Below are 143,676 nucleotides of genomic sequence, written 5' to 3' on the forward strand. Positions count from 1 at the left end.
CCTCTTCACCGTGTCTCTGGCTGAGGGAGCTGCTCAGGTCCAGACCCTGTGTTTTCCACCATCAGGAGGCTAAGCCAGCGCGCATTTGAGAGAGTGTAGGCTCGTTTTCTCTGCCCAGCAGCCATTTTTTCAGACCCCTTACCTCTCAATGTGCCATGCTATCTCCATCACCCAGCCTCCTTGCTCAAATCCCGCCCAACAGACCTGGTCACGACACTCACACCCTCCTTTGGGACACTATCCGTGTAGCACAGTAGCAAACCCCAAGACCTCTCTCCAAAAGCTGGTCTTGGGGCACCTGCACACCAAGCACGGTGTCTGCCTGTCTCCATCTTACATGTCAAAGCAAGCACAGCTGTGCAGTCAGCTCCCCCAGGCTGATGACAGGGTTGAAGCAGAAGCTGGGGGAAAGCCCGAGGCTGTTTTCCATTTCCAAACCCCCTCATGCTTGATATAATTTGAACCTTTCCAGTACATCCTGCTACATGTTTCCCTCAGGGCACAGAACAGTCTGAATCCTAACGAGATGCCCCAAGGAGATGAAAATGATAACTCTAAGTAATAATCCTGCACCTCTAGAACCCAGGTGAATAGATAACGCTTCACCTCTGTAGTTCTCAGCCTCTTAAAAACTTTCTAAAGGAGAGCTCTTACCCCAGGAACACATTTTTAATGTTCCCCACGTGTGGCTCCGATGGTAAAGAATCCGCCTGTAATAAAGGAGACCTGGGTTCTATCCCTGGATTGGGAAGATCCCCGGGAGGAGGGCATGGCAACCCACTCCAGTATTCCTGCCTGGAGAACTCCATGGGCAGAGGAGCCTGGCGGGCTACAATCCATGGAGTCACAAACTGTAGGACACAGCAGAGCGACTAAGCTTAGGACAGCACTGTTTGAAAGAAGCAAACTTGTTTCGAAATAAACACACATGCACACACATGTGTATGTATCCTAGTTAATGTCAAGATGTTTCTAAGGAACTTTTGAAAAACAAAAAAAATTTATAGCACATGAATTTTTGGCAATCTTTACCTAAAAATCATTTAGCACCCACGATGCTGGCATAAGGGCTTCCCTAGTGGCTGAGATGGCAAAGAATCTGCCTGTAATACAGAAGACCCGGATTCCATCCCTAGGTCAAGAAGATCCACTGGAGAAGGGACTGGCTAACCATTCCAGTATTCTTGCCTGGAAAGTTCCATGGACAAAGGAGCCTGGTGGGCTATGCTCCATGGGGTCTCAAAGAGTTGGACGTGACTGAGCAACTAACACAATGTTTGCATAATGAGCAAGAAAATTTTCCAAAGTTGCATTAACAAAAGCTGCCTCTGGGAAGTCACCCAACAATTACTTCCTATTATATTATGGCTTTGGAGAGTCTGCTGAGTTCAGAAACTTAATATCAAGGTCAATCAGGTTTGTCCCGCGTGTATATGATTCGCCTTCTTAAATAAATCTACTTCTAAAATGTTGATACAAAAAAAGTTATCATACATTTATTGAACGAAATAGGAAGGTTTCCACTCAAAGAAATTCTGATGCAAATTATTTCCTAAATCATACAGTCATTCCCTGATTTGTGTTTTGATATGTATTTTTGCAAATACTTTGGGGTTTTACTGGGACAGGAAATATCTTACTTTAGAGGAGAATTTAAACTGTATACTCTAACTTTAATGCTTAAAACGGCTATGTGAAAAAGTTATTTCCGGACCGTAAAAATGACAACAACCTAAGATACTCACGTTCTCTCTACTCAAACAGAGCAGTCACTCTCACCTATCCTGAGATGCTCAACAGCTAAGCTGCACTAGGGTGATGGCGCCCTCTCGAGGCTGTTAAAGAGAACTGTCCAACTTTAAGTGAATTCAACGTTTCCGGGATCTTTAGAAGCATCATGAATTGTGACTGGAACAGTAAATTAGACAGAGATTTTGTTTCCTCTTCTCTTACTGCTTAAATCCAAGCTATTTCCACCTAAAGCAATCATTTTATCACACTTTCATACTCTAGGGAGAATAATTTTTCCTTTCATCTCTGCTTATGAATGAAAATATGAAAATGACTCTTATTATGCTTGGCATCTGCCCTGAGGTAAAAAAAAAAAAATAGAAAATCGTTAGACACTTTTCTAATATGTTATAAATTTTCAAATAGGTTAGACATTTGAAACAAAATCACACAACATCAGTAACTGCTAGCCCTTGATTCTCCCCTAAGAAACTCCTTCCCAGAAACTTCACAAATTACATTCCATAAGCACCAGGATTTCAACTTTGTCAACAGTTATTAAATCACTGATCACCCCTTTTGTTTATGCACTATTTAATTTATTAGTTATTGCAGAAAGTGTCTTATCTTCATATGTTAGCCAGAATTGAGTAGGTTATCCTGCCATAATAAGCTAACCTGGAAATCTCATGGACTTTACATGCAAAGGTTCGTTTGCCTCCCTCACAAAGCTTTCTGTGATTTTTGCCATTTTCTATGGACTCTTACTCTGAACAGTAACTCCCAGACCCAGACAAATTGCTTCTTAGAGCTACCCCATCTGGGTACCATGGTTTCCAGTTCAATGCACCAGTGAAGAGAAGTGTAGGCTCACACACCCTCCCTCAAGTGGCCTAAAGGTCTAGAAGTGATCCTTTATAATTCTGGCCCATTGCCCAGACCTTGTCTCATGGACCCACCTAGCCCCAAGGGGCTGGGAAATGTGGATATCATAAAGATAATCACGGAACAGTAAATGTCTCTGCCACACATTTCAAAATTTTTCTAGCTTGATATTTTTGAGGGGCAAGTGGATCTAACCCAGAATTTCAACCCACTTGTAACGCGACCCATGAGAACATGCAACCTTAATCACTTATAAACTTCTGTGTTCCTTGAATAAATACAGAACCAGAGAGGGAAAGGCAGCTTCCTTTGAAACAAAATGTAATGCTAGATTGTACTGTAGAAAAGTAATGCTAGCTTGGTACCACTTCTCAGATAAAGAGATCATTCTGGACATGTGAAGCCAGGGGCAACCAAGAGGAAAAGTAAGAGGCAGTGACAATCCAGCAGGTGGGAAAGGCGGCAGTGCTTCCTGAACTGCAAGCAGTTAACAGACAGGAACAGAGAGGAGCGGAAGCCAAGAGTCGGAGGGCGCAGCCACTTCCAGGCTCAGTGGAGAAACAGCACCTCCCAGTGATGCTTCCTCAGAAAACTTGCCGTTCCCTCACAAACACTGGAGCTCCGATCTTGGCTTCATTGCAGTGGTTGAACTCTAATACATTTCTGGGGATCTTGAATCGCTTCCAGAAGAACCGGTGACCCATGAACTTACGTAACTGCCCATCAGAGATGCTTTTCCATGTGGCTTTTGGAGCTAATCGGTGCCACTGAACAAAAGGGGCCGTGAAACCACGTGAGGGTCCGCGCTGTTGAGATGTTCCACGGGGGAGACAGCAAAGCAGGGCAGAGGACGGAAGGAAGGTGATGGGTGAATGCAGAAAGCACAGTCTGTGAGGATGGTTCAGAAGAAAACTGCTTATGTCCAGAGCTGGCTGGTGTCAAGTGAAAGTTGGTTGCTCAGTCATGTTTGATTCTTTGAGACCCTGTGAACTCCAGCCTCTGTCCCTGGGATTCTCCAGGCAAGAATACTGGAGTGGGTAGACATTCCCTTCTCCAGGGGACCTTCTTGACCCAGGGACAGAACCCAGGTCTCCTGCATAGCAGGTGGATTCTTTACCATCTGAGCCACCAGGGAAGCCCCCGTAACAGTGAGCAAATGTAAGTGTAAAGGAGTGAGCGTGAAGTTTTGTCTCCTGGGGGTTTACATGAGACATGAAGTGAGTTCTTACTTCCTTCTTTCTTGCAGCTTCTATAGGCATGCACGCACACACAGACACACACAAACACACACTACTCGGGAGAGGGGGCATGTATTTGGAAATAAAAAACTGAATTCCACTTCCTGTCTGGTGATTCCTGAGTGCAGGATCTACCAAGGTATCCAGCCAGGGCAGGGGAAGGTTGGCAAGGAGTAGAGGAGAGGCAGAAGAGGGGATGCAAATATGAATGAGGTTAGCTTTGGCCTAAGGTTGTGGGAAGAACACAGAGAAATGGAAAAATGAGTCAGGTTCCCAACACCTCCAGAAGCGGGAAAACGAGGGAAGAGTCCTTTCATCAGAGGCTGCCTCCTGCTGGGGAAATGGTGTGTCCCCTTGGGCTCATTCAAGCCAGGCAGCTATGAGGGACCACCTAGATTCCAGCAAACAGGGCTAGCCCCTGGCACTGCTGGAGCCAAGAAGGCAGCAAGGGCAAAGAAAAGAAATGAAAAGAAAAAAGGAGCCAAGTATTAAGCATAATTGCAGTCACATCAGTGGACAAAACCCTCCACTCAAAAGGCGGAGATGATCAGAATGACAAGCTGGGTCCAACTCTGTACTGTCCACAAGAGACACCAGTTATACTTAAAGATGCAGATCAAAGTAAAGAAAGGATCAGATATATGCCATGAGAACAATAACCATACAAGAGCTCGAGAGGTTATGGTAATATGAGACAAAACAGACTTTAAGATGAGCTATATTAGAGGAGCCAAAGAAGGATGTTACATAAAGAAGTCAATTCATTAGAAAGATGCAGCAATTAACAACAAAGCCCCAGAACAGTTGAAGCAAAAACTGTCACAGTTGAAAGGAAAAACAGACAATTTTACAGTTATAACTGGACACTTCAATACTTCTTTCAGCAACTGATACAAAAAATTTTTAACAAAAATTCAGCAAATCATAGAACTGAATAGCAGCATCAACCAACCTGACTTACTATTCATAATATAGGATAGAATAGAATAAATAGAAAGCAGAATGCATATCCTTTTGAAAAACATATGATTTCACTTCAAGGATAGACCATAATCTAGGTAATGAATTAATTTCAGAAATTTTAAAAGTTTGAAACTATACAAAACTTTTTCTTTAAACACAATGAAATTAGAAATTAACACAGAAAAAATGTGGGAAGTCCCCAAATTTTTAGAAATTAAACAACAAATACTATGTCTCCAGTAGGCCAAAGAAAAAAATCATGGAGGAAAATGAAAATATCTTAAACTGAATGAAAATGATAGATATAAAACTCCTTAACAAAAAAGTTACAAACGAAATACAGCAACACAGAAAAGGAATCATATACTATGACCAAGTGGGGCTTATTTCATGAATGCAAGAATAGTCTACCATTTCAAAATCATTTCATGTGTTAATAACAAACCTTATTAAGAGAACAAAGAACAAAAACATGGTCATCTCAATTCATGCTGAGAAAAAAAAAAATGTTAGAAAAAATTCAACACCATCCATGGGACTAACTCTAAAAACTAGAAATATAAGGGAACTTCCTCAACTTGATAACGAGAACCTACAAAAGCCTACAGTTGACATGGTAGATACTGGGGCTAAGCCGCTTCAGTTGTGTCCGACTCTGTGTGACCTCATAGACGGCAGCCCACCAGGCTCCCCCATCCCTGGGATTCTCCAGGCAAGAACACGAGTGGGTTGCCATTTCCTTCTCCAATGCATGAAAGTGAACAATGAAAGTGAAGTCGCTCAGTCGTGTCTGACTCTTAGTGACCCCATGGACTGCAGCCTATCAGGCTCCTCCACTCATGGGATTTTCCAGGCAAGAGTACTGGAGTGGGTGACATGGTAGATACGGATACTTAATTGTGAAAGACTGAATGTTTCTCCCAGAAGCTCAAGAATGAGGCAACAAAATCTGCTCTCACCATTTACCTTCAATATTTTTCTGGATATTCTGGCTAGTCCTGAAAGGCAAGAAAAAGAAATTAAATGCAGTCATATCGGGGAAAAAGGAAAATTGTCTTTATTCTCAAGACAAGTTGATCTTTTGTGCAGGCAATTCCAAGAAATCTAAAAAAACAGAAAACTACTCAATCTCAGAAGTGAGTTTAACAAGGTCACAGCACACGAGACCAGTACATACAAATCGACTGTGTTTCTATGCACTTGTCACAAACAATAAAAAGTGAGATCAAGAAAACAATTCTTCTAGTAAATTCTTCTAGCTAATTCCATAGCGTCAAAAAGAAGAAGATATTTAGGAATAAATTTAAAAACAGGAGCAGAAGAACTGTACATTGAGAACTACAACACACTGTGGACAGACATTAAAGATCTAAGTATATGCAAAAATATATCCTGTTCATGGATTGAAAGGCTTAATACTGTGAATATGGCAGAGGAACCAGAGATCAAATGGCCAACATCTGTTGAATCTTCGAAAAAGCAAGAGAGTTCCAGAAAAAAAATCTACTTCTGCTTTATCGACTACACCAAAGCCTCTGACTGTGGATGACAACAAACTGTGGAAAATTCTTCAAGAGATGTGAATACCAGACCACCTGATCTGCCTCCTGAGAAACCTGTATGCACATCAAGAAGCAACAGTTAGAACTTGACATGGAACAACAGACTGGTTCCAAATCAGGAAAGGAGTACATCAAGGCTGTATATTGTCACCCTGCTTATTTAACTTCTGTGCAGAGTACATCATGAGAAATGCTGGACTGGATGAAGCACAAGCTGGAATCCAGATTTCTGGTAGAAATATCAATGACCTCAGATATGCAGATGACACCACCCTTATGGCAGAAAGCAAAGAAGAACTAAAGAGCCTCTTGATGAAAGTGAAAGAGGAGAATGAAAAAGCTGGCTTAAAACCCAACCTTCAAAAAACTAAGATCATGGCATCCAATCCCATCACTTCATGGCAAATAGATGGAGAAACAATGAAAACAATGACAGACTTTCTTTTCTTGGGCTCCAAAATCACTGCAGATGGTGACTGCAGCCATGAAATTAAAAGATGCTTACTCCTTGGAAGAAAATCTATGACCAACCTAGACAGCATATTAAAAAGCAGAGAGAACTGATGGTAATATTTCCCAAAGTAACTTACAAGTACAAAGCCATTCCTATAAAAATTTCACCAGGATTTTTTCAGAACTAGAAGAAAAGATAAGAAAAATCCTGGGTGACTTTAAGTTAGGCAAAGTTTTTTTTAGATATGACACTAACACATGATCTTTGAAAGAAAAAAACGGTAAATTGAAGTTTATCAAAATTAAGAACTTTTGCTCTTTTTAGAGCATATCAATAAGAAAATAAAAAGATGAGCCACAAACTGAGAGAAAATATTTGCAAAGCACATATCTGATAAAGGATTTTTTCAGACTATGTAAAGAACTATTTCAACTTAATAATATGATAAGTAGCCCAATTAAAAATGGACAAAGGTTTGAGTAACTATTTCACTGAAGATAATGTACACCATTAATCACTAGAGAGGTTAAAATCACAATGACATACTACATATAATCACTTGAATGATTGTGTCAGTCATGTCTGACTCTTTATGACCTCATGGACTGTATGTAGCCCCAGGCTCCTCTGCCCATGGAATTTTCCAAGCAAGAATACTGGACTGGGTTACATTTCCTTCTCCAGGAGATCTTCTCCAGGAAACCCAGAGATCAAACATGAATCTCTTATGTCTCTTGCATTAGCAGTCCCTCCAGGAAACTCAAAACAGGCAAGTCTGTCAATGAGCACTCACACCCCTGTAGACCTGCAGACCTCTGGCTCATAGTTCATGAGTAAGATCCATGTGAATCTGTAAGCCTAACCATCATTTACAAAAGTTCCCTTTGATATTTTCTCTGGGATTCTGGAGGGCTTCCCAGGTGTCTCAGTGGTAAAGAATCTCCTGTCAATGCAGGAGACGCAGGAGACTCAGGTTTGATCCCTAGGTTGGGAAGTTCCCCTGGAGATGGGAATGGCAACAAGCTCCAGTATTCTTGGCTGGACAGAGGGGCCTGGTAGGCCATAAGTCCACGGGGTCACAGAGCCTGACACAACTGAGCACAGACAAGCAGTCAGTGTAAAAGGATTCTGGAGACCCTTTTACAAAGATCCTCTTAGTGGTCTTATTAGCACTCCAGCATAAGGGTGGCCACTGTGGTGCCCTTCACTACTGCTCTGTTGAGAGAGTCTCTGTAACCAAAGAGCTGACAATCAGGTAAGAAAAGTAACATTTATTTAAAGAGTAATGTATTCTCAATGCTCAATTCAGTTCAGTTCAGTCACTCAGTCGTGTCCAACTCTTTGCGATCCCATGAATCGCAGCACGCCAGGCCTCCCTGTCCATCACCAACTAACTCCCGGAGTTCACCCAGACTCATGTCCATCGAGTCAGTGATGCCATCCAGCCATCTCATCCTCTGTCGTCCCCTTCTCCTCCTGCCCCCAATCCCTCCCAGCATCAGAGTCTTTCCCAATGAGTCAACTCTTCGCATGAGGTGGCCAAAGTACTGGAGTTTCAGCTTTAGCATCATTCCTTCCAAAGAAATCCCAGGGCTGATCTCCTTCAGAATGGACTGATTGGATCTCCTTGCAGTCCAAGGGACTCTCAAGAGTCTTCTCCAACACCACAGTTCAAAAGCATCAATTCTTCGGTGCTCAGCCTTCTTCACAGTCCAACTCTCACATCCATACATGACCACAGGAAAAACCATAGCCTTGACTAGACGGACCTTTGTTGGCAAAGTAATGTCTCTGCTTTTGAATATCCTATCTAGGTTGGTCATAACTTTCCTTCCAAGGAGTAAGCGTCTTTTAATTCCATGGCTGCAGTCACCATCTGCAGTGATTTTGGAGCCCCAAAAAAATAAAGTCTGACACTGTTTCCACTGTTTCCCCATCTATTTGCCATGAAGTGATGGGACCAGATGCCATGATCTTCATTTTCTGAATGTTGAGCTTTAAGCCAACTTTTTCAGTCTCCACTTTCACTTTCATCAAGAGGCTTTTTAGTTCCTCTCAATGCTCTGTGTGTATTAATTCAATGGAAATGGTAAGAAAAGGAGCAGCTAGCATTATTGAGTAATCAGTGTGTGTAATTCCAAGTGCTGTGTACATGTTAATTCATTACATAATGGCTTGTTAACCCTCACAAAATTTATTGAAGTTGCTACCAAGATCTGGTCTACTTTACAAACAGGAAAAGTTGACTTGTCCTAGATACTAGCTTGTGAGAGCAGATGCAGGGATCTGTACTCAGGAAATCTGAACCTGGAGCTCATTCTTATAACCACCAAAACACATAGCCCTCTTGACCTATTGTTGTTCAGTCGCTAAGTTGTGTCCAACTCTTTGTGACCCCCTGGACTGTGGCATCCCAGGCTCCTCTGTTCTCCACTATCTCCCGGAGTCTGCTCAGATTCATGTCCATTGAGTCAGCGATGCCATCCAACCATCTCATCCTCTGTTGCCCCCCTTGTCTTCCTGCCCTTAATCTTTCTCAGCACCAGGGTCTTTTCCAATGAGTTGGCTCTTCACATTAGGTGGCCAAAGTATCAGAGCTTCCACTTCAGCATCAGTCCTTCCAATGAATATTCAGGGTTAATTTCCTTTAGGATTGACAGTTTGATCTCCTTGCAGTGAAGGGTAGATAGGATTTTTACTCATGACTACAGTGACAGCAAGTTTGATACATAAATGATGCCATGTGCTTCAGCAGTGAAAAAGTGGAAGGAATGTCTGCCAACTGGGCAATCAGAAGATATATGATGCAGGGCCTATCACACCAAATGTGAGAGATCTAAGTAAAAGAATAATTTCTGTCTAGTTGGACAGCACGTGCAAAGGACTGGAGATGAAGTCTCAGCACTTGGAACTCCCTCAGCTCCCTACAACTGCCTTCCGGTCATGGGGGATAGCATTCCATGAGCACTGACCCTTCTCTCTCAGAGGAGCTGTGTACCCCTTGTTTCCAGACCTCAAGCCATCTCTCTATACCTCGCTGTAGCCACCACGTAGCATCATGTAGACGTGGTCCCATTGTAGCCGGCTCCTTCTCTTCTGCCGTAAAAGAACCTTCCCTGAAGAGTCCACCTCGTCACTGAGAACACTCTGAAAAAGATGAGTCTCCAGGGTCGTAACGATAATCCAATAAGGCTTTCAGTTGCTTAAGCCTGTAATCCGGATGGTGAAATCAGTTCTTCTTAAAGTATAATTGAGAAAAACATCCAGTGGATCCAAAAATGAAGAGTGGCATATGATGGTGGCTCAGTGAACAGCTAGCCTGAACAGGAAAAGAAAAAAGGGAACTCTGAATCGACCTGAAACATTTGGGCAGGTTGGAACTAATTCTGTCTCTACACTCCCTAGGTCGATACTCACTCCTCCAATCTTCATAAATTGCACAGACCAAAAGCTCAAACCCCAGGATGTCCCTGGTGATCCAGTGGCTAAGACTCTGAGCTCCCAATGCAGGGGGCCTGGGTTCGATCCCCAGTCAGGGAACTAGATCCCACATGCCGCAACTCAAGTTCCCGCATGCTGCCATGAAGATCAAAGGCCCTGCGTGTTGCAACTAGGGCATGGTGCGGCCAAACTAATTAACTGGTTAAGTAAAAAAGCTCCAAACCCTGGTCAAATCCCTCCTCCATCTTCATGCCTTAAACGGAAGAACTCCAAAAGGAGATAACTCCAGGCAGTGATCAAAGGGCACAACCCTGATGGGATACTTCAGCCATGTTATGACTTTACAAGGAAGTGCAGGATCTTCCACTTCAGGCCCCAGTTTGATATAGAAGATTCAAAAGTTCAGAATGATGTCATAATTCTCATAAAGCTAGTTTCAAAGGTTCCAGTCTTCTAAGGACTACTCAGCTTCGCAAGGAAAAAAATCCTGGTCTGTGACCACTGAAAATGCCTCCAATGCAGCAGTTTTGCAAGTAAAATTATGGAGTCTCAGGGAAAAGGCAGAGTGTGGAGTGGACTGACCTGTAATCAAGTCATCAAACTATGGAAAAAGTCAAACTTCCACTTCTAATTAGGATGTCTTAGGTCATAGCCAATGCTCCTGCTCTCAACACTTTTCTTTTAAGGGATAAGAAATTAAAAGATGCTTGCTTCTTGGAAGAAAAGCTATGAGCAAACTAGACAGCATATTAAAAATCAGAGATATCACTTAGCTGACAAATGTCCCTATAGTCAAAGCTATGGTTTTTCTAGTAGTCATGTATGGATGTGAGAGTTGGACCATAAAGAGGGCTAAGTGCCAAAGAATTGATGCTGGAGAATACTCTTGAGCATCCCTTGGACTGCAAGGAAGTCAAACCAACCAATCCTAAAGGAAATCAACCCTGAATATTCATTGGAAGGACTGATGCTGAAGCTGAAGCTCCAATATTTTGGTCACCTGATGAGAAGATCTGACTCACTGGAAAAAAACCCTGATGCTGGGAAAGATGGAGGTCAGGAGGAGAAGGGGGCAACAGAAGATGAGATGGTTGGATGGCATCACTGACTCAGTGGACAAGAGTTTGAGCAAGCTCCGGGAGATAGTGAAGTACAGGGAAGCCTGGCATGCTATAGTTCATGGAGTCACAAAGAGTAGGACATGACTTAGTGACAAAATAACAACGTGGAAAAATCATTTTAAAGCATTAGAGAGCTGTGGAATTAATGAGGACTAAATAAACTAAAATTCCAGAGAGAGAAAAGTAGGTGATTGATACCCATTTTTCCCTAGAGGCATCTTCCAGCTCTAGATAGAAGCCTGATGATCAGACTTTGGCCAGATAGAGGATATGGCTGGGGAGAGAGAGACAGAAAAGCTCTTAGAGGTGGTGTAGGGCGAGGGACCTGAAATGCATGGATGAGTTCATCCACGAGATGCTTGCTCACCTTTTGGGCTAAGTGGTCAGGGGAGTAGAAGCTAAAGAGCTAGGTGGAAAGATTTTGAAAGAAAGAGTAAAATTTCCAACAGTATTTAGGATCAAAGATTCTAACAGGGGTTTAGGATCAAAGATCTTCTAAGGGAAAGGACTTAAAAAGAAAACACACAGAAGATGAAAGCTTATGGCAAATTGACAGCAGGAACTACCTGTCCAATTTGAGTTATCGCTAAAGGCTAAGAATCCAGGTTCAGCCGCTGGCAAAAATCTACTGCTGGGAAACAGAAAAATCAGCAAAAGAGTTTTGACATTCAAGAGGGACAAAATTAGAGCCTGGAAGGCACCACACACATAACCATTCTCTCCATCAAGACATCTGTCAAATCATGATGGGTCAAACTCGGTCTACCTCCGTGAGAGGGTGGAACATCTCTGCTTCCTCAGTTCTGATGGACAGCAGGTGTCTTTGAGAAGTTTAGGTTCAGCCCTCTGCACTCTTGACTCCCTCACTCTCAGTCCTGTGTGTGCTCAGTCGCTCAGCTGTGTCTGAGTTTTGCGGCCCCCTGGACTATAGCCCTCTAGGCTCCTCTGTCCCTGGAATTTTCCAGGCAAGATTACTGAAGCAGGTTGCCATTTCCTATTCCAAGAGATCCTCCCAGCCCAGGAATCCAACTCCCATCTCTTTGCATTGGCAGGCGGATTCTTCACCATTTTGCCACCTGGGAAACCCTGAAACAGCTCAAAACCTGATTAGATTTTGGTAACGGACATCTTCTCCCAATCTACTTTGACAGTACTTTAGATATTTCTTACTTTGATACTAAGATGCATTTGGAGAGCCCTTTGTACTTCGTTAGTCACATTCAAGGTCTCATTTCTCCAGGAGGTATTATTAACTCTGTCGGATGAGTGAGGAAATGGGGACTAGAAGAGGTATGATGTGCTAAAGGCACTCATGCGGGTCAGCGGTGTCCAAGAGCAGAACATCTCCCTCAGTGGCAGGAGCAACACCCACACAGTGTGTGCACGAACAGCGTCCGAGTGGCTCCTCCGCCGTGGTGACCTGCCCAGGCTCTGGGACTGCCAACAGGGCCGGCCGTGGTCTCCATCCAGCTGGATCAGGTCACAAACGGCAGGTATGTTTCTTTATTCTCTGTCAGTTCATTGAGCCTGCTTCTCTTCCATGCTGCCTGAGTGTCCAGCCAGCATTTGGGATTACTGGGAGAATGGATGGTCTCTGTGCATCTTAGGTCAAATCTTTGGCACAAGAACCTAATTGGAAACAAGGCCTCGTAGGTTGGATTTCATCCCTTGTCTTATGGAATCATAAGGTCTAAGTGAACTGACTGGCATGTCCACCCAGGGTTGCCTGGGACACTAAAGACAAAGAGGGTGAACAAAAATTGGTCTCTGCCCAAGTGGAATTTAGAAAGTTTTCTAAAGAGTTAGTCTTGAATTGAGTAGATTTATGGATTTGGTAGGGCTTCTCAGGTGGCTCAGTGGGTAAGGAATCCACCAGCAATGCAGGAGACCTGGGTTCAATCCCTGGGTCAGGAAGATCCCCTGGAGGAAGAAATGGCAACCTACTCCAGTATTCTTACCTGGAGAATCCCATAGACCGAGGACCCTGGCGGGCTACAGTCCATAGGGTCACAAAGAGTCAGACACGACTGAAGCAACTGAGCACGAGCCATGCGTGGATTTGGTACCTGGGCTATAATGTCATCAGGAGATCAAACCAAGAGACAAAATTGAGGAGGGTTTGGATCTTACACATAAAAAGAAAACTCAGGTAAAATCACTTTAAAGAAAAGAGCAGTTTACTTATAAAGATTTGCAAAGTATCCCAGATACATTAATACAAAGACTGGCTCATAAATTTTAAAAAAGATACAAGATCAGATATAAAAAAGAAGTTATCCCCATAGATAAAGAAGAGCTTTAAAGAAATATAACAGAATGCCTCAGGCAATCCTGTGTCAAATTTTAACACTGGAGGAAATGGATGCTTTTCTGGTCAAATATAAAAATAAAAATTTACTCAGAAAGAATTAAAATACTTAGATAATCCATGAAAGTTCTACAACTAAAAAACAAGTGACTAGAGCTTGATGGTTTTGCAGCTAAGTTCATTCACTCAAACAAGTATTTATTAACTCCTGCCATAAAAAAAAAGAAAAGAAAGTCACTCAGTCATGTGTGACTCTTTGCAATCCCTGGACAGTATGCAGTTCCTCCATCCATGGGATTCTCCAGGCAAGAATACTGGAGTGGGTTGCCGTTTCCTTCTCCAGCTCCTGCCATGCTGCTGCTGCTGCTGCTGCTGCTAAGTCGCTTCAGTCGTGTCCGACTCTGTGTGACTCCAGAGATGGCAGCCCACCAGGCTCCCCCGTCCCTGGGATTCTCCAGGCAAGAACACTGGAGAGGGTTGCCATTTCCTTCTCCAATGCATGAAAGTGACAAGTGAAAGTGAAGTCGCTCAGTCGTGTCCGACTCTTGGCGACCCCATGGACTACAGCCCACCAGGCTCCTCCGTCCGTGGGATTTTCCAGGCAACAGTACTGGAGTGGGGTGCCATTGCCTTCTCCTACCATAGGCCACTTCTATTCTAGACACTAGAGACAGAGCAATAAACAAAATAAAATCCCTAGTCTTGTATCATTTATAACACACCCATGGGAGACAAGGTAGAAAAGAATGGATGCACACCACGGCAGGTGGCTGTCAAGCTTAGAAGGAAAGCAGACATCATGGAGGGGAGGGGCATGGATGCTAGAGGCACCGCCAATCTCAGCCTTCCAGGACTATTTGCACGTTGACACCCACCAACTCACTAGACAAAGTGACAGAGGGAGCTGTGTGGGTGTCTGAGGGAGTTTCTATATAATTATCTAAAATCAACAAAGATTCCAATATTACCCAACTGTTCCAGACCACAGGCAAAAGTGGAAGTCTCCTCAATTCATTTTATGAGGCCAACATGACACCAAAACCTGATAAAGGGGATTCTAAAGAGAAAACAAAACACAGGGGAACCTCGTTACAAATGCAGCAGCTCAGGCAGCAGCAGGGCCGAGCCCCGTGGCAGCCACGTGGGATGACCAGGTACTGGTCCCTGGGTGCGTCTCAATGAACTTGACCCTGAGGGAATACAGCCTAACACCCTCTGTACTGGAAAACTCACCACTCAGATCAACACATGGGCAACCAGATGATTCAAATTTCAATGAAAAGGGAAAGATTATTGATTACTGAATCCTGATTGAAGTATTATTGAGGTCATCAATAGCCAAGACATGGAAGCAACCTAAATGTCCATCCACAGAGGAATGGATAACAAAGACATGGTCTGTATATGATGAAATATGACTCAGCCATAAAAAGAATGACATAATGCCCTTTGCAGCAACATGGATGGCCCTAGAGATGATCATACCAAGCAAAGTAAGTCAGGCAGAGATAAATAGTGTATGATATCACTTATGTGTGGAATCTTAAACAAGGATACAAATGAGCTTACTTATAAAACAGAAATAGGCTCACAAATGTAGAAAACAAACCTTTAGTTACCAAAGGGGAAAAAAATGGGGAGAGGTAAATTAGGAGTTTGGAATTAAACTATATACACTCCAATGTGTAAAACAAATAACCAACAAGGACCTATACTATATAGCACAGGGGACCCACCCAATATCTTGTAATAGATTCTAATGGAAAAGAACCTGAAAAATAATATATATATATATATATATTATATGTAACGTACACTATACATGGGCTTCCCTGGTAGCTCAGCAGTAAAGAACCGGCCTGCAATGCAGGAACTGCAGGAGATGTGGGTTCAATCCCTGGGTCGGGAGGATCCCCTGGAGGAGGGCATGGCAACCCACTCCAGTTTTCTTGCCTGGAGAATCCCATGGATGGAGGAGCCTGGCGGGCTACAGTCCAGGGGAGCTGCAAAGACTTGGACACAACTGAGCTCGCACACACACACATACACCATGTACACACATCTGTAACTGAATACCCGCTGCACACCTAAAACACTGTAAAGCAACCATACTTCAGTTGAAATAGAAATCAAAAGGAACACTCCGTGCGGTGTTACCCACAGCAGTTGGCAATGGAGCCAAAACAAAGCGAGCTCCACTCTTGCGTCTAACTGGGTTTCCTCATGCTTCCTGTTTTCAACAGGTGACCGAGGATTATACAGTAAAAGTCCCTCCACTTTACCCAACACAGCCATAAGCCTGGAAGATTTCTAGAAAACAGCCATTAGCTTTAACTATACGGTCTTCAAAATTCATCTTCAAATCCTCATGTTATTTTTCAAAAGGCAAGATTTAGCTTGGGCAGGAGGCACAGTCGGAGCAGTGGGGTTGCCCTCTGACACTGTGGGACACACGTCCACATCTGCGTGCATTCCAGAAGTGCAACTGATCTTCCACGTTCGCCCCATCTCACCCATCACTTCAGACTCCATCCGTTCATCCCCAGGTCAGGAGGAGCAGGAAGGAGCCGTAGCAATGATATAGTTACTCCTTGCTCAATACAAACTCCATTCATTGACTTTTTAGGTAATAAAACTGTGGCCAAGCACATCTTTAAAGCCAAGCAGCTGTGTCAAATCTGAGTGTGGTGATCATTCTTCATTCTGCAATTTGCATCAAAACCAAACAGGTTTCTTGTGTGTTCATTTCCTATACAATCTTCCTAAATGTCCAGACCAGCTTTTCAAGTTCAAATGAAACAAATCCAAGGTGATACTATCTGCTGAAAGGTAGAGACAAATACAAGAATGTTCCTGGCTGCTTTAAAATAGCCGCAAACTGGAAACAACCCAAATGTACATCAAGACAAAGGCTAGTCTGACAATGTGCATGTGCTCAGTCAAGTCCAGCTCTTCACAGTCCTGTGGACTGTGGCCACAAGGCTCCTCTGTCCATGGGATTCTCCAGGCAAGAATACTGGAGTGGATCTCCATGCCCTCCACCAGGCGATCTTCACCAACCAGAGATCAAACTCGCGTCTCTTGAAACTCCTGTATTGGCAGGCAGATTCTTTACCACTACTGCCACCTGGGAAGAGAGTCAGACAATGGAATATGGCATAATGTGTTTGTCAGTTCAGGCGAATAACAGAACACTGTAGACCGGGGGGCCTCTCATAGCTCTAGGGGCCAGACGTCCAAGATCTAGACGCCGACAGGTCTGATGTCTGGTGAGAGTCCACTTCCTGGCTGGCAGATGGCTGACTCTCCCTGTGTCCTCACGTGGTGGAGAGAGAGATAGCTCTGGCCCCCTCATCGCCTTACGAGGGCACTAACCCCATTCCTGAGGGCTCCACTCTTACCACCTAATCACCCCCAGCGGCCCTACCTCCTCATACCACCCTGTGGGGAATTTAGGCTCCGACATATGAATTTTGGAAGGACACAAATATGGCCTGCCATTTCAGTAGACAAAGGATGTCTCAGCCATCAGCGATCGCAGCCTCCCCCACGGTGAGCCCTGTGGGGACTCAGGATGGAAACAAAGAATGCCGGCCCATTCACAGCCGTCAGACTGCAGCCACCCCTGCCGCCTTGAGGAGACTGGATGAGAAAGCACAGGATACTGGCCTCAGGGGACATATCAAAAGAATGACTTCAGTGAGCCCAGACTCTTGCCTCTTTCCATCCAAAGAAGAGAGCTAAATCCCTTGAGATGTCTGATTTTCTTTAATTATCAATGTTCTCTTGCCATTCCAAGTACCTGGTCTTTGTTGCAAAAACTCTTATATATCCTGGCTCCCCCTTCACCTCTTCAGAGCAGTATTCTCAGGGTTAGTTGAGAGGCTGCCTCCTGGGCTTGAAGTTCTAAGAATGTCCGCTGGATAAAACGTCTCAACTTTCGCGTTGTGCAGTAGACACAGACACTGAGTCCGTAGCACATGGTGATGATGAAGACTGATGACGGACAGCTGCAACAACGTGGATGAACTTCAAAGACACAGTCACGCGAAAGAAGCCGTACAGTTACAACCTGCTGTATGTTGCCATAGAGGCCAAGTTCAAGAGCAGGCAAAGCTCATCTAAGGTGATAGAGGTCGGGACAGACAGAGAGGGGTAGTGAATGAAGGGAAGTATGGGAAGGAATTCCAGGGGCTGGCAGAGCTCGTGTTTTGTTCTGGCCAGTGGATAGGGACATGGGCCTGGTAGGTGTGAGAAGATTCATGGACTGAATGCTGGATGACAAGGGAAATAAGAGACAGTGCATAAAGGAGCTCCCCAGGAGTTTAGACAGTCCCCTGCAGGCAGGGAAGGTTGGAGGCAGAGACAGCACGGCCAAGATTACAGTGCCATTCGGGGAAGTCTTGTGGCCTCGAGCACTACTAGGATTCCCACAGCGTTTGAACTTCAGGGTCATAAAACACTGGGGCTAGCAGAGCCCGGGGGCTTTCCTGGTGGCTCAGATGGTAAAGAATCCGCCTGCAATGCGGGAGAACTGGGTTCGATCCCTGGGTCAGGAAGATCCCCTGGAAGAGGGCATGCCACCCACTCCAGTATTCTTGCCTGGAGAATCCCATGGACAGAGGAGCCTGGCGGGCTACAGTCCTTGGGGTCAGAGTCGGACACAACTGAGCAACTTTTAGTCACTCACAGCAGATCCGGGAGATCACAGGAGCCAAGATTCTTGGTTTGCAGATTGAAGCCGAGGCTCCGAGGCGTGGGATCAGTGAATGTCATCTGTGAAAGAAAGGCCTTTGATCCATGGGGCTCCACCCTGGCTAGATCCCAGAAAAGCCAAGAGAGCTTTGACACGTTGACCCCCAGGCTCAGCCCCACTCAATTCAGTCCTGGTCTCTGGCAATGCGGCCCTGCAGCAGTCGCTTCACAGGGTCCCCTGGTGAGTGTGATGAGTCAGGGTTGAACACGGAGGTGTCATATTCTTACAACCTTAACTAAGGTTCATTTCAGATCCACCTGCTGGTCCCTTGCAGAGCCCAGAAGCAATGGTCCCAAGGCGGCTGTTTTGTTGGGGTGAGTGTAGTTGGAAGCAGAAGAGCCCCACCCATTTGAAGGCCCTGCCTCCAGAGGCTCCCCAGGCAGGGAGGGCAGGGCGGGTCGCCCCATGCCAGCCCCGCTGGGCCTGGACCAGGAACAAACCCCTCTGCTCTGCTCCCTCAGTTTCCTGTTGCGCCCTCCCGGCTCACATCCAGAGCACACCACTTACGTAACCCCAGGAGCTGCTTTCTTAAAAGTTCAAAGTCGGAGTGGATCTGGCCCAGCAGGAAATTCCGGATAAATTTTGTGGAGATTGCAGAGGCGAGGCGCCAAGTCAGCTGTGCTGTGGAAGCCGACACCCGGCGTTCCCAGACTGGAGATTCGCACCCGGATATCCGACGCCAGCCAAAGATAAGCTGTCAGGCAGCCTCTGGCCCGTTTTCACTGCTCCCAGGATGGAAGGACAGGTGTTGCCCCTGCAGGGCACGTCTCCGAGATTTCCCATCACACCCAACCTGGAGAGATTCTGGGGCCAGGGATAGCTGCACTAGGGCATCCCTGGACCAGCTCAGGGTCCTCACCCTGGAGGGTGTTGGGGGCTCTCCTGTGAGACCGCTGTGGAATCTGGCCTCTGGGTTAAGAGTCCCCACAGAGCCTGCTTGCTCCTGGGCTCCTGCAAGCACCCCATCTCCTCCAGCGACACCGGCCCTGGCAGGGGGCCCAGCATCCTCACCGGCCCTCTTGTGGAGCCAGGAGCAACAGGGCCTGGAGGAGCTAACCCAGAGCCTTCCGGCTCATCCTCACTCCCTGGAAAATGAGGGGTGTGTGAGACAGTGGGTCTTTGCCTCTCGGCCATCTCTTTGCAAACCCCATCTTGATGATCTCAGGGAGTAAAGGCTCCTGTGATTCTCCCAGTTCAGTGCCAGCAAACCCCATACTGGGGGTGGTCATTAGAGAAACCAAAGCCTGTTGACTGCATGATGAATGGGAAAACGGGCTCTTGTTAGTGAAATCACTAACAAGATTTTCATCTGCTTGAGGATCTTCTCTAAAGCCTCCCCATCTCCCACCCCTGACTATGTCCTTTTCACAGGTAGAGACAGTGACCCCCACACAGCCCTCCTCTCAGAGTCACCCCAGAACCACTCTACTTGGCCTGGTGGCACTGAGGGTTAAAAATTAACAACCATTGTCCCTTTAACGGCTTCCTTGATGGCTCAATGATAAAGAATCCACCTGCAATGCAGGAGCCACAGGAGACACGGGTTCAGATCCGAGGTGGGGAAGATCCCCTGGAGGAGGGCATGGCGGCCCACTCCAGTATTCTTGCCCATGGACAGAGGAGCCTGGAGGGCTACAGTCCATGGGGTCGCAGAGAGTCAGATACAAGTGAGGGGACTTAGTATGCGCACACCCATCTCTTTAGCACTTGAGCTAAAAAAAGAAAAAAAAAAAGGAGTAGTGAAAAGTCACACAACTACCTCATTGCGATTGTTTAGTCACTAAGTTGAGTCCAACTCTTTTGGGACCCCATGGTCTGTAGCCCTCCAGACCCTTCTGTCCATGGGATCATCCAGGCGAGAATACTGGAGTGGGTTGCCATTTGCTCCTCCAGGGGATCTTCCTGACCCAGGGGTCAAACCCGGGTCTCCTGTGTTGCAGATGGCTTCCTTATCACTGAGCCACCCGGGAAGTCCCCCCACCGCCACTGCCTTATGAGCAGATCCTAAACTATCAGTCATCCCAAATACTGGCCTTCAGCTCCAGTTCATTTAAATGGAGGGAAACTTTTCACTGAATTCTAAACTAAGTTATTTCCGATGCCTTTATTAAGCGTTTACCACCTAAACTTCTTAAGATACTCATTTCTTTGTCAAACTTCATGCTAAAATACAGATTCACACAAAACTGGGCTGCAACTACTGACTCTGTAAAATGATTTATATTATAGTTTCTCTCCCTAGGGTATGTGATTTCTTATGCAATTAAAAATACAGATTTTGTCTATATGCACATTGACGTAATAACCTATATGTAAATCACCGAAGAATACCCCTCGGTATTCTCTCTTTACTCTCCCCCGAACAAGAGCAGCTCACTGCCTGGAGACCCCTAGCCCACCGCTGGTCTTTCCCTTTCAGCCCTGAAAAAATTTCACCGTTGAAATTTTTTTGCATATATGAAGCAGCGTCTTGATCCAAAAACAGGTCTATAAATCACTGATAAGACTACACTCAGATGGATATTAAGATAATGGAAAAGGAAACTTCCCATAATGAATGCAACCATATCAGGGGCTTGTATCATCGAAATGAATTTAGTCTAATGGACAGAATCTTTTACGGGTGGGTTTTTGTCCCCCGGGCACACAACTGCTGAGCACACATTTTTATTCCACAAAACAGCTACGGTCTTCTGGTACCTGCTGGCTCCTCCCTACCACTTCCCCATCTGTGCACCCGGCCCCTCAGCCCTATCCGGCAGGCGTTCCTGTGTGGCACCTGTGAACACATAACTCACTAACCACCTGCGATTTCCACTCCTGTCGCCCCTGCACCTAGCTCCGTGCCCTTCTCAGCAGCATTTGTCTCTGCTGGGGAGTCTCTCTTCCTGGGGGCCGGGGCTCCTGTCTCCTTCCTCTCTTACTCTCCCCGGAACAAGAGCAGCTCACTGCCTGGAGACCCCTAGCCCACCGCTGCTCTTTCCTTTCACCCTGAAACTTCATCCTCATTCATGCCCCCAGCTTCCTCCGTCACCAAGACCCTCCGTCCCGCCTGGACCACCCTCCTCACTCCCCCTGGGAATACCCCCACCCCGCTCTCTCCCAGGCGCCTCCCTCATACCCATGAAGACTCAGCTCAGATGTCCCAAGAAATCTTGGAACAAGTTCCTCAAGTCTCCTTACTCAGACCCGCGCTGAGTCTTCAACTCAATGTGTCTGTCACATGTGAACCCACACACACTCCCAGGATAAAGACTGCCCTAAGCAGCGGTCACCAAACTTTTTTTTTTCCAATAAAGAGCCACATAGTGAACAACTTCAGCTTTGTTGGGTGTGGAGTGTCTGTCACATCCACTCAGCGCCACCCCTGCCGTGTGAAAATGGCCCTGGACAATATGTAAGTGAAAAAGTGTGGCTGCGTCCCAATAAAGCTTTATTCATACAAACAAGCAGCAGGCTGGATACATCCCAATAAAGCTTTATTCATACAAACAAGCAGCAGGCCGAATGTGGCCAACGAGCCCTAGTTCCCTGAGCCATGCCCTAAAATACACCCATGGGTACCAGGGGTTATCAACAAACACCAGAATTCTAAGAGGTTTTGATAATCTTTATATTGTTCTGTATTTTCCAAGGCTGCGAACGTGAATAAGTGAAAGTTGCTCAGTCGTGTCTGACTCTTTGTGACCCCATGGACTGTAGCCTGCCAGGCTCCTCTGTCCATGGGATTCTCCAGGCCAGAATACTGGAGTGGGTTGCCATTTCCTCCTCCAGGGGATCTTCCCAACCCAGGGATGGAACCCAGGTCTCCCACACTGCAGGCAGATTCTTTACCAGCTGAGCCACAAGCAATTATGAGTTGCCAACAGAATTCTGAACATGCCCATCACATTTACAATCAGAGGAGGGTTTAAGCTAAGTCAGCCGGGCCTGCTGATCCCTTGGTCAGCTGTGTCAGCATCAGTAAGGACTGACGCTTGTTCCCCAGGGCAGGACACCAGACTTGTGGGTCCCAAACACTGTTCTTTTGCTGTTTCGTTTTTTGTTTTTTATAAGATGAGACTACTTTTCCTTTTTTTCATCTTTTTCTTTTTTATATTTTGGCCGAGCCACATGGCTTATGGGCTCTTGGTCCCCAAGCACTGACCCCAGGCCCTCAGCAGTGAGAGCGTGGAGTCCTAACCACTGGGCCACCAGGGAAGTAGCCTGTGATTAAACAGCTCACACTTGGCTTGTTTGAAGCTCCAACAGAAAGATTTTTATTTCTTTCGCTTCTTCTCTTTAACCCGTGTGGACACTTCTGTGAGCACGCACACACAGGATAGAATGTGTGCACACACACACACAGACTGATTCACTTGAGGAAGCGGATGAAATTCTCTTTTCAGATACATTTCCCTCAAATGCCATTCTTGTCTCATTGGTAGTGTATCGGCCCAAGAAAAAGTTTTATTTCTCGACACTACAAACTCAATAAGGATGGAAAAATGAAACAAGCTCAAATGTCTTTCCTCCTCCACACGGTCTGTCCTGCTTCACACAGCGCTTATCAAAGTCCTGCTGGCAGAACTCGCGGGCGGCCACGTCCCCAGCAGCACCTGAGGTCAGAGAATCCAAGCTTCTCCCCCGATGTCCCACTGACACGCATACGAAGCAACCTGCTTCTAATCCTGTCACTTGGGGCCTTCACTTGCAACCAAAGATCCCTGCAAGGCAACTGTTTTCACCTACACATTTTAAGCAAATCCTTTAAAATAATAGACATTTGCACTGCTGTGCTAAGTCACTCGGTCGTGTCTGGCTCTTTGCGACCCCATGGACTGTAGCCAGCCAGGCTCCTCTGTCCATGAGATTCTCCAGGCAAGAATACTGGAGTGGGTTGCCATTTCCTCCTCCAGGGGATCTTCCCAACCCAGGGATGGAACCAGGGTCTCCCGCATTGCAGGCGGATTCTTTATCAGCCGCACTACCAGGGCAGACCAACATTTGCATTAAATGAATGAATAAAATTCCAAACACTGCTCCAGAAGCCAGTTCCCCCACCCCAGCCGTGGGGTGCTCCCTCCTCTGCAGAACCACTTCCCTCCACACAGGCGTGTGAGCCCTGGGTACAGGATGTATCAGTGGTCCCGATTCTCCTGATAGACGGTGAACACATCACAGACAACATTGCTCCTCAAAGGAGGTCAGGGATGAATGAACTGGACTGACCCTCTAGAGGCCACTGCACTTGCTGAACTGCACCCTGACTGATGCATCACTTTCGCACCTGGCCTTATGACTGTGGATATCCAGGTCATCGCTCTACACTGGGGCTTTTGGACTTGGGTATTGCTGCAATCTGGAGGTGGTGGGGGGGTGGGGGGAGGGGGGCTGATTATTCTTTGTGGTGGAGGCCTGTCCTGTATGTTGTAGGGTGTTTAGCAGCATTCCTGGCCTCCACCCATGAGATGCCACGAGCAGCCCCCCAATTATAACAACCAAAAATACCTCCCAACATGGCCAACTGCCCCTGGGAGGGACAATCATCCCCATTGCAAACAACTGGTGTGTGTTGATTGAACCCACTCTGAGGGCATGAAAGTACTGGTATTTAGTGAGGGATGTCTTACGTTCACTGGAGAAGGCAATGGCACCCCACTCCAGTACTCTTACCTGGAGAATCCATGGACAGAAGAGCCTGGTGGGCTGCATCCATGGCATCACATGGAGTCGGACGAGACTGAAGCGGCTTCACGCACACACACACATCTTACGTTTGGGCTCCCCAGGTGGCGCTAGTGGTGAAAAACCCACCTGCCAGTGCAGGAGACACAAGAGACGCAGTTCAGTCCCTGGGTTGGAAAGATCCTCTGGAGGAGGAAATGGGAACCCACCTCACTATTCTTGCCTGGAGAGCCCCATGTACAGAGGAGCCTGGAAGACTTCAGTCCATAGGGTCGCAAAGTCAGATACGATTGAAGGACTTAGCACACATGCGCCCACGGTCTTTCGTTTAGGGAATCACCTCTTTATACAGTAGCTGCTCCACCGCCAGCAGGGGTCCTCCCTGGGCACGGCCCCAGGAGCCTGACTGCTGGGCTTCCTTGGAAAATCTTCCCATGGTAAATGATTGCACGTCGTATGGTGACAACGGATCATCCTCCACCCATGAGACAATGCATAGACCTGTCATTGATCCCTTGCAGACTGAACTCACTTTGCCGGGGTGGTGAGAGATTATCTTAACCATCTTCTCTCACCTGCAACCCTGTGAACTGATGGCTCAAATCAATAAGATTTCCCATGAAAACCCAAGAACAAGCATGGTAAGTGTTAAGCCAACTCTGAGCCGCTAACCTGCTTTGCTTGGCTTGCCAAGAGTCTGCGAATGTTCTAATTGCAGGCAGACCTCAGAGACATGACAGCGTCAGTCCCAAATCACGGCAACACGGGAATGACTTGGTTTCCCAGTGCATGGGAAAGTTTTGTTCACACTATACTGTCGTCTACTATGAAGCCAGGCTCCTCTGTCCTCTCTTAAGTGGAAAACAGCATCAAGTCTAAAAAGGCAGTGCACATACCTTAATTAAAGATAATGCCACTGGCCTTAGAATGGGGGAAGGGATAGTTGGTGAGTTTGAGATGGACATGTCCACACTGCTGTATTTAAAATGATAAACAACAGCCACCTCCAGTATAGCACAGGGAACTCAGCTCAATGCTATGTGGCAGCGTGGATGGATGGGAGGGAAGTCTGGGGGATACGTTCTCCACTCGTATGGCTGAGACACTTTGCTGTCCACCTGAAACTATCGCAACATTGGCTATGTTGTTGTCTAGTCACTAAGTCGTGTTTGACTCTTTGTGACCCCATGGCTAACAGGTTTAAAAAATAGCAGTGTACTGGAAAATGGGGTCAGTAGACTTGTTCAATGCAGAGTTGCGAGAAACCTTCAATTTGTAAAAAACAAAACAAATGGGAACAAAAGACACAGTGTCTGTGAAATGCGATAAAGTGGAACACGATAAAACAAAGTATGCCTATAGTCTCCAACACACAAGAATTAGAAAATGTTACACAAAGCTCCAGATTTCAGGCTTCCCTTAAAAAGTAGAATATGCCACACAAGCCTTGGGTTCAGCAGTGAAGATGAATGACCCCTGCCCTTCTGCCTCCAGCATGCGTCTCCCCTTGGTCACAGTCCCCACGCTTCCCTACAGGGCCCCCAGCAAGGCGGTGCTCCCCTTACTGACACTGCCGCCTTACTGGGGGCACCGAGTCTGCAGCTCAAGTCTACAGACCCACTTCACGATTCTCAATGCCCTGACACACAGTCTCCTTTGCTACAATAAGGAAATGAGTGAACACCCATTGTCCAATGAAATTCAAGTAGCAAAAGAAATTTAGGGAGAAAATAAAAATATGGATGAGAATGCAGTTTATTTTTAGATTTAAAAAAAAATATCCAATGATGCTCTAGATCAGGAGTTAGAAAACTTTATCTATGAAAAGCCAGATGGTAAATAGTTGCGGCTTTGCCAGCCATGTGGCCTGCCACAGGCACTCAGTTCTGCCGCTGCGGCAGAAAGCAGCCCTGGACAACAAGCACATGAGCAAACGCAGCCGTGTTCTAATAGGACTTTGTTTATAAAACCCGGAAGCCAACTGGATTAGGCCCTCTGCTTGCTCTAAATAAAAATGCATGCAAATTTACACATCGTGAACCAGCATAAAGTTCTATACACATGGTACCAACACCAGTCTCCTGGTTTTGATATTGAGCTATAGTTACATAAAATGTGACCATCTGGGAAACTGAGTAAAAGGTACAGAAGATTTTCTCTATTATTCCTGCTGCTTCCTGTGAATGTATAATTATTTCAAAATAAAACGGTTTTTTGAAACATTATCTCTATGGGAAACTTCGTCACATTTAATTTTGGCTTTTGACAGTTCAGTTCAGCAGGCCCACACACAGTTCTATTGGAACAACAGTGGTCACATGAAAGCTCCATGCTTCAGTTTAGCCCCATCCCAAATATTCTGAGATAATAAATTCTAAGACGTCAACCCCGTGGCCCAGTTGGTAAAGAATCTGCCTGCCAATGCAGGAGACACAAGAGATGAGGGTTCGATCCCCGTTTGGGAAGATCCTCTGGAGGGGGAAATGGTGACACACTCCAGGCCTTTTGCCTGGAGAATCCCATGGACAGAGGAGCTGGCGAGCTACAGTCCGTGGGGCTGCGCAGAGTCGGCCACGACTGAGCACACACAGCAGCACGCAGGGCGGAGGGCTGCAAAGGGAGAGGGAACTAAGTTTAATCCCCACTCATTGCGGATGCCTGGCCTCCCTCACTGCCTCTTTCCATGGTATTTTTTGTATTTTATGTATTTGGCTGCTCAGGGTCTTAGTTGCAGCATGCAAACCTTTAGTTTGCAATGGGATCTAGTTCCCTGACCCAGGATCAAACCTGGGTCCAAAGAGACCATGAAGTCTTAGCCAACAGACCACCAAGGAAGTCCCTTCAATGGTACTTTTTAATTACGCTGTGCCATGTGCTCAAATGTGTCCGACTCTTTGTGACCCCATGGACTGTAGCCTGCCAGGCTCCTCTGTCCATGGGATTCTCCAGGCAAGAGTACGGGAGTGGGTTGCCATTCCCTTCTCCAGGGGATCTTCCTGACCCAGGAAACAAACCCAGGTCTCCTGCACCTCCTGCATTGCAGGCAGATTCTTTAACCTGCTGGGCCATCGGAAATCTGCCCTATGTCGAATCACTTTTTGGCACCTGCTAAGCAGGCCAGTTATACATCTGTTCCATTCTTTGTAATGCACCCCTGCACACACTAGGCACTCTCAGTCCTGTGGTTTACGGCATCACCGTGATCACAGCTCAGGTGGACCAGGTAGCCGTTCTCTCAAACAGGAGGCATCGTGTGGTCCATGTGTCACGTCTGTCTTATCTTTCAACTTAACCTGCTGAATTAAGAATCCACCCCTAATTGTCTAAGAGAGTACAAGCGAACCCAGTATTTCAAAAAGTGCCATCCTCAGAACTACCTGGGGTATTAGTAAAAAATGAAGAGCTCTGGGGTCTACGCCCCGGACCTGCAGAATTAGCATCTCTGGAATCAAAAGAGTGAGCGTTTTTAGAAAGTGCTTCAGGGATTCTTCCACTGAACAATAGCTCAAAATTTGCAAAGCTGGACTTTGATGGTGACCAGACACAGTATCTCCACATGCAGGGGGCCCATTTGCAAATGATGTGAACTATAAGGGATTAGGAACGATCAGTGCAAAGAAATAGAGGAAAACAACAGAATGGGAAAGAGAAGGAAATGACAACCCACTCCAGTGTTCTTCCCTGGAGAATCCCAGAGATGGGGGAGCCTGGTGGGCTGCCGTCTATGGGGTCGCACAGAGTCGGACACGACTGAAGTGACTTAGCAGCAGCAGAGATCTCTTCAAGAAAATTAGAGATACCAAGGGAACATTTCATGCAAAGATGGGCTCGATAAAGGACAGAAATGGTATGGACCTAACAGAAGCAGAAGATATTAAGAAGAGATGGCAAGAATACACAGAAGAACTGTACAAAAAAGATCTTCATGACCGAGATAATCACGATGGTGTGATCACTCACCTAGAACCAGACATCCTGGAATGTGAAGTCAAGTGGGCCTTAGAAAGCATCACTATGAACAAAGCTAGTGGAGGTGATGGAATTCCAGTTGAGTTATTTCAAATCCTGAAAGATGATGCTGTGAAAGTGCTGCACTCAATATGCCAGCAAATTTGGGAGACTCAGCAGTGGCCACAGGACTGGAAAAGGTCAGTTTTCATTCCAATCCCAAAGAAAGGCAATGCCAAACAATACTCAAACTACTGCACAATTGCACTCATTTCACACGCTAGTAAAGCAATGCTCAAAATTCTCCAAGCCAGGCTTCAGCAGTACGTGAACCGTGAACTTCCAGATGTTCAAGCTGGTTTTAGAAAAGGCAGAGGAACCAGAGATCAAATTGCCAACATCTGCTGGATCATCAAAAAAGCAAGAGAGTTCCAGAAAAACATCTACTTCTGCTTTACTGACTATACCAAAGCCTTGACTGTGTGGATCACAATGAACTGTGGAACATTCTGAAAGAGATGTTGTATATTTTGAAAATTAATCCCTTATCAATTCAGTTCAGTTGCTCAGTCGTGTCCGACTCTTTGTGACCCCATGAATCGCAGCACGCCAGGCCTCCCTGTCCATCACCAACTCCTGGAGTTCACTATAACTCATGTCCATCGAGTCAGTGATGCCATCCAGCCATCTCATCCTCTGTTGTCCCCTTCTCCTCTTGCCTCCAATCCCTCCCAGCATCAGAGTCTTTTCCAATGAATCAACTCTTCGCATCAGGTGGCCAAAGTACTGGAGTTTCAGCTTTAGCATCAGTCCTTCCAGTGAATACCCAAGACTGATCTTTAGAATGGACTGGTTGGATCTCCTTGCAGTCCAAGGACTCTCAAGAGTCTTTGCCAACACCACAGTTCAAAAGCATCAATTGTTCGGTGCTCAGCTTTCTTCACAGTCCAACTCTCACATCCATACATGACCACTGGAAAAACCATAGCCTTGACTAGTTGGACCTTTGTTGGCAAAGTAATGTCTCTGCTTTTTAATAAGCTGTCTAGGTTGATCATAACTTTTCTTCCAAGAGTAAGCATCTTTTAATTTCATGGCTGCAGTCACCATCTGCAGTGATTTTGGAGCCCAGAAAAATAAAGTCTGACACTGTTTCCACTATTTCCCCATCTATTTCCCATGAAGAGATGGGACCAGATGCCATGAACTTAGTTTTCTGAATGTTGAGGTTTAAGCCAACTTTTTCACTCTCCTCTTTCACTCTCATCAAAAGGCTCTTTAGTTCTTCTTCACTTTCTGCCATAAGGGTGGTGTCATCTGCATATCTGAGGTTATTGATATTTCTCCCTGCAAACTTGATTCTTGTGCTTCTTCCAGCCCAGTGTTTGTCATGATGTACTCTGCATATAAGCTAAATAAGCAGGGTGACAACATACAGCCTTGACGTACTTCTTTTCCTATATGGAACCAGTCTGTTGTTCCATGTTCAGTCTAACTGTTGCTTCCTGACCTGTATACAGGTTTCTTAAGAGGCAGGTCAGGTGGTCTGGTAGTCCCATCTCTTTCAGAATTTCCTACAGTTTATTGTGATCCACACAGTCCACAGCTTTGGCATAGTCAATATCGGCTAGCGGCAGTTGGGCGGCGCAGGAGCGGTGAGCAGCCATCATCAAACTGTCTACAAATAATAAATGGTGGAGAGGGTGAGGGGAAAAGGGGCACTGTTGGTGCGAAGGTGAGCTGGTGCAGCCACTCACTATGGAGAGCAGTATGGAAGTTATTCAAAAAACTGAAAATATAGTTACAATATGGTCCAGCAACCCCACTCCAGGGCATATATCTGCAGAAAACTCTTATCTGAAAAGATACATGCACCTCAGTGTTCCAACAGCATTGTTTACAATTGACAATGTGTGGAAACAAGCTAAGCATCCATCCACAGATGCAGAGAAAAGAAGATGTGTTACATACATACAAGGGAATACTACCTGACCATAAGAGAGAATGGGATAATACCAACCGCAGCAATATGGAAGGACCTAGAAATTATCATCATAAGCCGAAGCAAGTCAGAAAGAGAAAGACAAATACCTTATGATATCATTTATGCATAGACTCTGAAGTATGACACAACGAACTTATCTACAAAATGGAAACAGAGAGAACAGACTTGTGGTTGCAGGGCAGATGGCGGGTGGGGAGGAGGGCTGGCCTGGGAGCGTGGGATGAGCAGGTACGAGCTAGTATACACAGGATGGATAAACAACAAGGCCCTGCTGTAGAGCACAGAGGTCTATCCTGAATACCCCGTGATAAACCGGGATGGAAGAGAACATGTGTGCACAGATACGTGTATAACCGAGTCACTTTCCTGTACTAGAAACTCACACAACATTGTAAGCCAGCTATACTTCCATTTAAAAAATTCAGATAATAACGAGTGTTGGTGAGCATGTGGAAGAATCAGAACACTCACTCATGGCTGGTGGGCGTGTAAAATAGTGAGGCCACTTCGGGAAACAGCTTGGCGGCTCCTCCATAAATTGTCTGTGGAATTACCGCATGATCCAGAAACGCCAGCCCTGGCTATCCACCACAGAGAAATGAACCATGTGCTAACACAAAAACCTGCACACAAATGTTCACAGCAGCATTATTCTAAGTGACTAAAAAGTAGGGACAGACGTCAAATTTACCCGCCAAAGATGGGTAAACGACATGTGGTATTCCCACACAATCCAGTGCTGTTTGGCCATAGCAAAGAATGAAGCGGTGATACATGACACTCGAGGAAATAAGCCAGGCACAGAGGGCACGTATCGCATGACTCCTTTTACAGAAACAGACGTTAGCAGATGGATAGTGTGTGGACGTAGTAGGGAAGGAATAACAAGAACGGCTGCAGTGAACACTGGACAGAATCACCTCGCCATCCTCACCTCAGCACTGTCGGGTGGATGCTATTTTATCCCCATTTCACAGATGGGAAAGGTAAGCCCCAGGCCAGGACCCCACCTCTAGGAGAGGATGGGACGGTGAGGAGGATGAGGCAGCTCCTGTCTTGATTCCAGTGCCACGGGGGAAGGTGGAAAAGGGCCATTCACACAAGCCCCTTATGTCTGCACTCACACCCCAACTTCGACACAAGCCAATCAAGGGGCTCAACCCTGCCCCCACCATGATCTCCTTCTCAGAAGCTGGGAACCCTGGAAACCCATAGGAGCAGGAGAGCAGTCCCTGGGCTGACCCGCGGTCCAGTGTCCGATGAGGTGGACCACACACCACAGCCGTGGCACCACAGTTGCCTGGGGAACTGAACAGGTGATCCCTGTTACCCCTTGCGACGCCAGCATCCTCCAAGCCCTCCCTTCCATCAGCCTACCACTGAATGGTCCTCTGTCTGCGATCAAGGAGGCCACATCTCAGAAGCTGGCATCATGACTATACCCACTAAGAAACCCCTGCTCACCTCCTCTGAGGGACAGAGTGAGCGAGCGCGGGAGCATTAAGGGCTGCAGGTTTGCACCCCCACAATCCACAGGAGGAACCCTAATGCCCAAAGTGATGGCATGTGGCATGTAGGTGTGTGTGCCCAGTTGAATCTAACTCACTGTGACCCCATAGACTGTAGCCCTCCAGGCTCCCCTGTCCATGGGATTCTCCAGGCAAGAACACTGGAGTGGGTTGCCGTTTCCTCCTCCAGGGGTGGAGACGGGGCTTCAGGGTTAGATGAGCGTGGAGCCCTCATGATGGAACTCCCCGCTACCCCAGGAAGAGGAAGACAAAAGTCTCCCTCCACGGGCTGCAGCAAGGAAAGGCCACACGAGGACCAGTGTCAGGACAGCCACGCACCCGCCAGGAACGGAGTCTGCAGCAGGAGCCCAGTCGTGGACGTCTCGGCTCCACGCTGTGAGAAACAAACGCCTACATCTGAGGCACAGAGGAAGCTGTGCTGCTCCGTCCTGGTGGCCAGGCTGACAAGGACGGGGCTGAGCGAGGAGCTGCTTGGTGTACTGAGTGGCACAGTGCCCTCCAGAAACCCACGTCTGCCGGGAACATCAGAATAGGATGATCATTGGAAATGGCGATTTTGCAGATGTCATCAGGCAAATTAAGCTGAGCCTGTGCTGGTGTCCTAACAAGAGGAGGGAGATGTGGACACAAACCGAGGAACAAAGGCTGTGTTAAGACGAAGTGATGCTTCTACAAGGCAAGAAGAGGCAAGAATCGCCAGCCACCATGAGAAGCTGGAAGAGGCAGAATGGATCGGTCCCCTGGAGCCTCCAGGGAGAGGGAGGGCCTGCTGCCACCTGGATTTCAGGCTTCTGGCTCCAGAATGTGAAAAGACACATGTCTGCTGTCTTAGCCCTCCCAGCCTGTGGCGTTCTGTCAGGATGGCCCTGGGACCCCAGCGCGGCCTCTGGTGAATTACCGGGCACGTGGCCTTATTCATCTGGGCCGCCGGTCAATGCCGCCTTCAAGGCTGATGGAGCCCCAGCTTGGGCTGGCAGCCTCCTTCTCCCTCCCTAGGGCCACTGCTGTGCTGCCGGAGGGGGTGGGCATTCCAGGGGGCCACGGAGCTGGCATCTGGCCTGGCGCACCGCCAGCCAGAGGTCTGGGGGTCCACTCCTCCCCTCCCCACACAACCCCAGCACCCACATCCTAGGATCCTGCAGGGCACTGACTAACCCAACCTGCCCAGCACTCAGAGCTGTGCCCAGGGCATTAGGAGTCCCCAGGGAGACTGACCCCGGGTCCTGTGGGCCACTAGCAGGCTGTGGGTCGGCCGAGTTGCCTCTTCTCAGGGGTATGAGACCCCAAATTCAGAGCATCATCTCTCCATGGCTGAGGGGAGCTAAATGACCCGCTTGTTCTCCCAAGCAGCCCTTCTGTAATCTCCTTAAATCGGTTAAGTCAAGAGCCCAAATTTCCACATTTATGTAAAGAAGGAAAAGGTTAAGTCAGGATGAAAAGATTACGTGGGAATGATTATAAACGCATTCCTATCATTTTCCAGGTCAGATGGGCTTCACTCGGTACCTCGACTAACGGAAATTTAACTGGAAATTGTCTCAGGTGAAAAAATGTAATTATGAGAGGATAAAATCAACAGTCCCCATGGCCGACCCCCCGGTGACTGCTTGGCCACCTCCACATTACGTTTAAGGATGTATTTTCCTCTGTGTGTGCAAGTAAACACACATATGCACGCGCACACACACACGCACACACACACACACACACACACGGTTCCCCCTTTTCATTACTGCACCATGCTGGCCCAGGAATATGGAAAGAGTGTATATTTCTTCTCAAAGTCATTCACTCTGTCTGTGAGTCATGAAGGGGACTGGTCCCCTCATCGAGGAGCTGATATCCGGTGGGTCTTAGAGATTCAGTAGTTTGCAGGTCACAAGGCAGTGAGTTCTCAGCAAAGGGAAAGACCTTGGGCCTCGCCGTGAAGCCGATGTGCACTCCCCCCGGTCCCCTGAGCCCACGGGTGCACTGGCCCATCTCACCAGCAGTCCTCATGACCTTGGCCACTGGCACGGGCTGGACCTTCTTGTCCCTTCATGGGTCCCTCCAGTCACACCTTTGGCAACACTGGGACTGCAGGCATGTCTCCTGGGACTGGCAAACAGTGAGGAAAATCTCTGAGAGCCCCCAACTGCGCCAAGCCCCCCGCCCGCTGTACCCGCAAAGCTGTAGCTACACCAGAGCTGGGGAGGCAGCCCGGGATCTGGATCACAGTTCACCATCCAATGCCATGCGGCTGTGCCTGGCTCCCCCTGCCTGCTGGTTCACACGGCAGGCACCTCTGTGACGACCAGGAGAAGGTCCCCTTCCTCTGGGCAGACACAGCCCTGCCCCTCGGCCAGCTCCCTGTGCCTCAAGGAGCCCCTCAAGCTCCCAGGTACGTGAGGCTCCTGGGCAGATGCCTGTGCAGGGATGGCCAGAGTTGGTCCCAAAGAGCCTGCCCCAGTGGGCGAGTCAGTGTCACGCTAGCAGGACGGAACCGTCCAAAGTGGCCAGAGAAGTCCCATGGCATCAAAGCCCATAAATGTGGCCACGGAGAAGCAGGAGGTCAGCTGGTGAGGCAGAGAGAGGCCCTGGTCTGCAAGCTCATGGAGCAGACCACAGCATCCTCTCCAGCAATGACAGACCCCAGCGCTGGCCAGATGTGGCTTCAGCCTCTGGCCAAGGAACAGGGAAGACAGAGGTGATGACCGCCGCCCCCACCAACCCAGTCGTCCCACCCCTGCTGTGGCCAGGGCCACCTGCCCCCTCCTCAGGGAACAAAGAGGTAAAAACTCAAGGCAGAAATTAACCCCGGGCAGGCTGACCCCAGAGGACAGTCAGGGGTTGTGCCCGCAGAGAACAATTCTTCCCGGGGACAGCCTGCTGCTAAGTCACTTCAGTTGTGTTCGACTCTGTGTGACCCCATTGACGGCAGCCCACCAGGCTCCCCCATCCCTGGGATTCTCCAGGCAAGAACACTGGAGTGGGCTGCCATTTCCTTCTCCTGTGCCCCCACAATCTCTGGTTCATGAAGGCATGCTCCGCTCCTCCCCAGGCTCCAGGGAAGCTGGGCCGGTGGGAACAGATTGTCCTCTGATCCCAGAGGCTGGTCTAGGGACCGGTTCTTCTGAGCATGTGTGTGTGCCAGGCAGTGCTCAGGACTCAGGGCGCAGCAGTGGAGAAAGCAAATAAAGGCTTTTAAAGCCCTGCCTCAGGGCTCCCACGTCAGGCCGACGGGGCCGGTCAGGTGAGTGTGGACTGAAACTCCCCATCCAGTGGAGGCCGGCTCAGAGCGGGCCCTGTGGGGCTGAGGGACTCAGCACGGGGCAAGGGAGCAGCCCCAAGGAGGGTTCTAGAAGCCACTCCACACCTTCATTCCTTCCCTCCCTGGTGAACATCTACTGAGCACTCTCCATGCTTGGGGGAGGCTGGAGGTTAAGATTCAGGATTGTGCTGGAGATGCCGAGATGGGAAGGGCCTCCCACCACCCCCAGCCCACTCGGTTCCCATAGGTAAGTTCCCAGACAAACAACTCCCCGCTTTAGAGCAGGAATGAGGCCCTGGCTTGCTCCTCCCCGAGTGCCAGAATGCAGGGCTCCCCCATCCCTCGCTGATAGAGGGGCTCACTGTGTCCAGATCACCAGCTTCCTTCTGGGGTCTGGGATTTCCAGCCCCACTCGGCAGTGGGTACCCTCGTGACCAGCCCCCCAGTAAAAGCCCTGGCCACCGAGACTACTGCGTACCCCTGTCTCAGCTCCCCCTTGAAGGGATATGGGCCTCTCCCCACCATGAGGGGCTCCCCTGGAGGGTGTCCCCTGGGGGGCGGGTCCTGCCCGCTCACGCCTGGTCCCTTCTGGGCTTCACCCAGTGCACCCCCTCCCTTGGCTGGTTTAGATGTGTATCCTTTTGTTGGAATAAGTCTGAGCCACAAGGTTGATCACACGCTGAGTCCTGGGAATGCTGCTGGCAAACCACTGAGATGGGGTGGCCCCGTGGAGCCCCCACACAAGCCCCAACCAAGCCCAGATAAATAGCAGGTGTTGGGGGCCCTGAGCGGCTGGTTTTCAGAACCGCTCTGTGGGCTTGGAGCTTCCCCACAACGCCCAGCTTAGCTTAGCTCCACTCCAGCTCGGCACCCCAACAGTCCCGGTGACAAGTGATCAGAGGTGACGCGCACATGAGCCATCTCTGCCAAAGCCCCCTGACCAGTCCCTGAGCATTGGCCCAGAGGCACAGGGACAGCGAGCGGGCCTCTGCCCCGGAGGTGAGGGCAGGTGGTTACGGGGCCCCTTCCCAGCTCTGCCACTGTTCAGTCGCTCAGTCGTGTCTGGCTCTCTGCGACCCCATGGGCGGCAGCAGGCCTCCCTGTTCCCCACTACCCCCCGGAGTTTGCCCAAGCCAGCTCCCTTGTATCTGAAAGCATTTCTAGGGTGGGTGGGAGGGAGGTTCAGAAGGGAGGGGAATATATGAATATGTACAGCTGATTTGCTTTGTTGTACGGCAGGAATGAACACAACATTTTAAAGCAATTATCCTCCAATAAAAAAAAAATTTTATTTAAAATTAAAAAAAAATAAAATAAAAGTATTTCTAAGACCCTGTGAAGAGCCAGTCTAGACACTCGGCAGAGTCTCTTGGTCTCTGGAGGTCTCCTGAGACATCTGTGTGATGGCCAGTGGTCACATCTCTCCTGCTCCCTGGGACCTGCCTCCTCGCACAGGACACGCCATGACCACCCCACCCACGTGGTGATGAAACGTCTGTGTGAGGGAGGAGCAGACCCCAGGGGGCTGGGGAGTGAGGCAGAGTCAGACCAGGGCAGCCCAAGGCAGCCCCCCGGGGGACGCAGGACACACCCTCCTGCGGCCCGGTGGTCACGGACCCCCAACCCCCACTGGACCAGGCAAGCCACGTGCCGACCTGTGGATGCTGACAAGTTGGAGGGACGCCTGAGATGCATCCCCAAGGCTAGAGCTTCATCTCCGGACATGCACACTTTTCATCAAATTGAAGCAAGCTCATTCCAGAACCTTCTCTCATTGATTCTCTCTGTCTATCCTCCTCTGAGCCAACCGAATGGAGACCCCAACCTAAAGGAGCAAGTAAGCAGCCCCAGGGCCCTCCCTTCTCCCTGGGGAAGATGAAGTGCTGCTGTCCCAGTTCTCACAGCCGCTCTCACAAATGACCACAAACCTGGTGCCTGAAACACAGCACAGATTCATTCTCTGATGGTCTTGAAGGCCAGAAAGCCAAAATCAGTGTCGGGGGTGCTAACGCTGAGGGCTGGGTGGGGCCGGCCACTCCTGGAGGTTCTGAGGAGAGAGGGTCCTTGCCTCTTGCAGCTTCGGGTCCCACTAGCATCCCTCAGCTTATGACCACATCACTGCAACCATTGCTGTCTGTTCTGTAGTCAAATCTCCCCCACCTTCCTCTTAGGAGGACACTTATGATTATATGTGGGACCTACCCAGACAATCCAGGACAACCTCCCCCCTTTTAAGATCCTTAATTTAATCAACCCTGTACACTCATTGCAAGGACTGATGTTGAAGTTAAAGCTACAATCCTTGGGCCACCTGACTCTTTGGAAAAGACCCTGATGCTAGGAAAGATTGAGGGCAAAGGAGAAGGGGGAGACAGAGGATAACATGGTTAGATAGCATCGCCGACTCAATGGACATGAATTTAAGCAAATGAAAGGAGATAGTGGAGGACAGGGAGCCTGGCATGCTGCAGTCCATAGGGTTGCAGAGTTGGACAGGACCGAGTGACTGAGCAACAGCATTTTAATCCCATCTGCAAAGTGCCCTTCCCCTTGTGTGGTAAAATGAGTAGGTTCTGAGGATCAGGACATGTGCAGCTGTTATGGTCTGAATCATATCCCCTCCCGCAAATCAAGCATTGAACCCTAACCTCCAGAGCCTCAGAACGTGAATTTATTTGGAAATAGAGTCGCTGCAGATGAAACTGGTTAGATGAGGTCAGGCTGGAGCTGGCCAGGCCTGGATCTGATGTGTGTCCTTACCAAAAAAAGAAGTTTAGACACAGGACCTTCAGACAAAGAGACACCACATGGCCATGAAGGCAGACATCAGGCGATGCTTGGAGCTGAAGGTGTCCAGCAGACCACCTGGAGCTGGAGAGGGGCCTGGACCAGGGAGGAGCTCACCCTGTCCACCCTGGGATCCCAGACATCCAGCCTCCAAAACTGGGAGAAGACAAAACTCTGTGTCTGTGCCACCCCGTCTGCGGTGCTTTGTCACACCTGCCCCAGGAAACGGACACAGCACCTTCTGGCCCTTCCCCAGCCCAGCAGCCAGCGGGCAGCCCATGCCACCAGCCCAGGGTGAACCAGGGCACCCAACCACCTTGCCCCCCACCCTCCAGATTTTATCCCCCACAAGCTGAGAAGCAGGGGGTCTGCTTCTCCAGCATCACAACCCACAGACTGGGCTGTGACTGCCGCCCGGGTCCCGCCCAATCTACCCCGCTGTGGTCTGTGCATGTGAAGTGATGGCTGGGCTCATAACATGATAGAGCCTCAGAAGCCTCCTTCTTCGGGTGAAGAAGAAGCTCTCACTCACCCAGGTCCCACGATTAGAACCCTGAACAGCAATGACACAGGTAGAGAAAAGGGCACCTGCTTCGTGATTTCCACAGTTTCTCGAGTTTCCCCACACACACACCAGTTATAGATTTTTATAATCAAAGCAGAATAAATATAAAGGTAACATAAGAACATCTCTGATGCGGTAAACACAAAACTTACTCTCCTCTAAGGCAGGGATTCTTAATATTAGTGATAACTGGAGTAGATTTTGAATCCACAGAGACTATGACTTTATTTTTATGGTTCATTAGGGTAAACGGGAAGCAATCTGCGGCATCTACATGAAGGGTGGCAAAAAATTATACCCTTTTCTACATCATCATGCGTTTACAATGAAATACAACATTGGAGATAATACTGAGTGTGTGTAGTTTCCAAACAGAACCTTTACTATGTTTGTAATAGGAAGTGTGAGCGGATTTCTTTGAGCCTATCTTTTTATATCCAGTTGTGTGCCTGAAATGGGTGTGTGAAAGTGAATGAAAGTCACTCAGTCGTGCCTGACTCTTTGCAGTCCATGGAATTCTCCAGGCCAGAATACTGGAGTGGGTAGCCTTTCCCTTCTCCAGGGGATCTTCACAACCCAGGGATCAAACCCAGGCCTCCTGCATTGCAGGTGGATTCTTTACCAGGTGAGTCACAAGGGAAGCCCCGAAATGGGTGTGTGATCCCTGATTGACATTTTAGCCATGATGTCTTCAAATTCTTGCTGACCCCGTGGGTGGGACACTCTGTCAACACAGTTGGGAAGCAGCACGAGAACCCTGCTCACTCACCCTTCAATTGAAGACCACACCTGAAATACAGGTTAGTGAAAATGGTAGTTGCTCAGTCGTGTCTGACTCTTTGTGACCCCACACACATAGCCCAATAGGCTCCTTTGCCCATGATATTCTCCAGGCAAGAATACTGGAATGGGTTGCCATTCCCTTCTCCAGGGGATCTTTCTGATCCAGGGATGGAACCCGGGTCTCTTGCATTGCAGGCAGATTCTTTATCATCTGAGCCACCAGGGAAAGACAAAACTAGAAACCCGACAAGTCCTTCTCCCCCTTCACTGAAAAGTGTCACGGATTGCCCCTGTGATGACAATGGTGATCAGGGAGTCCAGAAGTGAGGATTTCGTGGGGACAAGGCTGCTCTGGTCCACCCATTTTCCTGCTTGGTTAGGACAGTCTTCCTGAAGCTGGTTTCCAGCCACCATGAAGACACCTCTCCCTGCAACCAGTGACAAAGCGGGATGGGAGCCCCGGGGGGTTGGGACCCCCAGGAGCCCCTCCTATGCTCCCAACCAGAGCCCTGGGGCTGGGTACCGGCCTTCGGACAGCTGAAACTCACTCCGTGTTTGGGATGAGCTCACAGCCCATGGGCGCACTGGACCCACAGACCCCACTCTGCCTTTGGCCATCCAAGGAGCCCCCCCGGCCTAGGGGACCGGGTTCCCCAGCATGCCAGGCACTTTGGCCACAGAGGAGGAGGCTTAAAAGAAGCTTGGCTTGCAGGGTCAGGCTACACTCATTGCCCCACTGACAGTTAAGCCCTCTCTGCCTGCTCTCCTCTCTCTCCTGGGTCACCTTCCCAAACACCCTGTGTCCCCAGGGACCTGGGTGTTGCGCCCACCTTTGTCCTGAACTGGGTGAGGGAGAATGAGCCCCCCCCGCCAGGGGTGTGGGGGGGAGGCTGGGAGTCCCACCCACCCCGATTTGTGACTTTGATACCATCACCAAGATCAGGGAGAAGCTGGACATTTGCGAAGGGAAACAGCTTTCACCATTGTCTGCTTCAAACTGCAAGATACATAGAAACTGGAGTCTGGCATGAGCTGATTTTCTGAGAATAAAAAGCAGGACTTTCTGGAATCCCTCTGGTGGACGTGGAGGGGGGCCAAGCCCTCTGGGGAGGGGGGGGAGCTTAGCCCCACCTCTGAGGGGAGGGGGGCCCAGGTCTGCAGGAAGACAGTCTCCAACCTGCCCCAGGACCTAACTAGGCAGAGGAGGGTCACAGTCCTGGAAAGACACGCAGAGAGAGTAAGAAGCCTTTCTTCCGTAAATGGTACCGATGAACCTATTTGCAAAGTAGATACAGAGACACAGACATAAAAAAAAAATACGGACACCAAGCGGGGAAGAAGGGGAGGAATGAATCGGGAGACTGGGGTTGACATAAATACACTATTGATACCCTGTATAAAGTGGATAACTGATGAGAACTTACTGTACAGCACGGAACTCCACTACCTGTTCTGTGGTGACCTAAATGGGAAGGAAATCCTAAAAAAGACGGGATACATGTATACATGGGCTTCCCCAGTGGCTCAGTGTTAAAGAATCAGCCTGCCGATGAAGGAGGAGTGGGTTTGATCCCTGGTTTGGGAAGATGCCCTGGAGAAGGAACCATCAACCCACCCCTGTATTCTCGCCTAGAGGATCCCATGGACAGAGGAGCCTGGCGGGCTAAAGTCCATGGGGTCAGAAAGAGTTGGACGCGACTTCCTGCCTAAACAATAACAATACATATGCAGAAACTAACACAACAGGGTAAAGCAACTGTAAAAAGTTTCCTCCACCAACCTGGGCTCTGTGTGTCCATTAGAAGAGTGGTTTCCACCCTTGCTGCTCTCAGCCTAATGACCCATGAGGGCGCCAGCCCATTCTCCCCTGGCAGGCAGGGGCCACAAGCAGTCCGTCCCCTGGAGCTGCAGGGCCGTCTCCGCCCCCGAGGTGGTGGCGACAGCTCCAGGGACCTCCTCCACCTGCACTGTCCATGGCCCCCCACGACCAGGCCCCTGCCCAGTGGGCCAGTGTCCCCTCCCCGGAGAGGCTTGTTCCCTCCCCCAGGAGAGGGTCCCCCTAACCCTCCGCTCCCCCGGGCGGAGCACTGCTGTCCCGGCTGGAGTTTCCCCCTCCCCCGCCCCAGACCTCCCAGCACGTCCTTGGGGACCTGACCACAACAGGACCACCGACCCCAGGCCCCACAGGGCTGCAGGTCTGCAGGGAGACAGGAGGTCTGATTGTGGCGAGTCGGGGTGCCCCCTGTCGGCTGAAGCGGGCATCCCCTGGGCAGGGCAGCAGGAGTGGCCCCAGGCCCTCCACAGTCACTCCCTGGAGTGGACGTCCCCCGTCTCTCTGGTTTTCAGCAGAAAAAAGCTGCAGCCTCGTGTCCTTCACTTTTCTAAAACCTGGGCACGGGGTTTCTTGTCAGATACTCAGTGACCTCGCAGCCAGCCTCAAGGGCCAGCCTCCCTCCTGCAGGGCCCCCCTGCCCCGCGGTGACTGCAGGGCGCCTGCCCCGCGGGTGGAGGGGCGGTGGGTTCCCGGGCGGTAGGGGGCCCCCTCGCTGCTCCATGGGGCACAGGCCGCAGACAGGGCTCGCCAAGAGCCTGAGAAGAAGCCCCCAGAGAAGGGGGACAGATGGCAATGTCCACCCCAGAGCCAGGTCACTGCACAGCGGTCCCTCCACGGGCAGGGGCAGCAAACGGCAGGAGGCCTGGACCACAGACTCGCCAGTAGAAACGGCCACCTGGGACGGGAGGCGGGAGGCCTGGGGAAGGGGAGGGGCCGTGGGGAGGAGGTGTGGACGGGGTGTGGGGTGTGGACAGGGAGTGGGGTGTGGGTGGGGTGTGGCGTGTGGATGAGGAGTGGGGTGTGGGGTGTGGATGGGGTGTCAGGTGTGGGGTGGGGGGTGGGGTGTGGATGGGGAGTGGGGTGTGGACAGGGAGTGGGGTGTGGGTGGGGTGTGGGGTGTGGATGGGGTATGAGGTGTAGGGTGTGGGGTGTGGGTGGGGGGTGTGGGTGGGGGGTGTGGGTGGGGGGTGTGGGTGGAGTGTGGGGTGTGGATGGAGAGTGGGATGTGGGGTGTGGTGTGTGGGGTGTGGGTGGGGTGTCAGGTGTGGATGGGATGTGAGGTGAGGGGTGTGGGTTGTGGGTGTGGATGGGGAGTGGGGTGTGAGGTGTGGGGTGTGGACGGGGAGTGGGGTGTGGGGTGTGGGGGGGTGTGGGGTGTGAGTGGGGTGTGGATAGGGAGTGGGGTGTGGATGGGGTGTGAGGTGTGGATGGGGTGTGAGGTGTGGGGTGTGGGTGTGATGTGGGTGTGGATGAGGTGTGAGGTGTGGGGTGTGGGGTGTTGGTGTGATGTGGGGTGTGGATGGGGTGTGGCTCTGGTGTGGGGTGTAGGTGGGATGTGGGGTGTGGATGGGGAGTGGGGTGGGATGGGGTGTTGGGTGTGGATGGGGTGTTGGGTGTGGATGGGGAGTGGGGTGTGTGTGGGGTGTGGGGTGTGGATGAGGTGTGGGTTGTGGATGGGGAGTGGCTGGGGTATGGGGTGTGTGTGGGGTGTGGGGTGTGGACGGGGTGTGGGGTGTGGGGTGTAGGTGGGGTGTAGGGTGTGGATGGGGAGTGGGGTATGGAGTGTGGGCTGGGATGAGGAGTGGGGTGTGGGTGGGGTGTGGCTGGGGTGTGGGGTGTGGGTGGGATGTGGGGTGTGGATGGGGAGTGGGGTGTGGGGTGTGGTGTGGATGAGTCGTGGGGTGTGGGTGTGGCGGATTGTGGGGTGTGGATGGGGTGTGGGGTGGGATGGGATGGGGAGTGGGGTGTGGATGGGGTGTGGCTGGGGTGTGGGGTATGGGTGGGATGTGGGGTGTGGATAGGGAGTGGGGTGTGGGGTGGGGTGTGGGTGGGATGTGGGGTGTGGATAGGGAGTGGGGTGTGGATGGGGTGTGGGTTGTGGATGGGGAGTGGGGTATGGAGTGTGGGCTGGGATGGGGTGTCGGTTGTGGATGGGGAGCGAGGTGTGGATGAGGAGTGGGGTGTGGGGTGGATGAGTCATGGGGTGTGGGTGGGGTGGATTGTGGGGTGTAGCTTGGGTGTGGGGTGTGGGGTGTAGGTGGGGTGTGGGGTGTGGGTGGGATGTGGGCTGTGGATAGGGAGTGGGGTGTGGATGGGGAGTGGGGTGTGGATGGGGTGTGGGTTGTGGACAAGGAGTGGGGTGTGGATGGGGAGTGGGTTGTCCGTGGGGTGTAGGGTGTGGATGGGGTGTGGGGAGTGGGGTGGGATGGGGTGTGGGGAGTGGGTCGTAGATGGGGAGTGGGGTGCGGATGGGGTGTGGATGGGGTGTGGGTTGTGGATGGGGAGCAGGGTGTGGATGGGGAGTGGGGTGGGATGGAGTGTGCATGTGTGCAGGCGGCAGGGAGGGGTGCCTGCCGTAGGCTGGGGGTCCGGGTGACCCGTTATGTAGCTTCACTCGCGGCCCGCCCCTTCGCCCAGCGCTGACTGCAGGCTGGCTGTCACAGAGCCACAGGAAGCCCGCAGGGCTGGCGGCACTGCCGTGAGCCGCTGCAGCTCCAAGGGGCACCTGATGTCTTTCGAAGGCAAGTGTGTGTCTAGATTGCAGTTTTCCTACAAAATGTACCTGGAATCTTACTTACTTCTTGCTGCATTCTTTCACATAAAGCATTTTTTTTTTTAATTCACCCAAGCTTTGCTCTTTGCTCCTGACTTCTTTGCCCCTAGGGCTTCCCTTGTAGCTCAGTTGGTAAAGAATCTGCCTGCAATGCAGGAGACCAGGGTTTGATCCCTGGGCCAGGAAGATCCCCTGGAGAAGGGAATAGCAACCCACTCTAGTATTCTTGCCTGGAGAATCCCATGGACAGAGGAGCCTGATGGAGTACAGCCCACAGGGTCATAAAGAGTCGGACATGACTTAGCGCTTTTTCTTTGCCCGTAGAACAAGAGAAGAATGTGCACCCATCCATAAACCAGTGAGATCTCAGCAAGGGATTTCAGGGTGTCCGGAGTGGCATTGAGCCTGTGAAGGACACACACAAGCCCTTTAACTCTCTCCCTCTCTCTCTCTCTCACACATCCACACACGTGCCTCAGAAAGCTCACAATCTTCTGAGTAAAGAAGATAAATTTGAAAAACTCAGACAACACAGAAGAAATCCCACCTTCTTGTAGGGGTGTGCATGTGTCAGTGGCTCAGTCATCTCTGACTCTCTGCGACCCCATGACCTGTAACCCGCCAGGCTCCTCTGTCCATGGGATTCTCCAGGCAAGAACACTGGAGTGGGTAGCCATTCCCTTCTCCAGGGGACCTTCCCGACCCAGGGTTGAACCCAGGTCTCCTGCACTGCAGACGGATTCTTTCCTCTCTGAGCCACCAGGGAAGCCCCCTACCTTCGTATCTCTGTTTAGTGCACATCAGAAAGGTGATGGACTGACCAGTGGCGAGTCCGGGAGCAGCTCGGAGGAGACAGGCAGCCCTTGACCCTCTGGGAAGCTCTGACCGGGGCGGGGGTGGGTGCCCTCTGGACATGGACGAAGGGCGGGCTCCCAACCATGGCCGACACTATCCTGCCCCCATTACCGAGAGGGGCCCAGGACACCCAGGGGCGTCAGGGCCCCCTCCGTGGGGAAGGACCCCTGCCTGGCGCCAGACCTACCCACGTCTTCTACACGATCACCGCCAGGCGGAAATTCTGGACGTGAGGAAGCAGGGAAGCCAAGAGAACCTCCCAACCGCTCTTCGTTTTGCACCCAAAACAGCACTGAGCAGCACTTAGCCTGTGACCACGCAGTGGTCAGCTCCAGCCGGTGAGACGATGCTCAGAGGCCAAGCCCCTTGGAGCCCACCCTGCCAGCTTGTTTTGAAAGCTGCGGAGGATGCTGGTCTGGCCCCAGGGACCCCAGGAAGGAGCTGAGCTCAAGCCCACGTCCTATCCTCCTTGTCCGAGGCAGTGCTCCTCCTCTCCCGACTCCAGAGCCGTGCTTCAGATGACGGTCCAGACCGTCACGGGTGTAAGAGGGATGCAGCTAATGAGCCACCAGCATTCTGCTTTTTAAAGCAACAGAGCAAGAGAGAACAGAACAGATCCCACGTGTAAGAGCGGGCAGTGGTTCACCTAACCAACAGTCATACAGACGGGGTGGCAAAGCAACCTTTTGGTGAGGTGGTCTTAGGAATGGGACACGTGATGCTTTGGGCCACGGTTGTCACCCCTGGCCTCAGGGGAGAATCCCATGGCTTAAAGCCGATGGGCGGAGGCTTGGTCTACACGGTTAATGCCAATTTCTGCAGGTGGGGCCCTGGCATCAAGCCTCCTTTGAGATGCCCAGCAAAGGTGTTTGAATCACTTTGTACAGAGCAATGATGCTAAGGTGGGCACCCTTGGCCACCCACAAGAAGGAATTATCACAAAACATGCGTCGTGTGTCACGGGCCTTCCCAAAGGATAAATGCATCCCGGGAAGGCCGTAGCGAGGTTCGGAGAACGGGTGGGAGCTGTTGTTCAGAGTGGGTGTGGGGCCAGATGGGGTCCCTGCCAGGGCCACGTGGGAGCGGAGACCACCGATGGGAGCACTTGGATGCCTGAACGCCTGGCAGCATGGCTCACATCTAGCCACATGAGCTTGTGTGTTTATCACATCCAGGGAGACAGAAGCGGGGGTATGAGACAGAGGACAAGCAGAACCCAGCAAAGGCGGGGCCGCGCCTCCTATGTGTTTGTTTACCGCCCGGGGAAGCAGCCGGCCCGGGGCTTTCCTCCTGACCCAGGAGGCAAGGCCATGTCTGCAAGGGGAGGTGGGGTGTGAATGTGAGCTGCATTGGGGGCATTGAGACCCTCATTTCTGGGAAAGGGGCAAGGAGCCCTGAGGTCACAGGAAGCTGTGTCCCACTCAGTACAATCCTGTTAAACGACTTTGGCCGAGTTCCTTGACCTCTGTGCCTCCCCTGACTCACCTGTGCTCAGCATGGCTGCGGGCTGAGCTACGGTGCTGGTGGTGTCACGGGTATCACGCGGGCCCACTACGTGCTTGGAGCCTCAGCTGCCTCCCAACCCCACTCCTGTCTTTCTCACCTTCGGAGCAGAGTGAGGGACCACCCGTCCTGCCAGGAGGGCCTGCGCACAGGAGAAGGGAGGTGCGGGGGAAGACCGGTGAGCCAGCGAGGAGCGGGAAGGACCAGTCGTTGGGAGGAGCAAGCTTTTCTAGCATCGTCTGTATGAGGTGAGCATCTTCCAGTACAAACACTGGCAGAGAAAACCAAGTGCGGGTGGTTTGCGCGTAACCGTGTGAACACATCCACCCAGGTGGCTCCCGGCCGGCCCCCGACACCAGGCATAAAGCGAAGGCGTTCAGGCTGAGTTCAGCAGTTTCTCCAGGGATCACAGGAGGCCTCGAGGAGCTCCAGGCTGCACCACGGCGGCCGGGATGCCCGCCGAGCAGCTTCCCTGAAGGCGGAACTCGCCTCTCCTCCTGGGAACCCAACACCACCAGGCCCATCCTGTTCACCCGCCTGCTCCAGGCCTCTCCTCCTGGGAACCCGTCACCACCAGGCCCATCCGGTCCACCCGCCTGCTCCAGGATTCATCCTGCCACCGCTGCTGCTGCTTAGTCACTCAGTCGAGTCTGGCTCTTTGCGACCCCCTGAATGTAGCCCACCGGGCTCCTCTGCCATGGGGATTCTCCAGGCAAGAATACTGGAGTGGGGTGCCATGCCCTCCTCCCAACCCAGGGAGGAAGGGAACCCAGGCCTCCGGCATTGCAGGTGGAGTCTTCACCATATGAGCCACCAGGGAAGCTCCAGAATTCACCCTGGGGACTTTGAATCACAAACTGGTCCTTCTCCAGGACCCAGGGACCTTGGGAGATGGACAGTGAATGACACCAGCAGGGGTGGCCTAGGGCTTCCTCATCCATTACTGGGGGACTGCCCCACCCCCACGGAGCCATGGAAACACAGTAAAGAAACCTTTTCTTGAGCAGCTCGAAGATGGTGGGAGTTAGCCCTGGGTATGGGGTCCTTCAGAAAGCCTTCCTCAGCGATCAATGCAAAGAAATAGAGGAAAACAACAAAATGGGAAAGACTAGAGATCTCTTCAAGAAAATTAAGAGATATCAAGGGAATATTTCATGCAAAGATGGGCTCAATAAAGGACAGAAATGGTATGGACCTAACAGAAGCAGAAGATATTAAGAAGAGGTGGCAAGAATACACAGAAGAACTGTACAAAAAAGATCTTCACGACCAAGATAATCACGATGGTGTGATCACTCACCTAGAACCAGACATCCTGGAATGTGAAGTCAAGTGGGCCTTAGAAAGCATCACTATGAACAAAGCTAGTGCACGTGATGAAATTCCACTTGAGCTCTTTCAAATCCTGAAAGATGATGCTGTGAAAGTGCTGCACTCAATATGCCAGCAAATTTGGAAAACTTAGCAGTGGCCACAGGACTGGAAAAGGTCAGTTTTCATTCCTATCCCAAAGAAAGGCAATGCCAAAGAATGCTCAAACTACCGCACAATTGCACTCATCTCACACGCTAGTAAAGTAATGCTCAAAATTCTCCAAGCCAGGCTTCAGCAGTACATGAACCGTGAACTTCCAGATGTTCAAGCTGGTTTTAGAAAAGGCATAGGAACCAGAGATCAAATTGCCAACATCCGCTGGATCATCGAAAAAGCAAGAGAGTTCCAGAAAAACATCTACTTCTGCTTTATTGACTACACCAAAGCCTTTGACTGTGTGGATCACAATAAACTGTGGAAAATTCTTCAAGAGATGGGAATACCAGACCACCTGACCTGCCTCTTGAGAAACCTATATGCAGGTCAGGAAGCAACAGTTAGAACTGGACATGGAACAACAGACTGGTTCCAAATAGGAAAAGGAGTACGTCAAAGCTGTATATTGTCACTCTGCTTATTTAACTTACATGCAGAGTACATCATGAGAAACGCTGGGCTGGAAGAGGCACAAGCTGGAATCAAGATTACCGAGAGAAATATCAATAACCTCAGATGTGCAGATGACACCACCCTTATGGCAGAAAGTGAAGAGGAACTCAAAAGCCTCTTGATAAAGTGAAAAAGTTGGCTTAAAGCTCAACATTCAGAAAACGAAGATCATGGCATCTGGTCCCATCACTTCATGGGAAATAGATGGGGAAACAGTGGAAACAGTGTCAGACTTTAATTTTTTGGGCTCCAAAATCACTGCAGATGGTGACTGCAGCCATGAAATTAAAAGACACTTACTCCTTGGAAGGAAAGCTATGACCAACCTAGATAGCTTCAAAAGCAGAGACATTACTTTGCCAACAAAGGTCCGTCTAGTCAAGGCTATGGTTTTTCCAGTGGTCATGGATGGATGTGAGAGTTGGACTATGAAGAAAGCTGAGTGCCAAAGAATTGATGCTTTTGAACTGTGGTGTTGGAGAAGACTCTTGAGAGTCCCTTGGACTGCAAGGAGATCCAACCAGTCTATTCTGAAGGAGATGAGCCCTGGGATTTCTTTGGAAGAAATGATGCTGAAGCTGAAACTCCAGTACTTTGGCCACCTCACGCAAAGAGTTGACTCACTGGAAAAGACTGTGATGCTGGGAGGGATTGGGGGCAGGAAGAGAAGGGGACGACAGAGGATGAGATGGCTGGATGGCATCACCGACTTGATGGACGTGAGTCTGAGTGAACTCCGAGAGTTGGTGATGGACAGGGAGGCCTGGTGTGCTGCAATTCATGGGGTCGCAAAGAGTCGGACACGACTGAGCGACTGAACTGAACTGAATGGGGTCTTTGGGACTTTGTGTGTGTGTTTCATGGTAGCCACTATCCTTTTTTAAGTCAGCTTTTAAGTCAGCTTCCTTTGGTCATCTAAATGACCTGGGGATTGGCAGAAGCTTTGCAAATTCTGAAGTGTAAGGATATAAGCATCACACCCTCCTCAAAGCTTCATCAGATCATCACACGGTGAACACAGATAGTATTTCATAGTGACTTTCAGTGGAGTGGGCTTCCCTGGTGGCTCAGACGGTGAAGAATCTGCCTGCAATGCAGGAGACCTGGGTTCGGTCCCCAGATCAGGATGATTCCTGGGTCGGGAGGAGGGCATGGCAACCCAGTCCATGGAAGCTATACAAATACCAAAATACAATGTTCTATGTGTGTGGCAGTCACTCGGTCGTGCCTGACTCTTTTTCAACCCCATGGACTGCAGCCCGCCAGGCTCCTCTGTCCTTGGGATTCTCCAGGCAAGAATACTGGAGTAGTGGCCATGCCCTCCTCCAGGGGAATCTTCCAGACCCAGGGATGGAACCCAGGTCTCCTGCACTGCAGGCAGACACTTTACCATCTGAGCCACCAGGGAAGCCCAGGTGAATACCTGTATACCTACAATTAATGTGTCAACTATAAAGAATAAACTTTTAAAAAACCCATCACAGCATGACAAACAAAAACACATACACTCGCTTCCGATTTACCAATGTCACTGACCCTGTGCACACAGGCAGCTTGGGGCCCAGCTACCAGGTCCCTCGAATCAGGGTAAGACAAGGCACTTGAGATCCCAAAGCAACTCAGACAAAATCCTGGAGACCCAGCTGTGGGTGGCGGGGGGTGCAGGACCGGGGCACAGGGGCATCTGGAAACCTGGGAATCCGTGCTAATGGGCCCAGGACAACGTGGTGAACCAACAGAGAGTCACACTGAGGCTGTGGGGCCAGGCCACAGGGCAGCGAGCTGAGGGGGCCCTCCAGATGGCTGACGCCAGCACGTGGTGTCCCAGTAGAATGCAGGGCCCCGTCAGACAGCACCGGCACCCCCTCGCCGTCCCTAAGCCCCCTGAGACCCAGCTTATACTTGAGGAGACTGCAGTCTCTACAGCCCACACCCCAGGCTCCCAGCGTGGCTCGCCTACTGAGTCCCTGCCCCTCCAGGAGGCCTCGGGCATCTGGAATCACGCTGTCCACGCTGGTGCAAAGAGTGCTGTGGGCCGAGACCCCCTTCCGCCCCTGAGCCTTCCAGGCGGCCCTACAGCTCCACCTGCGGGCCATCCCTACCTCTTAAACCCAGCAGCTGTCCTCTCAGCTGGACCACCCAACGCCCTCCTCCAGCCTGCCCTCCAGAGCTGGCCACAGGGGCAGAGGAACCTTCCCTCTGCCCCTCCAGCTAGCTCCTGCACCCTACTCAGGCCGCCTCCTGTGCACCCAACGCACCCAGCTCCCCCAGGCCACTCGAGTCCTGGCCCAAGGCCATCCGAGGGACCCTGCTCAGGAACATGCACCCGTCACCCTTCACTTCCTGAGAATCTTCTCATGGACGCAGGGGCCTGGCGGGGTCACAGAGTGGGACACGACTCCAGCAGCTTGGCACACATCCTGCACCCCCAGCCCCAGCTCCCTTCTCCACTGAGGTCGTGGGCCATCAGCTACCCTCGGAGGCTTTCTGCGACCTCACAGCAAGGGGGGTGCCTGAGGAGCCAGGCCTGGTGTCTGCAGACTGCCGCTCAGAGCGTCTTCAGAAGGAGCCTCCTCTGGAAGGACGTGAAGGTACACAGGGCCCACGACACCGGCCCGACAGCACCGAGCTCCATGCACAATGGCTCTGGGGCATCGGGCCAGAGGCCTCGGGCCGAGGCCAGCGCTCAGTAACTCAAGGGAGTGAGAATTTTCATAAATTTCCTTATACGTTCTAATCGTAAGCTACATTTTAAGCCACACTATGATTTTCTGTGGTTTCAAATGCGCTATTTTGAAGTCGTATAGTGTTGACTCGAGAGAGAAAAGTGGAACAAAGGATTCTGATGGGAAGTTAAGCGCCATGGACGTCGGCTTGTCAGAAACTACACACAAAGAGCATCAATAAATGGCTCTAGCTCATCCTGTCACCTAGCCCGGGACAGGGCTCACTCTCCCGTGGCCAGCCTGCAACCTCACTGGATTCTGAGTTCATGAACCAATGACAACATGATCACTGGCTGTCCGGCCTTGGACAAGGCAAGAACGAAGCCTGCAGAAGGCAGCCCGCCCCCGCCTTGAAAGGAAAAGGCACACACACAGCCACCACCTGGTTTCCCAAGTTTATTAAAAATCAAAGAATAGAAAAACTTCACATAAAAATATGTCAATTTTAGCTTCCACATTGTTGTCCACGCACAAAAAAAATCGAAACATGATATATCTTGTTGCCAGCCCGTGGCGTGTGGCCACAGGGAGCCAGGCCAATTCATCCGCTCACTGTGACAGGCTGGAGCCTGGCGCCCAGGCCTGGGGCTCTGTCCTGGGGCCACTGGCGGTGCTCCTGCATCCCCGCCGCGTTTCTTGAGTGGGGGGTTACAGTCAATATTGCTAATGCGTAGAGATTAGTACAGGCCTATGTATCAGTTTTTATAAATATTTCTTTATCAATAGGTTCACAATTTAAATATCTTTAAATATTTTTGATAACCTTGGATCATCACGAACCGCAGACAAACTGTGCTACTTGGCTCGGGAGCCCCCCAGGGAGCCCGCAGGCACGTCGGCCCCTCTCCACACCAGCGGGCCAGGCCCGCCTTTCGGGGGCCACAGACACGGCGGGGTGTGTAGCGCTCGGAGCCCTCGAGAACGCCCCGCTCCTGCACGCCACCGGGGTCATGGCAGTAAGCTTCTCATCCCGCTTCTCGCTAGTGGACTTCAAAGACCATCCCACCTGTAGTGTAGCAGGGTCAGAACCCCGTCTTAAAAATGGGAACCGGATGACCCAGGAGAGGCGCCCACCTCCCGGGACACCCGCGGCACTCGGGAAACTCAGGGTGAGGCAGGGTGGCTGTGCCGGTGTTCGGGATGGGTAACAGAGACAGTGGTTGTCGTGGCAGAACACACTTGCAGAGGATGCTTCTTGGGTCGGGCGCCGGCCACTCCGGCCCGACACTGGGCTGTGCTCTCCAGCGATGTGTTAAAAACCCCCCACGGCGCGCCAAGCAGCTCAAGTACTTCTCCTATAGTTGCTCTTAACAGAACGAATGCATACCGCTACAGATTCCACAACGGAATCAACAGAACTCCTTTCTCCACATTCCTAAAACTGGGTACCATTGTCTGTGATGACACTCGCCAGACCCATTATGACAGGCTGTGTGACTAAAAACTGAAGCGTTTCACAGTTCACGCTTGAGATCTTATCACGTGACGACCTTTTCTCCCTGTAGAAAGTTATACTCTGGCACTTTAAATGCTGGGTCTGTTGTCTACAGTTTAAAAGAACCAAACCCAAAACATTAAAACTCCGAGGTCAGAACAGGACCACAGACAGGCCGGACGGCAGAGCCGACAGGCAGCTGGTCAGAATGTTTAGGAGCTGAAGCCCTGGGGGAGCAGGGACTCGGCTCCTTCACCACAGGCTGAGAGGCCTCACGTCTGACCTGAAGACGGAACATAAAAATTACCCAAGCCCCTCATTCGTGGTGTTCACAACAACGCTCATCAGACATCCAGCCGACACGATGAACCCAACTTAGAAAATGCAACTCGGGAAAGGATCTAAGCTTGTTTAAAAAAATTCCCTCCTCCCTTCAATATAACTTATGTGAAAATATGAAATTAAATAAAAAATATCTGAGTTATTGCACAAATCATAAGTTTTCAATATTTACATAGAAAAACAGTTCTGAAATTTGAAACAAAACGTGAGGGCAGTAAAACAATGATGATCTCCCAACAAATAATGGGGTTCGCTCTCCGCTGCTCCAACAACGTGAAATGAAAGTACCCAACCCGCAGGGCAGGCATGGTGCCGAGAGGCGCCCCAACCCCGCGCGGCCCCCGGTTCCTGCAGACCTGCTCCGGCCTTGAAGGAGGCGCCTGGGAGGCAGCAGACAGCATCCACGTCTAATAAGGCTTCACAGACGACACAGGGAGCTGCTCTTGAGGACGTGACCACCACACGGGGACATGCAGCGTGGCCGGCCGGGGCTGGTCTCCGGTCCCGGGGCCCCGCGGCCGCCCGGCTGCAGTCTGCGGGCAGGCCGGGCGGCACCGCCGGGAGCATCACCTGCTGAGGCTGACAGGCAGGCTGTCCCTCGTGTGCGTGTGTTTCTTCCTCCTCCAGCCGGTACGGTTGTACTGGTGGTGGCCCCGGTTGCCCACAGGAGGCCGCACGCCGCCAGTACCCACCGAGCTGTAGCTGCCGCCTTGGCCGTGGCTGTGGGAGCCCTTCATGGACAGCTTCATGCCGCTGTGCTGCTGAGGGGACCGAGAGGGACGCGGCTCGAGGCCGGCCTGGACTGACCCCCACCCGCAGCCCCACTTCCCCCGCGGGCCAAGAGCCTGGACCCCGGCCATGGCTCTTCCCGACATCCCAGCCTTTTTCCTGAACTGCATTTCTAACGTGTAGGGACGACTTAGAGGGCCCCAGGGCAGTGGACCCAGGGCCCCGGGCACCAGAAAGCCCGGCCCAGTCCAGGGCGCCTGCAGCAAGACCAGGGGCAGTGCAGTGGTGAGGGGGCGACACCGTGGGCAGCGTCATCGTTCCTGCTTCATCATTTGCTTCCTGAAAACCAAAGTTCCTACCGTGGAAATTAACAAAAAATGGAAAATATTCTTTACTTCGAACTTAACTTTTATGCTAACAAATTCAATGAATTAAACTACACTAAACTTTAAAATAATTTAACGCTTTGCTTGTCACAGGGAAAGCAAATACGAAGCTGAATGATCAAGCTGCCCCTTGAGAACAAAGAGCATGTGTGGACCCCCTCTGTGGAAAAGGTGCTCAGTGCGGGCCGACCGCCAGCCTGCGGGGGACCAGCCCTGGGCACTGGGGCCATACCTTGTGATACAGGTGGGGGCTGGAGAGCGGGTTGGGGGACGCAGAAGGGATGGCCGGGGAGGACACGTGGTGGACGGCCTTCAGCGCCGGAGCAGCTTCGATGCCCGCCTGTCTACAGGGCACAGGGGCCACGCCGAGCGTCGGGGGCGGGATAGTAAACCTGGTCTGGGGGAGAGGACGAGACAGCATGAGTGCCCACGCAACACCGCTCTTACCAGGAGCCCCGAGAAGGGCCCCACTCACAACTGGTTCCTCAGTCTGTGACTGCAACCTCACATCTGGCTCCTCAGTCTGTGTGACTACAACCTCACAACAGGCTCCTCAGTGGGTCTGAATGCAACCTCACAACAGGCTCCTCAGTCTGTCTCTGACTACAAACTTACAACAAACTCCACAGTCTATGTCTGACTACAACCTCACAACAGGCCCCTCAGTCTCCGTCTGACTGCGTCACAACAGGCTCCTCAGTGGGTCTGACTACAACCTCACAACAGGCTCCTCAGTGGGTCTGACTACAAACTTACAACAAACTCCACAGTCTATGTCTGACTACAACCTCACAACAGGCTCCTCAGTGGGTGTGACTGCAACCTCACATCTGGCTCCTCAGTCTGTGACTACAACCTCACAACAGGCTCCTCAGTGGGTCTGACTACAAACTTACAACAAACTCCACAGTCTATGTCTGACTACAACCTCACAACAGGCTCCTCAGTCTGTCTGACTACAAACTTACAACAAACTCCACAGTCTATGTCTGACTACAACCTCACAACAGGCCCCTCAGTCTCCGTCTGACTGCGTCACAACAGGCTCCTCAGTGGGTCTGACTACAACCTCACAACAGGCTCCTCAGTGGGTCTGACTACAACCTCACAACAGGCTCCTCAGTGGGTCTGAATGCAACCTCACAACAGGCTCCTCAGTCTGTCTCTGACTACAAACTTACAACAAACTCCACAGTCTATGTCTGACTACAACCTCACAACAGGCCCCTCAGTCTCCGTCTGACTGCGTCACAACAGGCTCCTCAGTGGGTCTGACTACAACCTCACAACAGGCTCCTCAGTGGGTCTGACTACAACCTCACAACAGGCTCCTCAGTGGGTCTGACTACAAACTTACAACAAACTCCACAGTCTATGTCTGACTACAACCTCACAACAGGCTCCTCAGTGGGTCTGACTGCAACCTCACATCTGGCTCCTCAGTCTGTGTGACTACAACCTCACAACAGGCTCCTCAGTGGGTCTGACTGCAACCTCACAACAGGCTCCTCAGTCTGTCTCTGACTACAAACTTACAACAAACTCCACAGTCTATGTCTGACTACAACCTCACAACAGGCCCCTCAGTCTCCGTCTGACTGCGTCACAACAGGCTCCTCAGTGGGTCTGACTACAACCTCACAACAGGCTCCTCAGTCTGACTACACCATAATAGGCTCCTAAGTAGCTCTGACTCAGTCTATGTCTGCCTACCACCTCACAACAGTCTGTTCTGAAGCACAATGACAACATGAAGGATGTCCAGTCACCCAAGCCATAAGGTTTTGGTGACCATAAAATTCAAGAGAACTACAATTATCAGAGAAACTGTCCCTTGAGTCTTGGGGTAGCGCCCTGGGTCAAGCGGGGTAAGATGCCCCAGGCCGGCTGGAGTGAAGGCCTGCAGATGGGACGACCCCCACCTCTGCTCCCCTCCCATTTCTGCAGCACCTTCCCATCAGGGCAGAGGTGCTGGCTCGGGAGCCCCTCCCCTGCTTTTCCAGACCCTCTCTGCTCTCATCTTAGAACTGTCCGCATTAGTCCCCGAGACCTCAGGAGGGTGGCTGTGGCCTCCTGGGCAACAGCTGTGGCAGGAGCTGGCCTCAGGGATGGCACCCCTTCCTCACGTTTCCTCCCACCCAGGGCCTCTCTTCAGTGGGAGCTCTGTGCCCCCAGGGGCGCAGAGAAGAACCCATTCCTAGGGTCTCTGACAGCTCTGTGCCCTGGCTGTTCAGTCTCCACTGCATCCTGATCTGGGAGACTTCAACACGAGTGAGGCACTCAAGAGACCATGCACGTGAGGGTTTGCAAGTGGGATTTCCCTCAGTCACTTCCCCCACTGGAAGTGACATTTGCAGTTTGGCGATAAAATGATAAAGTGAGCTTTTTGTCTTAAACCTTAAATGACAACTTCCCGGGTTGCCCAGTGGCTCAGACTCCACGCTCCCAAGGTTGGGGGCCCAGGTTTAATCCCTGGTCAGGGAGCTAGATCCCACATGTCACAACTAAGACCCAGGGCAGCCAAGTAAAATAAATAAATATTTTGCTTTTTAAAAAAAAATCCCTTGAGTGGCCTTAGCTTTTGCCTATCTGTACAGGTGACAGACAGGACCAGAGGCAGCACATGGTCCTGACGCCACCCGGGAGGTGCACGAGCAGCACCTGCACACGGCTCTCGAGGGAGCTGGGCCCGAGCAGAGGCCAGCCCCAAGTCTGCCTGTGGCGGCCCTCGCCCACATGCGGGCACTGCCTCCGCGGCCCTCGCCCACGTGCGGGCACTGCCTCCTCGTCCACACTGCAGGCACTGCCTCTGTGGTTCTTGCTTGCTAATATACCAGTGAAAGATTCTGGGGGCTCTGCTGATGGCCATCACTGTGCGTCCCGCGCCTGCTGCCTCCGCACCCCCCTAGCCTGGGGTGTGTCCTGAGAACACCCTACCTACAAGGGGAGCCCAGCATCACAGAGAGACGTGGGGACACGTGGGCATACCCATCACCTTCTGCTCAGATCACAACTGCTTGTGAAAGCCGACTCTACTTCAGAAGTGCATTAATGTGATGAGTTTCATACACATAGAGTTGATGTATATTTGGAAAGTAACTACAAATCTAAAACATCAAAAATTACCTCTAAAAACTACCTTTTTAAAACACCCGGGTTCTAAAAACAACACGGGTATACTAATTTTGTCTAAATTTTTTGAAAAAGAACATACTACAATGGAAAAAATTCTATAAATAGTATGTAGTGAATGACGCGGAGAAGTCAAAGCTGGTATCAAATCTGAGTAAGAGTGCAAACAATGAGATTCTTTGAGGAAATCGAGGACCGTGTCCTTCTCAGCCGAGGGACGGCACCAGGGGCCCTCTGAGCACGAGCCCAGGACAGCGGCCTCATGCTGAACGCCAGCATCACTTGCAGAAAGACCACGTGGACCTTGTCAAGCAGCAGCTCTGGGCCCACCCAGAGTCCCCTGGTGCAAACACAGCATATGGTGAAGCTCAAGAACACGGACTTCTGCGGGACAACAGGACTCACATTCTATCAACCCACCAAGGATGAGAACGGCCTACAGGACAGACATATCTGTTCCAAGAACGTCGAAGGTTCTCTCTCTAATCTAACACTGTCAGTCAGGCCTACAGCGCACAGCACCTTGGACCTGGTCCCAGGCCATCACTGGGAAGAGCCCAGCCAGCCGCATACCTGCGTGTTCGTTGTCATGACCAGTGTCCTGGACGTGGTGGACTGAGGTTTGCCACTCGCCATGGGCAGGGCGGCGGGCAGGCTGGCCAGCAGGGGGGTGGGCGCCTGGAGGCTGAACTGGTACACGCTGGGCGTGGTGCAGGGCGGCGTGTCTGAGTCCTGGGGGGACAAGAGGAGGGCTGCACCCGAGGCTCGTGCCCCTCAGAGCGACAGGAGTGGCCACAGGCAAGACCCAGGGCGTCCCAGAATGCGGGCGCCACCCCCCCCCCCCCCACCCAGGGCTCCTCCCGGTCAGGTCAAAACTGAAGAACATCATGGAATTGCAGCTGAAACACCCCGACTGCTGGTCTTATCTCCCCATAAGTTTGTACACCACGACCCCCAGGAGCCCCCCAGCTCAAAGGACGCCACTCACGATGTCGCTGCCAGAGAGCGAGGACACGGAGGAGGCGGACGAGCCGGATGACCGGAGCTGTGGGCCAGGCAGGGGCAGGGTCAGGCGCGGGCCCAAGGGAGGCTCGGGGTCTCGTCGAGGAGGCTGGTCCCCCTCGCAGGTGCCCATCCGCTCTGCGGTCTTCACCCTGTTGTCTGTGGGAGGAAGGTGGAGCCGTCACGCTCCTCAGCCCGCGGCCCCACTATGCCTCTGACGCTGCGCGTGAGGCTGACAAAGCCAGCTCCTGATTTCACTTCACGTCAATTAATTTTTTAAGTTACACTTCAGCCACTGGAGTGCACTCAACTATGTTCGAAACAACACGGTGTGCAGCCCCACCTGTGAGTTACAGAGCCTGGCCCTGAGGCGCTTCAGGTGTGAACACGCACCGCTCGCGGAGGACACGGCACCAGAGACCCACAGCTTTGGGCGCTGACTACCCGTTCAGATGACAGTATGCTGAGCACTCAGTTGAATAAAACAGACTACTAAAAATAATTTCACCTGCTTTCTTCCACTTACAATGCAGTTCCTGGGAACTTCAGAACTTCCATGTGTGCACAGCACTGGCCTAAACCTTACAGCTTTAAACTCTTACAGGAAACAAGCTGCTTTCTTAGTGTGAATGGTTTGTTACTAAAAGACAGACACTGCTGCGCGAGCGCGTCAGGACGTGCAGAGCCGCGGGAGGGGGCCTCTCACCGGGGTCTGGTGCCGCGTGGACCCTGCCGCCCCACTTCTCCTTGATCCATGTCCGGTAGTCGATCACCTCCTGAGTCACCTTGATGATCCTCCCTAAGGTGCTGTGGAAGGGCAAAGGCAAGCGGGCGTGAGTGCCGCACAGAGCATGCCGTGGAGCCGACCGTCCTATCCAATAGCCACTTTACATCCTAACACGGAACTCTGCTAAGGGAAAGCTGGGGCAAGCTAAGGTAATCTTACGGCTGACTTCTGTTGTTTGAATCCAAACCTACACGGAACGTAAAAAGTGGGGGCAGGGAAGCACAAGTCCTGGAACCTCCATCTGTCCACAAAGGACCGCTGAAGTCCCCACCAGGTAGGGAAGCCGGCCCCAGCCCCAGTGACCACAGGGGCCCCATTCCCACCACACGGGGGACACAGAGTGCCCAGAACAGGCCCAAAGCTTTGCCCGCAGACACCCAGGGGACAGAAGCCACAGAGCCCTGTGCCCCCACCACCGAGCTGGCCTCAGAGTCTGCGTCCTCCATAACCTCTGAGGACGGCGTACTGGCCCAGCTTCAGCAATCTCCTATGACAGTCATCGCCCCTGCCTCTCACTTCCCCTCAGCTTGTCCCTCCATCCCAGCCCCACCTCCACGGGCGCGTAATCTGCGGTTAGGAAGAAACACTTCTCACCAGTAAAAGTGCACACCGGAAAAGTGAGCGCCCAAAACAGGGGCACAAAGGACCGGTGTGCAGGGAGGGGGGTGGGGGCAGGACGCGTCCCTCAGGGCCGACCGGTGTGCAGGGAGGGGCCTGGGGGCCGGACGCATCCCTCAGGGCCGGACACCCACCTCTTGAGGGCAGCCGGAAAAAAAGCATCACACTCTACAGCTTTAAAAGCCAGAAATGACCTCCCCCAAAACTAATACCCTGGGAAAATCCTAGCTCTCTAAATGAAAACCTTTCACCTCTTGACCGCCATGACCACCCTGAGCCCCTGAAAGGCCTTCCTTTCCCAGCATTCTCAGGTTCTCCTGAAACAGGGCGGCAAACTCCGTGGAGGCAAACGACGGGGGCCGCGGCCCCAGGACGGGGTACCTTTCGGAGTCTCTGTTGGGGTAGGACCGAGCGAGCGGCGACACGGCGTGGCTGAGGACGATGTAGGCGTAGTCGAACACCTGCTTCACCTGCATGGCCCCGTAGGAGCTCCGGCCCACGTCGTTCCCTGAGAAGAGACAGCCAGCGTCAGAGGTGCGGCTTCTCACATTTGCAGACAGCAAATAAAATGAAGCGCACTGAAGTCATTAAGGGAGTCCAGGTAAGGAGCGAACGTTGCTGGAACAGCAGACTTTCCAAGTTCAATTTACATGTAACTCATTCCTCAAGTTCAGGTGGGGGTGTTTTTCTTAGGAAACATATCCTTGAGCACCAACATTTTCTCTTTTCCAGGTTTAATCATGTAGCCGGTCAGTAACTGTGTGAGTTTTCCTATTTCAATTACATTTCAGCAAACGCTGAAGACAAAGGAACTGCTGGCCACTTAGCTGACCAAACGCAGACACACCAGGGCTGGAGGCCTGTCCTGGGGGAGGGAAACGCACCGCTGAGGAAGCGCCACACAGACCACGCGACCACAGAGGAGAGTCTTTCAGAAGACAAGAAATTAATGTCATACCCCAGGAGCCACGAAACAAAAACCATAAATCTGAGGGTGTTGAAAAACATATACAGGAGCTAAACATTAAAACAATACCAAATATAATGCAAGAGACAAAAGGCTTCCCAAGTGGCGTGAGTGCTAAAGTACCGTCAGCCAATAAAGGAGATGAAAGAGATGCAGGTTTGATCCCTGGGTCGGGAAGATCCCCTGGAGGAGGACATGGCAACCCACTCCAGTATTCTTGCCTGGAGAACCCCATGGACAGAGGGGCCTGGCAGGTTACAGTCCATGGGGTCAGAAGGAGTCAGACACGACTAAAGTGACTTAGCACACACGCACACACACAAATAATAAAAAATACCAAATACAGGTGCAAGAGACAGAAGTACAACATGTCAACAAAGAAAGACTTCCCTGACCGCAGAGGACCTTACAAAACCAGGGAGGACAGTGCAGCGGACGGACGGACAAAGCGCCTGAGCTCACACAAAACACCACGCAGGGGCTCTACACCCGGAGCATACCATCTCACCACCCAGCCTGTCGCCTGCTGCCTCTGACTTTATCACCCACAAAGAGCAGCGTGTCACCCAATAACCCCCCACAGACACCTGTGGGACTGACAAGTAACCATGCGTTTCACCTCACCCATCATTAAAGAAAGTACAGGAAGTGAAAATGGACATGCCTGGCCTTATCAGGTGGGCAAAGATTTCAAAGACGGCCAGCAAAGGTGCGGGAAACGCACCTTAACCTGGGCTCTGCAAGGAGCCAGTCTTACACCGGAATCTCCCTCTGCACACAGAAGAGGACTCTCGGGTTTACCGTTAAGTAAAACCGAAAGCGGCAAAGTTGTCTGTGTTATGCGATGCCAACTGCTCCAGTATGCTTGCCTGGAGAATCCCATGAACAGAGGAGCTTGGTGGGCTACAGTCCATAGGGTCACAAAGAATCAAACAGGACTGAGCACACACGTCCAATCAATAACGAGGCAATATTCGATGTTAATATCCACACAGGGAAAATATGAGAAGAGCGTGCAAAGGGGAGGGGATTATGGCACACTTCACTTTTCTATGTGACAAGCTTCTGGGAAACAGATGCTTTATGACAGACAGGTAATACATTTCTATTCAGAAAAAACAGAATTTTTTTTCTTAATTCACACTTTCTACATTACTCTGATTACAGAAAGCAAACTAAGTTGCAACTTTAGAGTAAGTTATTTAGAAGTATTAACAAGGAATTCTGACGTGCCAGCCCTGACCCCAGTAGTACAGCAGGACTCTACACGAGATCCAGTGACTGCCCGTGGCTGGGCGCCTGTGAATGCTCCCTGGCTGGCATCAGCGGCCAGAGCACAGTGCCTGCAGATGGGGGCCCGCGCAGAGCAAGGGTCCTTACCAGGCAGCAGGGGGTCCTCAATGCACAGCATCGACGGTCTGTACCCGCTGGTCATGGCTTTCATGATCTCCTCTTTGGCGATATAGGCACCTCCTTCTTTTATTCTAATACCAGTTTTCAAGTAATTAAAATTTCTTCCATAGAGTTCAAAAAATTCCACAAGCAGCATCCCGAGGTTCTCATCTGCTCTCCGGGCGTCAATTCTCGGATGCAGCTGTGAAAGCGAGGCCCCCCGGTTTGTGTGGATTCTGGACACTGCAGACACTGCACACGCAGTGAGCTCAGACGGCTGGCCCAGGATGCAGTCAGGGGCCCTCGTCCACCCACCACCATCACCACCACCGGCAGCCAGGAGGCATCACCGGAGCCTGGAGAGCTTGTCAACCAAGGGTGTTCAAGAGAAAAAAGATCTGCTCATCTGAATTTTTAAATTATACTCCAATTCTTTGAAATTCAGAAGCCACACATTGCTACACAGACATCTGATTAACCCCAAATTCCCAAACAGTGGTAGGTGAGTGGACCATATTCTGTACAATTCAGAGTCACCTAGATGGTGGAGGCAAATTTATAGATTCTAGTATTAATTCCGTTATTTTGAAATGCAACCAGCAGGGGGCAGTGTGAGCCTGAAAAGCATCACTGCTCAGAATCAAAGGCCTAACTGAACGGTCACCAGCTCTGTGCCAGCATTTACGGCAAACTCGCCTCACTGGCCGGCACACAGCTTAGCCTCAGCCTCAGCTCCACTCCACCTGTCCCTGCAGCAGCTAATGGATTTATTCTGAAGCTGAGCCCCTGTCTACTGACCTTCCTGAGTGTCATTAAAAGGCTCAGGAATCTGAGTGCACGGCCCACTGTGACGGCCTCGAGCTGTGAATTTCAACAAGTTAAACCGAACATTCAGCTTGCTGGTCCTACCAGTGCCCCGCGGGCGCATGCGGCCAGCCCACTGGACCCAGCAAACAGCACCACCCGCGCTACTGGACAGTGACGGTCGGGAAGAGGACCGTCGGGTCCAAGTTCCGGCAGAAGCACGGCAGCTGAAAGCGCTCAGAGTGCAGCGGCCGTGGCGCAAGCGCGGCTCCTAGGCTGCAGGCGTGTCCGGGCTCAGGAGCCCTCACGCAGGCTCAGCGCCGTGGTCCTGCTGCTCTCTGGCCTTCTCCCTCCTGTTTCCCCGCCTGAGCGCTACCCAGGCCAAGCAAGTGAGCCACGACCTCCGTGAGCCCCGGCATGGATCAGACGTCTCAGTGGGCACAGCGCAGAGGTGGGAAGGGCTGGGCACCAAGGGGGTGGAGCTGACAGTGGCCGCCCTGCCCAGACCCGGGTGGCCTGCGCAGGGTCACTGAGCCGGGCACCCGGCATCACGAGAGTGAGCAGTGGTCACACTACAAGGCTGCCGGGACAGTTCAGGTAAGCGGGAGGAAATAACTTAAGGACACAGCTCATGCTTAGTTCTAAAAAGAAAAAAAAAAAAAAAAAAGGTCCGACACCTCGGGCAGAAGGGCTCTAAGGGCAGCGTGAGGGAGGCGCAGCGAGGAGCAGCAGAGAGAGCCCCACCTGCCCGTGGGCCCTCACGGGGCCTCCCCAGAGGCACGCCAAGGAGACCCCAGGGTGCAGGGCGCTGGGCCCAGCCGCTCCACCATCAGCAGTGCCGACGGTACCGAGACAAGTCTCAACACAAAACCCTCAGCACCACCACAGACACAGAACAGAGGAGCAGCGCTGTGCGGCCAGAACACAGCAGAGGGGCTGACAAGTGTAAATGGCACGATCGTGCCTCGATTCACGCAGAGACCGCACATTAGAAACGCAGCGTAAGGACAGGTCATCAGCGCGGCACAGCCTTTAATACTCAGGTTTCCTGATAGGTTTTTCCACGCTACTCAACAAAATACGGGCAACAGATAAAAACAAAACACCAACTTTTCATCACTCAGGAAAAAGCTCTTTTTTTTTTTTTTCCCCATATGTGGGACTTGACTTTTTTTCTGAGACAAATTTTTCAGTATAAATGACAGTCAAGAACGAAGAAAAGGTTTTCACTGTCTTTCAAGGCATGTCTTTCAATTTTTCTGAACATAATGTTTCTTCAGGGTTAGGTCAATATATACTTGATTGATAAAATGAGATAAGCGCTCTAACAGTTACAACAGACACAAAAAAAACAGATGCAAAGGAAAAAAGTATTGATCAAAACAGTTTCATCATCAAGATTAGAAGTCAATTTCTACTACATCAAAACAGAGCTGGGCAGGGACAGCAAAGACCTGGAAGCCGAGAAGCAACTGGTCAGAACACCAGGGAACAACGACCCCCACGTCAGCCTCAAGGTCAAGGGTTCTTGAGACAAAGCGTACTCACCTGCAGAAAGCTAATGGCCATTAAAATGAGGCTGTACGAGCTAATCCCGCCTGTAAAAACTTCATTCAGGTCCCTCTGCAGGAGGAACTGTTTCAGTACTAAAATCAAGTAAGGCAGCAACGAATATTTCTGCAAATTCCAAAAGAAAGACAGCATCTGGTTATTTACTGTGGCTTTGAAGAGTCCACACTGGGCAGACTCCACGTGCGGATAAGAAGCTCACTTCCTCGTCCTGCTCCTCGGGAGGCTTGAGGAGACCAGGCCTCCTCACCCCATGGGGGCCTGAGAAGAGATCCATGAGGGGCTCACTAGGGCCCTGCTGGGGGCCCCTCCCCAGATGATGGTTTAGCGCGGCTGAGGCGGGGGTCCTGCATGGAGACCCCAGGCCCAGGGGCGCAGGGAGTGAACGGGAGCTTCCTCCAAGTCTCTGCCCCCTCTCAGGCGCTGAGCACAGGGCTCTGTGGGTGCAGCCGTGGGCGAGGGAAGGTCCCAGAACCAGCAGGCAAAACGCCCACACTCAGGGGGACCCATGAGACAAGCAGCGGGGTGGGCAGCTCACGAGGCAGGAGGCCAGCAGGACGCAACACTGCCAAACGAAGGACAAGGGTGGAGAGCAGGGCGACTGGATCTGTGGAGGGGTGCAGGGGCTCAGCCACCTCCGCCGCGCTTCCAGCTCTGCTGGAGCAGAGGGGACTCTGCGGACCAGCCTGACTGCAGAGTGAGCGGCTCCCGAGGAGCGAGGCCTCAAACTGGGGGCAGAGGCAGGGTCCAGACAACGCAGCTCTCTGAACGGGGAAGGATGCTCCACTTAACTGCACCACACACCTGGTCAGAGTCCAGAGTCCCTCAACTCGAGGAACACCTCCCATCCTGAGGCACTGAGACCTCCCCGCAACCCCAGAGAAAGCAAACCTACGCTCCACTATGATGTACTCAACTTGCAAATCAGGCACAATGAGCTGCAGGGATGGCCACTGTGTAATAACTAGAAGGATCTCTATAATGATGCGCAAGTGTATAAAATTATTAGGAAAGGAAGGCAAAGCTGCGAAACAGCTATGTAATTCCAAAGAAATAACACTCTAACGTAAATCCATCTGTAACTGTCTTTCTCATTCAAGATTATCGTTAAAGGTTTCAACATTTATAAGGGAAACGTCAGCCAACTTAACAAGCCCCTTATCTGCATCGTGCTAACTTGCGGTGACAGCACCTTCATGTAATTCTTGATGAACTCCGCTGCCCGCACCCCGGTCTCCATGTTAAAGCTGATGTCGACTTTAACTTCTGTTTCCTGGTCTGTGAGTTTTATAATTGGTACCTGCAGAGATTTAATTTAGGGAACTTGCTTTAATAGGCAACATTGTTTATGGTCAGGTATCAAAATGTTTCCCAATTTATACAGAGGGTTTTCTCCTTAAACACAAAAGGAGTTTACACACACACACCCCATACTCATAGGCTAAACCCCCCGATCCTGGAAACTAGTAGTAACACTGCCAAACTCACATTCTGGGGGCTGCTCAGGACAGTCAGGCTGAGCCCCCTTGGCTGCTCTGTATGTAAACACCGATGCCTGCTCAGAGGCCAGCAGCCACCCGGCAGGAGGGACAGAGCCACAGAGGGGGTGGGGCCACGGAGGGGCGGGGCCAAGACTGAGGCGCATCAGAGAGCAGGCCGGTGACACAGGGCTCCTAGGCTGTGCAGAGCTCTGGGTTTGGACAGACCCTGACACACACACCAGAGAGGCCTGGTCATCCACCTTCTGCCTGAGGGAAGTATGTTTTTTCATATGTGGACATTTTTGGAACAAGAAAGGACCAGGCAAGTTTTTCTTTCTGAAGTGTAACTTGGCAAATGGTAACTTTTTCTACGTAATAAATGCCGTGGTTTGATCACTGGGCCCCACTCTCCACAGAGGCAGCCTCTGAACGTGCCCTGCTTCGGGTATGATTATCCCCTCCTTGCACGGCTTCACAAAGGATGACCCAGGCGTATATTTTAGTGCACGACTAAAGAGTCATGCTTTAAAGTCATGCTTTAACCAGCATCCAAAGAGCTCAGTGTTTGCAGAGTTCAGTGTTTGCAGTACAATGTGCACTTCAGACGGTCTCCAAACATATCGTCAGCTAGAAACCCTAACTACAAAACACCACGAGCACATTCACATGAGCAGTCTTCAAACAGAACCAGTCCCCGCTGTAAACCGTGTCAGCTATCCCCACAGCTGCCGGCAGGTGGCCGTGCGCCCCCTGCTCGGACGGGGCACCCAGCAGCGGCACTCACCGTCGCCTTGTCCAAGACCTTGATGGAGCCCGGCTCAGCCACGTTGTGCTTCCGCAGGGCCTGCTCCAGCAGCTGCAGTGGGGGGCGCTCCCACTTCCCAAAGACCACTAGGTCGATGTCACTGGACGGAAGAGAGGCGAGCGTGAACCCCTGCTCCCCTGTCTGCATGGCAACACACCGGCTGCAGGCCCACAGTGCTTCCAGGGCCGACATCATCCCACCAGCCTCTCCCTCTTAGTGAGAGAAAACGAAGTTTGTGAACTACTTGTAACAGGTGGAGAGCAGACGCTGACCGACTCGCCACACCACAAGGGGACTGCGGAGGCCTGGCCCTCCCATATGGACACCTGTGGTGGATCCAGCTCCCCACCAGCCTCGCCAATGCCACCCCAAAAATCCTGAGGCTGCAGTCTCTTTAGTCTCCGAGGATTAAACTGGCTTAGCAGAATGCAAGTTTTTAATAAAATGATGCACGTAAAACTAAACATTAAAAAACCCTTTATGAGGAAACGCTGGAGAGTGGCTTTAAAATGCAAACACCTGTTTGATGTTTTCTATCAATTAAAAATCCTCACAAAATCCTATTCAAATGCAATTTTGCTTGAAGTTTCATTAAGATGTAAAAGCAACTTTTCAAAAGCATCCAAAGAGCTCAGACTGTTTCTGCTGCATGTGCTCCACGGCTCCCATCTTCCCCATCCCCTCCTTTCTCATCTTCTCTGCAGCCCATCCCAGTAAGTGCAAGAGGAAAAAGGCAAAGCGATCAATGATCGTAACAGTAAAGTAAATGTTTGCTTCCTGCAATTTTCCCCCTGTGCTCTGTGGCTTTCTCCTTTAGCTTACATTTCCAGTCTCAGATTTGCACACAAGAAAGCTGCTTTCAGCCTTCAGCAGGCACAAAGATGCCACCCCCTGGCCCCAGCTTCGTCCACCACACCCTCATCTGTGCGGAGTGGGCGCTCACCTGGTGGGAAGGTAGAGACCGGTGCTGAAGCTGCCGAATATCTGCACCTGCAACAGAGGGCACTGCTCAGACCCGGGACGAGCGGGCAGCGCCCGCCGCCACTGCTCACTCGGCTCCTGCCCGGGGCCCCACTGACCGGACAGCATCCTCTCAAGCCTTAAGTTAAAAGCCTGCCCCAAAAGGAATTCTCCAAAGCTCAGAATCAAAGAACGAAACAGCCCCTTGTGGCGCCCACAGCCACATAGCGCTGGTCTCCAGGCTGTGGACAGCACAGCGCTCTGTCCCAGGGCACCCAAGGGCAGGGATGAAACTGCTGCGGTAGGGACGAGGACACCAGGGCACCAGAGGGCCATCTCCCACTGCCCCCCACATGCCCAGGGCCCATGGAGCGCCTCCAAGAGCACATGTGGTTCACTCCTGGGGAAGGAGTTTGCAAGCAAACACTTCCAGGATTCACACAATGGAACCCTGCTACGAAGTCTGATGCGGGAAGGGGTAAACTTATCTTAGGGTAAATTACAAACAAGGAAAATAATCACAAGATTCCAAAAAAGAATTCCCCAAGGCAGACAGTCTTCACACTTGAAGACGTCAGAAACTCAGAACCACCAGTGGGGGTGGGGGGTGGGGGGTGGCGGGCTGAGGAGAGCCCTACCCCCAGCCCGGGTTCCCGGGGTCCCCCTCGGCAGGGGCATGTGCGTCTCTAACAAGCTCCAGGTGAGGCCGCCGCCCTCCCAGCACTGCAGCAGGGGGCTCAGCCCGCCAGGTCTGCACAGGCCCGCAGACAGGATGTCCGCAGTGACACGGCACGGCGCATATACCCACATCGGCCGTCGGCCAGAGGTCCTTAACCACGGTCTCGATCCTCCTCACCACTTCTCTTCTCATGGCAGCTTCTTCAGGACAAGGGGACATGAAGTTATAAAAGTCAATTATTTCCTCGTGAAGTCTAGCGGACAAAAGAGAAACACACTGGAGTTACCATTAGATGCAACCACACGGCTCGTTCTGTTATCAGATCAGCGTGACACAAAAGCTATCACTGGCCACTTAAAATCCGGTTTCTTGTTTCCTCTTGAGAGTACAGGGTGAGATGACCCCTCTGTGGGGAGGCAGTATGGTTCAGCACCCCAGAGTAACACGAGTGCATTGCACCAAAGCTTCTGACTGGCATCTAACGTCTTATCCGAAAGAAACGTCTCAGTGACTTGACGTTAAGAAACTGAGAAGGTGAAGGGTGCTCTCAACGGAGGCACGACAGGGACCCCAGTTACCCAGGGGTCTCACCTCAGCCGGGTGTGCTCCAGGCCCAGGGGTGCCCTCACGGCGGGCTCTGAGACAGGCCAGGCCAGGAGAAGACACCTGACCTCAGGAGCCTGGCAGGCCCGAGTCTCAGCGGCCAGGTCTGCCCGACCCACTGAGACAACGCCCCAGATCGGCAACAAGGGCCCAGGCCACGACTCGGGAGCCAGCGACCAAGGCGTGAGGGACACCAGTCAGTTCAGCCCTCCCCTACTCCATCGTTTCTAACAAAGATATAAAATAAAAAGCAGTGGTTTGAGGAGAGACTGGCGGGCTCCGAAAGCCACCTCGTACCCCAGCCCCCAGAGTCACTCCTCTGCCAGTTCCCTGGGGGGGCAACGTAGGGTCATCGTTCTGCTGGAAGGAAGACATGTCACCCTCAGTTACTTTGCAGGATTAAAGATAAGGGAGCAAATAACCTACTCCCAGAAATTATGTATCAAGTCAAATCTACTTGGTTCCCTTCCAAGTTTGATTACTAGTAAGGAAAAGGCAATGGCAACCCACTCCAGTACTCTTGCCTGGAAAACCCCATGGATGGAGGAGTCTGGTAGGCTGTAGTTCATGGGGTCGCTACGAGTCAGACATGACTGAGCAACTTCACTTTCACCTTTCACTTTCATGCATTGGAGAAGGAAATGGCAACCCACTCCAGTGTTCTTGCCTGGAGAATCCCAGGGACAGGGGAGCCTGGTAGGCTGCCGTCTATGGGGTCGCACAGAGTCGACACTGAAGCGACTTAGCAGCAGCAGCAAGGAAAAGAAGATAAAGTGAAATTCATTCATTAATAATATCAACATCAGCTCAACAGTGAGCAAGACAGTCCACCTGAGAGCAGGCACGACTTGACGGAGCCATCTGGTGCCTAGCCACGAAGGTGAGGCCAGACGGCTGACATCTCGTCCTCCACCAACTCAGCTCACAGCCAGCTGTGGCTCTCTCGCCCGCAGGATCACCTCCCCACAGCTCACCTGCACTGACAGTCCTAGGACTCAGTTTACAAGTGACATGAAGCCACTGAAAGCCCAGACAGGTCAGAGCAAGAGACAAACCCTCACCACCCTTGTTCACGGCACATCGGCAGTGTCAGCGAGGCCACCACTGACCGGGGACCTAACTTGGAGCCCACCATGTCTAATTTTCCAAACAAAACATCACCCCAAGCTGCTACTGCTTAAGCCATGAGTCCAGTTTTCAGTCAATCAGAAAAGGTAGTAAGTCACACCACACTGAAATGCAGTAATTTTACCAAAACAGCAATCAAATTTCCAAGACTTAGGGGGTAAAGCTTCTAATCATCTCAACAATGACTGAGAGCCAACGACATCCTGAGCCTTTTCCCGCAACCCTTCCAGCGGCTCAGATGGCACGTCGTGAGAGCTGTGAGCCACAATTTCCCGAGCTCAGCACGGTCATCAGCATGACCAGACGTGCCAGGTGAGTGACCACGCCAGGGACCCTCCTGCTATCGAGGACGTCAGCCCTCACCCCCAGCACCTGCCGGGAGGCTGCACACACCCCTGGGTCACCCGCCCGTCGGTGAGCAGTCAGCCCACCCCAGCACCAGGAACACAGGCTCCCCTGCAGCTCAGCGCTGTGGGTAAGAGCAGAGCACAGAGGTGCAGAGACGCTGACTGAGGACACAGGCCTGGAGGAGCCAGGCAACTGGCTGGAAGACTTGGAAGAACAGCAGAGCCGATGTGGTCAAATCCGAGCTCACGTTCCACACATTCAGCACGTGAAAGGATCAGGAGACAGGCCACTCCAACCCCCCAGACGCCACCACAGAGTGGAAAGGACAGTCGTGCGAGACACAGCCACACACCGCCACCCCTCAGCCTCCCGAGGCCTGCCCTCAGGGCCGCGTGTGACCGGCGGCGGCGTCAGACGGCTGTTGACTTGCCTTGTCCTGTTCCACCGTGAGACACTGAATGCGTGTCTGCTGCTGCTAAGTCGCTTCAGTCATGTCCGACTCTGTGTGACCCCAGAGACAGCGGCCCACCAGGCTACCCTGTCCCTGGGATTCTCCAGGCAAGAACACTGGAGTGGGTTGCCATTTCCTTCTCCAATGCATGAAAGGGAAAACTGAAAGTGAAGTCGCTCAGTCCTGTCCGACTCTTCGCGACCCCATGGTCTGCAGCCTACAAGGCTCCTCTGTCCATGGGATTTTCCAGGCAAGAGTACTGGAGTGGGGTGCCATTGCCTTCTCCAGAATGCGTGTCTGAGATACGTAATAAATCGCATCTGTAAATTCACGACTGCTGTAGCACGTGTCAGGAAGAGGATGCTTGCTTTGCCTCTGGGAACAGAAGGGATCTTGCTGGAGGCCTGGCTGGACAAGAAGGCTCTGGTCCACCCTGGGGCTCTTCCTCCGGGAAGGCAGGGCCCCTCAAGGTACTGCTGTGGCTCTGGAATGGGAGGCCCCGTCGGTGCACAAAGACATGACAAGGTCTGACAATCATCTGGACAGATTCAGAAAGCCCTGAAGCTGCCTCCTCTGGCTCGGGCTCTCAGAGGAACCCTGAGAGGAAGGAAGCTCCAAGGGCAGGAGAGGGCTGGGGGCCAGGCAGAGCTGCCCCACAGGGCCTGCGGGCAGGAGGAGCAGTGCCCCCACCCCCACTAGGCATGAGGTGGCCAGGAGTCCGGCTCAGCCAGGGGAACACGACCTTCAGGACAGGGCACCTGCTCACGGCCTGTCTCAGCAGTGGCTTGTAGCAGGCACTCCATCAATACTCGTGGGATCAATCACGTTTTGATCAAATACATAGTTTGCTGATGACCTCATCACCGAAGACCTGGCCTTCCCTATACAATGTCATCAAAAACGAGTATCCAGAAGGTGTTTGACTTCGGCACTGGATAACTCAATGCATGAGTACAAGTCACTTAAACGGCCAAGTATCCTAGGAAAAGGTACACAGTCCTAAATAAAACAGCTGGGATGTTGTTATTCAATACGGAAATGAGTTTGAGTAAGCTCCAGGAATTGGTGATGGACAGGGAAGCCTGGCGTGCCGCAGTCCACGGGGTTGCAGAGTCAGACACGACTGAGCGACTGAGAGACTGAACTGACACCACAAGAAGCATCCATCAGCCTGAGAAACGAGCTGTGACGGGCGGAACAGCACACTCCCACACGGAGCGCTGCCGACCGCACCAGCATCAGACACCTGGCGGGGCCTCCTGACGATCACCGCTTCCGAGAGTGAACACGCACGCACCTTCAGTTCTCCAAAGGGTTTACAGCACTATGGCCAGGAAGAGGTTTCATCTTTTCTATTCAATAATGAAAATGAGCATGGTTGCTCTTCTCTTCTCACACAGCAAAATCTCTAACGAGTCTCAGAGCTGACAAGACCTCTGCGTAAAAACCACACTCGAGTCTCGCATCAGCATGCAATTTAGTCATCATGTCTCCGGGGGCCCGCGTCACCCGTTCCCACACCTCTCAAGGAAAATTTCTATGCTGTGACCGTTGCGGACCATCTCCTCTATCATGATCAGAGAAGCGGGATCACAAAACCGACCGGAGCGACGATAACCTGGAGGGCCCAGGTGCTTAAAAGATCATGGACCTCCTGCTCCTACAGGTACCAGGGAGCCCCGACAGAAGCCCCAGGGGCCTTCTCAGAGAGTTTAAGGGCGGTGCACCCACAGCCCTTTCGCCTGCCCTTTCCCCGGTCCTGGCACTCTGGGGTCAGGGAACCATCACTCTGTGACTTTCCCTCTCTGCAAACTCAATCCTGACACAGTAGCTAAAAAAAAAAAGGAAGGCAGATTCCTGCCTCGTTCTACATCTGAAAACGTAATACAGAGGCAGAGGTAAAGTTTTAAATGAAAATATCAAACAGAAGAAAAATCAAAGGGACCTACCTGAGACCTCCAGACTCCACCACAAACACAACAATCCCAAAGACTGAGACAGCCGAGTCATCGCAAAGAAATTCTATCCAAAAACATGTGGTGTGTAAACTGTCAGCTACACGTGGCAGAAACAGGAAGGATTTGTTCAGAAAGACCAAGGCACTCTCAGACTGAACCTCACACCCTGGGGTCAGCTGATCACGGGTCTGACTGAACGAAGGTTCCCTCACTGAGCCTGAAACACCTGGGCTCTGGCGCGCGCGCACACACACGCACGCTCTGTGTTCATGTAACTCAGGGAAAGGTCCAAGAGGCCACAAGCCAAGGCCACCGGGCTTCCTCCTCCAGGTGATCAACAAGCTGGCAAGAGTGACCACCCCCTACTCTATAGACACCTGGGTGCTGCTGGAATTTGGGGGTTTATTAGAATATACTCATCTACGTATAAATTGAAAAGTGAACAGGACTGCCTTGGTGTCCAGTGGTTAAGACTCTTAAGTTTCCACTGCAGGGGGTGTGGGCTTGGGTCCCTGACTGGGGAACAAAGAACCCGCATGCCACGTGGTATGGCCAAAAAATAATTTAAATTGTGTATAATTTTTTAAAAATGATAATGTTTAAAAAGTGATAAGGAAAAAAGATGCATTTTAGAGGAAACCCAACTGAGGAAGCACATACAAGTTCACTCATGAGTGTGCTCATTACACCATTAATTGTATTTAACATCCGGAAATAACACTAAAGTAGAACAGGAAATAGCAAGCCACTCCAGTATTCCTGCCTGGGAAATCCCATGGACAGAGGAGCCTGGCGGGCTACCATTCTTGGGGTCGCCAAGAGTCAGACAGCATTGAACAGCAACTGTTAAAAGTAAGCGTTACAGTTCTTGATATAATTTATATATACACACACTGCTACATTCACAAAACTGTGACTTAACAGCTCAACAAGACCCTGGTAAACAACGGTGCCTGATTAGAGCATTTTCCAAGTAACTGATGTAACTTGTAATTGGGCAAAGACTATTATTCTTCCATTATCACGAAAACGTACTATATTCCCTTAACATTTCAATGTGTCTAAAATTGGGATGCATCTTTCAATCAATGGCTGAGCATCAAACCAATTCAGAATTAAGTATTTTTCTTTCTTCACGGCATGTTTCATAACAGTACACCTCTAAGCTGGCTAATGAACAGAAAGTTGTCTATATGAAGTTTATATTTCAATTTCAAATGGGTCGAGTTCCTGCAAGTAACGGCACCTCAGATCCAAAGGAACACGTGAATTAGAAGCTGGCCACAAGGCACCATGGGGAGGCAGAGAAAGCCACAGAGGGTCACGGGGTGTGAGGCCTGACTGTGACTCTGCAGACACGAGGTGGAGAATCAACTCCAGACACCTCTGCACAACACAGACCTCACCCTCACGTAAGGAGACCCGAGTGTCCTTGCCGCCCACCACAGGGTCTAAAGGGGTCACCCCACAAGCAACGGAGCCCAGGACAGCTGCCTGTGGAGGCAGCTCTAGCCTCTGGAGAGGTGCCGTCAGCTGGGACGTGGTGGGAAGCCTTGCTGGCAGGTGCACAGGAGGAACTAGAGGGCAGCCTCACGTCGTGTCTGCGAGGCGGGCTCTGACACACTCCAGCCCTGGCGACAGGCCAGGCAGACCACACGCAGCTTCAATAGTCAGGGCGGAAGAATCTCAAACAGACACAACACAACGGAGCAAGTCCTGAACTGATGCCCTTCCTGGCTATTTTAAGGAAGATGCAAATGGTGAGACCAGAGTTTTCGGTGAATTTTAATTAAGGAACTGCTAGAAAACAAGCCTCTGAGACATTTCTTACAATCACTCTCTTGTAAGAGTTCAAACCCACTCAAAAGGTAGCGACTTTTCAATTTTTAGTACATTAATTAGCCAAATGAATTTTTGCATTTGTTTCAGTATCTATTTAGTAAATACATGGCTGCTGTCCATATTTATGAAATCCAAGTCAATGAGTGTTTTTAAAGAGCAGAAGACAGAGTATTAAGTTGGGTACCAAACTATGTCATTTCACAGCTAATACAGCTATTCATGAGAACAGATGACCCATTCCAGGAGGAGGATTTTCGCCTGCAGAAGCTGAGCTGGCAGGATTATATGGCTTCCAACACTGGCTAAATCTGAACCAAAGCCAGCGAGGGCTGGCTGGTTCTGAAGGGGGCGCCTGGCAGCAGCACCGCCCCAGCCCGGGGCCCTGGCACCCAGCCCCAGGCAGAAAGGCTCCTTCTCCCGCTGCCAGCACGGCACAGTCTGCGAGTGGCTCCATGGAGACATCTCTGCACTCAAACAAGAGGACAGGCGACGCACCACAGCAGGCAGGAGACGATTCCACAGGGACTAGAATCGAGGACATCGAAACGTGCTTCAAACAGTGTGGGCAGGGGCGGGGCAAACGGGAAGGCCCAGTGGCGGCTGCTGCAGGTCTGCGAGGGGGGAGCACAGAGGGCTGCCTGTTCCCCTACATGTGAGATCCCCGTGGCTTTTTCCAAGGAAAGCCACGGTCAGAAGTCAGACTTCATTCATCGCTTAGCGGGAAAAGAAAAACGAGATGAATGAATACGACCTCCTCCAGCTCGGTGACAGGACATTTCGGTGCCCAAGCCCACGAGCACCGCGCTCTCGGGCACTCAGTCGTCTGACTTGTCCATCCCGTGCTCCCCACGCCCCGGCCCCCGCCCCCACTGCCCCCCTACTGCTGACTACGAGTCACCCTCCCTTTCACACCCTCCCTTTCACACCCTCCATGAACCTGGTCAATTCCAAATGCCTGTGGAAAGCCAGGCTTTTTGATTACAGTGAAAAAGGCAAAAGAACTTACTAGAAGCCGTCTTCCACTGTTGATGTATTCTCATTCTCTCCCTCTCCCACTCCTTCCAGCTCTCCTTACAAGCCTTGATAAGCCAGTGGTTTCTCAGAAACCTGAGTGCCCTCCCTCAGCTCCACAATGTTCACGCTCTGCATTTCTGCCACCAACAGCACCTTGGTGAAAAGATCTGGAGTGAACCACTAGAGTCTTAGAGGAGATTTTCAAGCCACCTGAATGCTCTTACAGCAAGAGCCCAGTGCCCGACCGCCCACGGCACAGACAGGCCTGCACCCCCGTGGCTACAAAGCACAGGCTCCTGGACAGACAGACCTGCACGGGATGACCAAATGACTTCTATTTTGGGGGTGGACAATCCTTTCTAAAACACAGTTAGTGAGCTAATTACAAATCATTTGCATTTATTTTTAAATAATATTACAGACCAATTACTATCTCTACCAACTATTTAGAACACCGTGAATGAGACCATCAAAGGTTAACTTTTTAACCTAAGCTCAAAAGTGTAAGGAGACTGAAACCACAAGCCCGTGTGCCTCCAGAGCGCTCTGGGTTGTCGCCGAGCCAGGGCTCCCACTGCCTGCCTGCGGGCCGCACCTCGGCCTCGTTGCATCCGCCAGCACCCACCTGGGTCCAGGGCTTCCTGAGAGCACAGCGCTGCAGGAAGCTGCGGGACCTCCAGAGTGCAGAGGGAGGCCCCAGGGGAGCTGCTGCCAGGGGAGGGTCCTGAGGGCTGAGTGACTGGAAGAGGAGGAGGAGGACGTAGTGACGGACGGGGGGCCCTGGGGCGCCAGGCCAGGCCAAGGCCAACCCAGGACAACGAGAGGGCCAGGCCAGAGGGCTCTGCAGCTCAGGAATCGTCAACTCTGTCACCCTGGTCCATGCAAATTCAGCTCTTGGCAGAAGCAAGCTTTCGGACTTCCCTGGTGGTCCAGTGGTTAAGAATCTGCCCGCTCATGCAGAGGCCAGGGGTTTGACCCCTGGTACAGGAAGACCCCACATGCAGCAGGGCAACTAAGCCTGCAGACCACATGACGGAAGCCAGGCACCTGAGAGCCAGCGCTCCACGAGGAGTAGCCCCTTGCTGGCCACAACGAGAGAAAGCACTCTCAGCAACAAAGATCCAGCACGGCCAAAAATAAATTTTTTTTTTTTTTTTAAAGCAAGCTTTCTCTCTCCTTCCCTCCAGAGATCTGTCCTGGGATGACTCACACAGAACTGCGTGCAGGCGACGTCCAAGCACCTGAACTGAAGGGAAGCAGAGGTGCCTCTGTGTGGATCAGGGGAAGCACCTCTTCCCCCTGGCAGACCAAACCCAACCATACTGCACACACCAAGCAAGGGCCCTGGGGCCCCGAGTAGCCTGAGAATCACAACTATCTCCTCTTCCTCACAGAAGCAAGCAAGAGGTCAGATATCAGAAGCTCTTAATCATGGCAGAGGCAGTTAATTTAAGGCATGTCTTCTCAAACCCACTGCGAGAACAAAAAAGACATGCTAACATGATTTCTACACAGAAAATGCTGGTTAAGACACCTGAGAGCTTCCCACAGACCAGGACGAAGCCAATCTCAGCATTTCACAGACATGTGAGCAGAGATTCCGGTGGTTACAACTGCTCAGAACCATCACTCTGCCAGGATGCACCACAGCCACCAGCTGGAGTAAGCCAGCAAGGAACTCCCACTAAGCAAGTCCTCAACCCGTCACGGGGTGCAAATGACCAGTGGGGCTCAGCCTCCTGACAGTGGGGTCCTGAGGAGCCCACATGCCCTCCAAGACCCACAGTCTGGAGGAGCTCACAGCCAAGGGGCTGCCAGGGCAAACGGTGCCAAGAAGACCCCTGGGTGAGCCACACGCAACAGCTCGGGACCCCGCCACCCAGCCCTGCACGGCAGCCGCAGCACAGGCCCTTCAGGCCGCAGGGCTCAGAGGGAACTGCCCAGCCCTGCTCCTGGCTCCAGGAGCTGGATCACTTCTCAGATGGAGACAGCTACATCTTCTGTCCTATTTCCAGATGTGCTTACACTCACGAAGGTAAGCTGGGTAATCTTCTGGGCTGCAATACGGTTAAGAGTCTGGGAAGAGGACTACTCTGGGAGACTGCACAGTACTGTCCGCGTTGCCAGCATTTTCACTAGTGTCTCCCAAGTAGTCTTTGTTGTTCAGCTGCCAGTTCGTGTTCAGCTCTTTGTGACCCCGTGGACTTCGGCAGCCAGGCTTCCCTGGCCTTCACTGTCTCCAGGAGCTTGCTCAAACTCATGTCCATCAAGTCAGTGATGCCAGCCAACCATGTCATCCTCCGTCGCCCCCTTCTCCTGCTGTCAATCTTTCCCAGCATCAGGGTCTTTTCCAATGAGTCCACCCTTCCCATCAGGTAGCCAAAATATTGGAGCTTCAGCATCAGTCCTTTCAGTGAATATTCAGGACTGATCTCCTTTAGGATTGACTGGTTGGATCTCTGTGCAGTCCTACGGACTCTCAGGAGTCTTTTCCAGCACCACAATTCGAAAGCATCGATTCTTTGGCACTCAGCCTTCTTTATCATGGAACTCTCACATCCATACATGACAACTGGAAAAACCAAAACTTTGATTATATGAACCTTTGTCAGGAAAGTGATGTCTCTGCTTTTTAATACACTGTCTAGGTTTGTCATAGCTTTTCCTCCAAGGAGCAAGCATCTTTTAATTTCATACCTGCAGTTACTGTACAGTGATTGTGGAGCCCAAGAAAATGAGATCTCCCACTGCTTCCACTTTTTCACCATGTATTTGCTATAAAATGATGGGACGGGGTGCCATCACAGTCTTTCAGGCAAGTATTATTTGATCAGGACTCAAACCCACAGCCGTGCAGCTCATGATCCTGACCTTCAGCCACAGGCTGGGGAATCACGCTCAGCAAGTCACCCAACACACAGACACGGGCAGAAATATGCACAACAGGCTTTTATAAAAAGTGAAAAGTTGTATGTATCTATTCCTAGTTATTTGAGAAACAATGTTCATTAATTTTCATCCTGGAAAACTGTTTAAAAGAGCTTTTTGAGACAGGAGGAGCCATTTATCTACAGTTAGATTTAAACAAACATACAAAATGACCCATTTGTGACACATTTAAAGCAACATTAAAAAATAAGAGAGAAATATGTTAAGAACAGAAAAGTAGTATCGGTCGTTTTTGTCCTTATTTTCCGAATTTCTTCAGTAACTACTATACTGCTTTTATAATGGAAGCCAAGAGAACGCGTCCCCATGCAGGGTTAGTGACTGACTTCACTCCAAAGACCAAAGTCAGACACTGCTGAGCTTCACTTCTCTTCAGGCGGGCCGCCTTCAGCCTTCACATTAAGGCCAAACCCACGCACGCGCTCCCTCTGGCTGGGCCCTTGCCCGGCACCCTTGGGGGCCCAGGGGCCTCCTCCTGTGCTCATCTCCAACGCCGTGCAGCCCTAGAACTCTGGTTAAAGTACACCCAGGTCACTGGCTTATTAGCAGAGAGACAAGGCTTCTAAGAAAGCCAACCTACAAGCCCAGAACCACCTCTGCGGACGTGGATGACTGACCGGAGGGGACCAGTGAGGAAGGGGCTGTCCACCACCCCTGCTGGTCTTTCTGGCCACTCCATACCAGGGACTGCGGCTGGCTCCCCGCTGGCCGGCTCCTGTCAACAGTGCTGCTGCCAGAGGGCTGTGCCCGGTGGGACTCAGGCTACATACAGATGTCACATGTGTGCTCTGTCGTGTCTGGGTCTATGGGACCCCGTGGACTGCAGCCCACCAGGCTCCTCTGTCCATGGGATTTCCCAGGCAAGAATACTGGAGCAGGTTGCCATTTCCTCCTCCAGGGGATCTTCCCAAATTAGAAACTGCTAAAATTCACTAGCAATGTTATCGTATCAGTATTCTTACCAGGCAGACAGTAACTGACACGCACACCTGCCTGCTGGGGCCACTCACCTGTGACACACGTTACGAGCACGACCCTCAGAACCCCTCCCCCTCCCACCTTACAGATGCTCAGAGGCTGGCATCCAGCCCAAGCCTCGCAGCCCACATGGAACCTGCTGGCAGGAACCCGAGGTTCACGTGTCTCTGCTTGCGCTGCTGCGAGAGCCCCCTGGAGCCTCCGTGCTCCCCAGCACACCCCCCGCTTCCTGCAGACCTCTGCCCAGCCAGCTGCTCTGTCCCTGGCCCCGACCACTGGGCAGCGACGCCAGACACCTTGTGTGCCTCTCCCCAGAGAACGCTGTGTGGCATACCTGATGGAGGGCGTTGCCAACCACCATCCATGTTCCTGGGACCCAGGGGGGCACTCGGTGAGCCTGAGCCCGCTCCCGGCAGACCATGGACATGACCACGTGGGCGCTTGTCACCGCCAGGCGCCTGTGCGCTGCTGGCCACATGAGAGCCAAGTCTCCCCACACGCCCGTGTGTCAGCATTTCTTAAAGTCCACTGTAATTAAAGCTACTTAATTTCACGGTATCCAGTATTTGTGTATACATCAAAGTCAAGTGTGACCTATGATACCAGAAGAATAAAAACATAACTTTTAACTATCAAATGTTTACTTTTCATTCAATCGGCAAAAGTTCTCGACATGTGTAGAGCAGGCAGTAAATCGTTTATTCCAGTTCTGCCCAGCATGACTGAGACATGTCCATCTCTCGAGTCTCAGGGTCAGGCCTGGGGTTTTGGCTCAAGACACCAGCAAAAGCACACGCCAACCTCCCAAGGCCCCCCCAGGACAACCAGGAAAACATTTTACAGAAAAGGGGGACAACACAACAGTGCTGAAAACTAGTAAAAACAGACAGACAGGCAGGCAGGCAGGGAGGACAAAACACAGAACTCACTGGCCCCGAAGGTTTAGGTCCACACTGAAGACCAGAAAGCAGACGCGAGTCATCGTCTGGCTCCTTCAGCCAACCCCGGTGGAGCAGGCTCTGACCCCAGCTACACAGAGCGCCAGACAGAGAAAAGCAGGCCCTCGTCTCGTGGAGCTGGGTCAGGGGCCGTGGAGGAGGAAGCCAAGCAAGCAACTAAACCAACGTGAAGCACAGCACACCCTGCAGAGATTCCAGACGGTGGCCGTGGCCAACATCACGGCTACTCCACGGTGTGGGGTCAGGGGCAGCCTCCCAATGAGCTGGTGCAAGAGCTAGGACAGAGGGCAAGACGCAGCCAGACGTTCATAGATCAGGGCAGCCCTGGAGGCCAGAAGAACCTGGCACCGCCTGGAGCAGAGAGAGCCTGGGGCCGACACACCAGCAACGAGGGCCAGCCACCCCTGGGCTGACCTCACCTCAGAGCAGACGGACGCCAGGCCTGGAGACCCCCCATGAAAGCACGGGAGCTGGGCCCCAAGAAGCCGAGCTCTTCAGGGAACAGGCTTCAAGCCCCAAAAGGTGGCCCACAGACTTGCTCCAAGACTCTCCTCTCCACCCAGGGGCCACGGGTCCCAGAGAGCCCGCCGAAGGCACAGCAGCCCCTCCGGCCTGCAGCTGGCCAGAAAGGGAACATTCCAGGGGAGTGGGAGGGCTCGGACACCCTCATGCCGCATCCTCAGGGACCGCAGCCCAGGACCAAGGCAGAGCAAACCGAGAGGCAGAGACCAGGATGCCGAAGGTCACCAGGACGGCAACCCAGTGCAGGAGTGGACGCCGGCTGGGGCCAGGAAAACCCACTCCTGTGCCTCATGCTATGGAAAACCTAGCTAAGAATGTGGCCATAAACAGGGGGCGAAAGGAGGGTGAGGAGCCACAGGGAGCACAGGGGAGCCACTACAGCAACAGCCTGGGAAGGGCCAGTTTAAGGAGGGCGGACAAAGAGGGGAAAGAGAGAAGGCAGGCTGTCCACGTGGAGAAGGTGGAAGACTCCCGCCAACAGGAAGATGAAACCAACAAGCACCCAGCCCCGAAAGTCAAGGCAGAGCCTGGTATGTGGATGGCAGGGCGGCTGCAAGAAGGCCTGAGGCAGGGCCCTGCCGCAGAAAGGACCAGGTAAGGACGGGAGACAGCCTCGGGCATCCAGAAGCAACCAGCGTCCCTGAGCAGAGCTCTGTCCTGCCTCAGATCTCTGACGACACTGAGACGGTGGGCAGCACGCTGAGGACACGACGCTGGCTCCCCGCAGGCTTTGGGGAGCACATGCCCACGAGCTCTCCTGTACACCAGACTGGTAGGCCCCAGCCCGTGGAGCGGCCAGGGGATGAGGGCCAGGGGGAGCGAGGGCTCAGACCCAGCCAGCGCCAGTGCTCACACGCAGGGTAGCCCCACAAAGACGCCTGCCAGAATGTGGAAAGCTGGTGGCGTGCAGGGACAACCTGGTGCCCAGCATGACGTCTGCACAAGTGCAGAATCGAGGCTGAGCGACTGCAGACTGCGGGGTCGGGGCGGGATCCCCACCACTCTGGGCCTGTTTACCCCGGAAAACACGGGGCTGCTGACGGCACCCCCAACGCGGCATCATCATGAAGATTCAACGAGTCCACAGTGTTCAGAACAGGGCCTGGCACTCAGGAGGAGCTCAATAAACGAAGGCAGTGATCACAGTGACGGAACAAGACACCAATGCCTAATGCGCAGTGACAGACAATGGTGCCCATGTCAGGAGCTGGGGACAGACTGAGGGCCGTGTCGTGGGCCCCGCAGATGGGCGCCTTACACGACTCTGGGCGCCGCAAGCCCAGCACCTGCTCCCCGCACGTCTGGGCGACGGTGAGGGCCTCGTCCGGGCGTGCGAACTACCAACTCTCCGTGTCCGCATGGTGGAGACAGAACGAGGGAACACGGTCCTCTTCCCATAAGGGCAGTCTTCCCACGATGAGGCCCCATCTGCCCGCATCTGAGCCCATCACCCGCAAAGACTCCACCTCTTACCACCACCACACCGCATGCACCAGGGCTTCAACACGTGACTGGCGGGAGGCAACTCCCCAGCACGGGCTCACAGCTCTATGTGGCAGCAAGCAAACGCAAGTGATTTTATTACAACTTTTTACTCTAGGGCTTTCCTGGTGGCTCAGTGGTAAAGAATCCACCTGCCCACACAGGGGACACGGGTTCAATCCCTGACGAGTGAAGATCCCACGTGCCCATGCCTCGAGCAACGAATCCCACGTACCGCAACCACGAAGCCAGCACTCTAGAGCCCGTGTTCAACAACAGAAGCCACGACAAGAAGCATCACAACTAGAGAGGAGCCCCGCCAGCCACAACTAGAGAAAAACCTCACACAGCAATGAAGACCCAGCAAAAAAAAAAATCATTAAAAAAAAAAAACTTTACTCCAACTTTTCTTTACACTTAGCCACATAAGGTTTTCATCATCTTTTTCATATTCTTAAACTATTATTCTATTTAATAGTGAATCCTACTTTCGCTTTCAAGCAAAATTAATAATTCAGTAAATTGTATTTAAGGAACACTGAAGTACGTCTGCTGATAATGCCATGTGTCCATCCAAACAGGACTTAGAGAGATGTCCACAATGGCAGTCACCTGAGGGCCGGTGGATATTTCCCGGGGGTAGGCTTGAGTGATTTTAAGCTTTTTACTTTTTACCAAAAAACACACAAATCTGTTTTATAAAACCAATATCGTTATTTAAGTCAGCCTACAGCACACTCAGATTCAGCGGCTTGAGCCTCATGCCCTCTCCTCCTCCTGGAGAGGTGGGGGCTCGGGAGGCCCACAATGATTAATAAATACCACGACATGCACCGAGGACCACTGCCATCCCTGCAGCAAAGGCCCAGCTGCCCTGTCCAGCTGCCCCGGGACGGAGCCATCTTCCCCAGCCCCGCCCTCTACTTACTTCCCACGGGCTTACTCTAAAACCCATCCTGAGAGGCCAATTCTGCAAGCTCTCCTTCACTCCAGGCCTTAACCTGTGACAATACTCACAGGTCCCCGGTGTCTGGAATTTGGACTCAGCTCTGTATTCTTAGCTCTAAACTTCACCTTGCACTGAGGTTTGTACGTCGGTCCCTCATGAGTCAGTCTTTGACAGAGACACCAACTCTTCAGACAGATTCATCATCCACTTCTTCCCAAGAGATAACTTGTAACAATACTTCAGAATCCCTTTGCATTTCGTAAGCCAGGCAAAGTATCCTCTTTCCTATATTTCAGTCATTTCCAGAGTTATACCTCAAGTTTTTAACCTGTCTGCTTAAATTCAGAGGAGATGCCAATAACAGAATACTCTGTGCGCTGCACCAAGGCTCCCCTGACCGTTCACCACATTCCTTCCTCTTGGCCTTCCTGAGGGCACCAACCCCTCCCCAGCGGGCAGTGCGGAAGCCGGGTTTCTTGTCCAGCAGGCCTAGGCTGAGGCGCCTGTTCTTCGGCTTTCTAGCTGCACCGTGGGCAGGACGCGTCATCTACCAAAACTTAACCTGCTCTTCACAGTGAGCTCCTGCCCAAGGACCTGGGAGGAAGCAGGACAGTGAGAGCAGCCTCGACACCGAGGTGGCCGGAGGCACATGCTCGCCAGCCCTGCTTTTCCATCTTTGAGTTGTCTTCCAGAAGAACCCAAGTCAACAGCTCCTCAAACCCTTCACTGTTCATAAACCCCGAGCTCTAAGAACAATCCCGATGGCAGGAGTCCTGCGGCCTTCCCCAGGCAGTTCCAGAATACCTGGGGGAAGGGGAACTCCTCGGACATCAGAGGCCGGAAGGGCCCCCCCCCAGGTCCCCCAGCTCTATCACTGGTCATCAGACCTTCAAAGTCCTGAGGGGTGGAGGGCCTAGGTCCCCGTCCCTTGGTCTGCCGTCTCCAGGAAAGCAAAACAGCAGATGACCCTCAACAGACACACCGCAGCCAGGTCTGCAGAGCTGCGAGCTCCAGCCCAGTCTCTGGCCATCTCCCCAGGGTCAGCGCCAGACTGACAGTCCCAGGGGCAGCACCTCTGGCCAGATCACATCGGCCTGGGCAGGCTGTACTTTTCTGTCTACACAACAGGAGAAGGCTTACAGGGAGAAACCTGTGGGGCGGGCGGGGGGAGGTGGGGTGGCGAGACCACCCTGCAGAAGAGACTGGGATGCGGGAGACCACCGCCCACCTGCTGGAGCAGACCCCCCGGCCGTCGGAGTCCTCCGCCAGGAACCTGGTTTATGCTTCCTGCGCTCTGCAGACAGCAGCCCTGGGAAAGAAATTCCTCTAGAAACTCAGAAACACCGTTTCCGGGGCTTCCCAGTGGTACCTTGATGAGCAACACAGCCTCTGTTGGTGTGAGGGTGTGATTTAGGCAGCAGTTACTAAATCAAGTACCGTGTTTTGAGTAAAGAATCTGAAGTTACTGCAGTTCAGTGCTGTCGAACGTAAAGTTGTTTAAATTTTAAGTAAATTTAAGTATGATGAAAACCCAGCTCCTCAGCCCTGTGTCAGTGGGTCAGTGGCCCCCACGCTGGGCAGCACTGAACCAGGCCCCGTCCTCACGAACGTCCTGTGGGCGGCGCGGCCCTAGTTCTGACCCACCCGGACCCTCACCCCACTTTCCTGCACAACACATAGCTGCCGTTCAGTCGCAAGTCGTGACACAACCCAGAGCACATGCTGAAGGCTGCAAGGAGCTCAGAGAAACAGCATTAACACCTGCCCCTTCTACTCAAGACAAGACCAAACTCCCAAAGGCTTCTAAGCAAGTTACACAGGGCAGCCCCCACACACCTGGTAAATACACAGAGGACCCTGGAAGCTCTGGGAAAACAGGACGCTTAAACCTAGAGGACCCAAGACTCAGGCACTGTTTTAATTTTTAAAAGCAGAAAAGTTTGTTGGGATCAAAGGGAGAATGCGTTTTCCGGCCTGGGTGGGGCTGCCCCAGCTGTCCCTGCAACCCGCCCAGTGCCCTGCAGCCTTCTCTCCAACACAAAGGCTCTGGCCTGAGAGGGAATGCTGCCACTACCCGGTTGGCCGGTTGGCAACAAGAACCACCTAACTTTTGGTTTCGATTTCTCTAGAGAAGAGGGAGGAACGAAACCAGTGGCCTTCCTAACTCCTCCATGTGACAACTCACCCGCTTGCCTTTTATGTGACAGGTCCGGCGAAGGGCCGGGCCCCCCGCCACAGTGGGAAACACACTGGGAAAACACAGAGGCTCACAAGTCAGGACCCTCAAAGAAGCCAGTCACGTCCAGACAGGAAAACCAGGCTACCCGAGACGGGGCTAACCCAGTGAGCTCAAGGCCTTGCCCGTGCTTCCCCACGCAGCCACCACCACCAGGCAAATGTTTTGATTTTTCATTTCCTTTTAACTCCTCCACCCTAGCCATTCCTTCTGATTCCCAGGATTCCAGAAATGTTAAGATCTGAAATGCCTTTCAAGGGCTTCCCAGATGGTTCCAGTGGAAAAGAACCTGCCTGCCAATGCAGGAGACATGAGACACACAAGGTTTAATCCCTGCGTGGGGAAGACCCCCTGGAGGAGGGCATAGCAACCCACTCCAGTATTCTTGCCTGGAGAATCCCCACAGACAGAGGAGCCTGGCGGGCTACAGTCCACGGGGTTATAAAGAGCCAGACACAACTGACAGCGTCCGAGCAAGCCAGCGAGTAATGTCAGTGCGATGGTGCTTCTAGCAAAATCCCTTCCAAACGTGAAAAGATAGAAACTACCTACAATCCACCTGTTATCACTTAGGAAGTTGACTCTGATCTCAACCACACAGAGCTGAAATGGCTATGCACAGCAGCTGACTTGGGAGTTAAAAGGAGCACAAACCCACAAGAAAAGGGCATGGTGCTGATAATTGAAGCCACTCCCCGCCAAGGGGAACCTCAGCGCAGTCCACCTTCGAGTGCAGAGCCGCCTCAGGCCGGTGTGGGCCCAGCCTCCACTGCCCCTCCCCACAGCAAAGGGAAGCCGGGCCTCGGAAGCCCAGGGCACGTGGGACCCGGTTGCAGGATACCGACTGGGCACCAAGCTTTCTGCCTCCTAGTGTTAGGCGTTAATTTAATAATAAGAAAGAGAAACCAGTTAAAAACTAAATGGAGGTGCCTTTCTTTTTTTTTTTTTTTTTTTGGAGGTGCCTTTCTAACTGTTGAACATTCTGTTTTTCACATCCTGGGTTGCAAAGCGTAAACCTGACTTCTGCAACTTTTCAGGAAGGGAGGCAGATACACTGTGATAGATCTTACTTCATTCTGCACTTAAATAACCTCAGTTAGCAATCAAATCTTCAAAAATTCTAAGAAAAACAGTGAAAGTTATTTTTAGCATTTGGTTTATTTCAACTCTGCAGACTTGCCACACCTGCCAGACTCTCTTCCTTTCTTTCTCTCATTCATTCGCTCACTCGCCCACCAGACACACACCAGTGGCTAGACTGTGCCTGGCACTGGGAATGCAGGGTAGGACACAGCCCACTCTCCCCCGAAAAAACACAGGAGAGTCAGCGCCAGTTCTCAAGAGCAGCAATAACTCCACAGGAAAGGGGAGAGCCCTGAGGCGGGGCTTCTGAGCAAGGCACCAGTCCCGGGACCTGGGCTGGGTCTTCTGAAAGCACAGAGGGACTGTGGGGTAATTCAGGGGTGACCAGGCAAGTCACCGGCCACCCTTCCCCGGCGCAGAAAGGGCAGCTTCGCTAAGCGAGCCAAGGCAGGACACCTCACACACATGACTTCTCAATCTCTGAGATTTTTGTATGTCCACAGCATTCACATAAACTCTGCTCAGATAACATATTTTAAGAACAGTCCACATGAGAGAGACACAGACAGGCACTCAGAGCTATGGTCGTGCTGGCTGCCCGAGTTCACTGGTGACAACCAGACCAGAAGACAGACAATCTGCCAGTCATAGTGACGGGCTAGTGTCCAGTCAAAGGAGAGCAGTGTTGGAAAAGAAAAGTGCAGCCCGAGTTCCCAGGCAGACAGGTCATCTACAAGAGAACACCTCCCCACCTCCACCCCGGAAGATCCAGAACCTGCAGCCCTGAGGAAATGCTCGTGTCTCCTGGGACCACACTGTATTACTGCGAGCCCTTAGCACAGTCCCCTGGTGGGCCTGACCCAACTCCACAAGTCCTTAAAGCAGAAGGCTTTCTGCAGCTGGCAGAGGCTGCCAAAGATTCAAAGCCTGGCAGGTCTGAAGACAGAAGGACCAGGAACAAAAGACACTGGTGGCTTCAAGGAGCTGAAGAGGCCCCAGCTGGCGGCCAGCAAGAAATCAGGGACCTCAGTCCTGCAACCATGAGGGAGAGTCACACCGTAACAGGAGTGAGCTCGCAGAAGGCTCCTGAGCCCAGTGGAGGATGCAGTAGGCAACCCAGACTTCAGCCCAGCGAGTGCCCGAGTGGAGGAGCCAGCCCCCAGCCCGACCTCCGACCCACAGAGCCCGTGAGACAGTCAGCGACAGCGGCTCCGCAGCCCGGAGCCCGTGGACGCTTGTTACACAGCAGCAGTACACCAGGTGTGGCCCTGAGATCTCAGCGTAAGACGCTGCACTTGCAGTGCACTGTGGGCGGGTGTCTCGGGCACCTGTCCCGATCATGGAGCCTGCCCAACTCCCCTTCCTCTGCTGCCAGACCCCCTCAGCAGCCTTGGAGCGGAGGAACCCTGAGGGGCCAGCTGGAGCCTTCTAGACAGGCCGGCAACTGTTCCCAGCAGGCACTGTGGCTTCCAACGACGCGGGGGCTCCCGGGGGTGGGTCAGTCAGCCCTCCTCCCGCACCCCGTAAGCTCACGTTCTGGCTGCGTCATCAAAACCAGGTTTGTGAACTAGAAAACACAGGTTGGTGTCTGCCTGTTTATGACAACCCTCTTTTACTCCACAACCAAAAAAGCCAAAGCTTAAACCAGAATCACCTTAACAACAGCAGTTTTCAAGGATGACTGCTACCTCTCCTTCCATTCGTATGAGCCCACTTAAAACGGGGACCAAAATCACAAATTAAATGGCAAACAAAAGGAAAGTCTGACACTTTACTTTGACAAACAATCTTCACTTAGGAATTTTTTTGAACTTCATGACACTGAAGACTTCCTTTTAGGAGCGCACGTCCCCACCACGGGCCGTGTCTCAGCGGCCCAGCCTTGGCGAGGCTTTTCCATCCCACCCTGCCCTCCACACAGGAGCAATCGGGAAGGCTTTTTACAAAACCATCTGAGGGACCCCGTTTCAAAGGCCCCCTCGCCAGCCGGTGTAACAAGCTGCCCCTCCACTTCCAGGGCTCTGTCTTGCCCCTTCCCCGCTCCTCCTTGGCAGCCCCTTCCCTGAGGGTCAGCCCGTCCTTGTTTACCAGCGACCAGGCGCCACCTCCCTGAGCGTCACAGCCAGCACCCTGAGCGAGCTTTCCAATTTCACTCTGCAGAGACACCAGCCATGGTGCAAGGGGCAGGAAGAGCTATGTGACCAGCACACAGGTGAGTGCCTGCGTGGCAGTGGATTTCAGGCATGGCCTGGGCAGCAGCAAACACATGCCCAGTGCATCACCCTTGCTGCCCTCCACAACCAAGGGCCTCTGGGAATGAACACTGAAAAAAACCAGGCCCAGGTGCGCCACCTTTCAAGGCAGATCTCCAAATACCATTCCTGCGAATCCCAGCACGCTCAGAGGACGACATCAGGACGAGACAAAGGCAGGAGAGCGGAGACAGCCCCAGGCCCACGGCAGTCCGCAGTCGTGCTGGGCCTTCCCCTGTGCTCTCCCACCAGTGCCGAGGACACGCCAGGGGAGGCCGCTTGCTGGACCGCAGGCTGGGCCAGAGGGAGGGGCAAGGTTGTGACCTCCTCCAGGCGCTGACTCAGGAGAGCGGGGAGAAGGCAACAGGCCTGGGGCAGAAGGAACCGGGCCAGGCCCAGCGGGAGCGGCTGGACACGCCTATGAATGGCACCTGTGGGTGTCTCGGACACTCAGGCTGAGCGGATTCTCTTTGGGGGAACAGAAGACCTTTAAAAATGAAACGTCCAGGGACCTGCGGGGAGGCTGCTGGGTGACCCCGCACACGCGGGCAGGCCAGAGGGGGCAAACTTGGAGCCCGAGCCTGGGCAGGACCTGATGGCAGGCCTCGCCAGGCCTCTTCTCTCATCCCAGGACCTCCTTCCCAGGGGCCCACAGGGCACCAGGCGGGATGTGAGAGCGGAACTGGAGCCCATACCCCGACTTGCTATGCAGGACTTTTCTTTACCTTGAAACTGAGGTTTCCGAAGCTGCTGAGGCTGACCCGGGCAAAGTAACAAAGCTCAGCGAGGTCAGGAGGCGAGGGCCAGTGAAGTGGGGCAGGCAGAGGCCAGGTCACAGGGGCCCTGAGCCCGTCCGCCACCTGCCTGCATCCCCAGGTCAGCAGCCCAGGCAGAGCACCCCTCCCACTGCCCACACGGTTCCCCAAAGACTGAGATTCAACCAAAGAAACAGACTAAGAACTAGAGGCAACGCCAGCTACAAGAGAAACATTTGACCTTCTCCACACTGAAGTTCTCACCCTCATTCCCAACCGCTTTCACATGCTTTTTCTTCATCTTCCTAGAGGATGAAGACAGGCTGGCCATCTCTTAAGGCAGCCATCAGGCTGAATTCCCAAGGGCAGAAAGCTCCCCAAGAAAGAAGGGTGGTGCTGGCTGCTACAGGGGCTGCCAGGCAGAGGCCCAATGGGGTTCAGTGGAGGCCACTCAAATTCCCGCCACACCAGCAAGTGCCAACCCTTTCTGGAGGGCTGCAGACACCATCCATCCAGAAATGCTATCCGGAGACTACAAGGGCTGAGCAACTTCTCGTCAACAAGAGTCTCGTCTGCTGGGAGGACTAGCAGCTCTCTGACCTCAGTTCCTTTCCTTTCTAAGCCACAAAGGAGAGATCTTCTGGTGGCCTTCCTCATCACTCCAGAGAAGCTGGTGGCCAGGAGCAAGCTCCAGACACAGTTCTTTCTCCACACCAAAAGGTGAGTTCCCAGAAGCCCAGCAGACCGGCGGACATGACTGACCATCGGGGAGGCATCCCTCCTCCCCCCACAGGCGAACCCCCCAGCTGGACCACTGCTGGGGTGCACTCTGCCTCCTCTCTGCCCTTCTAAAGCGGCAGTCCACTAGGATTCAGAGCAGGGAACCAGGCGCTGGACACTCGCCCATCAGGCACAGGGTGGGCTCCAAGCAGTCTCCTCCTCTAGGCAGGGATGGAAGAGAGTGGACAGACCCAGGGCCACCCACAAAGTCCAGCAAGGAAGGGGGAAAAATACAAAGAGGGAAAAAACCCACCTATTTAAGGGGCTGAAAGGCAGAACCCCTGGCGGCTTGGGAGCCCACTCTTCAGCCCTGCACCATGCGGAGCTGCGTTCTAACGGGCTGGTGAGGGTGGAGGAGGCAGGCCCCCGGGAGCAGAGACCCCAGGAAGAGCCTGGAGGGGCAGGCAGGGCGTCTGTTCCGCCTCTAACCTAAGGGGAGCAAGAGAGGTGCGTGGGGGGCGGGGGACCTGACTGAACCTCACTAGAGAGGACAACAGCCCAAGAAAGGGGCGCCCGAGTCAGCGTCCCAGGGCCATGTCCCACGCCAGCCCCTCCCCCAGACGCCAGCACAGCACCTGGCAGGTCGCGGGCTCCTTAAGGAAAGCGACAGCAACACGTATGCCCAGGCTTACCAGAAACCACAGGTGAGGACACCGCTTGCAGAGCCTGAGCAGGTCCCACAAGAGCATCATACCCGGAGCTCTACAGGTGAAGACCACATGCCCTCCTGTTTTCCTAGGGCTCAGACACAGTCAATTCCAGGGGAGACAGGCTGGAAACCTACAGCCACCCCTACCACCTCTGCTCAGAAAGTTCCACAAGTAACAACTGGAGGGAGACAAGAAGAGGAGGTGGGACTCCTACTTGGGGCTGAAGTACTAGCTCAAACTGAAAGTCGATCAGTCGTGTCAGACTCTTTGCCACCCTGTGGACTAAATACTGGAGTGGGTAGCCTTTCCCTTCTCCAGGGGATCTTCCCAACCCAGGGATCGAACCCAGGTCTCCTGCATTGCAGGCAGATTCTTTACCAGCTGGGCCACCAAGGAAACTCAAGAATACTGGAGTGGGTAGCCTTTCCCTTCTCCAGAGGATCTTCCCGACCCAGGAATTGAACAGGGGTCTCCTGCACTGCAGGCAGATTCTTTACCAGCTGAAGTACCAGGGAAGCCCTAACTCAAAGACTTGAGGAATTTCTGAAAGTAACTTGCTTCCAACCCACACCAGGTGAAACAAGCTGCAGAAACAGCAGGTATTACTGCGTATCACACACGCTTTAAAGTAGTATCAACTTAGGTTTCACAACACACTTCAGAAGAGAATGAACAGACCTACGAGATAGACAGACAGTTACTTTTACAAATAATCCAAATACCAAGCAACTGTGGGATTTATAAAACTCATATTTTACAACCTTAACACCCTGAAAGATCTTTAGGTGACCTTTAAATCAGCTAACTGTACAAGAAAGTTTATAACTTAAATCCTAAAATGCTGATAAAAACCTGTCTACGGATACCTTGTTTCCAGGTGCTCGGAAAAGCGTAGGAAGGGTTAGGTAAGTAGCACTCACACCTCAGACAGTCTCACCTGGGACAGCTCCCACACACACACCCATCTTCCTCACAGGTCCTGGCCTCTGTAACTGCTCTAACCGTAAAAGGAACTTCTAATCCCCATTAGGCTGATGTGGAAATACTTAAAATAGAGATGACACTTCCCAGAGAATAACCAATTGCTACAAACGTTTTTTACTTTTTCTGAACACTACTAACTTATTAAAAAAAAAAAAAAAAAAAAAAACTGCAGAAGACGCTATTTGGCAATTTCGGCACAAAATTAAACCACAATGTGAAAGCCCCTTCACGAGAAAGTGGTTTCTAAGTTCGCTGTTGGTTAAACTGTATCGCTACCGAAAAATCTAGTCCTGTTCTAAACGGATTTTCGCCGGGGGGTGGGGGCGGTAAAAAAGTTAACATTTAACCAACATTTGCCTTCAACTTGATTCAAGTTCCCGACAATACTAAAAAGCCTCTGCAAGTTAACATAAAACACCCCTCTGCATCCCACTTGACAAAAGGTCCCTAACCTGGCAGGGGTAATATGGGAAAGTCCGCGACCTCCTTTCCAGTTTGCTAAGTGGCTTCAGTCGTGTCCGACTCTGCGACCTCATGGACTGTAGCCCGCCAGGCTCCTCTGTCCATGGGAATTCTCCAGCAAGAATACTAGAGTGGGCTGCTGTTTTCTTCACCTTTCCAGTTTAGCCAGCGAGAAAAGGAAAACACCTGCTCGCGCAGAACGCAGCGGGCCCTTTCCGGCACCGTTAGTTCTAGAATCTCGACACACCGCTCGTTCATACTTTGAATATGAAAATAAGAAACTACAAAGCTCCCCGCAGAGTCGGACCTCGGCCTCCGACACCCACCCTCCAAACGAGGTGGGAGCCCCGGGTGGGGACGTTCGCTCGCCCGCGGCGCAGCCCCGGGAGGCCCCTCGCGGCCGAGGCCGCCCGCTCCCGGCGCCCGGCGCGCGCACTCACCCCTGGATGCCCGGGCTGTAAGCGCGGCTCTTCCACGGCGTGCCGGGCCGCGGCGCCTGGGGCCCGGGGCCGCCCCCTCCGCTGAGCGCGGCCGCGCGGCTGCCGGACAGCAGGTAGTTGAGGCCGTACGTGCTGGCCTTGTTCTCGCGTTTCCGGCGGCCCGGGTGGAACTGGTGCTGCGGCGGCGGGGAGCCGGCGGGCGCGGGCCCGCGCGGCCCGGCGTGCCCGTTGGGGGCGCTCGGGGGGCCGTCCGCGAAGTGGAAGAAGGCGCCGCCGCGGCCGCCGCCCGCCCGGCCGAGCGACGCGCTGCTGGAGGACGACGAGGAGCAGCCGGGGCTCTCGGTGCCCGACTCGGCGTTGGACGAGGACGACGACGACGAGGACGAGGACGACAGCGACGGCGACTTGTGCAGGCGCCGGGCGCCCTCGGCCGCGGGCCCGAGCGCCGTCAGCAGCGCGGGGGGCAACGCGGCCGCGCCGGGCGCGGGCGGCGGCGGGGGCGGCGGGGGCGACGCGGCGGGCAGCGCGGGCCCCCCTAGGCCGCCGCCCGGCCCGGCCGCCCCCGTCCCCGCCGCGGCCGCCGTGTCCAGCGCCGGCGAGTTGAGGCAGAAGTAGGGCGCGAAGCCCGAGCCGCCGCCGCGGCCCACGCCCTGCGAGGTCTCCCAGATCTGCATCCACAGGGCATTGGCCGGCCCCTTCTGCTCGGGCTGGATCCAGGCCACGCGCGGATCCATCCACGCGCCCGCCCCGCGGGCCCGCGCGCCCGCCCGCCCCGCCCCCGGGCCGCGCCGCGCCGCGCACGGACGGACGGACTGACGGGCGGACGGACGCACGGGCGGGCGGGCCTGCGCCGCGCCTCGGGCCGGCTCGCGGCGGTGGCTCCCGTCGGGGTCCCGGCTCGCGGCGGCGGTCTCTGAGGAGACGGGGAGCGCCCCGGGCAGGCGGCGGCGGTGCTGCTGGGGCCTGTCAGGCTCCCTTCAGGCGGCGCGGGGGTCGCGGCGGCGTTCCACTCGGGCCGGCGGCGGAGGCCATCGAAGGGGGGCGGGCCCAGGCGCCGCGCGGCCCGGGACCCGCGGGAGGGCGGCCGCCGCCGCGAGCCAGGCCCTCAGGCGAGCTCGCGCCGCTAGCTCCGCGTCCCTGCCAGCAGCAGCGGCGGAGGCGGCGGCGAAAAGACACGCTCGGCGGCGACGGGGCGCGGGTGAAGGAGGGGGCGCCGCCGCCGCCTCCGCTCCAATGAGGGGCGGGGAGGGAGCCGGGCGGGGGGCGGGGGCGGGCGAGCGGGCAGGAAGCGCGGCCTCCCGTGCCCGGGCCCGGACGCCAGTGCGCACGCGCGGCCGATTTCAAATCCTCACTAGACACCGCCGCCTGGGCTAGCGCGCCTGCGTACTGGCGTTCCCTTCCGTCTGAGGAGAGGGCGTGGGGGGAGGGAGGGAGCGAGGGGCGGGGCACCGCGTCGGAAGGATACGCGACGGGGGAGGGGCTGGAAAGAGGGGGCGCCGGCTTCGTGGGCCTTTCTAGACCAGACTGGGGCAGCGGTGGGGGCAGAGGGGGAAGCCGCTAGGCGATGCGCCGCCCTCGGTCCCGTCTGCATCCGCCGGCCCCACCTCCCTCCACCACGCGCCGGCCGAGGCGTGGAGACATGCGCGCTGGGTGCCCGGCGGACGCTTGGCCGCGCCGCGCCGCGCATGCGCAGGAGTCCGAGTCCGGCGCCGCCTGTGGGGGACGTTTCCCTGTCTTCGCCCTCCCCAGGCTGTACGTAGGGAGCAGGCTGTACGTAGGGAGCTGACCGGCCCCTCGGCGGGGCGGTCGCCGCCCCACGGGCAGACCAGAGATGCCACAAAGACCCCCTCGCGTCCACCAGGGTCCCGCGGGCGGCCGGTCACGCCGCGGTCACCGGTGTCGGCGCCGCCCACGTGCTCGCCGGCGTCCTCCTGAGGAATCGCCCCACACCCTGCGGGGGGTCGACCCTCATCTGCCGGTTTCCTCACAGGCTATTGTTTTTCATTTTTAATATTATAATTAAATAGATTAAGATCCTCCCCAATTTTAGGAGACATAAAAAGACGTACACAGTAATAAATCATAGCAAAAGTAATAAAGCATGAATCCTTTAACAACGCAAACAATGCTATGGGCTGCCGGGGTGGGCTAAGGTCAGCGTCCCTGTGAGGTAGGCGTTGTTGTTCTCATTTCCTAGTGGAAGAAAAACCCGGGCTCGAAGAGATTTCTAAGTCCTTTCTCACCCTCACACAAGCAGTAGGTGGTAACATTGAATTTCTGTTGTGGCTGTAACGCCTAAAGCGCATACCCGTTGTGCTATGCCTTCTCTGAATTTAAAAACTCAAACAAGTTCTACATTTTTCATACCCCATCTTACTAACCAGGAACAGTTTTGAATATTCACAGCTTCTCTCTCCTCTCTGTTTCCAAAGGAAAATACACATCCCGCCTCAGGCTTATTTTGTTTGTTGGTTTGCTGTTGTTATGCTTTTAAAACTGATTTCCTATGCGGAAAAGGAAGCTCAAGCTGGCAGCTTAGCTCACTGGTGCGGTTTCCGAGGCCGGCCCGGCGGCGCTGCCCATCAGGGAAGCAGGCCGCGGTGGCCTGGGTTTTTCGAGCTGGCCCGGGGTCTGCAGGCTTCATCGGCGACTCTGCCCAGCCGTCTGCCCTGTGCGTTCCCGTGTCCAGAGAGTGCTCTGAGCCCGGCGCTCTGACGCTGGAGGTGTTTGGCACACACCACTGACCACACACGTTCGGTGAGGTCCAGAGTCTGCTTGTGCCAGGGGAGCTAAGACTGCCTGCCTGCCGGACCCGGCGGCCCCACCCGGCCTGGCCCGATCCGGGAAGGGCGTTCTTGGGCCAGGCGACTTCCCTGACCGAGCCAGGGCCCTGAGGCTGTTCGCCTCCTTCCCACCCAGCAGCCTGGACGCCTTTCCCGTCGAACCTCGGAACAAAGCAGATTTTAAATGGTCTCGTCCTCATTGGTATCTCAGATGAGTGGACTGCGCTAAGTACTTGACACTGGAAACTTGACAGTGGAATACCAACATGAAAAAGTCCGTGTATTGCATACCTAGGTTTTTGGTGTTGGTTTTTTTTTTTTTTTTCTTCCCTCAAATGATGTTACTTGATAAAAGTGGCTATTTCTGTTCAGACATTGCTCAGCACCTGTATATGGTACATGTGGAAATTATGATCAAGGATTAGAACATGTCCAGTTAAATAAACCACAAAAAAACACACAAAACAAGTCAGTTGTTATTCTGGAACTCGTTGCTTCCAGTGACTCAGGCCAAAGCCCTCGGAGTCATCCCAGCCTCCTCTTTCCAGAGCCAATACACCCTCTAGGCTTCACCTGCCAAACAGCCAAAAGCCTCCATCCACCCCACCCTCCACCCACAGCCCCTCCAAACTTCCATGTGCTGTGCTAAGTCGCTTCAGTTGTGTCCGACTCTGTGACCCCATGGACCACAGCCCCCTGGGTTCCTCTGTCCCTTGTCCGTGAGATTCTCCAGGCAAGAATACTGGAGTGGGTTGCCATGCCCTCCTCCAGGGGGTCTTCTCAACCCAGGGATCAAAGGGGTATCTCCTGTGCCGCCTGCGTGGGCAGGGCAGTTCTTTACTGCTAGTACCACCTGGAAGCCCCAAGCTTCCATAGGTTTAACCTAAACAGTCCCTTCTTGCTGGCTTTCCCCAACCCATTCTTGCCCGCTTTGGCCTTGTCTCCCCACAGCCACCTGAGTGAGCCTTAAAAAAGAGAAAGTGTTGATTTTAAATAAATAAGAATCATGCCACTTTTCTGCTCCAAACCCTCTGGGGGCTCTGTTTCTCACTTAGCCGTGCTATGACCTGCAAGTCCCTGCCTTGCCTGATCACCTTGTCTACTCAATCACAAAGCAGTGGGCACACTGCCACCCCAGGGCCTTTGCACTTACAGTTACATCTGCCTGGGACGCTCCTACCGCAGAGGTCCCTCCCCGCTCTCAGTCCTTAGGGAGGACTTCCAAGTGGCTCTATTTAAACTGCAAACCTGACCCTCAGCATTCACTCCTTCCCTTCCTTGCTCTGTTTTTCTTAGCATTTATCTCCATTCGTTTCCTTGACCACAGAACAAAATACCACAAACCAGATGGCTTGAAACAACGGAAATTCATTCTTTCACAATCCTGGAGGCTAAAAGTCAGAAATCAAGGTGTCCCCAGGGCCATGCCTTTCTCGGGGGGCTCTGTGGGAGAAACCTACTCTTCTGAAGTGTATGTGCCTGTGCTCAGTCGCGTCTGACTCTTTGCGACCCCCAAGGATTGCAGCCCCCCAGGCTCATTTGTCCATGGAATTTTCCAGACAAGAATGCTAGACAGGTTGCCATTTCCTACTCCAGGAGACCTTCCCAACGCAGGGATCAAAGCCTTGTTCCTTGCATCTCCTGCATTGGCAGGCAAATTCTTTGCCACTGTGCCACCTAGGTGCTGTCGGCAGTTCTAGCTGCTCCTCAGGCTTGTGGGTACATCGCTGTCTACCTCCAGTATTTCATCAAGTTTTTTCTGTGTGTCTTTTCCCTTCTTATAAAGACACCATTTACCTTGGATCAGGGCTCACGCTTGACCTCATCTTAACTCGACTACCTCTGCGGTGACCCTATTTTTGAATAAGGTCACATGCTACTGGCACCCAGGGGGAGAGCTTGACCAGAGCTTTTTTTGAGGGGGAGGGGCCAGGGAACACAGATCGACCCACTATGCCATCTGATGTAAAATTTCTTTACGTTGGTTATCATCTGTGTCCCCTCACCCCATAGGAATGTAAGCTCCACAAGGAGAAAAATTTTTACCTGTCCTTTTCTCTGGTGGGGGCCAGCTCCAGGATTGTGTCTGCACACAATGGGCCCTTAATGAACTGGTGGGATGACCAGTCGTCACCTCACTGACCCAGTGGGAATGAGAGCAGGCAGTTGCATTGCCGAGCTTCCAGGATCGATTACACAGCTTGTCACTGTTCACTTGTTTTCCCCCTTTTAAGCTCCCCACCCACCCCCGCCCCTTGACCTCCCACTCCCTCTTTGCTGTTTACCTCTAGTTAATCCCTCTTAGCCTGATTCCTCAGCCACCAGTCAACTTCTTGTAATTATATCCAGATTTTGTTATTTATGCATTTGATCATAAACCTTTTATGTGATTTAGAAGAAACATTTCCTTATGTAAATGAAGAAACCATCCTGGGGCTTCCCTGGTGGTCCAGTGGTTAAGAATTCACTTGGCAATGCAGGGGACCTGGGTTCCATCCCTGGTTGGGGAACTAAAATCCCACATGCCCTGGAGCAACTTAGCCCGTGCACCACAACTACCGAGCACCGGCACTCTGGAGAGAGTCCACGTGCGACGGCAAAAGATCCCGTGTGACGCAGCTGAGACCTGACGCAGCTGAAGAAAAATACATACATATTAAAAAAAAAGAAATAGTACCGACAGCAAAACGCAGTCTCAGACTCCGGGAAGCGGGACATCTTTTTCTTGGCTTATCAGACAAAGCATGTACCCTTCTTTGGCCAAAACCCACTCTCTCTCTTTCCTGATATTAAGGAGAGGTAATATTTGTGATTACATCACAGTTTTAGTGTTCTCATGAGCAAATGGTTTCCAATGTGTGTTTCATGAATGATCTGTACCAAAATCAGACATGCTGGTCTAAATGCAGATCTCAGGGGCTCATTTAATCTACTGAAGCTTTCTAGAAGTGAGGCCCAGGAATCAATATTTTAAGTAAACTCCCTGGACAATTCTTAAGCACAGTAAAGTTTGAAAACCTCTATCTAATTCAAGGTTCCTAACTCAGTTGCTCACAGAAACTAAATAGGTGATATAAGTAACTGACAAAAATCAGATTGTGCATGTGTTTGTATTAGTCAGCTACTGCTGAGTAACAAACCACCCCTAAACTCAGTGGCTTAAAATAAGAGTTCAGTATTGCTCATAATTCTTCAGTGCTCACCTTTCTTTATGATCCAACTCTCACATCTCTACATGACTACTGGAAAAACTGTATCTTTGACTATATGGACCTTTGTCAGCAAAGTGACATCTCTGTTTTTTAACACAATGTCTAGGTTTGTCATAGCCTTCCTTCCAAGGAGCAAGCATCTTTTTGAATTGCGTTGCTGGAGCAGACTCTAGAGAGTCCCTTGGACAGAAAGGAGATCAAACCGGTCAATCCTCAAGGAAATCAACCCTGAATATTCATTGGCAGGACTGATGCTGAAGCTGAAGCTCCAATACTTTGGCCACCTGATGTGAAGACCCAACTCATTGGAAAAGGACCCTGATGCTAGGAAATAATTAAGTCAATAGAAGAGGGTGAAGAGGATGAACTGATTAGATAGCATCACCGGCTCAATGGACATGAGTTTGAGCATCCTGGAGATGATAAAGGACAGGGAAGCCCGGCATGCTGCAGTCGTTGGGGTCGCAGAGAGTCAGACACAACTGAGCAACTGAACAACAACAGCCAGGGACTCAGAAAATGCTCCCACACAGAGAGAGGCAGACAGGAAGCATCGGTGGGCGGCCTGTGCATTATCTCTGGTCACTAGGAAGCAAATAATATGATGAGGAAAAAAGAGACAGGAGGCGAGAGCCATCTACCTGAGCTGTGCCCCAAGGATTCTTGTCCATGAAGACAGATGTCCTTCAAAGAGCTCTGTGCCTACCAAGGTGAAGGCTGAGCTTTTTGGAAGTCTTGAGCGCTGGGGCCACTACTTAAAGGAAATCTAGAATATATATGTATAATACATGTATAATTGAATCACTTTGCTGTACAGCAGAAATTAACACATCATTGTAAATCGATTTAATAAATTTTTTTAAAAAAGAGTAAACCTTGGGGGTGAGCATTTCTGTAAAATGAGTGATCACCCTCACCATTGATTATGGACATTTTCAAATTTATACAACAGAAGCAAGAAAGTATATAATGAAACCCTATACACTCATTACCCAGATTCAGTAATTATCAACTCATGGTCAAATGTGTTCACTAACATCCTTACCCACTTTCTCTCCTTCCAAATACGTTGAAGCAAATCCCAGATACTATATCATTTCATCCGTAAATATCTCAGTATGTATTTCTGAGTTATAAGCACTCTTGTTTTAAAACATAGTTATGGTATTAATCTTCACTTTCTGCCATAAGGGTGGTGTCATCTGCATATCTGAGGTTATTGATATTTCTCCCGGCAATCTTGATTCCAGCTTGTGTTTCTTCCAGTCCAGCGTTTCTCATGATGTACTCTGCATAGAAGTTAAATAAGCAGGGTGACAATATACAGCCTTGACGTACTCCTTTTCCTATTTGGAACCAGTCTGTTGTTCCATGTCCAGTTCTAACTGTTGCTTCCTGACCTGCATACAGATTTCTCAAGAGGCAGGTCAGGTGGTCTGGTATTCCCATCTCTTTCAGAATTTCCCACAGTTTATTGTGATCCACACAGTCAAAGGCTTTGGCATAGTCAATAAAGCAGAAATGCAGATGACACCACCCTTATGGCAGAAAGTGAAGAGGAACTAAAAAGCCTCTTGATGAAAGTGAAAGTGGAGAGTGAAAAAGTTGGCTTAAAGCTCAACATTCAGAAAACGAAGATCATGGCATCCGGTCCCATTACTTCATGGGAAATAGATGGGGAATCAGTGGAAACAGTGTCAGACTTTATTTTTCTGGGCTCCAAAATCACTGCAGATGGTGACTGCAGCCATGAAATTAAAAGATGCTTACTCCTTGGAAGAAAAGTTATGACCAACCTAGATAGCATATTGAAAAGCAGAAACATTACTTTGCCAACAAAGGTTCATCTAGTCAAGGCTATGGTTTTTCCAGTGGTCATGGATGGATGTGAGAGTTGGACCGTGAAGAAGGCTGAGCGCCGAAGAATTGATGCTTTTGAAGTGTGGTGTTGGAGAAGACTCCTGAGAGTCCCTTCGACTGCAAGGAGATCCAACCAGTCCATTCTGAAGGAGATCAGCCCTGGGATTTCTTTGGAAGGAATGATGATGAAGCTGAAAGTCCAGTACTTTGGCCACCTCATGCGAAGAGTTAACTCATTGGACAAGACTCTGATGCTGGGAGGGATTGGGGGCAGGAGGAGAAGGGGACGACAGAGGATGAGATGGACAGAGGCTGGATGGCATCACTGACTTGATGGATGTGAGTCTCAGTGAACTCTGGGAGTTGGTGATGGACAGGGAGGCCTGGCGTGCTGTGATTCATGGGGTCGAAAAGAGTCAGACACAACTGAGCGACTGATCTGATCTGATCTGATGGTATTAATCACATCAACGTATTAATGATAATGTCTTACTTAATATCATCAAACATCTGATCCATAGCTGATATCTGTTGTTGTTGTTCAGTTGATAAGTTGTGTCTTATCACACACACTTGATTGTGTTTGACTCTTTGTGACTCCCGTGGACTATAGTACACCATGCTTCCCTGTCCCACTGTCTCCTGGAGTTTGCTTAAATTCATGTCCATTGAGTTAGTGATGCTCTCTAACCATCTCATCTTCTGTCGCCCTCTTCTCCCTGTGCCTTCAATCTTTCCCAGCATCAGGGTATTTTCCAATGAGTTGGCTCTTCCCATCAGGTGGCCAAAATATTGAAGCTTCAGCTTCAGCTTCAGCATCAGTCCTTCCAATGAATATTCAGGGTTGATTTCCTCTAGGATTGACTTGTTTGATCTCTTTGCTGTCCAGGGCACTCTCAAGAGTCTTCTCCAGCACCACAATTCGAAAGCATCAGTGCTTCAGCCCTCAGCCTTCTTTATGGACCAGCTGTCACATCTGTCCATGACTACTGGATCATCGATATCTGATTATCTTATAAAATTTTAATGGGTTGTTTTTTCCCCCATAAGCTCTATAATTGCAGTGGTTGGTTTGAATCTTCCCAGGTTTTTAATCTGTGATTTCTCCCTCGTCTTTTTCTCTTTTTGGGGTCGAGGGGGTGGCAATCTTTTGTTGAAGAATATGGCTCCTTTGTCCCACAGTCTGTTGTGCAGGTACATCTCCCTGTGGGATCACTTGACATGTTCGCAGTCATCTCTATTTTCTTTTTTTTCCTTTTTTTAAGATCTTGACCCCACTTATTGATTTATTTTTGCTTTTTGGCTGTGGCATGTAGGATCTTAATCCCCCAACCAGGGATCAAACCTGTGCTCCCTGCAGTGGAAGCGTGGAGTCTTAGCCCTTGGACCTCCAAGGAAGTCTCCTCTGTTTTCTGTAAATTGGTCTGTTGGATGTAGACTCTCAGTTCAATTCAGGGTTGGCCTTTTCTGGGAAGTGTGACAACCGTGGAGATGGGTCTGTGTCCTCAAGCGCCCTTGGTGTGAGCATCACCAAAGACCTCCGTCCATGGTTCCTCCAGGGCAGGGGTCACCACGTTTCAGCAGCACAGCTATCCCAAGACGTCCCCTCCCATCTAACCTGAGATGCAGGAAATGCGTGCAGAGGAAGGATGTTCTACGCCTGGGGAGAGAAACATCCCTGAGGATAGGAGCACCACAGTCCCGGCTTCCAGGTCCAGGGGTGGCCAGAGAAATCTCGCCCGAGGCTGGCACTGTAGACCGAGGCCTGGCCTGGGAAGGCCATGTTCCACCCCGTGGCATGTGAGATGCACTGGACGCCCATGAGGAGATTTGCACTGAGGAGCGACGGGATCTACATTGTTTAAGGAGACTCACTCTGCCTCAGGGGGCTTCCCTGATAGCTCAGCTGGTAAAGAATCCGCCTGCAATGCAGGAGACCCCAGTTCAATCCCTGGGTTGGGAGGATCCCCTGGAGAAGGGAAAGGCTACTCACTCCAGTTTTCTTGGGCTTCCCTGGTGGCCCAGCTGGTAAAGAATCTGCCCACAATGCAGGAGACCCGCGTTCAATCCTGGGGTTGGGAGGATCCCCTGGAGAAGGGAAGGGCTACCCACTCCAGCATTCTGGCCTAGAGAATTCCATGGAATGTGTAGTCCATGGTGTCGCAAAGAGTCAGACAGGACTGAGCGACTTTCACTTTCACTCTGCCTCAGGAGATGGAATTGTGATGCACAAGGCTGGGTGAAGGTGGTGATAGTGGCTGACGACCCAGGGGCTGAGGAGAGAACTGGAAAGTCAGTAACAAGCACGGTGTTAGGTTTGCGAAGGAACATTTAGTTGAAGGTAAACTTGCTCAGGTCAGGGGCTGTGCCTCTTGGAAGAAACACCCTCAGATCTCAGCGGCAGGCTGTAGTGAGTTTGTCTCTCATTCATACTTGCGTCCAGCTGGGCCTGATGGGGCCTGGGTGTGGGCAGGGAGGGAATGTGAAGGTACTTCAGGGATGCAGGCTACCCCGTCCAGGGGTCCTGGCTTCCCTGGGCCCAGCAGGCTCCCCCGGTACCCGGCAAGGACTGGCAGGGGAGGGAAGGAGAAGGATGATGGGTCCGGCAGGAGGTTTGGGGTCGCACCTGGTGTGGCCCACATCTGCAGCAGCGGGCAGCCCGGTGGCCAGAACTCAGGCTCTCGGCCGCACCTAGCCGGGGGAGTTTATAAATTGTAGTCGAGCCGCGAGCCCAGCAGAAAGGAAATGCGTCTGGCAGACACACAGCGCTGACGCTGCCGCGGGATGTTTTGGAGGTAAAATCATCGTCCCCGTAATTGATTCCACGTGGAGGAAGGGAAGAGGGCGGAGCCGGGAGCTTCCAGTGAAGAGCCCGGGACAGGACCCCTGGATGCCTGGGCAAGCCTAGCAGGGGCTCCTCTACAAGCCCAGCAGAACACTGAGCGCGCACCACCACCTGCCGAGCTCCGCATCCCGCCAGAGAACCGCAGATGCAGGCGGCTGTAAACCTCCAGTGTAGACAGGCAACCTGAAGGTGAAACAGCAGAGTTCTCGCTCGTCGGTCTCTCATTCTCGCCTCATAGAGGCTCCTTGGCTGCAGCGTTTCTCCCGCTCCCTGGAGAAGCCTCCACAACCAGAAGCTCTTCCTGAGTGTTCACACGTTACACCCCAGAGTCTCAGACGCTTCCTGCAGCCCCGGGCTCGGTCCCCCTCTGACGGAGGTCACCCCCAGCCAGGTCCAAACCTTCCTTCCACAGCCCGAGGCATCCGTAAGCTACTGCCCTGCACAGGGAAGCAGGGCCAGGTACACGGACCAGGCTCTCAGCTCAGGAGTTTGCTGAAATTTCCCCCTGCCTTAGCGCTTGACTGGAGCAAACAGCCAGTTCTCAAACCAAGATCAGTTTCTTTGGTTAAGAACAGGGCCTGTGGGAGCCGGTTCACACTGCAGTCACTCTCCTGTTTGTTTCCTGACTGTGAGGCCTCGGGCAAGCTGATTAACCTGGGTGGCCCGAGTCTCCTCCTTTGGCAGAACGGTGACAATAATTCAAACTTATGCGTAGGATGGCGCTAGTGATGAAGAGCCTGCCTGCCGACTAGGAGATTTAAGAGATGCGATTTGATCCCCGGGTTGGGAAGAGCCCTTGGAGGAGGACATGTCTACCCACTCCAGTATTCTTGCCTGGAGAATCCCATGGACAGAGGAGCCTGGCGGGCTACGGTCCATAGGATCACAAAGAGTTAGACACGATTCAAGGGACTTGGCACGCGCACACGTGCATAGGACTGTGTGAAGATTAAAAGAATCGATACCTGTGTAGTGCTTACCAGAGTGACGGGCACAGAGCACCTGTCCTACACGTGTATTCATGATGTTATTTCTCAGAGGTTCTTAAAATATTTTATTTGTTTGGCTGTGTTGGGTCTTAGTTGCTGCATGCAGGATTCTTTGTTGCAATGCGCAGACTCTAATCGTGATGCCCAGGCTTACCTGCTCTGCCATATGTGGGATCTTAGTTCCCCGACCAGGGTTTGAACCCACTTCCCCTGCATCGCGAGGCGGATTCTTAACCCCTGGATCACAAGGGAAGTCCCTCAGAGGTTCTTAAAGAAGCTAGAATTTTCTTTACACCCTCAGTTTCCTAGTTTTCTCATGCTCTCAGTGGAAAGATGCAGTCAAGGGCCCTGCTTCCTGTTTTTTCGCTCTTGGTCAGGCTCCAACTTCCCTGGTGATGAAAGAGAATAGCTCACTGCTCCGCAGGTCTGATGAACTCATTCATTTTTCTATTTCTGTAGTAGATCTTCATCCCCAGACAAACCCTCTGGGGGTCTGTTTTGTTCTGTTGTGCACACCGAGCCCTTGGGCGCGTGGGCTGGGACATGTCTAGTCCCCGTTGCTGCTGAACCGGCACTCGGGTCAAGAACATCCATGTGTGACATGGAAGACCAGAGACGAGGGGCAGCAAGACCCAGAGACACATGTTCCCCTTCACAGGCCAGGGCAAGAGGATTCTGAGCCCAGGGACAGAGGTAGAGTCTACATTCCTAACGAATCTCCCTAAGTGGAAGGGAACCGGTAGGAGGGAGGGATCCTGACAGGGGACCAGTCTGGGGCCACAGCTGTCCCACCAAAGAGATGTGGATGCTGGTACCATGGTGGTGGGTGGGGTGGGGTGGGGCTGGGTGCAGTCTGAAGGCAGAATCATTTGGATTGACCGAGGAGTGGGGCAGAGGGGAGAATAAAGGCACCACCCCGGGTGGTGCCCTGAGCAACTGAGAGCCTTCCTCTCCTAGATGGAGACACAGGGCAGCGGGAGGCAGCTCCTTTGGAAACATTAGGTTTGTGATGTCCTGGCCTGACATCCCGGGGAGATACCCAGGAGGCAGCCGGCCACAGAAGTGATGCATTTGGACGAGGAGCTGGTCTAGAGAGGCGAGTCTTGGAGGGAAGCCTTCCCTGCTGGCATGGAGCGCAGGCGGTGAGCTTGCCCGGGTGGGTGTCAGTGAGCAGAACAGACAAACGGAGACAGGACCCGCCTCACGGCGCAGGGCAAGCAGACTCGTCACCGTCTGCCTGAATCCACTGCGTGGCATTTTTCAACCCGTTTGAATTTCTGAGTGGAGTTAGGATGTGTGCTGTCATTTTTCAAGGCTCTGTTCAATAAAATAGCTGAGTAATTACTACACTCGGGGAACTGGCTGAAGTCCACTCAGGCCTAAAAATAGCGAGTTGACAGAGCTGTGGGTTCTTTTCTCAAGACAGTGAGACCTCGCAGGCCCAGCCAAGCAGCCCTGGAGCTGGAGGCAGGCCTGGACGCGGAGACTTGCTGGGGAGACATTGCTAGTGGATTCTGCGCAGCCACAAGGGCAAGTGGAGACGGGGCCAGGGCGGCCTTGTCCACCAAATCGGCTGTTTGATGAGAAAAATCCTCATCCTCACGTTGCCTTCCTTCTGAATTTGAGCCAGGCCAGGTGTCCCAAGTATCGATAGTGGTAAAGAACTCACCTACCAATGCAGGAGACGCAAGAGACACGGGTTCGATCCCTAGGTCGGGAAGATCCCCTGGAGGGAGGAAATGGCAACCCACTCCAGTGTTCTTGCCTGGAAAATGTCATGGACAGAGGAGCCTGGTGGGCTCCAGTCCATGGGGTCGCACAGAGTCAGACAAGACTGAGTGCACGCACACACACACACACACACACACACACAGGGCAGTGGTTAGGGCCCCCCACTGTGAACGGCAGCCACAGCAGAAACAAAGCAGTAGTTGGGAGAAACACAAGGATGTCACGTTCTCCAAAGCGCGGGGCAGCCCCCTGGCAATGACTGAGCGATCGAGAGGCAGCCTGTTTCTGAAGCTTCAAACCAGTACCTGATGCTACAGTGCTTCCTTAACAGACCACTGGTTGTGATTAAGGTGTGGGTATTACCACCAGCAAAGAAAAGATGAAAGCTTTCACTTTCACTTTCACTTGGTATTTGAAGGGAGTGGGTTCTGTTCAGTTCAGTCACTCAGTTGGGTCTGACTCTTTGCGACCCCTGGACTGCAGCATGCCAGGCCTCCCTGTCCATCACCAACTCCCGGAATTTACTCACACTTATGTCCATTGAGTTGGTGATGCCATCCAACCATCTCATCCTCTGTCGTCCCCTTCTCCTCCCACCTTCAATCTTTCCCAGCATCACAGTCTTTTCAAATGAATTAGCTCTTCTCATCAGGTGGCCAAAGTATTGGAGTTTCAGCATCAGTCCTTCCAATGAATATTCAGGATTGATTTCCTTTAGGATGGACTGGTTGGATCTCCTTGCAGTCCAAGGGACTCTCAAGAGTCTTCTGAGTGGGTGGGGTCAGCAAATCCCCCTACCGGATGGGGCTGGAAGGAGGGTGCTCCTGTGTGCTGCATTTGCCCATCTTGGCCCAGATGCCTTGCAGGAGGCAGAAGTAGAGACAAGCCAGAAGCAGTGAGATCACATCAACCTTCCTGCCCGGGAGGGCATGGGCATTGTGTTTCAAAGAACACACTGGCCTAACACATGCTTCCTTTGGCTTACTCTGTGTGGTTTAACAGTTTAAAATACAAATTGCGAAACCTCCCCGGCCATCCAGTGGTTAGGACTCTGAGCTCTCACTGTCTGGGCCCAGGGTTCAGTCCCTGGTCAGGGAACTAAGATCCCACAAGTCGAGCAGCACGGCCAAAAACTGAATTAAATTAAATTTTTAAATTGCTTCATTAGTCAGCTTTGCTCATTTATGCTGCAGTAATGTCCCTTGGACTGCAAGGAGATCCAACCAGTCCATTCTGAAGATCAGCCCTGGGATTTCTTTGGAAGGAATGATGCTGAAGCTGAAACTCCAGTACTTTGGCCACCTCATGCGAAGAGTTGACTCATTGGAAAAGACTCTGATGCTGGGAGGGATTGGGGACAGGAGGAGAAGGGGATGACAGAGGATGAGATGGCTGGATGGCATCACTGACTTGATGGACGTGAGTCTGAGTGAACTCCGGGAGTTGGTGATGGACAGGGAGGCCTGGCGTGCTGTGATTCATGGCGTTGCAAAGAGTCGGACAGGACTGAGCGACTGATCTGATCTGATCTGATCTGAATGACCCACTTGAGTTTCTCTTACCTTGGACGTGGGGTATCTCTTCACGGCTGCTCCAGCAAAGCGAAGCCACTGCTCCCTACCTTGGACGAGGGGGTATCTCCTCACTGCCACCCCTCCTGACCTTGAACGTGGAGTAGCTCCTCTAGGCCCTCCTGCGCCCGTGCAGCCACCACTCCTTGGATGCAGGGTTGTTCCTCTCGGCCGCCGCCCCTGGCCTCAGGCATGGGGTAGCTCCTTCCAGGTGCAGAAGAGGAACTAAAGACCCTCTTGATGAAAGTGAAAGAGGAGAGTGAAAAAGTTGGCTTAAAGCTCAACATTCAGAAAATGAAGATCATGGCATCTGGTCCCATCACTTCATGGGAAATAGATGGGGAAACAGTGGAAACAGTGTCAGACTTTATTTTTCTGGGCTCCAAAATCACTGTAGACGGTGACTGCAGCCATGAAAGTAAAAGACGCTTACTCCTTGGAAGAAAAGTTATGACCAACCTAGATAGCATATTGAAAAGCAGACATTACTTTGCCGAAAAAGGTCCGTCTAGTCAAGGCTGTGGTTTTTCCAATGGTCATGTATGGATGCGAGAGTTGGACTGTGAAAAAAGCTGAGAACTGAAGAATTGATGCTTTTGAACTGTGGTGTTGAAGAAGACTCTTGAGAGTCCCTTGGACTGCAAGGAGATGCAACCAGTCCATTCTAAAGGAGATCAGCCCTGGGTGTTCTTTGGAAGGAATGATGCTGAAGCTGAAACTCCAGTACTTTGGCTACCTCATGCGAAGAGTTGACTCATTGGAAAAGACTGTGGTGCTGGGAGGGATTGAGGGCAGGAGGAAAAGGGGACGACAGAGGATGAGATGACTGGATGGCATCACCGACTCAATGGACGTGAGTTTGAGTGAACTCCGGGAGATGGTGATGGACAGAGGCCTGGCGTGCTGCAATTCATGGGGTCACAAAGAGTTGGACACGACTGATCGACTGAACTGAACTGAACTGAATGACCCACGGCCCCATCTCAGCGGCTTCTAGGAATAACATGGGCAACACCTCGCCCACACTATGTACATCATGCTTTCACCATTCAGGGACCCTCACGGGAGGAGCAGCCCCTCTCAGCCCCATGGCAAGGGAAAAGGGAGACCTAGCCAAGCCATGGGTGGCTCTCAGGGTTCTGCTGGGATGTGGTGATGCTACATACAGTCGCATTCTGCTGGCTGAAGCCATGCCCGAGGGAGATGTGATGAGTGGTCCTCTGATAGAAGATGGAGAACAACCTGGAGGAACGATGCTCCAATAATCAGCTCCCACAACACCTGTGGATGAAGGATGCTACCTTGCAGGTGCCGCTTCTCACCAATGGTCCACCCGCTCACAGACGATGCCACTGTGGTCCAAGCTGCTTCTGGGGTTTGCGGGCTCTGAGCTAGTAAAGGGAGGACTGTGTATTGCTTCAGTCTGGCTAAGTTTAAAAACAGCCATTAACAAGTCCATTTCTTTTTATCTTAAAAATATTTAAGATTGGTGAATGTTTTGACCTCAGGATGTCTGGAGATAAGAGACCACTTCAGATGGTGAAGGTTTTGCTTTGGCTTCATGGCTGTGTCTTTCTCAATTCTTCTGTAGATAAATCCATCCACTTGCACGTTCATGATGCAATTACTGCACAAACCTGTGTGGAGTCCCTCCCACGTGATGGGTGCAGGATGGACAGCAGGGAACACTTTAGGGACCGTCTGTGTGACTCCTCCCATCAGAAAGTCAGAATGAGGGCTTCTACCTACCTACCTCAGTTGCAGGGAAGGTCCTGCCCCCATGAGCAAAAGGTCAAGGCTTGGAAGCAGGTGCTAAAAGTTCGGGGCAGAAAGTCTGCATAGGACCAACCGTGGGCCATGAACCATGAGCCAGCTCAGAGCGCAGTGACCTTGGTGACATCCCCGTCTCCTGCCCCGGGGCCGGGACAGGGAGACTGCCAACCTTCCCACCCTTCAGCAGAACTCAACAGGGTGTCCTGTACAATGTTGTTTGCAGAATAAAAGAACTTACCTTCAAGATCCTCCCAACTGGACCTCAGTCTCCAGACCAGCCTTTCCCCAAACCACTCCCCCACTTGCCGGAGTCCCGGGTCTCAGAGTTCTTTGCTCACAGCCTCTGAGACAAGTGAGCTGCCAGCTTTCTTGTCTCTGACCTGCGTTCAGGGTTTGTCGAGTCTCTGAAAGTTTCTCTCAACCTCGTGTTTGCCTCTCCCAGTGTAACCTGAACCTCCCCGACCCGGGTGCAGCCAAAATCTTTGCAGGACTTTTCCCGGCCACAATGAGATGGAACTGGAAGGTGGAGACTGATAGTCATTCTGAACATCACCCAAGTGATTTTGAAAAGGAGAGGTGGGCTTCTCCCATTGCCTGGAATGAGGTAACTCTGGTATCACTTGATTATGACCCTTTTACTCAGTGCTCCAGGTGGACCACAGGATTCATCACAGCCGGAGTCTTAACTCCTAGAACACTGAGCCCTGCACCGGCCCCAGCTCCGCGGCTGGCCGGCAGGAGGCGCTCAATGCACGCGGGTGTGGCGTGTTTCCAGCGGCTCCTCCCCTTTTTCCTGATTGACAGGGAGGGCACTGGGCCTTCTCACAGGGCCCAGAGATAACGCAGCATCTCAGGGGAGGTTCCTACTGCTAAGTTGTTTCTGTCGTGTCCGACTCTGTGCGACCCCAGAGACGGCAGCCTACCAGGCTCCCCCGTCCCTGGAATTCTCCAGGCTAGAACACTGGAGTGGTTGCCATTTCCTTCTCCAATGCATGAAAGTGAAAAGTGAAAGTGAAGTTGCTCAGTCGTGCCCGACTCCTAGCGATCCCCTGGACTGCAGCCTACCAGGCTCCTCGGTCCATGGGATTTGCTAGGCAAGAGTACTGGAGTGGGTTGCCATTACCTTCTCTGAAACGTCCCTAAACGCAACTGGGTCCAGATCTTTTAAAAGAACTACAGAAGTTTCAAACAAGCAGCAGACAAGACATGGTTCATCTCCTGCCACAGGCAGCAGAAAAAGGAATCTGAAGACAAGAAAGACATTTGAATCTGTAAATATTTAAGAAGCAACCACCCCACGCCAGGTGCCAGGCTCTGAGCTGGCTGCTATCCCGAAGAATTCAACTTAGGGGACAAGAGAGAAACTTTTCCATGCTGGTTTGAAAACATAAGTCCTTACCAAGTAAAAGGGCTTCCCCAGTGGCTCCGCAGTAAAGAATCTGCCCTCAATGCAAGAAACTTATAGGAGATGCGGGTTTGATCCCTGGATGGGGAAGATCCCCTGGAGAAGGACATGGAAACCCATTGCAGTATTCTTGCCTGGAGAACCCCATGGAAAGAGGAGCCTGGTGGACTACAGTCCAAGAGGTCACAGAGAGACACGACTGAGCAATGGAACAAAAAAAGGTAAAACAGTAAGATTGAAATGGGTCACTGAATCAGTCAAGTGGTGTTCAGTGAATTTAACTCAATTGCTGACATGGATTATCTGGTGCTAAAAGTTCCCCAAAATGTCACTTAGAGGAAAAGTGAAGTGAAATTTACTCAGTTATGTCTGACTCTTTGCGACCCCATGGACTAGTCCATGGCATTCTCCAGGCCAGAATACTGGAGTGGGTAGCCTTTCTCTCTCCAGGGAATCTTCCCAACCCACGTCTCCCACATTGCAGGCAGATTCTTTACCAGCTGAGCCACAAGAGAAGCCCAAGAATACTGGAGTGGGTAGCCTATCCCTTCTCCAGGGGATCTTCCTGACTCAGAGATAGAACTGGGGTTGCCTGCATTGCAGGTAGATTCTTTACCAAAGGAGCTATCAGGGAAGCCCAAAAGGAGATGTTCAATTTATTTTGTCTTTATCTTTGGCTCAATCAAATAATATTCCTAAAATTCACTTCCAGAAGGGAATGATATTGCCTACATGTGGAATCCAAAGGAAAAATGATGAAAAAAAAATCAACGCTGAATATTCACTGGAAGGACTTATGCTGAAGCTGAAACTCCAATACTTTGGCCACCTGATGCAAAGAGTCAACTCATTGGAAAAGACCCTGATACTGGGAAAGATTGAAGGCAGGAGGAGAACGGGGTGACCTAGGATGAGATGGTTGGATGACATCATCGACTCAATGGACACAAATTTGAGCAAACTCTGGGAGATAGTGTAGGATGGGGAAGCCTGGTGTGCTGCAGCCCATGGGGTCATAAAGAGTGGGACACAACTGAGCGACTGAACAACAACAACAACAACAACAAAGATAAAAAGGAACTTATTTCCAAAGCAGAAGGAGACTCATGGACACAAAAGCAAATTTATGGTTACCAAAGGGGAAACAGGGGAGGATACATTAGGAGATGGGGATTAACAGATACACACTATTATATATAAAACAGGTAACCAACAAGGACCTACTGTATAGCACAGGGGACTCTGCTCAATATCTGTAATAATCTATAAGGGGAAAGAATCTGAAGAATATGTATGTATAACTGAATCACTTTGCTGTATACCTGAAACTAACACCACATTGTAAATCAACTACACTTCAATAAAAACTTTAAAAATTACTTCCCTTCCTTTTGAAATGGTGGTTTAGTCACTAAGTCGTGTCCAACTCTTGCGACCCCACGGACTGCACCTGCCACGGGAACTTCTCTGTCCGTGGGATTTTCCAGGCAAGAACACTGGAGTGGGTTGCGTGTGCTTTATAATGAAACCCTACATTTTATCATGCAGTTCCCATGTGATCTCGGCTAAGTTGTTTCCCAAAGAACAGGCTCTTTCTCAGGACAATGGACTCGGCTTTTTTTAGAGGCACAAATCACAGCATGTGTTTTCCACCAGACACACAGCTACTGGAGGGAGGTGAAACTTTCACCTTGCTTCTTAACCACTAACCCCTAAGAATGAGTTTGTGAAATTTGAAGTGTCATAAGAAATACATGGAGAAATCCTGGAATTAGGTCAGTACTTAACAAAGGCTTGTCTAGTAGCAGGCATTTCATTTCTAAACAATAAAATGACCAAACACTCCCCCACCCCCACCCCCCACCCCCCACCGGGGGAATTAGAAAGTTTTGTTTCAAAAGCATCTTGTTTGCAAAATGCCTAAAGCAAAACAGACTCCCTGGGGAGGCAAAGGCGTTTCCAGAATGCAAGCATTTAAAGTAGCTGTGAACAATTACTGCCCACACTGGCGCATCATTAACAGTTGCTAGTTAAAATTTCTGAAAGCTAGATGTGTTTAAATTCAAGTCGGGACAACTCAGGACCCAGTCTCCTAATGTCTAAAAGGTGATGTGTAATTTCATGGCAGAAAAAATACTCATGGTAAACTTAGGCCCAATACTGGAAAATATCCTCTACATTTGTGACTTTTGTGTTGTCTGAGAAAATAATTCCAGAGAAGAACATGTATACTGTTTTCAACTGGTGGATCATGAAACATGGAACAACATTTCAATCACATCAGATCAGTTGCTCAGTCGTGTCCGACTCTTTGCGACCCCATGAATCACAGCACGCCAGGCCTCCCTGTCCATCACCAACTCCCGGAGTTCACTATAACTCACGTCCATCGAGTCAGTGATGCCATCCAGCCATCTCATCCTCTGTCCTCCCCTTCTCCTCCTGTCCACAATCCCTCCCAGCATCAGAGTCTTTTCCAATGAGTCAACTCTTCGCATGAGGTGGCCAAAGTACTGGACTTTCAGCTTCAGCATCATTCCTTCCAAAGAAATCCCAGGGCTGATCTCGTTCAGAATGGACTGGTTGGATCTCCTTGAAGTCCAAGGGACTCTCAAGAGTCTTCTCCAACACCACAGTTCAAAAGCATCAATTCTTCGGCGCTCAGCCTTCTTCACAGTCCAACTCTCACATCCATACATGACCACAGGAAAACCATAGCCTTGACTAGACGAACCTTTGTTGGCAAAGTAATGTCTCTGCTTTTGAATATGCTATCTAGGTTGGTCATAACTTTCCTTCCAAGGAGTAAGCGTCTTTTAATTTCATGGCTGCAGTCACCATCTGCAGTGATTTTGGAGCCCAGAAAAATAAAGTCTGACACTGTTTCCCCATCTATTTCCCATGAAGTGGTGGGACTGGATGCCATGATCTTCGTTTTCTGAATGTTGAGCTTTAAGCCAACTTTTTCACTCTCCACTTTCACTTTCATCAAGAGGCTTTTGAGTTCCTCTTCACTTTCTGCCATAAGGGTGGTGTCATCTGCATATCTGAGGTTATTGATATTTCTCCCAGCAATCTTGATTCCAGTTTGTGTTTCTTCCAGCCCAGCGTTTCTCATGATGTACTCTGCATAGAAGTTAAATAAACAGGGTGACAATATACAGCCTTGATGAACTCCTTTTCCTATTTGGAACCAGTCTGTTGTTCCATGTCCAGTTCTAACTGTTGCTTCCTGACCTGCATACAAATTTCTCAAGAGGCAGATCAGGTGGTCTGGTATTCCCATCTCTTTCAGAATTTTCCACAGTTTACTGTGATCCACACAGTCAAAGGCTTTGGCATAGTCAATAAAGCAGAAATAGATGTTTTTCTGGAACTCTCTTGCTTTTTCCATGATCCAGCAGATGTTGGCAATTTGATCTCTCGTTCCTCTGCTTTTTCTAAAACCAGCTTAAACATCAGGAAGTTCACGGTTCACATATTGCTGAAGCCTGGCTTGGAGAATTTTGAGCATTACTTTACTAGCGTGTGAGATGAGTGCAATTGTGCGGTAGTTTGAGCATTCTTTGGCATTGCCTTTCTTTGGGATTGGAATGAAAACTGACCTTTTCCAGTCCTGTGGCCACTGCTGAGTTTTCCAAATTTCAATGGGTTAGTATACTATTTTGAGAGTAATGATCAACCACAGTGAAGGCATGAACTATTCATAGAATACTTTTTTCTGACTGTGAGTCACACTTAGACATCCCTCAAGCAGTTAGATACATGTGTTTACTTCCACCATAGAGGTCTGCTTTATAGTATGCATCTGTGGTGGAAATAAATATATGTGTTTATATCTCAAATGTAAAACAATGCATCTGGGGACTTCCCTGGTGGTCTAGTGGTTGAGAATCTGCCTTCCCATGCTGGGGATGCAAGTTTCCTCCCTGATCTGAAAACTAGAATGTCACATGCCAAGGGGCACCTGAGCCCCGTGCCACAACCACTAAGCCCCAGTGCCGAAGCTAAGACCTGATGCAGTCAAAAAAAAAAAAACTTAATATATTTGAATCGATTGTGTGTAAACTATGAGATAAGAAATCTGATTTAGTTTCTCCAAATAATTAACGATCCAGTCCAATATGTCTCTGACTATTGTGATGTATGTTTCTAAAGTTTCTTGTTGTTCTGTTCATTACTCTGTCCATTCTTCAACCAGAAAAATACCATTTTAATTATTAGATTGTAAATTGGCATGTTTAATGTCCTATAAGGTGGGGTTGGGGGGATTCCTCTCTTAAATGTTAAGTTACTTTACAAGAAACAAATTATCTTGTATATTTTAATAAAGGTATTTATTGTTCCAGGTAAATCTTAGAATAATTTTGTCAAGGTCGAGAAAAACCCAATAGGATTCCATAAATTTTAATGTATTAAATTATATTACATTTTTAGATCTAATAAACTAATTCTATTAAATTGTATTATATATAAAATTAATCTAAAGTTTTCTACCCAGAAGAACACTGTGTCTCTTCACTTATTCCAGAACTTCATGTCTTGAAGCAAAGTGCTAACAGTGAGTTCACAGTGACTCTGCACATTTTTGTTTTGTTTTTTTTTCCAGCCATGTGACTTGCAAGATCTTATTTCTCTGGTCAGGGACTGAACCCAGACCATGGCAGGGAAAGTGCTAACCACTGGACCACCAGGAAACTTCCTGAACATTTGCTTATTTATTTTTTAAATATTTATGTATTTGACTGCACAGCTGTGACGTGGGATCTAGTTCCCTGAGCAGGGACTGAACCCAGGCCTCTGCATTGGGAGCACAGAGCCTTGGCCCCCGGACCACCACAGAAGTCCTTGTACTTCTGCTTTATGTTTCTTGCTAGTATCTTCATTTTTTAATTGAAATTATGTGATTTTTTTAAGTTTACTGCTATTGCTGCTACGTCACAAAGATATTGATCTTTGTATTGCTAACCAACCACTCAATTTGAGTTTGTTGTTAATTAAAATATTTTTATGAGTTGATTTTCTTGGGCTTTTCCAGCAGACAATCAAATTACCTGTAGAAACAGAAAGTATTGTCTTCTGCTTTGCAATATGCAGCTTCATGGTTTTTTCCCCTTAATTCATTGTCTAAAATTTTCAAATCAGGGAGTAACCACACCTGTGATTGTAGGCACTTTTCTTATTTTTATTTTAACGGGAGTGCCATAGTTTTCATTGCTAAATATACTTTACCTGTTTATGTCCAATAAGTTGTTAGACTTTTAAGAAAATGGCATTCTATTTCTAGTTTTAGAAGCTTTTTAAAAAAATTTAGAAATGAATGTTATCAAACACCTTTTTGATGTTTATCAAAAAATCATAAAGCCTTTCTATTTTGACCTGTTTATTCATTCAAGAATTATAGAACAGCTTCATTTATGTTAAATCATCCTTACATTTCAGCAATATAACATACACAGACATAGTAAATTATTGCTAGAATAGACCACTAAACAATAGATGTTAATATTTTATTAAAGTTTTGGTGTCTGTGAGACTCATGTGATTTAAATATGGTGACATTGGCTCCTTAAAGATTTCAGGATAATGATTTGTAAAATTATCTTGCAATGTTATTGATAGATTTTTGGTAACTTTTAATATTTCAAGAGTTCTTTCCTGGTTTTCTAATTCTCATCAAATCCATTTGAGTTATTTGCATCTTTCTAGCAAAACATCACTCCTTTCATATTTATATTGCCTAAAGTTGTGTTTCTATCAACCTTTTTTTGTATTTCTAAACAGTTGTTGCCTTTTTTTAAAGCTCTGTTGTTAATGAAAAGTCATTACAGTTACAAATTCATTCTGAACTGTTTAATCTCACAATACAAAATAACTTCCCAGGCTCTGGTCAATCCTCTTCTTCTCGCTGGTGAGTCAGCATTCTATCAGAAAAACAGAGTCACTGGGAGCATTGTGAGAATGGAAGTCTAATTTTAGGAATCAGGGCTGATGGGTGTGGGAGGGGTTCAGGGGGACAGCTGATCTGAGAGGTGGTCACTCACTAGTTCATCGGAAGCTGGTGGACAGACGAACTACGCAGGTCCCACCTTCAAGGCAAGATCACAAAGGGCACCCTGGGTGAGGGTCAGGGAAACTTCCACCTCAAGAGATACTCGGCCTCTGGGCACAGCCACTGTGCAGGTCCACAGCCTAGGACTTGGTGGTGGCCTGGGCACACAGCTGGTCAGCAGCACCAGCAGTCCAGGGATGAGTTGGACCCAGAGTCAAAATTTAGCAACATATAAATATTGTGTTGTTATTGTTGTTGTTCAGTCGCTAAGTCTTGTCCGATCATTGCAACCCTGTGGACAGCAGCACGCCAGGCTTCCCTGTCCTCCACTCTCTCCTGGAGTTTGCTCAAATTCATGTCCATTGAGCCAGTGACACTATCTAAATACAGTGAAACATAAAGTCAAATTTGGGTTAATTACAACAGAAGGTTTAACATCTGACATCAATCTACCTCTTTTGCCACATGAACAGAAGAGGCATATCATCCTCTAGATAGATTCAGGAGAAGACTCATGTGAGATTTAACACCCATTCATGATGGTAGCTCGGAGAAGGCAATGGCATCCCACTCCAGTACTCTTGCCTGGAAAATACCATGGAGGGAGGAGCCTGGTGGGCTGCAGTCCTTGGGGTCGCTAAGAGTCGGATACGACTGAGCGACTTCACTTTCACTTTTCCCTTTCATGCATTGGAGAAGGAAATGGCAACCACTCCAGTGTTCTTGCCTGGAGAATCCCAGGGACGGGAGAGCCTGGTGGGCTGCCGTCTATGGGGTTGCACAGAGTCAGACATGACTGAAGCTACTTAGCAGCAGCAGCAGCAGCAGCATGATGGTAGCTCAGCTGGTAAAGAATCCACCTGCAATTCAGGAGACTACCCACTCCAGTTTTCCGGCCTGGAGAATTCCATGGACTGTATAGTCCATGGGGTTGCAAAGAGTTGGACACAACTGAGCAAACTTCACTTTCACTATGATTTAGAAATCCAAACACTTGAAAACCAGGGAGAGAATGGGCCATCCTTATTCTAATGAGAAGCGTAAACAAAAACAGTGAAGTAAACCTCTTGCTGGTAAAGTATTGAAACTTCCCATGAGATCAGGAGTAAGACGAGGACCCCCACTGTTACACAATCACCATCCTATGGAAGGTCTTCTGCTGTAAGAAACCATGAGAAAAAAAAAGCAAAAGAATTATAAGGAAATAAATAAAACTCATTTGCTGATGACATCATTGTGTACCTAGATAAGCCAAAGACACCTACAAAGTATTTAATTATCAGATGTTGCACAGTGACTGAACACAAAGCTAACATACAAACAAAAATCAATTGTATTTCTACATACCAGCAATAAGGAAGTAGACTATGACATTTAAAAAAACGTGTCATTGACAAGAGCATAAAAATAAAATACTTAGCTTTACAAATAGCTGAGAAAAGAAGAGAAGCTAAAGGCAAAGGAGAAAAGGAAAGATACACTCTTCTGAATGCAGAGTTCCAAACAATAGCAAGGAGAGATAAGAAAGCTTTATTAAGTTTGCAAAGAAATAAAGGAAAACAACAGAATGGGAAAGGCTAGAAATCTCTTCAGGAAAATTAGAGATACCAAGGGAATATTTCATGCAAAGACGGGTACCATAAAGGACAGAAATGGTATGGACCTAACAGAAGCAGAAGATATTAAGAAGAAATGGCAAGAATACACAGAAGAACTATACAAAAAGATCTTCATGACCCAGAAAACCATGATGGTATGATCACTCACCTAGAGCCAGACACCCTGGAATGCGAAGTCAGATGGGCCTTAGGAAGCATCACTACGAACAAAGCTAGTGGAGGTAATGGAATTCCAGTTGAGCTATTTCAGATCCTAAAAGATGATGCTGTTAAAGTGCCATAGTCAATATGCCAGCAAATTGGAAAACTCACCAGTGGCCACAGGACTGAAAAAGGGACATTCCAGTCCCAAAGAATGTTCAAACTACCACACATTTGCACTCCTTTGACATGCTACCTAGACTTCAATAGTATTTTAACCAAAAACTTCAGATATTCAAGCTGGATTTAGAAAAGGCAGAGAAACCAGAGATCAAATTGTCAACATTAGTTGGATCATACAAAAAGCAAGAGAATTCCAGAAAAAAATCTACCTCTGCTTTATTGACTATGCTAAAGCCTTCGATTGTGTTAAGTTCTGTTCAGTTCAGTTGCTCAGTCGTGTCCGACTCTTTGCAACCCTGTGAATTGCAGCACGCCAGGCCTCCCTGTCCATCACCAACTCCCGGAGTTTACTCAAACTCATGTCCACTGAGTCGGTGATGTCATCCAACCATCTCATCCTCTGTTGTCTCCTTCTCCTCCCGTCTTCAATCTTTCTGAGCATCAGGGTCTTTGCAAATGAGTCAGTTCTTTGCATCAGGTGGCCAAAGCATTGGAGTTTCAGCTTCCGCATCAGTCCTTCCAATGAATATTCAGGACTGATTTCCTTTAGGATGGACTGGTTGGATCTCCTTGCAGTCCAAGGGACTCTCAAGAGTCTTCTCCAACACCACACTTCAAAAGCATCCATTCTTTGGCGCTCAGCTCTCTTTATAGTCCAGCTCTCACATCCATACATGAATACCAGAAAAACCATAGCTTTGACTAGATGGATCTTTGTTGGCAAAGTAATGTCTCTGCTTTTTAATATGCTGTTTAGGTTGGTCATAACTTTTCTTCCAAGGAGCAAGCATCCTTTAATTTCAAGGCTGCACTCACCACCTGAAGTGATCTTGGAGCCCAGAAAACTAAAGTCAGCCACTGTTTCCATTGTTTCCCCATCTATTGACCATGAAGTGATGGGACTGGATGCCATGATCTTCGTTTCCTGAATGCTGAGTTTTAAGCCAATTTTTTTACTCTCCTCTTTCACTTTCATCAAGAGGCTCTTTAGTCCTTTGCTTTCCGCCATAAGGGTGGTGCCATCTGCATATCTGAGGTTATTGATATTTCACCCAACAATCTTGATTCCAGCTTGTGCTTCATCCAGCCCAGCATTTCCCATGATGTACTCTGCATATAAGTTAAATAAATAGGGTGACAATATACAGCCTTGATGTACTCCTTTTCCTATTTGGAACCAGTCTGTTGTTCCATATCCAGTTCTAACTGTTGCTTCCAGACCTGCATATAGGTTTCTCAAGAGGCAGGTCAAGTGGTCTGGTATTCCTATCACTTTCAGAATGTTCCAGAGTTTGTTGTGATCCACACAGTCAAAGGCTTTGGCATAGTCAATAAAGGAGAAGTAGATGTTTTTCTGGAACTCTCTTGCTTTTTTCATGATCCAGTGGATGTTGGCAATTTGATCTCTGGTTCCTCTGCCTTTTCTAAAACCAGCTTGAACATCTCAAATTTCATGGGTCACATACTGTTGAAGCCTGGCTGGGACTGTGTGGATCACAACAAACTGGAAAATTCTTCAAGAGATGGGAATACCAGATGACCTTACCTGCTTCCTGAGTAACCTGTATGCAGGTCAAGAAGCAACAACTGTTCCAGACATGGAACAGTGGACTGGTTCCAAATGGGGAAAGAGTACATCAAAGCTGTATACTGTTACCCTGCTTATTTAACTTAAAATTTCTGTTTCCACATCACTTGCAGAATAATACCTTAAACTTCCCTTTTGCCCATATAGACTCTATCTTTTGATTTTGCTGTCATTCCACTGTCTTTCCTATAAGACTGAGCTGTGCATCCATCTGCTGCTGCTGCTGCTGCTGCTGCTGCTGCTAAGTCACTTCAGTCATGTCCGACTCTGTACGACCCCATAGACGGCAGCCCACCAGGCTCCCCCTTCCCTGGGATTCTCCAGACAAGAAGACTGGAGTGGGTTGCTATTTCCTTGTCCAATGCATGAAAGTGAAAAGTGAAAGTGAAGTCGCTCAGTCACGTCCGACTCTTCGCAACCCCACGGACTGCAGCCTACCAGGCTTCTCCGCCCATGGGATTTTCCAGGCAAGAGTACTGAAGTGGGGTGCCATTGCCTTCTCTGTGTGCATCCCTCTGGACCTCCTCTAATGAACGTGCTCCAGCACCTGTGTCCTCACTGCACTGGAAATACTTTTTTTCCTTCCTCTTTATTTACCACGTGAACTCCTAATCATTATTCAAGACAGTATTACTCAGGCAAGGAATTCTAAAAGCTACAACAACCCCCAGGTCTTAGTGACTTAACACAATAACCAGTCATTTCTCACTCTCTCACGTTCTCATGTGGCTGTCCCTGGTTAGATGGCTCTTCTGGGAAGTTCTCCTCCCATTGGTGGGGAACTGCCATCCTCAGAAGATAGCCTCTAAGAGCACCATGAAAGGGAAGAAAAAGTACAAGTGGCGGAAGGTTTTGGTTTTGATTCATTTAACAGCATAAGCCACTGCACGCTCACAACATTCTGACTCATATTATATCAGTTGAAACTAATTGTAAGATCACACACATCTGCAAAAAGAATAAGGAAATGTCTCCTGGATTCCAGGAGGAAAATAAAGCAATGTAATACAGTTTTAGCATTATTTCTGCTGCTGGCCACCCTTCTTGCACTGACTTTATTTTAAATTCCAGGTAATACAACTTGCTCTCCTTCCCAAGAACTCAGACACCCACCCAGTTTCAGCATCCCACTCAGAGCTCAGCATCTCGGAATGGTTCCAGCCACTCCCTGAAGAACAGGGGAAGCTCCTTTAGGTGTCGTCCCTGTGGTCTGAGGATTATTTAACACCCACTTCCCTGAATTGAATCTGCAGTACTGAATCAGAACAGAATTGCATGAAACCCTCCCATTTGTGAAAAGAAGAAAGGAAGTGTCATAGCCATTGCTGACTGGAAGCTGCTGCTTCAGCCCTGCAGGACAGGCATGGTGGTGATGCCTCCCTGTGCTCTGGACTCTGGGAAGCTCTGGCCAGAACTGGCTTTGGGTCTCCAGGACTCCCTGGTTACAGCCCCAGGCATCACCCACTCTTTGGGGGTTCCTCTTTCCTCCTACTTCTTTGGCCACATGAGTGGATTTCAGGTGTGTTCTCTTTGGGGCAGTACATCCTCAGGAGCTAACTTTCTGTTTAGGAAAGATTGGGGGTTCAAAGTTTTCTAAGTCCCCCAATAATCAAAAGATTCTTTGTTCCAGACTCATGGTATTCCTGGGCTTCCCAGGTGGTGCTGGGTGAGGGTAGAAACACACCTGCCAATATAGGAGGCTTAAGAGACACAGGTTCAATGCCTGGGTCAGAAAGATCCCCTGGAGGGGTATGTGGCAACCCGCTGCAGGATTCTTGCCTGGAGAACCGCATGGACAGAGGAGCCTGGTGGGCTGCGGTCCACAGTGTCCACAGGGACAGGACTGTAGCGACTTAGCACGCATACACACATGGTATTTACGCATACACACACGGTGTTCCTGGCAGACCGATCATCTCAGAAATCTAGTGACACTGCTATACCTGTGTCAGTCAATTCCATGTACCTGTAACCGCACGTAAGATCTTTCCTAAACACTGTTCTTGAATCTCCTCTGTTTCCCGGCCTCCTCCCGACCGTGGCTTTGTCTCATGCAGCAGCCTCTTAGAGGACACTGGGTTTGAGGGGCAGGCTATACACTTACTCACACCCTGGCCTTGGGTCATGTTATTTCATTCAGAAAGTTTACCAGAACTAGGTCAGCTCAAATTATACGTTCCTCCCATATTTTATTGTTTGGGGACCAGAAACAGTTACCTTTTCGGTTCTTGAATTTCTAGACTCTCTAGTGTTATTGTTTACTCGAGAAGTTGTGTTTGACTCTTTGCAACCCCGTGGACTTTAGCCCACCAGGCTCCTCTGTCCATGGGATTCTCCAGGCAAGAATACTAGGGCAGGTTACCATCTCCTCCTCCGGGATCTTCCTGACTCAGGGATCCAACCTGTGTCTCCCACATTGGCAGGTGGATTTTTTACCCCTGAGCCACCAGAGAAACTCTCTATTACCTTTCACTTTCTGCTTACAAAGCAGCCAACTACTTCCTGAGCTCATCTCTTTCTTGGATCACCTTCACAGAGCCAATTCCAGTGAAAGCACATTTCTAACTTCTCATTTTCCTGTGATGCCCCGTAGAGCCAACCATGATGGAGTCTGCCCCCCAAGTTTCTGCGGGTGACCCATTTGTCAAATGTTTTGCCATGTAGATGGCCAGCCACCTGCTGTTTCCTCACCCTCTATTGCTCAACTGCTCGAGAAATTAAAATTTCTCTTGCACTTGATATCTGATGCAGGTGTTCCCTTCAGGGCATCCTCTCAGGCAGTGATTCAGCATTCCAGGCTCCTTGCATCCTGAGGTGCTACCAGTTCCAACATGTGGCTCCAGATTTGGCACAGGAGAAGAGGAGAATGAATCCAGTGTACAAAATATCTTACAGACCAGCCTGGAAATGTCATCCGTCAGAGCTGCCTACCTTCCACCAGCTGGAACAAGTTTCAGGGCCCCCCTTGCATACATGGAGCTGGCAAATAGTATCCTCCTGGGTGCACAAGAAGAGAAGTAATTGGATGATAAGAATGAGAACTATTTCTGCTGAAGACCAATCTGAAAAGTCACCTGATGTCTTTTGCAGAATCAAGCACGTTCACCTCCACTTACACGTCTCTTGAACACAATCTGTACCACCTCATGTTAAACATTGTTTTACTGACTCATCAGGTATTGAGTGTCTCAAGGTTGGGAACTGTCCTGTCTTCATCCCTGCAGTACCTGCCTGGCACTCGAAGGGCTGAATGAATACTTGTCAAGAAGATGTTGAGATGGGAGAAAGGCTAAGCTAAAAGGGGACGTTTAGTTATCCTTGTGGCCGGGGAAGATGGGATTTCTCTACTATGTGAACGAAATATGCCATTCCTGGTGGTTCAGATGGTAAAGAATCTGCCTGCAATGCAGGAGACCTGGGTTTGATCTCTGGGTCAGGAAGATGCCTTGGAGGAGGGCATGGCAACCCACTCCAGTGTTCTTGCCTGGAGAATTCCATGGACAGAGGAGCCTGGCAGGCCACAGCCCATGGGGTCAGAAAGAACTGGATATGACTGAGTGACTTTCACTAACATATCGGTAAACAAAGGATGTTGTGGACATCGGTCACTGCAGCCACCCTGAGAGTACACCTGAGGAGACTCAGGATGAGGAAACACCAGACACTGGCCTCAGGCAGCTGAGGTGCACTGGACCGGAATGATTTCAGCGAGCCAGACTCCTGCATCTTCCCATAGATAGAAAAACACGAAATTCCTTGAGACATCTGGTTTGCATTAATTAACAGGAATCATTTGATGTTCCCTCTCCTTGGTCTCGTTGCAAAAGTTCCTATACATCCTGGCTCCCCAGCTTGCCTTTGCAGGACAGTCCTTCAGCGTGATCTGAGATGCTGTGTCCCGGGCTGGAGTTCTCAGTTTTGTCCACTGAATAAAGCATAACTCTCAGGTTGTGCTTTTTTTTTTTTTTTCAATCAACAGTTTGAAAGAGAAACATTGGGAGATATTCACCAGATGGTCAACACCGAAATCAGATTGATTATGTCCATTGCAGCCAAAGATGGAGAAGCTCTACACAGTTAGTAAAAATAAGACCGGGAGCTGACTGTGGCTCAGACCATGAACTCTGTATTGCCAAATTCAGACTTTAAGTGAAGAAAGTAGGGGAAACCACTAGATCATTCAGGTATTACTTAACTCAAATCCCTTATAATTATACAGTGGAAGTGAGAAATAGATTTAAGGGACTAGATCTGATAGGCAGAGTGCCTGATGAACTATGGATGAAGGTTCATGATGTTGTAAAGGAGACAGGGATCAAGACCATCCGCAAGAAAAAGAAATGCAAAAAAGCAAAATGGCTGTCTGAGGAAGCCTTACAAATAACTGTGAAAAGAGAACTGAAGAGCAAAGAAGAAAAGGAAACATATACCCATTTGAATGCAGAGTTCCAGAGAATAGCAAGGAGAGATAAGAAAGCCTTCCTCAGCGATCAATGCAAAGAAATAGAGGAAAACAACAGAATGGGAAAGACTAGAGATCTCTTCAAGAAAATTACAGATACCAAGCGAACATTTCATGCAAAGATGGGCTCAAAAAAGACAGAAATGGTATGGAGCAGAAGATATTAAGAAGAGGTAGCAAGAATACAGAGAAAACCTGTACAAGAAAGATCTTCATGACCCAGATAATCACGATGGTGTGATCACTCACCTAGAGCCATGCATCCTGGAATGTGAAGTCCAGTGGGCCTTAGAAAACATCATTACGAACAAAGCTAGTGGAGGTGATGTAATTCCAGTTGATCTATTTTAAATCCTGAAAGATGATGCTGTGAAAGTGCTGCACTCAGTATGACAGCAAATTTGGAAAACTCAGCAGTGGCCACAGGACTGGAAAAGGTCAGTTTTCATTCCAATCCCAAAGAAAGGCAATGCCCCAAATGCTCAAACTACTGTACAATTGCACTCTTCTCACACGCTAGTAAAGTAATGCTCAAAAGTCTCCAAGCCAGGCTTTAGCAGTATGTGAACTGTGAACTTCCTGATGTTCAAGCTGGATTTAGAAAAGGCAGAGGAACCAGAGATCAAATTGCCAACATCTGCTGGATCATGGAAAAAGCAAGAGAGTTCCAGAAAAACATCTATTTCTGCTTTATTGACTATGCCAAAGCCTTTGACTGTGTGGATCACAGTAAACTGTGGAAAATTCCGAAAAAGATGGGAATGCCAGACCACCTGACCTGCCTCTTGAGAAATTTGTATGCAGGTCAGGAAGCAACAGTTAGAACTGGACATGGAACAACAGACTGGTTCCAAATAGGAAAAGGAGTACGTCAAGGCTGTATATTGTCACCCTGTTTATTTAACTTATATGCAAAGTACATCATGAGAAACGCTGGACTGGAAGAAGCATGAGCTGGAATCAAGATTGTTGGAAGAAATATCAATAACCTCAGATATGCAGATGACACCACCCTTATGGCAGAAAGCCAAGAAGAACTAAAGAGCCTCTTGACGAAAGTGAAAGAGGAGAGTGAAAAAGTTGGCTTAAAGTTCAACATTCAGAAAACGAAGATCATGGCATCTGGTCCCATCACTTCATGGCAAATAGATGGGGAAACAGTGGAAACAGTGTCAGACTTTATTTTGGGGGGCTCCAAAATGACTGCAGATGGTGACTGCAGCCATGAAATCAAAAGATGCTTACTCCTGGAAGGAAAGTTATGATCAACCTAGACAGTTTATTAAAAAGCAGAGACATTACTTTGCCAAAACAGGTCCAACTAGTCAAGACTATGGTTTTTCCAGTAGTCACGTATGGATGTGAGAATTGGACTATAAAGAAAGCTGAGCACTGAAGAATTGATGCTTTTGAACTGTGCTGTTGGAGAGGACCCTTGAGAGTCCCTTGGACTGCAAGGCGATCCAACCAGTCCATCCCAAGGGAGATCAGTCTTGAGTGTTCATTGGAAGGACTAATGTTGAAACTGAAACTCCAAACTTTGGCCACCTGATGCGAAGAGCTGACTCATTGGAAAAGACCCTGATGCCGGAAAAGGTTGAAGGCAGGAAGAGAAGGGGATGACAGGATGAGGTAGTTTGATGGCATCACCGACTCAATGGAGATGAATTTGGGTAAACTCTGTGAGCTGGTGATGGACAGGGAGGCCTGGTGTGCTGCAGTCCATGGGGTCACAGTTGGACATGACTAAGGAACTGAACTGTACTGATAAGGCATATTTTCTAAGAAAAATGAAAGTAATAGTATGTTCTTTTTCACCGATTCAAGAGGGAAAATTGTCCCCCTCCCCCACCATCCTTGGCACTCACCTTGCAAATTTTGCATTTCCCAGTGCATTATTTTCAACCCAATGAAAATTCCTAGTAGAGACTATTATTTATATGTCTCTTGCCCTGAATTAAATTGTTACTTATAATGGGAAAAGCCTATAAAGTATGGGCATTGGACATTCTCTAGGCCTACATTGCACTCAGTGCTGTGAGGGTGATGGATGGGGAATCTGTTCCTGAAGTTTAGGACTGCGCCCCAAGGCTTCTCTTCTCCAGGAACCCAAGATAGACAGAAAACCATCCTATTCAAGCAGAATCGAGTCCAGTTCACTGAAGGAAATGCATAGAAATGTGGAACAATAGTCCATTTGTGTGCTATTAACCCAGGAAACAAAGGGCTGCTGATGAAGCTGCATACAGGAATTCTGGGTGTCATTTGTGACATCACCTGTCCCCCAAGCAGGGGCAATTGAGTGTGGAGGAGGACACTTCCCTGGGGTCAGAGGGGGTCAGCCACCAGGAGCTGTTAGGTAGTTAGTGGGGCATCATGTCTACGGGGCATCGTCAGAGGTATGGACAGTACAGGTTTGTGTTTATATCTACAGCATTCCAGCAGATGGAATTGTCTTCTAAAATAGTCAGGGACTTCCCTAGTAGTCCAGTGGTTTAGATTCCATGCTTTCACTGCAGAGGGTGTGAGTTCCATCCCTGATCAGGGAACCAAGATTCTACATGCTGCAAGGTGTGGTCAATACATAAATAAATGTATTAGTAGATCAGATCAGTCACTCAGTCGTGTCCGACTCTTTGAGACCCCATGAATCACAGCACGCCAGGCCTCCCTGTCCATCACCAACTCCCAGAGTTCACTGAGACTCACATCCATCGAGTCAGTGATGCCATCTAGCCATCTCATCCTCTGTCCTCCCCTTCTCCTCCTGCCCCCAATCCCTCCCAGCATCAGAGTCTTGTCCAATGAGTTAACTCTTCGCATGAGGTGGCCAAAGTACTGGACTTTCAGCTTCATCATCATTCCTTCCAAAGAAATCCCAGGGCTGATCTCCTTCAGAATGGACTGGTTGGATCTCCTTGCAGTCCAAGGGACTCTCAAGAGTCTTCTCCAACACCACAGTTCAAAAGCACCAATTCTTCGGCTCTCAGCCTCCTTCACAGTCCAACTCTCACATCCATACATGACCACAGGAAAAACCATAGCCTTGACTAGACGGACCTTTGTTGGCAAAGTAATGTCTCTGCTTTTGAATATGCTATTTAGGTTGGTCATAACTTTCCTTCCAAGGAGTAAGCATCTTTTAATTTCATGGCTGCAGTCACCATCTGTAGTGATTTTGGAGCCCAGAAAAATAAAGTCTGACACTGTTTCCACTGTTTCCCCATCTATTTCCAATGAAGTGGTGGGACCGGATGCCATGATCTTTGTTTTCTGAACGTTGAGCTTTATGCCAACTTTTTCACTCTCGTCTTTCACTTTCATCAAGAGGCTTTTGAGTTCCTCTTCACTTTCTGCCATAAGGATGGTGTCATCTGCATATCTGAGGTTATTGATATTTCTCCCGGCAATCTTGATTCCAGTTTGTGTTTCTTCCAGTCCAGCGTTTCTCATGATGTACTCTGCATATAAGTTAAATAAACAGGGTGACAATATGCAGCCTTGACGTACTCCTTTTCCTATTTGGAACCAGTCTGTTGTTCCATGTCCAGTTCTAACTGTTGCTTCCTGACTTGCATACAAATTTCTCAAGAGGCAGGTCAGGTGGTCTGGTATTCCCATCTCTTTCAGAATTTCCCACAGTTTATTGTGATCCACACAGTCACTACACTTTAAAAGATAGGTGTCTATGTGTGTGTGTGTGTGTGTGTTACCTGTCCAGTTGTGTCCAACTCTTTGTAATCCCATGGACTGTAGCCTGCCAGGCTCCTCTGTCCATGGAATTCTCCAGGCAAGGATACCGGAGTGGGTACCCATTTCTTCCTCCAGAGGATCTCCCTGACCCAGGGGTTGAACCTGGATCTCCCGCATTGCAGATGGACTCTACCGTCTGAGCAGTCAGAGCCTCGAGACAATTTTCAGACAGGTAAGACCTGAAGCATCTTGAGGAAGGGCACCTATTTATAACTTGACCAGCCCTGGCCATGTGGGGCAAGATCCACCCTGCCAGCCCTTACCCCTCCCTCCCCAGGGCCAGGCATGAAGAGGCTGTGTGAACTGTGGGGCGGGGGGTGGGCATATGTGTCCAGCTCTGGGGAAGGTGGCCCCTGGCTGGAGGTAGGCATCTGCCTTTGAGAAATCCCTCCAGCAGGGTGGATCCATGAAGCAGTGCCTGAGTCACCTGTCTGTTTCCCCTGGCACCTTCCACAGGAGGGCAGCGGAGCCCAGCCCTGGGAAAATCAGAGCATCGGACGTTCAGGTGCCAGCACTTCTCTTACCCTCCGCAGGCTGCGCCCCAGCAGACTCCCATCGCACCAGACGAACAGTCTGTTGAAAGAGTTTATTGCCCTCTTTCCACATAGCTATTGTTTCTTTAAGTAACTGACTTAACTTCTTAGTTTTAGGCTTATGAAGAAATGGAGCAGAAAATTGAGTCCTATTGTCCCTTTCCCTCTCCGCGTAGTCTCCCACGTTATTAACATCTTGCATTAGTGAGGTGCGGTTGTTACAGTTAATGATATTAATAATACACTAATAACTTACATAAAGCAAAAACTAGACAGCATTTGAAAGTTAAAGTCACTCAGTTGTGTCTGACTTCGCAACCCTGCTCCTCTGTCCATGGCATTCTACAGGCAAGAATACTGGGGTGGGTTGCCATTCCCTTCTCCAAGGGATCTTCCTGATCCAGGGATCAAACCCAGGTCTCCTGTATTACAGGAAGATTCTTTACCATCTGAGCCATCAGGGAAGCAAGCCCTTGATAGCATTTACATTTAACATTTAAATCATTATTCAAATAATAAAATAATAATAGTTTATTATCAACTAAAGTCCATAGTTTACATTGGGGTTCACTTGATGTTGTACATTCCATGGGTTTGAACATGTATAATGACAAGCATCCATTATTATAGTGTCATTCAGAACGGACCCGATTCTATGTTCTGTGCTCTGCCTACTCAAGACTCCCCTGAATCCCAAACCTTGGCAACCACTGATATTTTTACTGTCTCCATAGTTTGCCCTCTTCAAAATATCATATAGTTGGAATCATACAGCATGTAGACTTTTCAGGTTGGCTTCACTTAGCAATATGCATTTAAGTTTCCTCCATGTCTTTTTATGGTTTGGTAGCTTTTAATCTCTGAATAATATTCCATTGCATGGATGTACCACAATTTCTTTATTCATTCCCATTTTGAAAAACATCTTGGTTGCTTCCAAGTTTAGATAATCATAAGTAAAGCTGTTATAAGCATTCATGTTCAGAGTTTGTGTGGACATAAATATTATTTTTAAAAATTTCTGTTATGGAGTACAGTTGCTCTACAATATTGTTGGTTTCCACCATACAGCAGTGAATCAGCAGTATGTACACATATATACCCTCAGTTTTGGATTTCCTTCCCATTTAGGTTGCACTTCCCAGGTGACACGACTGATAAAGAACTCCCCTGCCAGTGCAGGAGACACAAGAGATGCAGCTGCCAATGCAGGAGACACAAGAGATGCAGCTGCCAATGCAGGAGACCCAAGAGATGCAGCTGCCAATGCAGGAGACACAAGAGATGCAGCTTCCATCCCTGGGTCGAGAAGATCCCCTGGAGAAGGGAATGGCAACCCACTCCAGTATTCTTGCCTGAAGAATCCCATGGACAGAAGAGCCTGGCGGGCTACAATCCATAGGGTCACAAAGAATCAGACATGAGCGAAGCAACCGAGCATGCACGTATCCACGTAGTCACCACAGAGCACTGAGCAGAGTTCCCTGTGCTATGCTGTGCTATAGAGGAGGATTCCTGTGTGCTGTTTCCTATCTCTCTTGAGCCTTCTGTTCCTTGTCATTTCCTGATAGGAGTGAGCAGAGTGGCAAGCCACTCCCAGGACTGAGATCAAAGAGATGGGATTCTTGCGTAGGATTCCTTCATTAGCTTTTCCATATGGTGAAAGGGATTATTTCCAGCCCTCTTTTGATATGGATTGCCCTTTGGCTTTATGGGCTCTCTGGCTCCTTGTTTCCTTGGTAACTTGTAAAGTCTGGTCTTTTGATCTTTATCTGAAGAAGCTACCTTGTAATATGGTATATATTACTCACACAGAATTCAATAAGGCACCCTTGTGCCACCAGAGACTTGGGTCCCCGTGCCCTTCTTTCTCTCTCTCTTTCTCTTTCTGGCTGAGTCCATGGAGCGCGGAGGCCTGCCAAGCTCATTTTCTTGCCCGGGCTTCCAAGACCTCTTAAGATTTCTTGAGAGGGCGCCCTGTGCCTATGTGAGTGGAACAAGCTCTATCCAAGGGCTTTGTTGGTGTTCTGTGTAAACCCAGGGAATATTAGCCTCTTCCTTTCTTTCACTTTCTTATCGTCGACTCTGGATCACCAGGATCTGGTCCATTAAAGGACCCCAACAAGTGGCCCCCCAGAACAGGCGCCTGGTACATGTGGCACTTCGGATGGAGTGACTCAGGGCCTATTGAGGTCGGTAAGGACAAGGACACGTGTCAAACGTCTGGAAAGCCCCATCACTTTTCTACTTTACTTCATCGTTAATTTAAAGTTCAGGGATTTTCGGTTTCGCACCAGCAAATAGAGGCTTGCCTTCAAACAATAGTTGAACATAATCCCTGGTTCCCTGATGAAGGCAGTTTTGATTTAGAAATTTGGCACCAGGTCAAAGAGAATGTTGAACGAGCCACCACACGGGGAAAAAATATTCCAATTGATTTCTGGCCCCTGTGGGCTCTCATTAAAGCTGTAATGCTGCCATTTCAAGGCAATTCTAGCCCTCCCGATATTCAACAACAGACAGAACACTTATTACATGAATATGAATTAGATGATGAAACTTTACAAAAGGCCCAGTTAGAACAAAATACTTCAGAATTTTCCTACAAGCCCTGCCCCGGCTGCTCCAAATGCTCCTTCTCTGCCAACAGGCGTGAATCCAAAAGTCTCTCCTTTGCTAGAACCTAATGATTCTGACATCTTTTTTGGGCGTTAGTTCTAAAAGGCCTTGTAGGTCTTCATAGAACTGTTCAACTTCAGCTTCTTCAGCGTTACTGGTTGGGGCATAGACTTGGATTACCGTGATATTGAATGGTTTGCCTTGGAAACGAACAGAGATCATTCTGTTGTTTTTGAGATTGCATCCAAGTACTGCATTTCGGACTCTTTTGTTGACCATGATGGCTACTCCATTTCTTGTAAGGGATTCCTGCCCACAGGAGTAGATATAATGGTCATCTGAGTTAAATTCACGCATTGCAGTCCATTTTAGTTCTCTGATTCCTAGAATGTTGATGTTCACTCTTGCCATCTCCTGTTTGACCACTTCCAATTTGCTGATTCATGGACCTGACATTCCAGGTTCCTATGCAACATTGCTCTTTACAGCATCAGACCTTGCTTCTATCACCAGTCACATCCACAGCTGGGTATTGTTTTTGCTTTGGCTCCATCCCTTCATTCTTCCTGGAGTTATTTCTCCAATGATATCCAGTAGCATATTAGGCACCTACCAACCCAGGGACTTCCCCTTTCAGTATCCTGTCATTTTGCAGCATGAACTTCCAGATGTTCAAGCTGGTTTTAGAAAAGGCAGAGGAACCAGAGATCAAATTGCCAACATCTGCCGGATCATCGAAAAAGCAAGAGAATTCCAGAAAAACATCTACTTCTGCTTTATTGACTACACCAAAGCCTTTGACTGTGTGGATCACAATAAACTGTGGAAAATTCTGAAAGAGACGGGAATACCAGACCACCTGACCTGCCTCTTGAGAAACCTATATGCAGGTCAGGAAGCAATAGTTAGAAATGGACATGGAACAACAGACTGGTTCCAAATAGGAAAAGGAGTACGTCAAGGCTGTATATTGTCACCGTGCTTATTTAACTTATATGCAGAGTACGTCATAAGGAACGCTGGACTGGAAGAAACACAAGCTGGAATCAAGATTGCTGGGAGAAATATCAATAACCTCAGATATGTAGATGACACCACCATATGGCAGAAAGTGAAGAGGAACTCTTGATGAAAGTGAAAGTGGAGAGTGAAAAAGTTGGCTTAAAGCTCAACATTCAGAAAACGAAGATCATGGCATCTGGTCCCATCACTTCATGGCAAATAGATAGGGAGACCATGGAAACAGTGTCAGATTTTATTTTTTTGGGCTCCAAAATGACTGCAGATGGTGACTGCAGCCATGAAATTAAAAGACGCTTACTCCTTGGAAGAAAAGTTATGACCAACCTAGATAGCATATTGAAAAGCAGAGACATTACTTTGCCAACAAAGGTCCGTCTACTTAAGGCTATGGTTTTTCCAGTGGTCATGTATGGATGTGAGAGTTGGACGGTGAAGAAAGCTGAGCACCGAGGAATTGGTGCTTTTAAACTGTGGTGTTGGAGAAGACTCTTGAAAGTCCCTTGGACTTCAAGGAGATCCAACCAGTCCATTCTAAAGGAGATCAGTCCTGGGTGTTCATTGGAAGGACTGATGCTGAAGCTGAAACTCCAATACTTTGGCCACTTCATGCGAAGAGTTGACTCATTGGAAAAGACCCTGAGGCTGGGAGGGATTGGGGGCAGGAGGAGAAGGGGACGACAGAGGATGAGATGGCTGGATGGCATCACCGACTCAATGGACATGAGTTTGAGTGAGCTCTGGGAGATGCTGATGGACAGGGAGGCCTGGCCTGCTGTGATTCATGGGGTCACAGAGTCAGACAGGACTGAGTGACTAAACTGAACTGAATGATTCTGACGACTCTCCTGAGACACTTTTTGACACCAAAACTGGCAACACTTTTCTGGATAATAATAATAATAAATCCTTAGCACAAACTCATATTTGCAAAAAAAAAAAAAAAAAAAATGCTACCTACTCACTCTCCTTCGTGACAGAGGCTCTCTGAATTGATGGTTTTGCAATCACAAGTCTCTGAAGCTGATGCTTTTTCCACCTTCTCAGTTTTAAGAAATGCTAACGCTCAAGGGCAAATAATACCTCAATATGAAGGTATTAACTTTTCTCACATGCAACAAATGAAAAAGGCTGTAACTATGTGTGGCCCACATCCGTCTTTTACTAGAGAAATTCTAAATGCTATGGTGTCTTCTATTGGAACCTTTATTCCCTATGATTGGTGAACTTTAATAAAAGCTCTCCTTAAACCAGGAGAATATCTTCAATACACAACGTGGTTTCAAGATATAGCCAGAGATCATACTAACAAAAACGCTCGAGCTGGTGCTCCCCCAAACCAAATTACTTTTGGAATGTTAACTGGCACAAGGCAATTTGATGCTGTAGAAGCTCAAATACAGTGCCCTCCTTTGTTGCATGAACAATTAAAAACAGTGGCCCTTGAAGCTTGGGATAGAATTACTCCTCAAGGGGAGCCTACATGTAGCTACACTAAAATATTGCAAGGACCTAAGATGTGCAGATGACACCACCCTTATGGCAGAAAGTGAGGAGGAACTAAAAAGCCTCTTGATGAAAGTGAAAGAGGAGAGTGAAAAAGTTGGCATAAAGCTCAACATTCAGAAAACGAAGATCACGGCATCTGGTCCCATCACTTCATGGCAAATAGATGGGGAAACATTGGAAACAGTGGCTGACTTTATGTTTTGGGGCTCCAAAATGACCGCAGATGGTGACTGCAGCCATGAAATTAAAAGACGCTTACTCCTTGGAAGGAAAGTTATGACCAACCTAGATAGCATATTCAAAAGCAGAGACATTACTTTGCCAAAGGTCCGTCTAGTTAAGGCTATGGTTTTTCCAGTGGTCATGTATGGATGTGAGAGTTGGACTGTGAAGAAAACTGAGAACCGAAGAATTGATGCTTTTGAACTGTGGTGTTGGAGAAGACTCTTGAGAGTCCCTTGGACTGCAAGGTGATCCAACCAGTCCATTCTAAAGGAGATCAGTCCTTGGGTGTTCTTTGGAAGGAATGATGCTGAAGCTGAAAGTCTAGTACTTTGGCCACCTCATGTGAAGAGTTGACTCACTGGAAAAGACCCTGATGCTGGGAGGGATTGGGGGCAGGAGGAGAAGGGGACGACAGAGGATGAGATGGCTAGATGGCATCACACACTCGATGGACGTGAGTCTGAGTGAACTCTGGGAGTTGGTGATGGACAGGGAGGCCTGGCGTGCTGCAATTCATGGGGTTGCAAAGAGTCAGACACAACTGAGTGACTGAACTGAACTGAATGAAATTTATGCTGATTTTTTAACTAGATTAGAAACTGCTAATTCCCATATTGTAATCGGAGAAGAAGCTAAAAGGCAACTAGAAAAATTACTTGCTTATGAAAATGCATATCAGGAATGTCAAAAGGCTATAGCCCCAACTCGTGAGACAGGGACTATTATTGATTATTTGAAGGCTTGTCGCGATCTAGGATCAGAAACTCAAAAATGCAAATGCTAGCTGAGACAATGGCTGCTTGCTTTAAAAAGGGAAATGAGGGATGTTTTACATGCCCGGATAAGAACCATTTAAAAAGGGATTGCCCTAAAAAAGCTAATAAAAAACCTCCAAAAATCTGCCCCGGCTGCTGTAGGGGAATGCATTGGGCCAGAGTATAAGTCTAAATTTGATATTTAAGGAAAACCACTTTCAGGAAACTCCAAGCAGGGGACCCCCCAGGTCCCCTTCAACAAAAACCGGGGACAAAATCCATCTTTTCCCGCAAATCTTCAAGATCCGGCAGTGCTGCGGTTGATATACCAGCCCTAAATGATTTTCTCCTTTACCCTCAATCAGTCCCTTCTAGGATACCTACCGGACTTTTTGGGCCTTTGCCCCCACAAACTTTCGGTCTTTTACTTGGCCGATCTAGTTTGATTTCTAAAGGAATTACTGTTCACCCTGGAATAATTGATTCAGACTATAAAGGAACAATTCAAATTATGATGTCATCAAAGATTTTATAGCAATTCAAAAGGGGGGACAAAATCGCTCAATTACTTCTTTTACCTGACATTTCTATTAACTCCTCTAATGATATATGGACAGGCAGATTTGGCAGTACAGATAAAAAACAATCTTTATGGACATCATTGGTAACTGAATATGCCTGACCAAATATAAATATCAAAATTAATGGTAAAAGATTTTCTGGTCTCCTTGATACTGGATCTGATATTACTGTTATATCCAAACATTTATGGCCCAAATCCTGGCCTATACAAAAAATCTCTTGCCAGATTTCAGGAATTTCTCAAACCAAAGTACAAGAAGTTTATCAAACTGTTCAAATCTACCCACATGAGGGACCTGAAGGCCAACTTACAACATTAAAACCTTATGTGATAGATACACCCCTTAATTTAATAGGAAGGGATTTACTTATGCAATGGCAAACTCAGATATAGATTCCACATTTTTCCTAGGGGCCACTGCTCATTTAACAAATATTGCAATTATTAAAATAACTTGGAAGAACAATGAGCCTATTTGGACAGAGCAGTGGCCTCTTACAAAAGGAGAAACCACAGGCTGCTAAAGAACTTTTAGATACACAATTAGAATGGAAACATATCGAGAAACCTTGCTCTCCTCGGAACTCTCCTATTTTGGTTATAAAAAAGAAATCTGACAAATGGCGTCTCTTAACAGACCTTAGAAAAGTGAATGCATCTATGAAACCTATGGGTGCGTTACAACCAGGAATCCCATCACCTACCACTATTCCTCAAAATTGGCACATCATTATTATTGATTTGCAAGATTGCTTTTTTAATATACCTCTACACTCTTTAGACTGAGAGAGATTCGCTTTCTCTCTCTCTTATCTTAATCATATCGGGCCTCATAAACGATACCAATGGACTGTATTGCCTCAAGGAATGATGAATTCTCCCACCATGTGTCAGTACTACCTAGCTGAAGCCCTTGAGCCTGTGAGAAAACAATTTCCTGACTTTCTTGTTATCCATTATATGGATGATATATTTTTTTCAGCTCCATCTGTCTTAGAAATTCAACACATGTTTGATATAGCTCAACAATACTTAAAAAACTCTGGATTAATCATTACCCCTGAAAAAATTCAAACCTCTACACCTTATCATTACTTAGGATTTGTTTTTAATAGACAATGTATTATTTCCCAACTAACTCAGATTCGTACTGATAAATTATCAACCTTAAATGATTTTCAGAAACTCTCAGGTGATATAAATTGGATTAGATCCTCTTTGAAAGTGAAAAGTGAAAGTGAAGTCGCTCAGTTGTGTCCAACTCTTTGCGGTAGCCTACCAGGCTCCGCGATCCATAGGATTTTCCAGGCAAGAATACTGGAGTGGACTGCCATTTCCTTCTCCAGGGGATCTTCCCAACCCAGGGATCAAAGCCAGGTCTCCTGCACTGCAGAGAGACGCTTTACCATCTGAGCCAACTAGGAAAGCCCTTCTTCCCTAGTGGCTCAGACCCTCTTTGCTAAGTCGCTTCAGTTGTGCCCGACTCTGTGCGACCCCATAGATGGCAGCCCAACAGGCTCCGCCCTTCCTGGGATTCTCCAGGCAAGAACATTGGAGTGGGTTGCCATTTCCTTCTCCACAGACCCTCTTTAGGCACTGCTAATTATCAACTGACTAATCTATTTCATACTTTGAAAGGAGATCCTGATTTAAGTAGCCCCCGATCACTTTCTCAAGAGGCACGAGAGGAACTCTATTTGGTACAAAATAAATTACAAAAGTAATTTCTTACTCGCATTAGACTAGATTTACCTTTAGAACTATTTATACTCCCCTTCTTCATTCTCCCACTGGACTTCTTGCCCAACAAGAACACCCAATAGAATGGATCTATACCCATTTTAGAGGAGTGAAGTCATTTACACTCTATCTTGATTTAATTGCTCTAATCGTTATCAATGAAAGAAATAGGACTAAAACTCTAATTGGCTCTGATCCCCATAAAATTGTGATACCTGTCAATAAATCTCAATTCGAGAATGCCTTACAAACTTCTACTGATTTCCAAATAGCTTTTCTGGAATACTTTGGAGAAATTTCAATTCATTATCCTTCTAACAAGCTATGGAATTTCTTCAAAAATACTGAATTTATTATTTCCCGCATCGTCAGCTCACAGCCTATACCTCAAGCTGAAGTTTTCTATATAGATGGGACTAAGAACACTAACTCCTGGAGATGGTGATGGACAGGGAGGCCTGGCGTGCTGCGATTCATGGGGTCACAAAGAGTCGGATTCGAATGAGTGACTGAACTGAACTGAAGAATGCTAAAGCCTCATTCTGGTCTCTGAAAGAATATAAAGTTTTTTACACTAAATTCCATTCTGCTCAGCAAATAGTATTATATGCTCTTATTCAAGTTACTTGCCTACATCCTTATCCCATTAATATAGTCTCTGATTCCTTGTATTCAGTTTTCATATTAAAAAATATAGAAACCTCCACCATAAACTCCAATCAACCTATTATCCAACAACTCTTTTTCGAATTACTGTATCGACACAAATTCTTCTTTTATCTGGGCCACACCTCTTTGCGGTGAAGCTACACAACACGTTGTAACTCACCTATTAGCTTGTTTGGCCATAATGGGAACGCCTAGCTCTGCTAAAACAGACAATGGCCCTGACTATATTTCTAGACAATTTTTACAATCATTTCCTATTAAACACATCACAGGTATTCCTTATAATCCACAGGCACAAGGCATAATCGAATGAGCACATCACACACTAAAATTGCAAATAAAAAAGGTTAAAAGGGGGGAATACACTGGAACATTGCTATCTTCCCTTTCTAAAGCAGACTCTACTAGATTCCTACATAAGATATTCTCTAAACCTATAACTATTGTTAATACAGCTTTATTTGTTTTAAAATTTTTAAACTTACCACAAGGACATATCTTGACAAGATCAGAAAAACATTTCGAGGAGGAAGGACACTTCTCTTCCTCTGCCCATTTGGGATCAAGACGGGTTCAATAAACAATGGAAATCTGGGAAATTAATCTTACAGGGAAAAGGGTATGCGTGTATTTCCCCAGATGGATCCAACCAACTCACATGGCTTCCTCTTCAGAAGATTCAACCCAAGGGGGCCTCCAGCATTCAAAATGCAGATGAAACAACAAAAAACCCAGGAGGAAGAAGTTCCAATATAGGTCACGTCGGCTCTAAAGATCTCCGAACTGCCCTCAGTGACATCAACCTTATGATCTCCCCTCTTGGGGACAAATAAAAACCCTTACTAATCAAGTCATGTATGGATGTGAGAGTTGGACTGTGAAGAAGACTGAGCACCGAAGAATTGATGCTTTTGAACTGTGGTGTTGGAGAAGACTCTTGAGAGTCCCTTGGACTGCAAGGAGATCCAACCAGTCCATTCTGAAGGAGATCAGCCCTGGGATTTCTTTGGAAGGAATGATGCTAAAGCTGAAACTGGCCACCTCATATGAAGAGCTGACTCATTGGAAAAGACCCTGATGCTGGGAGGGATTGGGAGCAGGAGGAAAAGGGGACGACAGAGGATGAGATGGCTGGATGGCATCACTGACTTGATGGACGTGAGTCTGAGTGAACTCCGGGAGTTGGTGATGGACAGGGAGGCCTGGAGTGCTGCGATTCATGGGGTCGCAAAGAGTCGGACACTACTCAGTGACTGAACTGACTGAGCCACACCATTGTCAATTGGGGACCCCATGGTATGTGGTTGTCTAACTGCTCAGATGATATTAATAGCATCGTGTGTGATTATGCTACTCAAGTGGCTTGGAAAGTTACTAACACTACGATGGAACATTACCATGACAAAGGACTTCTTGGCTGGCTTGACGGTGGAATGGCACCCCCTCGTCCTCGGATCGTCCTCAATAAACAAATTGGGCATGAACAATGGGACATGGGGAAACTTGCTGCGAGCACCGAAGAACTTGGAACTTAGACCAGACATTTCTCAGGAACCAGTCATAGTCATAGTACTTATTGCTTTTGCTATAATCAATCACATTTCATACAAGCCTGTATTCCCCTTCCTTTTGTTTTACCCATAGGAAACTTATAATTCAATAAGACTTTATATTCTGTAACTTGTATAAATTGCAAATTATATACCTGTATTAACTCATATTTCCTTAAGAAATGAATCCCTTTTGAGTCTTCGATCTCAATATAATTTGTGGTTATCAGTAAATCTCCAATGGCCCTGGGAAGAAGGTCCCATGGCCGGGCTTGCTTCCCAGTTACTTACTAAATTACTCCAATGCTCTAAATGACTCATTGGATGCCTGATTCTTGGCATTTTGGGATTAATAGCCATTTACACTACTGCTGCCCGGCACTGGCGTTGCTTTACAAACCTCAATTCAACACATAATTTTATCCAAAATTGGACTAAAGATGCTCATACTATGTGGGCCACTCAGGCTCGGATAGATGAGGACATTCAAAATGAAATACAGGCACTAAAAACAGCCATCAAATGGGTTGGAGATCAACTAATAGATGTACAAAAACAAGTGATACTAAAATGTGATTGGAATTCTCAATTTTGTGTTACTCTTGTTCAATTCAGTCATACTGCCTATAACTGGGAGGAAATCAGATTTCATTTACAAAATATGCATGATAATGCCTCTCTGAATGTACAATTATTGCAAAAAGAAATCTTTGAAACCTTCTCTAAAAGTCTGCCCTCACCCCCCATCTGGAAATTTTAGCTGAACAACTAGCTGATCAATTATCTGGGCTAGACCCCTGAGCTTGGTTTCAAAGCATCACCCACAGCATCGGGTCTGGAACTGTAACTCTGGCAATTCTCTTGGCAATTATATTTGTTGTTTACTGTTGCCTTTCTGCAAAAATTGTTACAACTAAACAAAGTCAAATGGTCAAGACCTTTTTTACAACTATAATAAAATAGGGGGAATTGTCAGGGAATGTTTAACAGTGAGATTCCTGTGTGCTGTTTCCTATCTCTCTTGAGCCTTCTGTTCCTTATCAGTTCCTGAGAGGAGTGAGCAGAGTGGCAAGCCACTCCCAGGACTGAGATCAAAGAGATGGGATTCTTGCGTAGGATTTCCTTCATTAGCTTTTCCATATGGTGAAAGGGATTATTTCCAACCCTCTTTTGATATGGATTGCCTTTTGGCTTTATGGGCTCTCTGGCTCCTTGTTTCCTTGGTAACTTGTAAAGTCTGGTCTTTTGATCTTTATCTGAAGAAGCTACCTTGTAATATGGTATATATTACTCACACAGAATTCAATAAGGCACCCTTGTGCCACCAGAGACTTGGGTCCCCGTGCCCTTCTTTCTCTCTTTCTCTATCTCTCTTTCTGGCTGAGTCCATGGAGCGCGGAGGCCTGCCAAGCTCATTTTCCTGCCCGGGCTTCCAAGACCTCTCAAGACTTCTTGAGAGGGTGCCCTGTGCCTATGTGAGTGGTACAAGCTCTGTCCAAGGGCTTTATTGGTTTTCTGTGTAACTCAGGGAATATTAGCCTCTTTCTTTCTTTCTTTAACTTTCTTATCGTCGACTCCAGACCACCAGGTTCTGGTCCATTAAAGGACCCCAACACTATACAGTAAGTTTTCATTAGCTATCTATTTTGTACACACTAGGATATATATCGGAGAAGGCAATGGCACCCTACTCCAGTACTCTTGCCTGGAAAATCCCATGGGTGGAGAGCCTGGTAGGCTATAGTCCACGGGATCGCTAAGAGTCGGACATGACTGAAGTGACTTAGCAGCAGCAGCAGCAGTATATATATATCTGGAGAAGGCAATGGCACCCCACTCCAGTACTCTTGCCTGGAAAATCCCATGGATGGAGGAGCCTGGTGGGCTGCAGTCCATGAGGTCCTGACTACTTCACTTTTCCTTTTCCCTTTCATGCATTGGAAAAGGAAATGGCAACCCACTCCAGTGTTCTTGCCTGGAGAATCCCAGGGACAGTGGAGCCTGGTGGGCTGCCATCTATGGGGCCACACAGAGTTGGACATGACTGAAGCGACTTAGCAGCAGCAGCAGCAGCATATATATGTCAATCCCAATCTCTTAATTCATCCCCCCCACCTTGGTAACCATACATTTGTTCTCTACATCTGTGTCTCTATTTCTGCTTTGACATGGAACAACAGACTGGTTCCAAATAGGAAAAGGAGTACGTCAAGGCTGTATATTGTCACCCTGCTTATTTAACTTATACGCAGAGTACATCATGAGAAACGCTGGGCTGGAAGAAGCACAAGCTGGAATCAAGATTTCCAGGAGAAATATCAATAACCTCAGATACGCAGATGACACCATCCTTATGGCAGAAAGTGAAGAGGAACTAAAAAGCCTCTTAATGAAGGTGAAAGAGGAGAGTGAAAAAGTTGGCTTAAAATTCAACATTCAGAAAACGAAGATCATGGCATCTGGTCCCATCACTGCATGGCAAATAGATGGGGAAACAGTGGAAACAGTGTCAGACTTTATTTTGGGGGGCTCCAAAATCACTGCAGATGGTGACTGCAGCCATGAAATTAAAAGACGCTTACTCCTTGGAAGGAAAGTTATGACCAACCTAGATAGCATATTCAAAAGCAGAGACATTACTTTGCCAGCAAAGGTCTGTCTAGTCAAGGTTATGGTTTTTCCAGTGGTCATGTATGGATGTGAGAGTTGGACTGTGAAGAAAGCTGAGCACTGAAGAATTGATGCTTTTGAACTGTGGTGTTGGCGAAGACTCTTGAGAGTCCCTTGGACTGCAAGGAGATCCAACCAGTCCATTCTGAAGGAGATCAGCCCTGGGATTTCTTTGGAAGGAATGATGCTGAAGCTGAAACTCCAGTACTTTGGCCACCTCATGTGAAGAGTTGACTCATTGGAAAAGACCCTGATGCTGGGAGGCATTGGGAGCAGGAGGAGAAGGGGACGACAGAGGATGAGATGGCTGGATGGCATCACTGACTTGATGGACGTGAGTCTGAGTGAACTCCGGGAGTTGGTGATGGACAGGGAGGCCTGGCGTGGTTCGATTCATGGGGTTGCAAAGAGTCGGACACGACTGAGCAACTGAACTGAACTGAACTGAACTGAATCATTCTTATAGATCCCACATATAAGTGATATTATACAGTGTTTGTTTTTCTCTTTCTGACTTACTTCAGTCTTATGGTCGTCACTAGGTCCATTCATTTCTGTACAAATGGCAAAATATCAGCCCTCTTTTTGTCTGCGTATTCCATTGTATAGACACACTGCATTTTCTTTATCCACTCCTCTGTTGATGGGCCTTTAGGTTGCTTCTATGTCCTGGCTATTATAAATAGTGCTGCAATGGACATTGGAGTGCATGCATCTTTTTGAATTATGGGTTTCCCTGAGTATATGCCCAGGAATAAGATTGCTGGGTCTATGGTAGTTCTATTTTCAGTTTTTAAAGGAACCTTCATACTGTTCTCAATAGTGGTGAATCAATTTACATTCCTACCAATAGTGCAGTAGGATTCTCTTTTCTTCACATCCTTTTCAACATGTATTGTTTGTAGGTTTTTTGATGATGGCCATTGTGACTAGTGTTAGATAATACCTCATCATACTTTTGATTTGCATTTCTGTAATAATTAGGATACTGAGCAGTTTTTCATGTGTTTGTTGGCCATCTGTATGTCTTCTTTGTTTTTTTTTTAATTTAAATTTATTTATTTTAATTAGAGGTTAATTACTTTACAATATTGTATTGGTTTTCCCATACATCAATATGAATCCGCCACGGGTGTACACGTGTTCCCAATCCTGAACCCCCCTCCCACCCCCCTCCGCATACCATCCCTCTGGGTCATCCCAGTGCACCAGCCCCAAGCTTCCTGTATCCTGCATCGAACCTGGATTGGTGGTTC

At 49.9% G+C, this 143,676-nt stretch overlaps 2 protein-coding genes across 3 annotated transcripts; both read right to left on the reverse strand.

The window, feature by feature from the left end:
- Positions 1 to 51,048: 51,048 nt before the first annotated feature.
- Positions 51,049 to 93,350, reverse strand: TENT4A (terminal nucleotidyltransferase 4A). 2 transcript variants are annotated; one of them, XM_027519950.1, is made up of 13 exons: positions 92,581 to 93,350; positions 67,885 to 68,008; positions 67,060 to 67,106; positions 66,096 to 66,216; positions 65,023 to 65,130; positions 63,810 to 63,938; positions 61,446 to 61,659; positions 59,480 to 59,606; positions 58,400 to 58,500; positions 57,680 to 57,852; positions 57,265 to 57,423; positions 53,792 to 53,956; positions 51,049 to 53,205 (listed from the first exon to the last, which is right to left on the reverse strand). In XM_027519950.1, exons 1-13 carry the CDS (start codon positions 93,312 to 93,314, stop codon positions 53,011 to 53,013), a joined length of 2,397 nt encoding a protein of 798 aa, XP_027375751.1. In that variant the 5' UTR covers positions 93,315 to 93,350; the 3' UTR covers positions 51,049 to 53,010. The 2 variants fall into 2 exon arrangements, with proteins under 2 accessions (XP_027375751.1, XP_027375752.1); XM_027519951.1 differs by having other exon boundaries at positions 53,011 to 53,202; positions 92,581 to 93,314.
- A 196-nt stretch (positions 93,351 to 93,546) lies between these two features.
- Positions 93,547 to 95,563, reverse strand: LOC113879055 (translation initiation factor IF-2-like). The gene is made up of 3 exons (XM_027520301.1): positions 95,125 to 95,563; positions 94,185 to 94,531; positions 93,547 to 94,104 (listed from the first exon to the last, which is right to left on the reverse strand). The coding sequence occupies exons 1-3, from the start codon at positions 95,561 to 95,563 to the stop codon at positions 93,547 to 93,549; spliced, it is 1,344 nt and encodes a 447-aa protein (XP_027376102.1).
- Positions 95,564 to 143,676: the final 48,113 nt, after the last annotated feature.

The sequence above is a fragment of the Bos indicus x Bos taurus genome, chromosome 20 (genome assembly GCF_003369695.1).
Source record: "Bos indicus x Bos taurus breed Angus x Brahman F1 hybrid chromosome 20, Bos_hybrid_MaternalHap_v2.0, whole genome shotgun sequence".
NCBI classification, from domain to species: Eukaryota; Metazoa; Chordata; class Mammalia; order Artiodactyla; family Bovidae; genus Bos; species Bos indicus x Bos taurus.

What these genes read in the sequence shown, in the direction of transcription:
- TENT4A (XM_027519950.1), bottom strand. Translation starts at nt 93,314, where the DNA reads ATGGATCCGCGCGTGGCCTGGATCCAGCCCGAGCAGAAGGGGCCGGCC. An exon ending in ACCTCTGGCCGACGGCCGAT is followed by an intron (nt 67,107 to 67,884) that starts GTGGGTATATGC and finishes CCTCTGTTGCAG; the next exon opens with GTGCAGATATTCGGCAGCTT. An exon ending in TGAGGACCCCCTGCTGCCTG is followed by an intron (nt 59,607 to 61,445) that starts GTAAGGACCCTT and finishes GTCTCTTCTCAG; the next exon opens with GGAACGACGTGGGCCGGAGC.
- LOC113879055 (XM_027520301.1), bottom strand. Translation starts at nt 95,563, where the DNA reads ATGAGGACGAGACCATTTAAAATCTGCTTTGTTCCGAGGTTCGACGGG. An exon ending in CGGCCTCGGAAACCGCACCA is followed by an intron (nt 94,532 to 95,124) that starts GTGAGCTAAGCT and finishes GACCCCCCGCAG; the next exon opens with GGTGTGGGGCGATTCCTCAG. An exon ending in CCGGCGCGTGGTGGAGGGAG is followed by an intron (nt 94,105 to 94,184) that starts GTGGGGCCGGCG and finishes CCGCTGCCCCAG; the next exon opens with TCTGGTCTAGAAAGGCCCAC.